At 47.0% G+C, this 133,775-nt stretch overlaps 2 protein-coding genes across 8 annotated transcripts; one reads left to right on the top strand and one right to left on the bottom strand.

Moving 5' to 3' along the window:
- The first annotated feature begins 12,115 nt into the window (after nucleotides 1–12,115).
- Nucleotides 12,116–44,390, top strand: MX1 (MX dynamin like GTPase 1). Of its 3 annotated transcripts, none has more exons than XM_086339572.1 (15): nucleotides 12,116–12,172; nucleotides 14,813–14,889; nucleotides 15,559–15,655; nucleotides 20,800–20,992; nucleotides 21,507–21,644; nucleotides 24,859–25,013; nucleotides 25,618–25,756; nucleotides 28,721–28,919; nucleotides 31,321–31,399; nucleotides 31,713–31,835; nucleotides 32,227–32,368; nucleotides 35,739–35,897; nucleotides 38,863–38,939; nucleotides 40,271–40,510; nucleotides 43,780–44,390. In XM_086339572.1, exons 3-15 carry the CDS (start codon nucleotides 15,566–15,568, stop codon nucleotides 44,008–44,010), a joined length of 1,965 nt encoding a protein of 654 aa, XP_086195698.1. In that variant the 5' UTR covers nucleotides 12,116–12,172; nucleotides 14,813–14,889; nucleotides 15,559–15,565; the 3' UTR covers nucleotides 44,011–44,390. The 3 variants fall into 3 exon arrangements, with proteins under 3 accessions (XP_086195698.1, XP_086195850.1, XP_086195774.1); XM_086339724.1 differs by having other exon boundaries at nucleotides 14,813–14,893; XM_086339648.1 differs by lacking the exons at nucleotides 12,116–12,172; nucleotides 14,813–14,889 and adding an exon at nucleotides 16,662–16,847.
- A 6,051-nt stretch (nucleotides 44,391–50,441) lies between these two features.
- TMPRSS2 (transmembrane serine protease 2) lies at nucleotides 50,442–95,990 on the bottom strand. Of its 5 annotated transcripts, none has more exons than XM_086340043.1 (14): nucleotides 95,889–95,990; nucleotides 85,706–85,776; nucleotides 81,366–81,588; nucleotides 74,876–74,962; nucleotides 74,078–74,191; nucleotides 71,446–71,572; nucleotides 70,231–70,341; nucleotides 62,025–62,068; nucleotides 60,534–60,705; nucleotides 58,799–58,974; nucleotides 58,009–58,104; nucleotides 54,032–54,174; nucleotides 53,686–53,838; nucleotides 50,442–51,926 (listed from the first exon to the last, which is right to left on the bottom strand). In XM_086340043.1, exons 2-14 carry the CDS (start codon nucleotides 85,718–85,720, stop codon nucleotides 51,915–51,917), a joined length of 1,473 nt encoding a protein of 490 aa, XP_086196169.1. In that variant the 5' UTR covers nucleotides 85,721–85,776; nucleotides 95,889–95,990; the 3' UTR covers nucleotides 50,442–51,914. The 5 variants fall into 5 exon arrangements, with proteins under 5 accessions (XP_086196169.1, XP_086196252.1, XP_086196347.1 ...); XM_086340126.1 differs by lacking the exon at nucleotides 95,889–95,990 and adding an exon at nucleotides 95,706–95,843; XM_086340221.1 differs by lacking the exon at nucleotides 81,366–81,588.
- Between the last annotated feature and the right edge of the window lie 37,785 nt (nucleotides 95,991–133,775).

The following is a 133,775-nucleotide window of genomic DNA, read 5'->3' as shown; positions in this document are numbered from 1 at the left end:
GAATTAATTTTTGGAGACAGATTTAGATGAAGTAGAAAAGAATAGCTTTATTGATGTGCCAGGCAAAGGGGGCCACAATAAGCTAATGCCTTCAAAACTGTGTGTCCCAACTTGGAGAGGGTAGTGAGAAGTTTTAGGGTAATGGTTCAAAGAGGACATGGTCAGCTTGTGGACATTCTTCTCATTGGTTGGTGATGAATCAACCTCTGAGGTCTATGCACTTATGGGCAACATACCGCTAATTTCTCCCACCTGGCAAGAGTTTCAGTATCTGCAGAACAGCTCAAAGATATTGTTTTATACGTCCCTTGATGGGGAACCAGGACCCTGGTCCAAGGCTGTACTATTGCCTCTCAACTGTTTCTCCCTTGTCTCAGCATCACCTCCCTTCCCTAATCGGCAACTGCTGGAACTCAGGAAGGGAGGCTGAATGAAGCCTAAATGGGGGACACAGAAAGGCTTTTGTGCTCAGCAACCCCACAAGATCCTGCTCAGTATCACTCTCTCCCCTCCCTTCCCTTGAGATTCCATATTGGGGGGGAGGTGGGGTGGGGAAGGAATATTCTCCCCAATCAATGGTGCAGTGATAATATAACAGACAAAATCTGACTCCATGTTGGATCTGTTTCTTTTACTTTGACCTCTGCTTTTCATTACTTTTGTTCTGTCTATAGCTATGTTGTCATTGTTTAGTCTCTAAGTTGTGTCCAACTCTTTGTGACCTCATGGACTGTATCCCACCAGGCTCCTCTGTTCATGGCACTTTCCAGGCAAGAATTCTGGGGTGGGTTGCCATTTCTTTCTCCAGGGGATCTTGCCGACCCAGGGACTGAACCCGAGTCTTCTGCATTGCACGCAGGTTCTTTATTGCAGAGCCACCTGGCAAGTCTGTAACGGCCTGCCTTGGGGACCGTGCCCCTCTACCTTAATGTTAAACCAAACTGCTCACAAGGAGACACCCTGACCTGCCCACCTCTGAATGGCTGCAGCAAAGAAGAAATTAACACAACTGCTCCCCAAGACTGTGAAACCAGGAGATGTTTTGCAAGACTTGTGGCCTTTTTATTTCACTTCCTCACCTCCTCCCCCTCTCTGTTCTATAAAAGAAATTAGCATCCAGACCCCCGAAAGATGGTCCTCTAGAACTCTACTTCACCGTCTTCCTGGAAGGCTAACTCTTTGATAAAGTCACTATTCTTTGTGATAGCTTACAGCGAATGGTGCCCAGCTCGTGGTATCTAAAGGAGAAAATTTCTCTCCGGGACCAAAGACACAGTCTCAGTCACTCAGAGCTTCGTGCAGCATATATTTTATTAAAGTGAAAGGATAGAGAAAGCTTTTGACATAGACATCAGAAAGAGGTAGAAAGAGTACCCCTTTTTTTGAGGTTAAACGGAGCTTTATACATTTTTCAGTTGGCTACTAAGAATAGGTAAAAGAATACTTCAAGGTTGCAAAACTTTTGCCAGACCTCTTTCTCACAACATATATCTTAGATACTATCACCATAAGATTAGCCAAGGAGAATAGGCTCCGGGCACTGTGTCTTCAAGCGAGAAAGCAGTGATATGGGAAAACAGACTCCAAGGCAAGATTTGTTAAAATTATAATCATTAACGTGGAGCCTAAGAAAAGCATTTTCCACCAGTAAGATATATTGTGATATATCATTAACTCTGGCCTTAAAACCAATTTTCAGACAAGATATATTGCTGCAATACAGAGCTTTAAGAAAAGTATGTCCTTGAGCAAGATGTATTGTTGCTTAAAGGGCCCATGTGACTAAGGCAAAACAATGTGAAAAAAAAAAAGAATGTTTGCCTCCTCCTCCTTAAGGGGCCTTGGACTCTCTTATCAACCTGCCTAACTGTGAACTTCCTGATGTTCAAGCTGGTTTTAGAAAAGGCAGAGGAACCAGAGATCAAATTGCCAACATCCGCTGGATCATGGAAAAAGTAAGAGAGTTCCAGAAAAACATCTATTTCTGCTTTATTGACTATGCCAAAGCCTTTGACTGTGTGCATCACAAGAAACTGTGGAAAATTCTGAAAGAGATGGGAATACCAGACCACCTGACCTGCCTCTTGAGAAATCTGTATGCAGGTCAGGAAGCAACAGTTAGAACTGGACATGGAACAACAGATTGGTTCCAAATCGGGGAAAGAGTACGTCAAGGCTGTATATTGTCACCCTGCTTATTTAACTTCTATGCAGAGTACATCATGAGAAATTGAGAAATGCTCAACTGGAAGAAACATAAGCTGGAATAAAGATTGCCGGGAGAAATATCAATAACCTCAGATATGCAGATGACACCACCCTTATGGCAGAAAGTGAAGAGGAACTCAAAAGCCTCTTGATGAAAGTGAAAGTGGAGAGTGAAACATTGGCTTAGAGCTCAACATTCGGAAAACGAAGATCATGGCATCTGGTCCCATCGCTTCATGGGAAATAGATGGGGAAACAGTGGAAACAATGTCAGACTTTATTTTTCTGGGCTCCAAAATCACTGCAGATGGTGATTGCAGCCATGAAATTAAAAGACGCTTACTCCTTGGAAGGAAAGTTCTGACCAACCTAGATAGCATATTCAAAAGCAGAGACATTACTTTGGCAACAAAGGTCTGTCTAGTCAAGGCTATGATTTTTCCAGTGGTCATGTATGGATGTGAGAGTTGGACTGTGAAGAAGGCTGAGTGCCGAAGAATTGATGCTTTTGAACCATGGTGTTGGAGAAGACTCTTGAGAGTCCCTTGGACTGCAAGGAGATCCAACCAGTCCATTCTGAAGGAGATCAGCCCTGGGATTTCTTTGGAAGGAATGATACTAAAGCTGAAACTCCAGTACTTTGGCCACCTCATGTGAAGAGTTGACTCATTGGAAAAGACTCTGATGCTGGGAGGGATTGGGGGCAGGAGGAGAAGGGGACGACAGAGGATGAGATGGCTGGATGGCATCACTGACTTGATGGACATGAGTCTGAGTGAACTCCGGGAGTTGGTGATAGACAGGGAGGCCTGGCATGCTGTGATTCATGGGGTCGCAAAGGGTTGGACACGACTGAGCGACTGAACTGAACTGAACTGAAGCTTTAACTCTCTCACTTGCCTCAACACCTCGTCTCCCAAATTATTGGTCTGCTGTGTAGTGAGCACAGCAAGCTTGGACTTAGTAGCTATAAGACAAAGGACTATCCATAAGAGGGTATCTACAGGTAGGATAAACAAACTTGGATTGTCCATCTTGTTTCTTCTCCTTGAGGTCCTAAAATGCCCCCTTTGTCATGCATCGGTTCAGTTCAGTTCAGTCACTCAGTCACTCAGTCGTGTCCGACTCTTTGAGACCCCATGAATTGCAGCACGCCAGGCCTCCCTGTCCATCACCAACTCCTGGAGTTCACTCAGACTCACGTCCATCGAGTCAGTGATGCCATCCAGCCATCTCATCTTCTGTCGTCCCCTTCTCCTCCTGCCCCCAATCCCTCCCAGCATCAGAGTCTTTTCCAATGAGTCAACTCTTCGTATGAGGTGGCCAAAGTACTGGAGTTTCAGCTTTAGTATCATTCCTTCCAAAGAAATCCCAGGGCTGGTCTCCTTCAGAATAGACTGGTTGCATCTCCTTGTAGTCCAAGGGACTCTCAAGAGTCTTCTCCAACACCACAGTTCAAAAGCATCAATTATTGGGTGCTCAGCTTTCTTCACAGTCCAACTCTCACATCCATACATGACCACAGGAAAAACCATAGCCTTGACTGGATGGACCTTTGTTGGCAAAGTAATGTCTCTGCTTTTAAATATGCATAGTGACATGGTATAATGGTTATTATATTTTTACATAACAAATTACTCCAAATTTTAGCCCTGAAATTTCCTCATCATTTCTTGACTCAGGAATTCACATGAGCCTCAGACTGGTGCCTCTGGCCCAGGGTCTTTCCTGAAGTTTCAGTCCAGCCGTGGGCCAGTCAGCTGCACTTGAGGCAGGAGATAGATGGGTTCCAGGTCAGACATTTGAAGATGAAGTTCCAATACCCTGACCACTTGATGTGAAGAGCCGACTCATTGGAAAAGACCCTGATGCTAGGAAAGCTTGAAGGCAGGAGGAGAAGTGGATGATGAGGATGAGATGGTTGGATGGCATCACCAACTCAATGGACATGAGTTTGAGCAAACTCTGGAAGATGGTGAAGGACAGGGAAGCCTAGTGTGCTTCAGTCCACGGGGTCGCAAAGAGTCAGACATGACTTAGCAACTGAACAACAATAGGTTAGACATTTACAGACAGAAATAACTTCCAGATAGAAATAATAACAGGAACAAGGTAAATAGCTGGCTTTGCCTCTAGATAGACAATTAAGATTAACAGTAATGGCATTGGCAAGAGCCCTGTCCAGATAAGAGACAAAGACCACATATTTCTCATCCTCAAGGTCAAGGTGACCTTCTTGACGGCACATGCACAGGAAGGCTCCTTGGGGGGTCAAAAACGGAGGGAGTTGGCACCCTCCCTACAGGTAGTGATGTCAACCTACCTGGGGGCCTCTTAGCTGTAATCCAACTTGGCTAAGAGATGTGTGCACACATGGGAGGTTCCCGAGATATACCAAATACAGCCACAGAACCAGGTAAAGCAAGATGATTGGCCAGAGGAAACCTGGAAGAAATGCCCCATGTAAGTAATTCAAACTACCGCAAGGGCGTGACTCTGAGCCCACCCATGTGTGTCCATTCACACCTACTCTTTTTTTCTCCTAATAAACACTTTACTTGTTTTACTCTTTGTGGAAATTTATTTCTACACAGCTAGTGGGCTGGAGCCTTATCACCAGCCACTGGCCCCGGTGGCCTAATGGCTAGGATTCAGTGCTCTCACTGCCGGGGCCTGACCTCACTCTGGCTAGGGAAGCCAAGCCTGCTGCAAGCCGCTGCAGGCCAAGGCCACCCCAGATCAAGTCCGTTTCTCTGAGCTCCATTTCCCTGTTTGATTTATTTTTGCAATCTTCCAGATCGTATGTGTAGACAAATTAGCCCAACACCTGACGTGGTCACTCCACAGATGCTCCATAACCAAGAGATGGCAATTTTAACACAGAAATTCAACTTTATTCCATAAAGCATGGAACTCAGTTGCAGACAGAGGAGGAACTGAGTTGGAATTTGCAGGAAACTTGTATAAAGGACAGCCTGGATGGACCAATTTCCATTCCCCTGGGGAGAGTTCCCCGGAAGGCAGGTAACATGCACTTTTGCCTCCTCCATTGGAATATCAAACCTTCGCCAAGTGATCACGATGAATGCCAGCTGGACAGCTGGCCCTTATCCAGGACAAAATGATTTTGGAATGGCCACCAACCGTCCCCAGCGACTCCACATTGGGCCACATGAGAGCTTCTCCAGTAGGTCAACAGTAAAGAATCTGTCTGCAACACAGGAGATCTGACAGGAGATGCGAATTTGATCCCTGGGAGTTCCATTTCTGGGTCAGGAAGATCTCCTGGAGGAAGAAATGACAACCCTCTCCAGTATTTTTCCTGGGAAATCCCTTGGACAAAAATGTCTGGTGGGTTACAGTCCCCGCGGTTGTAGAGTCCAACTGGGCGACTAACACCACCACCAAGCCTCGTCCCAGGGCCACCAACTCAGCTTCACCAGTGACAGACCCTGCGTTTCTAGTAAGCTCCAGGGTGAAGCCGATACTGCCGGCCGGGAGACCTTCCTTTGAGAAGCACGGATATATGTCACCCGCACAGAAGAGAAAACGCGGCAGTGACACCAGACTCAGTCTTCAGCAGGGACTGACAGGGCCCTGACCAGCATCAGAGAGGGGAACATGACCCTGGTGGGTCGGTTCCCAGGCCCCCCGGAGCCCCGCGCAACCCTGCGCTCCGGAAGAACTGCGTCCGGGCTGGATGCAAGGTCCTAGCAGCAGCGCGGCCACAACGCGCAGCGCACGAGACAGCCAGGCTGCGAAATCATCCGGCGGGGCGGGGTGCGGACCCCTAACTCCACCCCCTCCACCTCCCGCGAGTCCTTCTGTCTCCTGAGGCTCCGCCCCCCACCCCGCGCACCGCCCCCTCCTCTCCGGGTCCCTGGACTCCAGGGGGGCGCCAGTAGGACTTTTCTTTTTTCTGAAGAAACCGAAACCCAACTTGAATAGACTGGGAAACCGGAGATCAGAAACTGAGAGGCCTGGGGAAACTCTCCGGAAGTCATGTAACCTCCGGAGTGGTCATGCAGGCCATTCTGCAGGAACAGAGCCAGTCCCCCGACTCTTCACTCACTCATTCATTCTAGAACATTTATTGAAATGCTATGTGTCAGGAACTGTGCTGGATCACAAGGATAGCAACAAACACCACCGACTTGTCCGCCCTGTTGATGGCCTGGTAGCAGACAGGGCGTTCAAGAAAAGACCAAGACGGTGTGATGAAGCCATGGTCCCGGGAAGCCGGAAGCTGGGGCGGGGAGCTCCCAGAAAGCAAGTCCATTAGGCCTGGAGAAGGACGGAGACTGGCTGACTTCTGGGGAGAAGCCCAGATGGAAGATGAAAGCCCTGAACTGGAAGTTCTTGTGCAGTGAGGAGGCATTACATTCAGGCAATGGAGGTGGAGCAAGGTGAGGCTGGGCATGCCAAGCTGAGCAGGTTGGAATGCCTCTACCCTCTCCCAACCCTGCAGTGGGGCACGGGGGTCCGTTCGCTTCCCACAGGTATCTGAGGAAATGCACCAGTTACAAGTAGGGAGTGATGCATAGAAGACTGCTCAGCCCGGCTTCCCATTAACACCAGTGCACCTCTCCTCTGCAGATCCAGGCCAGCAGGTGATGAGAGGGCTGGACAAGGGCCAGAGAGACCTACAGAGCCCTGAGCACCCAGGACAGCACAGGCAGAAGGGGTTCTGGAGTCAGCGTGATTTTTTTTGCCTCTGATATGCTTTCCTGGAAAAGACCCTGATGTTAGGAAAGATTGAGGGCAGGAGGAGAAGGGGGAGGCAGAGGATGAGATGATTGGATGGCATCATCGACTCAATGGACATGAGTTTGAGCAAACTCTGGAAGATGGTGAAGGAGAGGGAAGCCTGGCATGCTGCAGTCCATGGGTTGCAAAGAGTAGGGCACGACTGAGCAACTGAACAGCAACAAATGCTTTCCTGTGGATGCTGTGTTTTCGCCAGACACTTTAATGAAGTTAGGAAACAGTAAGAAGAGGGTAGGGGGCTTCCCAGGTGGCGCTAGTGGTAAAGAACCTGCTTGCCAATGCAGGAAACATAAAAGACATGGGTTCAATCCCTGGGTGGGGAAGAGCCCCTGGAGGAGGACATGGCAACCCACTCTAGTATTCTGGCCTGAAAAACCCCCATAGACAGAGGACCCTGGCAGGCTACAGTCCATGAGGTCGCAATGAGTGGGACCCGACTGAGTGACTAAGCACACACATGATTACTAAGCAATCACTGTTGGTAAGTAGTTAGGCACTGGAGCATCCAAGCTTGATAGGCTTTTATCAAGATGACAGCCTCATCAAGGAGGTGGCCGTATCCACACTATTCAGAACATCCATCTGAAATGCAAAGCATCTTTGCCTGAGCTAATTAGGCCCACAGAAGGGAAGAGGTGGAAGAGGTGCGACCCAAGCTGGAAGAGGTGTGACCCAGGCTTAGAAGGAGCTGTCCAGGGTAGCTGCAGAGACAGGAAACACACAGCTGGGGCTTGACCAGAAAGGAGCATGTCTCTGGGAGCCCAGGATGACAGTTAGGTCAGCAGAAGTGGGATCAGGGGTGGTGGGTGGTGAGTGGGGTGCTGAGCCTGGAGGGCAACTCTCAAGGGCTAAGAGTTTGACACTTACCTGGTAGACTAGAGTGTCTCTCTAGTGGGGAAGAGTAGTCCACAAGTCAGGTAAAAGGTTGTGAACTTCCCAAGAACAAGAGCTGCATCTTGTCAGCTTTAGCATGGAGAGAAGATGCTAGGGAACCCAGGCTTAAGAATAAATGTCTTGATTACAGTCTAAGCTCCCCCACTTCCTAGTCAAGGGGCCCAAGAGTAACCTGACTTGTTGGCCTCAGTCTCCTCATATCTAACATGAGTGTGATGATCTTACTCCCCTCACAGGGTGGTTCTGAGGTGAGTTATTTTCTCAGGGTGGCACCCACATACTATGGCCTAGAGCATACAAGCTATTATTGTCTTATTATTGAATTACATTCCAAACAGAACCCTGGGCTCTTTAGGGAACTACCTTCTAAGGTGCATATAGAAGCAGCAGGTACCAAAATCCCAGACCAGGAGGCAAGAGGGGGAAGAGCGTGAAGCATCTGGGCACCAATGTTAAGGATACACTTGACCTACTGACAGGGAGTGATTCTTTCAACACTGAACTCCAGGCACCTCACTCACCTGTTTCTAGTTCTGGCCCGGGCAGTGACTTTTGCCCTGGCCAATTTTCACTTTTGCCAGTGGCTCTTCTGAGTTCATTTCTGTACAGGAATCAAGGGGAGAGCCTCCTGTGGTTTGAAGAAGTAGGATCATGCCTCAGATTTAAGTCTTCACTCTTCTTTGTGTCAGCTGAAAAAATACATGCAACCTAAAAGTTTGGAGGTATGCATTATTCAGCAGAAACTTTTAGGACTGCAAGCCCAGGAGACAGCATCTCAAGTGACCCTGGGAAAACTGCTCTGAGAACAAGGGAGCTGGGGAGAAGCCAGGTTATACAGATGTTTTGCAACAAAGGGCAGGTAGTTTGAATTCCAAAAAATTTTTTTATAAATTACAGAAAACCAGATAATTCCAAGTTAAGGAATTTAGCGGCTTTTCTTTGTATGCGCCTAGCCCAAGCTATAGTTTTTCCAGTAGTCATGTTTGGATGTGAGAGTTGGACCATAAAGAAAGCTGAGCATCAAAGAATTGATGCTTTTGAACTGTGCTGCTGGAGAAGACTCTTGAGAGTCCCTTGGACTGCAAGGAGATCCGAATAGTCCATCTTAAAGGAAATCAGTTCTGAATATTCATTGGAAGGACTGCTGCTGAAGCCGAAACTCCAATACTTTGGCCACCTGATGTGACAAACGGACTCATTGGAAAAGACCCTGATGCTGAGAAAGATTGAAGACAAGAGGAGAAGGGGATGACAGAGGATGAGATGGTCGGATGGCATCACCGACTCAATGGACATGAGTTTGAATAAGCTCTGGGAGTTGGTGATGGACAGGGAGGCCTGGTGTGCTGCAGTGCATGGGGTCACAAAGAGTCGAATATGACTGAACGACTGAACTGAACTGAACTTGAACATTCTTTGGCATTGCCTTTCTTTGGGACTGGAATGAAAACTGGCCTTTTTTAGTCCTGTGGGCACTGCTGAGTTTTCCAAATTTGCTGACATATTGAGTACAGCATTTTAACAGCATCATCTTTTAGAACTTGAAATAGCTCAACTGGAATTCCATCATCTCTACTAGCTTTGTTTGTAGTAGTGTTTCTTAAGGCCCACTTGACTTCACACTCCAAGATGTCTGGCTCTAGGTGAGTGATCACACCATAGTGGTTTTCCAGGTCATTAAGATCTTTTTTGTATAGTTCTTCTGTATATTTTTGCCACCTCTTCTTAATATCTTCTGCTTCTGTTAGGTCCATACCATTTCTGTGCTTTATTGTGCCCATCTTTGCATGAAATGTTCCTTTGGTGTCTCTAATTTTCTTGAAGAGATCTCTAGTCTTTCCCATTCTGTTGTTTTCCTTATTTCTTTGCATTGATCACTGAGGAAGGCTTTCTTATCTCTCCTTGCTATTCTTTGGAACTCTGCATTCAGATGGGTTTATTTTTCCTTTTCTCCTTTGCCTTTCACTTCTTTTCTTTTCTCAGCTATTTGTAAGGCCTCCTCAGACAACCATTTTGCCTTTTTGGATTTCTTTTTCTTGGGAATGGTTTTGATCACTGCCTCTTATACAATGGTACGAACCTCTATCCATAATTCTTCAGGCACTGTGTCTATCAGATCTAATCCTTTGAGTCTACTTATCACTTCTACTGTATAATTGTAAGGGGTTTCATGTAGGTCATACCTGAATGGCCTAGTGGTTTTCCCTACTTTCTTCAATTTAAGTCTGAATTTGGCAATAAGGAGTTCATGATCTGAGCCACAGTCAGCTCCTGGTCTTGTTTTTGTGGACTATATAGAGCTTCTCCATCTTTGGCTGCAAAGAATATAATCAATCTGATTTCAGTGTTGACCATTTGATGATGTCCATGAGTAGCATCCTCTCTTGTGTTTTTGGAAGAGAGTACCATGATGGCTGCTAGATGGCAAGTATTCTCCTTCCTGAGTTTCTTTAGGGCTCACCAGTTCACCGTAAGCTGTGGCTACAATGGCTGGTGACTGTGACATCCTTGTTTACTGATATGGCAGGAAATATTCCATTTCTCATTTGTAACTAGGAAGTAACTGAGGCCTGGATGGGTAAGCAGCCATGCAAGGGTTCCTTGAAAATTGCTGGGGAAGCCCGTGTTCTCCCATTAGACCCCAGCAGAGGGCCACATACCAGACTTCAGGCCAGGGAGCTGCTCTGTGTGGCCCCCGCCCCTTCTTTTGGGTGCCACGACATTGAAATTGGTTCCATCCAAGTTTTCCCGGTGTGGCTGAAGAATGTCACCTGCCATATCAGTAGACAAAAGATATTGCAGCCATCACGCTAGCACCCACTGCATTTTTTGACCTGTGACTGTATGTCCTTCAGGGATTCAGGATGAAGAAAAGCAGGATGCTGGCCCTAGACGGCTAAGGTGCACATCAAAGGAATAATTTCAAGGAGCCCAGACTGTTGCATCTTCCCATACATAGAATAAGTGCTGAATTCATGAACTTGAGATGTCTGGTTTTCCTTTAAGTAACAGTAATTTTGTTAATATTTTCACTACCTGGATTTTGTTGCAAAAACTCCTGTATATTCTGGCTCCTCTCTGACCTGTTTGGAGCCATCCCTAAGAGCAGTCTGAGAGGCTGTCTTCCAGGGAAAGTCCTCAGCAAGTCCACCAAGTAAAATATAATTCTCAATGTTTTTAGGTGTGCAGTTTCTTTTTTTTTTTATTTTTTAAAGTCGACATCTGACCCCAGGACTTGGAAAAGGGGCAGTTCTGGGTCTTTGTGTAGGGCGCAGGAGACGCTCTCTAACCACAGGAGTCTTTGTGGGGAGGACACTTGTCCAGGCTTCTTAGCTGAGCCAAGGAGAATGGAGGTGGGGTGCCAGCCCTTTCCAAAATGAAATTTTACTCCTCACCCCCAAAGCCCTCCGGGAGGGCTCATCTTTGGGTCTATTTGACCTTGGTCCCCCCACTTTCTACTCATTTCCATCCTGAAGAAATCAAATGAGCTAAACTTCAGGGAGGGCTTGGGACTTCCCTGGTGGTCCAGGGAACCCTTTGCTTCCAATTCAGGGGGCACAGGTTTGATCCCTGGTCAAGAAACCAAGATCCCACATGACATGCAGAGCGGTCAAGAGATTTAAAGGTGGGGAGAGGGGGCGGTGCTTGAAGAGGATAAGGAAAATTGAGAAAGGAGCCTGATGTAGGTCTGGGTGAGGAGGGGGCTAAGGGGGTAGCTCCCTAGCATGCTTGAGAATCCCTCCGGGGCTGGAATGTTCCCAATGAACCTACAGCAGGAGTTTGAGACCCAGTTATCAATGCATCTGTTCAAACAACCAAAGGTTAAGGGACCGGTTCCAAGCTACCTTGGGCTTTGGATGACTCGGGGCTGCTTGAGCAGAGGTTCTCAAACTGCCAGGAACTTCAGAAGGGCCGGATAAAGCTCGGGTAGCTGGGTCCTGCGCCCGAGTTTCTGAGGCAGCAGGTCTGGGGGCGGGCCGAGAATCTGCATTTCCCGCAAGCTCCTAGGGATGCTGTTGATGCGGGGCGCACCTAGAATGCCTTTGGGAGAATACAGTTGAGTGTGCGGGGCGCAGCGACCTCGGGAGGCGCAGGTTCGGAAGTGCGCCACCCGTTCGGTTTCGGTTTCCTTTCCGATCCAGCAGCCCTGAAAACTTTCTGAGTTTCGTTTCTCCGTTTCTCCGAGGCTGGGTAGGAGATGAGGGACGGGGAGGCGGGGCAGCGAGCTAGGGGCGGCGTTAGCGCTGAATAAAGCCGAGGAGGGTGAGCGCTGGGAGCCTGCCGGTCTCTGTGCTGGGGACGGGTAAGTGTAGCGCTCCTGGGTCTGGGCACTCTCCGCGCGTCGGGGCATTTGGGCGTTGGCTGGGAGTTGAGCGCTCTGGGGTGCCGGTATTGCGCAGACTAGGAGAAGGCGATGGCACCCCACTCCAGTACTCTTGCCTGGAAAATCCCATGGACGGAGGAGCCTGGTAGGCTGCAGTCCATGGGGTCTCGAAAAGTCAGACACCACAGAAGCGACTTAGCAGCAGCAGCAGCAGTAATAGTAAAAATGAAAATGATTAATAGTGATGGCAACCCAGTATTCTTGCCTGGAGAATGCCATGGACAGAGGGACCTGGTGGGCTGCAGTCCATGGGGTCTCAAAGAGTCGGACACGACTGAAGCGACTTAGCACGCAATAGGGATGATGACATGATGATGATGATAATGCAGTGTTGGCTGGGTTCAGAGCATACTTGATTCTGCTTTCCCACCGACACGCTGCTGAGGCTTTTGAGTTACGCGTCAAAAAACAAGCACTGGCGACTTTTCTGCCGGAAGAAATAGGAAGGTGGAGCAGAGCAGGTAAAGAGGGTCTCCGAGGGAGCTAAGGAGTGCAAGCCAAACAACTCTACGCCGGGGGCTGGGAGGTATCCTTGGAAGCGCAACGACCCAGGGGATCTTCCCCAATCTCGCTGCAAAGAGGGATGTTATAGCCGAGGGTCTCCGCGGACAGGTTTTTCCCGCGGGAGCTTCCCTGTAGAAAGCCGGGGCTCGCCGGAGATGGGGCATGCGCTGAAGTGCCCTGTGCGGAGTACAGGTCACCCAGGGGATGGAGAGCTGCTTCCAGCAGCTGTGCAGCGGGATGCGATGGTGTGCGGCCGGCTCAGTTAGTTTTCCGGGTGGAGCGAGGTAGGACCGTACTGGGGGCTGGCCGAAAGCCCAGGCATTGCTGAGACCTGCAACACGCGGAGCAGCCGGGGGTGGCATTCGCGGAATCAATAAGTCAAATTTTAAATCAAGTTTTTGTTGGACTTGGGAAGTAAGAGGAGATGTGTTGATTTCTTCTTTATTGTAGTCATTCACAGGCGGCTGGGTCAGGATGCTTCCTGTGAGCTGAAAAAGTGTTTTAGTTTTACATCCTGCCTTGGGGGTCATTGTGTTTAAGCTGTAGGGAACACCCCTTTAATGATTAACTTGTGGCAAAAGCAATAGTGTTGCAGGAAGCGGGACCCCTTCCAGGGCCGGAAACTGAGCCCTTATCTAACACTCGGAAATGGATTGTCCAAGGAGACACACACATGTGCTGACAAAGCAAGAGATTTTATTGGGAAAGGGCACCCGGGTGGAGAGCCGGATGGTAAGGGAGCCCAGGAGAACAGCTCCGCCAAGTGGCTCGCAGTCTTGGATTTTATGGTGATGGGGTTAGTTTCCAGGTTGTCTTTAGCCAATCATTCTGACTCAGGGTCCTCCCTGATGGTGCACACCTTATTCAGCCAAGATGGATGCCAGCAAGAAGGATTCTGGGAGGTGACTGGACGTGTGGTGTCTCCTTCTGACTTTTCCCAAACTCTTTCTGTTGGTGGTGACTTATTAGTTCCCTTTTCTTACCAAGACCTCCTGTCATAAAACAACTGATGCAGATGGTTACTGTGGTGCCTGGCCAGCATGGGCAGTTTCAGTCAGTGTGCTTCCCCTAACAATAGAATATAAAGGGAAAAGTTAAAGAAACAGATCTAATACAGTGTCAGATTTGTTATTCCCTATTACAATCATAAACAATTTAAATGTCAGTGAGTTTTTGGAAGGCGAAACACTTCCATGAGAAAAAGCAAATAGAAGTTCTTAAAGGATTACCTGGACTGAATTATTTGGGCTGTTCAGTTCGACAAGTGCAGCCAGGTGCTGAACGTGACGAGTAAGTAAAACACTGATTTTTATTAGGAGATGGCCTTGCCCCAGAGATCCAAATTGATTTTCAAAGACTATCTGAGATAGGTACAGATGTTTAAGATGTACAGACAAAACTCACAAGACTTGGTTTTCAAGGGAATGTCACTTTATGAAACAAAGATAGAGACTTTTTTGTTCTCAAAGCACCCATGGTCATTGAATGCTAGCCCTGGGGATCAATGATGCCACATGACTGGGCACAGTAAGGTCAGCTGAGGTTGTGGTCTTTAACCCGGGGCCCCAGCTCCAGCCTAGGAGCCCCTGGGCACACGAAATCATGGGGATGGGTGGTGGTTAAGAAATAAATTGCCAGATTCCATAAGTATTCTTTAAAGTTGATCTCTTTCAAAATCACCTTTCACTATAGAGTGAACAGAATCCATCCCTCCCCCGCGCTTTTTTATTTTAAGCAAGCTTGCCCTTTCAACTTGTCCTTTCAAAATCCGAATAGGCCTTGGGGGAGGGTCCCTAGAGAATATACAAAAAGAGCATCAGGAAAAAAAAGTGTTGATTCAGTACACGGACAGCAAGTCTCTCTGCTTTATCCTTCAACCTTAGAATTTAAATATTTAAGGTTTACAAAAGGACTCAGGGAACTGTGAACTTCCTTCAAAGCACATCCCCTCTGCATCTTCACCATTCTCAGCAATGGGATGTATGGCGATGAGCACTGACATGTATTGTGTTCATCGGGTTTTGGTCTAATTTGTATGTTTTGCCTGATTCCAAGGCGGTGTTGGAGCAGAGCTCTGCATTTCTGCCAACTAGTCAGCACTACATTGTCAAGTAAAAGGAAGGTATATTGAGGTAAGTGTTTTATACTTTTTATAACATTTATTTCAAGTCCTAGGAGAAATATATTTTCATTTACTTTTATCCAAGATTATTACATAAGTCTTAATATTTAGAAGCTTATGGTCCCAGAAAAAAAATTACAATTTTTTAACATATAGTCCAGTGGTTAGGACTCAGCACTTTCATTGCTGGGACCTGAGTTCAAGCCCTGGTCAGGGAACTAAGATCATGCAAGCTATGCTATATATATATATATATATATATATATATATAATGTTTGGGTATTATCAAATATTTAGAATCCCTCATCTACATTGGAAAGAGTCTTACAGTAATTTTATTTTTAAACGTAAATTTTAAAATGCATTAGAAATTTCATTCTTTGTTGCTATTTAAATTTATGGTGAAAAAAATTTTTGATGTTCACCTATAAACATGATTGGAAATACAGAGTTTTAAAAAAGCTTTTGACATCCAGAAACATGTCTTTGAAGACCACTGAGCTGGGATGGAGCGTGTCTTCATCTGACATTTGGTTCCTTGGAGTTCTCCTGTCATTTCTTTCTGATCTCCCACTCTGTCCCAGTGTGTCTTATGGTGGGTTTGGTTCCATGATTGAATGTACCCAGCTCCTGAATTGTGTTAATCCTGATGTTCTTGATTTATGCTGAACTGATAAAGGAAGAAGATGGTTCATTCTGACTTGGGTATCAAAGAACTTGATTCACCTGAATCCAGTCTAAATGGAAGTGAAGATATGGTGAGGGAACATGAAACTGTAAGTTGATGCCTGAAAACCACTGTCCATGTGGACATGAACTGTGTTCACTTGAGGGCTGCCCATTGATAACTGCGATGCCATTGGTGCCCAGGGATGCTCGCTTCCTCATCTCTCCAGGGGCTATATGTGGATGCAAAGATGTGTGTGATTCATTCTGCTTGGGCCCTTCTTGCAGCCAAAGGACTTCCCTGGTGGCTCAGACGGTAAAGCGTCTGTCTACAATGTGGGAGACCCGGGTTCGAGCTCTGGGTCGGAAAGATCCCCTGGAGAAGGAAATGGCAATCCACTCTAGTACTGTTGCCTAGAAAATCCCATGGACAGAGGAGCCTCTGGTAAGCTACAGTCTATGGGGTCGCAAAGAGTCGGACACGACTGAGCGACTTCACTTTTCTTACAGCCAAACGCCATTAGTGTTTTGTCTTAGCTGATCCTGAAAGTGAAAGTGTTAGTCACTCAGTCATGTCTGTCTGTGACCCCACGGACTGTAACCTGCCAGGCTCCTCTGTCCATGGGATTCTCCAGGCAAGAATACTGGAGTGGGTAGCCATTCCTTTCTCTAGGGGATCTTCCCAACCAAGGCGTCAAACCAGGGTCTCCTGTATTGCAGGAGGATTCTTTACCATCTCAGCCCCCTGGTTGGGGTGCAATTTTGGTCTGGAAAATCCAGGCAAGAGGCCAATGGGCTGGTGTAAGAATTGGGCCCAGACACTGGGCCCAAGGAGCCCTGTGAGATCACGTGCCCACATTATAGTTTGGTCTCGAGCTCAAACCTCCTAAGTGTCATTGTGATATCTCCAACAGTGAAGCCATGTGGTGTCTTTTCTCCCAGGAATGAGACATATTTTTGGTGGGAAGCAAACTTGGCTTCTCGAATCAGTTCAACCTGAATTTGATTCCACTGCTGACACGTGCAGCTGTAAGATCTTGGGTGGTTACTCCTCCCTTTAGAAGCTTGGTTTTCCATTTCTAAAATGAAAATAATAAGAGTATTTACTTTGTGCAGCTGTTGAGAGGAGGAGTATTTACTTTGTGCAGCTGTTGCTGAAGCTGAAACTCCAGTACTTGTGGCCACCTCATGTGAAGAGTTGACTCACTGGAAAAGACTCTGATGCTGGGAGTGATGGGGGGCAGGAGGAGAAGGGGACGACGGAGGATGAGATGTCTGGATGGCATCACTGACTCGATGGACGTGAGTCTGAGTGAATTCCGGGAGTTGGTGATGGACAGGGAAGCCTGGCATGCTGCGAATCATGGAGTCGCAAAGAGTTGGACAGGACTGAGCGACTGAACTGAACTGAACTGAGAGGAGGTAGAGTTTGGGCACTTAGAAAGAGCTCTGTTTATTGCTGTCATATGTTTTAAAGCAATGGATCTTCAGCCTCTTTCCAATTGCCTCCATTTTAATCATCAGTGGTTAACAATATTTTAAACAATATTATAAACTACACCAAAGGACACAGAAAAATAAGAAATTCACCCATCTTTCCAGCACCATAATATAACTGTTGTCTCTTGCCTGGCTGTAACTGGCAAGGAATAGGGCAGTAGGAACTCATAATGCTCACACCCACATGTTTGAATGTTGTTGTTGTTGTTATTCAGTTGCTAAGTTGTGTCCTACTCTTTGAAACTCCATGGACTGTAGCATGCCAGGCTCCTCTGTCTTCCATCTCCCAGAGTTAAATTCATGTGCATTGAGTCGGTGCATGCTATCTAACCATCTCATCCTCTGCCAAGCTCTTCTCCTTTAGCCTTCAGTCTTTCCCAGCATCAGAATCTTTTACAGTGGGTTGACTCTTCGTATCAGGTGAGTGTAGCTTGGCCTTTCTGGCCAGGTTGAACAAGGTGTATCTTATGACCCAGAAATTCCACTTCTAGATATTGACCTTGGTTCTCAGAGTATGATCCCCAGAGAAGCAACATTAATACCTCTGGGGAAGTTTGAAATGCAAACTATCACCCTCACACACCCTTCCCCAGACCTAGTGAACTAGAAATTTCAGGGGTGGGACCTACCATCTGTGTTTCTACAAGACTTCTAGGTGATTTTTCTTTGTGCTGAGGTTTGAGATGCATTTTGCCATGTTTGTACAGCATTTTTTTATAAGCAAAACCAGAAATAACACAAGTGTCCATGAGTAGTGGAATGCATACATAGATTGTGGTATGCAGTAGAATTCCACACAGCAGTGAAAAGTAATGAGCTAGACTTCCAGGGATCATGATGGCTGGGTCTAAAAAACAATGGTGTAGCTGGTGGCTCTATGGTTCGGGCTCAACACTTTAACTGCCATAGGTTGGATTCAATCTGTGGTTGGGGAACTAAGATCCCCTGGAAGCCACATGGCATGGCCCTCCCCCAAAATAAATAAATTACAATAAATAGACTGTGGTGAATCCCCTAGAATCAGGTCACAGAAGAAATATACTGTATCATTCCATTTATATAAAGATCCAGGCCGCCATAAGCCATGTATTTTTTAGGGAAAGATGGGTGGGGGGTAAAATGAATGAAAAGCAAGGACATTGTTTTCATAAACCTGGAAATAGAGGGACCCTCTAGAGGTAAAGGGGTTTTAGGAGGAAGTTGCCTGGGGAAGGGTGGACAAAGTGTCTCAAGTACAGGGGATATGTGTTTTCTTAACCCAGGTGGTTGGCACATGCATTTTGGCTAATTACCGTTCATGTTTTATAAACTCTTGGGAATGGGTGATATAAAGAAATGAAAACAAAAAGAATCATAGTGAAAGAAAGTGAAGTCGCTCAGTCATGTACGACTCTTTGCGACCCCATGGGCTATAGCCTACCAGGTTCCTCTGTCCATGGGATTTTCCAGGCAATAGTCCTGGAGTGCATTGCCATTTCCTTCTCCAGGGGATCTTCCCAACCCAGGGATCAAACCCGGGTCTCCCGCATTGTAAACAGACGCTTTACCGTCTGAGCCCCCAGGGAAGTCAATAACCCATAAAGAGGGCTAAAATAAACCACTGATGAGTAGGAAGGTACAGCCAGGTATGTGCATAGCCCCCACAAGGTTTTCCCTGGGGATTCAAGCTCCAAACCTTTCTTAAGTGAGAAAATTCACACAGGACACTTGTTTAAAAATAGTGGGGAAGATTTTATTCAAGACTATTGCAATAGAGGAGAGAGCTTGAACTTAGTGTGGCTACAAGGACAAGAGGACAGGATAGAGGAGAGGAGAAGGAATTGCCAAGAGTAATTTGGGAAGGGTAAAGGGAGGTGAAGAATTGATGTTTTTGAAGTGTGTTGCTGGAGAAGACTCTTGAGAGTCCCTTGGACTGCAAGGAGATCAAACCAATCAACCCTAAAGAAAATTGGTTACCACAGCTTTAATAATAATTATGGAAATCAGGTCATGTTAACCCTCCAACTCTTTTGTTTTTCAAAGTCATTTGACTATTCTAGGAGTATTTAGACTCTTTAGATTTACTGTGATTGTTAATATAATTGGACTTGGAAAGATCATTTTGCTATTTGTTTTCCATTTGCCCTATTCTTCATTTCCTCTTTTTCTGCTTTCCTTTGAATTAACTAAGTTTTTTATGATTTCATTTTATTTCCTTTGTTGGTTTATTGAGTACAACTGTTTTAGGGAGTATATCATGTCTTTAATTTATCAAGTTTACCTTCAAGTACTAATATATTATTTCATATATAATATAAGAACCTTATGATAATATGTGTCCATTTGTCTCCTCCCAGCCTGCATGCCATTTTTGTCATGAGTTTTTATTTTATCAATATTTTAAGCCCCCACATTATACTGTTATCCTTTTGGAAATGGCCAATGTCTTTTAAAGATATCTGTGGCAACAAAGTGGATATTAAGGACAGAAAGGTTAAGGCAAAGTCAGTTGTCTTCCACCGAAAGAAGAATCTTCAGTCCTGTGACATTTCTGCCAAAAGTAACTACAGCTTTGAAAAGCCCTTCCTCTGGCTTGCTAGAAAACTGATTGGAGACCCTAACTTGGATTTGTTGCCATGCCTGCTCTTGCCCTGCCAGAGGTGGTCATGGACCCAGCCTTGGCAGCATGGTATGAGCACGATTTAGAGGTTGCTCAGACAACTGCTCTCCCGGATGAAGATGATGACCTGTGAGAAAGCGAAGCTGGGGCCCAGCGTCGGAAGGCTAGTTTTATAGGCAACTGTCCTGTGACGTCAGCGGTGCAGCGTGTTTGCCACTTTATTATATAGCTAAGCAGAACATGTGCTTAATCTTTGGATGCTGAAGGAGATGGATGGGCTTTGGAGTGAATGTGGCAGTTTAAAAAAAAATACCTTCATTTTTTGGACCCGCATATTTAGGTGTTTTGGATCACAGTTGTTTCCTCCTTGAGTTTCAAATACAAGACTGCTATAGTCACATGACAATATTGAGAGGTGGAATCTTGTTTGTTACTGTCATTCCCATCCCTTTTCGTTTAGAATCAGAATAAAGTTGTATTTCAAATATCTAAAATAAATAAATAAAGAGATTTAAGTAATAAAAAAGTATAGTAGTCACCATTTCTGGTGTAAATTCCTTGGTGTAGATTAAAATGTCCATTCAATATCATTTTCCTTTGGCTTGAAGGGCATCCTAAACATTTCCTGTAATGCAGGTCTGCTAGTGATGAATTCATTCATTTTTGTACATCCAGAAAAGTCCTTACTCACTTTCTTATTTTAAAAGATTTTTTTTTTCCGAGTAGAAAATTTTAGGTTGATGATTTTTCTCAGTACTTTAACAAAGTTGCTACACTGTCTTCTCATTTGCATAGTTTCTCCTGAGAAATAGGCTATAAATCTCATGTTTATTCTTCTGTACATAACATGTCATTTTCTGGCTGGCATTCTGTCATTATCACTGATTTTGACCAATTTGACTATAGTGTGCCTTGATATAGTTACTTTATGTTTCCTTTGCTCTGGGCTCATTGAGCTTTGGGGATCTTTGGGTTAATAGTTTTCACCAAGTTTGAGGACATTTATTTCTTCAAATATTTATTTCTGTTTTACCCTCATTCTCTTGATTGGGGAGCTTTAATCACCTGTATACATTAGGATGATTGAAGTTGTCCATCTTTGATGGAACGTGACCTGCAGGTTATGATAGAGATCTCCCATTCTGCCTCTTCCAGGAGTCCAAGAGCAACCTGTACAGCCAATATGAAGAGAAGGTGCGGCCCTGCATTGACCTCATCGACTCCCTGCGGTCCCTGGGCGTGGAGCAGGACCTGGCCCTGCCCGCCATCGCTGTTATCGGGGACCAGAGCTCGGGCAAGAGCTCTGTGCTGGAGGCCCTGTCTGGGGTCGCCCTCCCCAGGGGCAGTGGTAAGCACTTGGCTTCTGTGTTGGTTAGCTCAGGCTGCAGAAACAGAGGACCTCAGACTTGGGCTTAAACAATAGAAGTTTACTTCTCAAAATTTGGGAGGCTAGAAGGCCAAGATCAAGGTATTACCAGTGTTGGTATCTCCTGAGGCCTGTGTCCTCCGCTCACAGATGACTGTCTTCTCCTGTGTCTTCTGGGGGATGGTGGAGGATGTTTGCAGAAGTCTGGGGTTTCCCAATGCAGTGTACCACCTGGGCTGATGGAAAACACCGGGGTGAAGCAAAAGATCTAAAGTAGGGGATTTCAAGTCAAACTCCATCTGAAATGTACATTCTAGATGCACATTCGTGAGTCACCCCAGATAGCATGCCTCAGAGAGTCAAAGGGTGAGAACAGGGAGTTTGCAGTTTTAGGAGCCTCCCGGATGATTATACAAATTTAAGAACCACTGGTCTAAGACCACCATATAGGACTGTTAGCAGCAGAGTATAGACCTGATGAGTAGTGGTTTCCTAGGTATTGTTACAAGATGTCCTCTTGTGCTGAGGCTGAAAAAACTTGGGAATGAAGACGAGTGGAAAGGCAAAGTCAGCTTCCTGGACAAAGAGATTGAGATTCCAGATGCTTCACAGGTGGAAAAGGAAATCAGTGAAGGTAAGTGTCCCATGTTTGTTCTTCATGCCTATTTGGATATCTGGTCAACGAGGTGAAATAGATGGGGTCTGCCTGTCACTGTTCCCACTCTCCCCTTTCTAGGCCTGTTCTGGTCTCTCAGGAACCTTCCCTTCCCTCCATCAGGCCCCCAGCTCTCTTGTATTTTCTCTTTTTTTTACTCTCATTAAGACCAGTGCTTTGGACAGAATCTGACCTCAGTAATTTATTACTTAGTATGTAAGTATGTATCTGAGCATAATGTGAATTTTGAAGCTTGTCTTCAAATATGGAGTATTTGTCCTTTATTCAAAGGCCTCCCCACTCCACAGATCTGATGTCAGGGTGTGGGGCCAAGGAACACCTTCACCTGTTAACCAGCTTTCCAAAATGCTGACTGGACCATCACTGAATCCTGTTCAGAACTGGAAGTCTTTTTCTTCCAAGAGTGGGATGCATGTGCTTGAATAATCCCAGTTTAGAATAATATATGGCAGGTCTCAGTAAATGCACACCACAGAGATTACTGTATCAATTTGAAACATCTGAAAAGAGAAAATTAACGCTTAATGTCGGAGAAGGCAATGGCACCCCACTACTCCAGTACTCTTGCCTGGAAAATCCCATGGACAGAGGAGCCTGGTAGGCTGCAGTCCATGGGGTCGCTAAGAGTCAGGCAGGACTGAGCGGCTTCACTTTCACTTCTCACTTTCATGCATTGGAGAAGGAAATGGCAACCCACTCCGGTGTTCTTGCCTGGAGAATCCCAGGGATGGGGGAGTCTGGTGGGCTGCCGTCTCTGGGGTCACACGGAGTTGGACACAACTGAAGCGACTTAGCAGCAGCAGCAACGCTTAACGTCAGAGATCAGATCAGTCACTCAGTCGTGTCCGACTCTTTGTGACCCCAAGAATCGCAGCACACCAGGCCTCCCTGTCCATCACCAACTCCCAGAGTTCACTCAGACTCATGTCCATCGAGTCAGTGATGCCATCCAGCCATCTCATCCTCTGTCGTCCCCTTCTCCTCTTGCCCCCAGTCCCTCCCAGCATCAGAGTCTTTTTGAATGAGTCAACTCTTCGAATGACGTGGCCAAAGTACTGGAGTCTCAGCTGTAGCATCATTCCTTCCAAAGAAATTCCAGGGCTGATCTTCAGAATGGACTGGTTGGATCTCCTTGCAGTCCAAGGGACTCTCAAGAGTCTTCTCCAACACCACAGTTCAAAAGCATCAATTCTTTGGCGCTCAGCCTTCTTCACAGTCCAACTCTCACATCCATACATGACCACAGGAAAAACCATAGCCTTGACTAGACGAACCTTTGTTGGCAAAGTAATGTCTCTGCTTTTGAATATGTTGTCTAGTTTGGTCATAACTTTCCTTCCAAGGAGTAAGGGTCTTTTAATTTCATGGCTGCAGTCACCATCTGCAGTGATTTTGGAGCCCAGAAAAATAAAGTCTGACACTGTTTCCACTGTTTCCCCATCTATTTCCCATGTAGATAGGGACAAAGTAGTGATATACTTAGTTGCTGCTAAGTGTGAGTGAGATGAGTAAGCAATTTTCCCTTATTGACTTTAATTTCTTCCTAGTATGTCACATAATTAAGTTCTAGTAATTTGGGGAAGATACAAAAATGGTATGAACTGATATCCAGCAGTAGGAAAGAATGGATTTGACTCTATAAAAGTGGAAGCACTAACTACCATTTATTGGCTGTTGTGTAAAAATTAAATAATGTTATCATGAAAATGTTATTGTGTGTTTGTTGGGATTAGGTTGCCTGCAGAAAATGCAAAATTAGTGTGTATCAGTTAGTCCTTGGTGTGTAACAAAACAATCTCAAAACCTAATGGCTTGGAACAGTTTATTTCCTGTGATTCAAAGGATCAGCTGGGCAATTCTTTTCCTCTAGGATGATTTGGCTGGGGCCAACAGTCTAGGATGACCTCGGGTACCCACCCAATCCTCGACTGGAATGACCAGACCTTCCCATGGTCTGACAGTGGCCTGTCCCCCCCAGGTGACTGGGTTGGGTTCTTTAACATGTTGGTAGAAGGGTTCCAAGTACCAAGAGACCTGAGTTTGAAGCTCTGATGTGTAAGCACCTTTCAGTGTCTACTGGAATACATTTTGTGACAACCTGTTACCCAAAGAAATGAATGTACTCAGGCCCACTTTCAAGAAGCAAACTCTCTTGATGGGAGAAGTGGCATTCTTTCTATAAAGCAGCGTTCATATGGAGATGGGAAGGAGTATAGAAGCCATTTGTGCAAGCAAGTTACTAACACAGTGGTTTAAACAATGTCAGTTTTATGTCTCTCAGAGCTGATGTAAGGGTTCCAAGGTTATGAACCCAGACTCCTGTCTCATTCCTACACTCTGTGTGGCCTCTGCTCCCAAGGCCCCCTTATCATTTAGTCAAGTGCCCATTCTTGCCAGCTAGTTGTTGGCAAAGGACCTATCCCTGTCTTAAGCATATTTCTGGAAGTTACACATAGCATCTTCACATCTATCCCATGGGCCAGACAATTTTATATGACCACATCTCTGGGAAATGGATTTGGTGGGGTGGGGGGCAGAATTAGCAGATTGTGCTACATATAACATTGTTACTATTATTTCCTTCTACATTCTTGACCAATATAAAGCATACCAAAAAGACATTCCGGATGTATAAAATAGTCAACTGGTATTAGCTAAAAGTTTGATGAAATAAACTCTTATCTTGAAATTTTTATTATTATGGAGGAAGGGACAGAATTAAATCTCTTAATGGAATATCAACAGCTAATGCTCAGCTTACCTGAAACAAGCATGTACCACCACCCATAACTTTCCAGGTCATGTTTTAGGAGTCACCATTTATTTGTATTTGTTTTCATTTTACCTCTTTGTTAAGTTCCTAGTGGATCAATGGGAGGAATTTAGGTGTGGCACCAGGAAGAACTTACCTGCTCTGCCAGGTTAAGACTGGTTCAGATGGGTGTCACCTACAGAGGTGTTCTCACTAGTTCTCTCTGCAGACTATTCTGGCCACTGGCAATGCAAATATGGGATTATCCTTTGATGTCCCTTTTTGTTTTGGAGAAATGAATCTGCTCCAAATATGCCTTACTGTTGAATCACAGCAGGTGGGCGTTGCCTTCAGAAGATTCACTGTAATGAGATATTCCATCCCAAGCTCTATTCCGTTTTTCTTTCTCCTCTTCTCTAGCCCAGATTGCCATCGCTGGGGAAGGCACGGGGATCAGTCATGAGCTGATTAGTCTGGAGGTCAGCTCCCCTCACGTCCCAGATCTGACCCTGATAGACCTTCCTGGCATCACCAGGGTTGCTGTGGGCAACCAGCCACCCGACATTGAATATCAGGTGAAACTTCAGGCTCCATCCTGGCCCAGGTCTTGTGCGGGGAGGGGCTGCATTAGAGCATCAGTGAGTCCAAGACCAAGCTTGAGGAGTGGGTATGGGGAGGTGGGGAATTTGGAGCATGCATTGGTCAAAATTACTCCACCAAGTTGGATGGAAGCTTCTATGGGAAGAGGCAAAGTTGGGAAAGCATTTTATTTGTGTTTTATGCAGTGGCTCATTTTTGGTTATAGTTATACTCTATGCCATATCTAAATTGCATGCATTAGGAAGGGGTTTTATGTGGGAAGAAGGAGCATTAGGAGCAAATATAATGATATTCCTGTATCAGTGAATCTCACCCTGTGGATTAAAGATTTAGGGAATATCAAGCAATTCTTTTGGCATCTTATTTTTCATTGTGACCTTCAGATTTGAGGTCTTGGCAGATGACTCATGAGTTAAAACCTCATAGTGTTCCCTCAGAAAATGTAGTTTTCCTGACTTGTGTTGTCAGCTCATTTCTGTGTTTGCTTCTTGGAAGAAATACCTCTGGGACTTGGAAGGCCAGAAGCAAGTACAAGGTCAGGACCTGTCTCAACTCTCAGACCCTCTAATTTTCTTACAGATCAAGTCTCTCATCAGGAAGTATATCCTTAGGCAGGAGACCATCAACTTGGTGGTGGTCCCTGCTAACGTGGACATCGCTACCACAGAGGCGCTGCGCATGGCTCAGGAGGTGGACCCCCAAGGAGACAGGACCATAGGTAAGAAGAATGAAATTGTCAGTCACTCGGTCATGTCTGACTCTTTGTGGCCCCATGGACTGTAGCTCTCCTAGCTTCGATGTCCTTGGGATTTCTGAGGCAAGAATAGTGGAGTGGATTGCCATTCCCTTCTCCAGAGGATCTTCCTGACCCAGGGATTGAACCCGTGTGTCCCCCATCTCCTGCATTGCAGGCAGATTCTTTACCAGCTGAGCTACCAAGGAAGCCCACAGTGGAATAGTTCAGTTCAGTTCAGTCGCTCAATCGTGTTTGACTCTTTGCGACCCCATGAACCGCAGGACGCCAGGCCTCTCTGTCCATCACCAACTCCTGGAGTTCACTCAAACTCATGTCCATTGAGTCAGTGATGCCATCCAGCCATCTCATCCTCTGTCTTCCCCTTTTCCTCCTGCCCCCAATCCCTCCCAGCATCAGAGTCTTTTTGAATGAGTCAACTCTTTGCATGAGATGGCCAAAGTACTGGAGTTTCAGCTTTAGCATCATTCCTTCCAAAGAACACCCAGGGCTGATTTCCTTTAGAGTGGACTGGTTGGATCTCCTTGCAGTCCAAGGGACTCTCAAGAGTCTTTTCCAACACCATAGTTCAAAAGCATCAATTCTTCGGCGCTCAGCTTTCTTCACAATCCAACTCTCGCATCCATACATGACCACTGGAAAAACCATAGCCTTGACTAGACGGATCTTTGTTGGCAAAGTAATGTCTCTGCTTTTGAATATGTTATCTAGGTTGGTCATAACTTTCCTTCCAAGGAGTAAGCGTCTTTTAATTTTGTGGCTGCAGTCACCATCTGCAGTGAGCCCAAAAAAATAAAGTCTGACACTGTTTCCCCATCTATTTCCCATGAAGTTCGTTTTCTGAATGTTGAGCTTTAAGCCAACTTTTTCACTCTCCACTTTCACTTTCATCAAAAGGCTTTTGAGTTCCTCTTCACTTTCTGCCATAAGGGTGGTGTCATCTGCATATCTGAGGTTATTGATATTTCTCCCGGCAATCTTGATTCCAGCTTGTGCTTCTGCCAGCCCAGCATTTCTCATGATGTACTCTGCATAGAAGTTAAATAAGCAGGGTGACAATATACAGCCTTGACATACTCCTTTTCCTATTTAGAACCAGTCTGTTGTTCCATGTCCAGTTCTAACTGTTGCTTCCTGACCTGCATATAGGTTTCTCAAGCGGCAGGTCAGGTGGTCTGGTATTCCCATCTCTTTCAGAATTTTCCACAGTTTATTGTGATCCATACAGTCAAAGGCTTTGGCATAGTCAATAAAGCAGAAATAGATGCTTTTCTGGAACTCTCTTGCTTTTTCGATGATCCAGCAGATGTTGGCAATTTGATCTCTGGTTCCTCTGCCTTTTCTAAAACCAGCTTGAACATCTGGAAGTTCACAGTTCACATATTGCTGAAGCCTGGCTTGGAGAATTTTGAGCATTACTTTACTAGTGCGTGAGATGAGTGCAACTGTGAGGTAGTTTGAGCATTCTTTGGCATTGCCTTTCTTTGGGATTGGAATGAAAATTGACCTTTTCCAGTCCTGTGGCCACTGCTGAGTTTTTCATATTTGCTGGCATATTGAGTGCAGCACTTTCACAGCATCATCTTTCAGGATTTGAAATAGCTCCACTGGAATTCCATCACCTCCACTAGCTTTGTTTGTAGTGATGCTTTCTAAGCCCCACTTGACTTCACATTCCAGGATGTCTGGCTCTAGGTGAGTGATCATACAATCGTGATTATCTTGGGATAGTGGGATAGTATCCAACCTTAAAAAGGAGGGACATTCTGACACCTGCTACAATGAGGATGAACCTTGAAGACACTGGGCTCAGTGACATAAGCCAGTGCCAAAGGACAAATACTGCATGACCTCATTCATATGAGGGACCTAGTGTGGTCAGGTTCATAGACAGGAAGTCAAGTGGGGGAAGGGAGAAATAGGAGTTAGTGTTTGGCGGTTACAGAGTCTCAGCTGGGGAAGAGGAAAAGGTTTTGAAGATGAATAGTGGTCAAGGTTGCCCAACAACGTGAAAGTGTTTCATGCACCTTAAATGCGCATGTAAAAATGGTTAAAATGTTATGTTTGAAAAAATGCATTTGGCTGTAAAGAGCAGAGAGCCTGAGGAGAGTGGCTGAAACAAACAGCAATTTATTTTCACACCTAACAAGAAGTCTGGGCAGAGGCTACTCACCTGCATACCAGTGATGCCGTCAGTCCCTTCCACATTCTGCTCCACCATCCTTAGCTGCAGGTTCTCATTCTTTGCTTGTCCTGCTGCCCATCCTGCCTGGGATGAGAATCTCTCAGCCAGGGCTGCGGCTACAAGTGGGCACAGTAAACCTCAGAGTTAATCCTGGGCTGGACAACCGCACGGGGCCTCACATACAGATGGGTCCGTGCTCGGGGCAGTGTTCTGATGCTGCCATCTTGCAATACTTGTTTAAACAGGCATTCTGCATTTTCATTTTGCACTGGGTCCTGCAAATGACCTAGCTGATCCTGGTCAGACCCTTATTTTCCCAAGTGTGAGCCAGGCCCCACCTGCACCAATATTAACTGAAGAATTTTTAGAAATGCAAGTCCCTTGATCCTACCAAATCTGCTGAATCAAAATCTCTGGAGCGGGGCCTTAAGATGGCTCTGATGCACAGGGAAGTTTGAGACCCACTGCATGAGAGTGAACTCCTTTGCTGAACAGGAGGAACGTAACGGGCCATTACACGCTGCTGTCTCTCTGGCATGAGAGCCAAGGTCTTGGTGAAGTGAACTTAAGGAGCACAGAGGGGCTGAGCCTCGCACCTTCACTAGGCAAGCTGCATTGTCTGCCCCAAGCAGCGTGGGAGCAAGCCCAGGGCTAGGGGACCTCGCTCCCCAGGAGGGGAGCTGACCTTACTCCTCACCCTGCGAAGATGTGAACATTCTGTAACCAGAGTCTCTGGATTGCAGGGATCTTGACAAAGCCCGATCTGGTAGACAAAGGCACGGAAGACAAGGTCGTGGACGTGGTGAGAAACCTGGTTTTCCACCTGAAGAAGGGCTACATGATCGTCAAGTGCCGTGGCCAGCAGGACATCAAGCATCGGATGAGCCTGGACAAGGCTCTGCAGAGAGAGCGGATATTCTTCGAGGATCACGCACATTTCAGGTATGTGCATGCAGCTTTCCCAGGGAGAACTGAAATTAAGGACCTCCTTCCTCACAGGAGAAATGCATGCTGTCCAAGGTTGGCTGTTGAGAGTATCCGTGTGTGTCTGTTCCTTTACTGTGATCATGGGGAATCTGCCTGGAAGAGTAAAGGAGGAATTCACAAAGTAGGCAAAGAATAAATCTAAAACTTCAGAAGAAAGCGGAGACTTTTTGCAATAACTTATTATAGTTCTGGAAACAGAATATAAATGTAAGTGTAACAGGATGGAAACAAAGTGGAAAACCCAGAAGTAGGCTCAAGTACATACATTTGGTCTGTGATAAACGTGGCACTTCAAATTCCTGGGCTTTTGTCAGTTTCATTATCAATCAGTGGCACTGAAATAATTATTTAATAGTTGGGAAAGATTAAATTTGTCCTTACTTAACATGGGATACCAGAATAAATATCAGTGGAAGTTTAAAATTAAGTACAAAGAAAGTACCACTTCTCATAAGAAAATATAGGCGGAGAATTAATAATCCCAGGATAAAGGCCTTTCTAACCCTGATGCCAAAAATGAAATTTTTTAAAAAAAGGATGATACTGATAAATTGGTTATTTTGAAATAATGAGAAGGTGTAGAGTTGGTGGGAAAGGAGGGGTGTGGGCTTGCATCTCCGCTGCCAATGGCGTGTGCTGAGATCACACAGGTGTCCCTAAGGCTGAGTTCCATTTCTAGGAATTCCACACAGGCAAGCAATCAGAGATGTGTTCAGTAATGTCCCCTAAAGCATGTTCAGCACAGATTTGTTTTTAATTGTGAAGACTGTGGAATGTACATGTTGAAAATCATGGGATTTGTGTGGACAAACTAGAGTAAGAGATCACAGTGCTAGCAACCATTATAGTGCTGTGCCAAGGAGATGCCAATAAAAAGATTCTTATAGGACGTTGAGGAAAAAATGACACATTCACTGAGATCCCTTGTGTGTGCACATGTGTATGTGGGAGGAGACGCATGTCCTTTGTAAACATTATCATATTTGATGTTCCCAGAAGCCTGCAGAGACACATAATTCAGAAGAGATCCTTGCAGTCCTGTGTTCATAGGAGCATTATTCACAATAGCTAAAAAAAAACATGGAAGCAAGCTGAGTGACCACTGATAGATAAACACAATGTTTATCCAAAATGGATTAAAAAAATTCTATCCACACAGTGGAATAGAATTTGGCCTTAGAAAGGAAGAAAATTCTAGCACCTGCTATAACACGGCTGTACCTTGAGGGCAATACGCTCAGTGAAATAAGCCAGTCATGAAAAGACAAGCACTGTATAATTCCTCTAATACAAGGTCCCTAAAGGGGTAAATTCATAGAGACAGGACCTGGGGGAGGGGGTGGAGAGATGTTTAATGGGGACAGAGTTTCAGGTGGGGAAGATGAGCTGTTTCTGGAGGTAGATGGTGGTGATGGTCACACATCAATGTAATTGTACTTAATACCACTGAATGTGTGCCTACAGGCTTCGCAAGTGGCACTCCCCACTTGTGAGTAAAGAACTCACTTGCCAATGCAGGAGATGCAGGTTTGATCCCTGGGTCAGGAAGATCCCCTGGAGGAGGGCATGGCAACCCACTCTAGTATTCCTGCCTGGAGAATCCCACGGACAGAGGAGCCTGGTTGGGCTACCTTCCATGGGGTCACAAAGAGTCAGATATAACTGAAGTGATTTAGCTCACACATGTGCACTTACAAATTATTAAAGTGGTGAATTTTATGTATATTTTCCCACAATTAAAAAATTAGACAGGTACAGAAGCTGAAACTTAGGTATGAGTGTACTCTTGCAAAGATGTGTGTGAACTCATGTTTCCTGGCTGCCCTTCATCCTAAAAAGTCCTTTAACATGTGGAAAACTGTGTAGTAGCTCACTCTACAAACACATATTTGGAAAGAGTGAGAGGAGGGCTTGATCTCCTTCCCCAAGCAGCTCATGGTTTAAGTTGTCATTTTGGAGAAGGGTGGGTCCCCCAGTTCAGGCTTCATCCATGCACCTGTGTAAATATCTGTCAATATATTTTCATGAAGCCCAATACCAATGCACTGTGTATACAGAAGGGTATGTGCATGTTATGGAAACATATCTGTAGGTGATATGTGAATTTTTATAAAGACCATTTGTAGTCAGGTGTCATAAGACACATTTAATGTATCAGCTGGAAGGGATCATTCTATACCATTTTCGAAATATGCAACATTACAAAAATTCAGTCATGATTCTGTGTGATCCAGTTGCAGGACATGCCATCCAGTGGGAAGTAACTGCACTTACTTTGGCTTTCCCCAGCGACAGAGAGCCAACCTGCGTTTTCTGGCTAGACCCAGGTGGACATGAATGTTGTCTTCTCTTGCAGGGACCTTCTGGAGGAAGGGAAGGCCACTATCCCCTGCCTGGCAGAAAGACTGACCAGTGAACTCATCATGCACATTTGTGTAAGTGCACGCAGAGCTGAACAGAGTCTTGCAAGTGCAGAGCTAAACCATGTTGACACACATGGACCGCCTGGACATCTTGTTAAGATGTGGGCTCAGATTCAGGGGCTGTGGATGTGGCCTGGGATGCTCCCAGGGGGTGTGGCTATTGCCTGTCAGAGGATCACATGTTGGGTGGGATGCTGATAAACCACCCACCCGGCCTAATTAAAAATGAGCTTCTTGCAAGCACTGGCCTAACCCTAGCCCTTCCCCATCGCCAACCACAGCTCATTCCCTCTTCATATTTATGTCTTTCTGTTGTTTTTCTCAGAAAACTCTGCCCCTGTTGGAAAATCAAATAAAGGAGACTCACCAGAGAATAACAGAGGAGTTACAGAAGTATGGCAAGGACATCCCAGAAGAAGAAAGTGAGAAAATGTTCTGTCTGATAGAGGTGAGGACTGCCAGTGGTGCCGAGCCGGGGAGTCGTACATCATTGTCCACAGGGATTGTGGGCGTCACGCTCATCTGTCTTCACTTCCCTAAAGCTGATCCAAACGCATTCTGCCCACTTAGCACCAAAACGGGCCCGGAGTTAGAAGGCGGGCAGGGAGTGGTGGACCACCCCATGCGTGCTATTGGCTCTTCCTCAAGTGCGTTCCCTCACTGGGGACCCCCCAGGCTGTGAGGGGAGTTTGGGGTTGTCTGCTGCCCAAGCTTCTTCTCTCCTGTCCTCCCATCTGGCCTGAGAGACAGCAAAGAGGGACTCACCCATGCACACGACTGCCAAACTCCCTTGCTCTGTTTGGAATATCTCTGCTGATTCTTTTTTTTCTTCTTGGCAGAAAATTGATACATTTAATAAAGAGATCATCTCAACAATAGAAGGCGAGGAATTCGTGGAGCAGTATGACTCCCGACTGTTTACCAAAGTACGAGCCGAGTTCTCCAAATGGAGTGCTGTGGTTGAGAAAAATTTCGAAAAAGGTGAGTCTGAGGCACCACGGTAAACATGTCAAGTTGAGCTGAGTCCAAGGCTGGGGGAGGTGCGTGATGACGGTGGCCAAAGACGGTCAGAGTAAGGACTCGGCAGCGTGAAAGCCACATGTGCTGTTTCAAGTCCCTGAACTCAGGCCAGCAAGCATCAGGTTCAGACTTCAGAGGACACCTGGAGAGAAGATGCAGGTTCAATGGCCCATGCCAGTCATGACTCTTAGAAGACTCAGTTTTCCCTCAACAGGGAGCAGGTGAGCCTGCCATGTATGTCATGCCCTTTGTGTTCCCAGTGGTGCTGCCCCTGAAATAATTCAGTGGGTAATCCACTGAGGCCTTGAAACCTGACGTGTCCTGTAATGGATCTTATAGTCACTGTTTAGTTGCTCAGTCATCCGACGCTTTGCAACCCCACAGACTATAGCCTGCCATGCTCTTCTGTCCGTGGGATTTCCCAGGCAAGATTAATGGAATGGGTTGCCATTTCCTCCTCCAGGGCAACTTCCCAACCCAGGGATCAAACCCATGTCTCCAGGTTGGCAGGTGGATTCTTTACCACTGTGCTACCTGGGAAGCCCTTATAGTTGCAGTGGCGAAAAGAAAATACAGCAGCATCTTGGGTACCACCTTGCATCATCAAATCCTCAAGAGTCTAAGAAAAGTAGAAAATGTGATTTGAAATTTTTTTTACTATTTTAAGAAGCCTAAAGGACTGCAGTACACCAGGCTCCTCTGTCCTTCACGATCTCCCAGAGTTTGCGCAAACTCATGTCCATTGAGTCTGTGATGCCACCCAGCCACCTCATCCTCTGTCATCCCCTTGTGCTGCTTACAGAAGCCAAGTCCGTGAGCGGAGAGTTGTACACCTGCTGTGCAGCGTGTTCTTATGTCGGGGAGGGGGAGCACCATGCTAACCCCTTTCAAAGAAAACAACAATCTTTGGCTTCCAGAAGCTCCCTCGTGGCATTGCCTGGCCAGGTTTTTATGGCAAAAGTGCTTATGGCAGACAGCCTGTGAGAAAAATGGCTCATTTTTTAAAACGATAAATTCCTCCCAACAAATGATCAGTTCCATATCACTGGGTGTCCAAATGTAAGAATTGATTTGGACCCCTACTGCACCTCCTATCCAAAAATAAACTCAAAATGGATCAAAAACCAAAGTGTGCAAGCCAAACCTGTAAAACTCTTAGAAGAAAGCATAGATTTAAAACTTTGTGACCTTGGGATTAGGTAGTGGTCTCTTCAGCTAGGACACCTGAAGCAGAAGCAATACAAGGGAAAAAATGATATATTGGATTTCATCAAAATTTAAAAGTTGTGTGCATATCAAAGAACACTATCCAGGAACACGATCAAGAAAATGGAAAGACATTCCACAGAACTGGAGAAAGTATTTAAAAAGCATGTATATGATAAGGGTCTAGTCTTTATAGGACTTCACTTCCTAGGTGGTGCTAGTGGTAAAAAACCTGCCTGGCAATGCAAGAGACCTAGAGTTGTGAGTTTGATCCCTGGTTCTGGAAGATCCCCCGGAGAAGGAAATGGCAACCCACTTCAGTATTTTTGCCTGGAAAATCCCCTGGACAGAGGAGCCTGGTGGGCTACAGTCCATAGAGTCACAAAGAGCTGGACACAACTAAAGTGACTTAGTACTCACTCACTTGTATTTATAATATGTGAAGCACTCTTACAGCTCAACAACAAAAAGAGAAATAATTCAATTTAAAGATGGACAAAGGATTGGAATAGACATTCCTCAAAAAAAAGAAAAAATATACAGGTATGGCTAATAAGATTGTCTTCCCAGTGGTCAGTGGTAAAGAATATGCCTGCCAATGCAGGAGACATGAGTTTCCTCCCTGGGTTGGGAAGATCCCGTAGAGGAGGAAATGGCAACCCACTCCAGGATTCTTGCCTGGGAAATCCCACGGACAGAGGAGCCTCAGGGGCTACAGTCCATGATAGGTGGCAAAGAGTCAGACACAACTGAGCACCCGCACACACATGGCTAATAAGCACGTGACAAGATGCACAATATTGTTAGCCATCAGAAATGCAAGTTAAATCCCATCTCACACGTACTAGAGTGGCCCTTATGCTAAGTGGAAGAAGTGAGACACAAAAGGCCACAGGATATACAGTTCCATTTACATGAAATGTTCAAGACAGGCAAGTCCATAGAAATAGAAAGTGGATTAGTGGTTTCAGGGGCTGGATAGAGGGAATGGGGAATGAGTGCTGATGGAAACAGGGTTCCCTGGGGTGGTGGAAATGCTTGAGAATTAGATAGTGGTGATGTTTGCACCACTTTGTGAATATAATAAATATATACTTTAATAATGGTGAATTTATGGTATGCCAATTAAATCTTAATTTTTTTAAATGCCTTTCAGAAAGTATCTCCTAACCAAAAGAGGGTAACCAGGCTACCATCCCTGGTTAGTTCTTCAAAAAGAAGGAACCTTAGTCCTTCTGAATCATCCTCCCCCCACCCCATGAAGGAGGTTCTTCACACCCTAGTTTGTTTAGAGTAAAAAGAATTCCAAGAATATAGAGAAAAAATTAAGTGCTTTATGTGGTAAACAGTGATAACATATCACATTAATAATCCAACTGTATTATCCCTCTGGTTTATAAATACATTTTACTCCTACTGCAACCTGGGAATATATGCTGAGTCACTGACTCCAGCTGGCCTTACGGTCATTTCTTTATTTTTTTTTAAGTGGGTCCACCTCGAGGGGCATGTGGGATGCTAGCTCCCCGACCAGGGATCAAACCCTCGCCCCCTGCACTATGCCCACAGAGTCCTAACCACTGGGCCACCAGGAAAGTCTCCATTTCTGTTTTTTAAAGTGTCTGCAGGTCATAGTATTCTATGACACAGTTTTCTTTACAAAATCAAATTTGACTTACCAAATTTCCTACTCAAGTTACCTTTTCCAGAATATGTCTTGGGACTTCCCCAGTGGTCCAGTGGTTAAGACTCCACCTTCCAATGCTGAAGGTGGAGTCCAGCTGAACCAGGGGGCCCTGGTTCAGTTCCTGGTCAAGGAACTAAGATCCCACATGCTGTGGTGTGCAGCCAAAATTTTTTTAAACTGTCTTAGTAAGTTTCTGCATTTGCTATTTTTCAGTGTCCTTCCCTGGCTTTACACATGCCATCTTGAGATGACTAAGGACAGTTATCTCAAAATCTGTTTCTTTATTGCAATCCTTGAATCTTTTTCAATTTGAAAATCAGATTTGATTTTTTTTCTTGCTCCTCTGTATTTTCAGGAAGGTCAGAATGCTACTGTGTTCAGCCAAACCAGCAAGGTTATTTCTGCAAAATAATTCAGAGCTATCCTTTCCTTCTGTAGGTTATGAAGCCATACGTAAAGAAATCAAGCAATTTGAAAATCGGTATCGTGGCAGAGAGTTGCCAGGGTTTGTGAATTACAAGACGTTTGAGACCATCATAAAAAAGCAGGTCAGAGTTCTGGAAGAGCCTGCTGTGGACATGCTGCACACGGTGACAGGTGGGTTCTTGGTTTTACTTTAGGCATTTTATCAATTTTTCTAGGAGAAGGTCAAAGCCAGTACCTCCTGCTGGGGTGTTTTCCAACACAAGCAACCCAACCAGTCTTCTCCAGACTGTAACTGGGTGTCCAACAATTCATTCCCCTTCTGACACTAACTGCCTAGAGTTCACATAGACCCATAGTTCAGCTCACAAGACCCGCCTCTGTGGATGGCAGCTCCGTGTCTGAGACTCCTGTACTGCTGAGTGACCAGCTATAAGTCACAGTTCCCACCACCCACTCCTGGGATTCCATACTCAGCTGAAACAGCTCACAGAACTCAGGAGCATACTCTACTTTACTGGTTTGCTATAAAGGATTTGCTTACCTTTACCAGTTTATTACTGGGGCTTCCCAGGTGGCTCAGTGGTAAGGAATCTGCCTGCCAATGCAGGAGCCGCAAAAGACATGGGGCTTCCATCCCAGGGTCGGGAAGTTCACCTGGAGAAGGGAATGGCAACCCACTCCAGTATTCTTGCCTGGAGAATCCCATGGGCAGAGGAGCCTGGCAGAGATTAGTCCTGGGGTCACAAAGAATGGGACAAGATTGAGTGAGCACACACACACACACCAGTTTACTGGTGTTGGATATGAAAGATTGCAAGTTTGCAACGAAAGTTTGCAGTGAAAGGTTGCAGATGAACGATATGCATAGTGTGTGATGTGGGCGGGTCACAAGTGCGTCTGTTGGAGGAGTGGAGACGGCGGGACCACCCTTTCGGCATGTGGTCATGTTCACCAGCCTGGCTATCTTTGAGCCTGGTCATTAAGGGTTTTTATGAAGGTATAATCAATTATACAGCTTCCCTGGTGGCTCGGATGGTAGAGTCTGCTTGCAATGAGGGAGACCTGGGTTCGATCCCAGCATCAGGAAGATCCCCTTGAGAAGGGAATGGCAACCCATTTCAGTATTCCTGCCTGAAGAATTCCATGTACAGAGGAGCCCCGAGGGCTACAGTCCGTGGGGTCACAAAGAGTCGGACATAACTAAGCTATTAACACACACACACACACACACACACACACAATCAATTATCCCATGGGAGCATAATCAATTTTTAATTCAATCTCCAGCCCTTCCCCTAGCCCCCAGAAGTTGGGGAGAAGGGGGAAGCTGGGTTGGAAGTTCCAGGCTTCTAATCAAAGGCTTGGTCTTTCTGGTGACCAGCCCCATCCTGAAGCTGTCTAGGGCCACCTTGTTAGAACAAGCGATGCGCCCGTCACCCAGGATATTCTAAGGGGTTTAAGAGCTCTGTGTTAGGAACCAGGGACAAGAACCAGATGTATGTTTCTTATCATACCTCACCTCCCTCTACTCCACCACTTTGCATACTTTACAATCTCAAAACACTATTGTTTATTCGAAATCTCTGAGAAGTAAGGTTGACTAAACAGCTGCACATGATGGGAGTGGGCTGTGCCTCTAAAGTGCGGCATGAGCCTGAGACGGTGTCACTGTGGTCACGTGCCGACCGCAAGCCAAGTGGGCACTGTGGAGGAGACGCACAGTCCCCCGCAGTACTCAGCACCCCCTTCACCTCGAGAATCTTCGCTCCCTGGTTTCCTGTTTACTGCTCTGAGCTTACTGAATCTCTTTTCTGTCATCTCCTTGGCTGACACCCTCCTCACTCAGGCTTCAACTGTCTCATTTTAGCATCGAGTCGCAATCTTGAGGATCCGTGAACTCGTAGGGGTGAAGGGAGGACAGCCTTTTCACAGTTGATAAGACACGTATTTCTTTTTTGTTTACTTTGCCCTTTTATTTACTTTTGGCCGCACAGGGTCTTCCCTTCTGTGCACAGTCTTTCTCAGTAGCCGCGAGCGGGGGCTACTCTCCAGTTGCCGTGAGCGGGCTTCTCATTTGGGTGGCTTCTCTTGTTGAGGAGCGCGGGCTCTAGGGCCTGTGGGCTTCAGTAGGTGCAGCACGTGGGCTCAGTAGGTGAGGCTCATGGGCCCAGTGGTTGTGGTATACAGGTTTAATTTCTCCTCGGCTTGTGGGATCTTCCTGGACCAGGGATTGAACTTGCGTCCCCTGCGTTGGCAGGTGGACTCTTATCCATTGAGCCACCAAGGAAGTCCAGGTGGCTTCCCTGGTATTTCTAACTAAATTTTACCTTCAGGCTTAATAACTACAAACCAGAATCTGTAATTGTGTCTTGATGATCAATTGTGCATTCTTCAGTCAGTCCTAAAGAAAATTCTTGTGTAATGCTTCAAGGCTTTCTGAAAATTCTTCAGAAAACATTAAAAAGTCTATATATACCTATTTCTGTTTAGAAAAATGTGATATGTAGCCAAAAGATTTCCAAGCATAGCAGCCAGTGGTTAGCACTGGTCCAGTGGTTAGGACTCTGCACTTCCATCACAGGGGCGAGGATTCACTCCCTGGTCAGTGAACTAAGATCCCACATGCCTCACAGTGTAGCCAAAAAAAATTTCCAAGCATAAAGATACTGTACATCACACTAAGATAACATTCTGTGAGGAAGTCAAGTGGAGACATCAGTTTCAAAAATGAAATAATGTAAGTTTTCTGATTGAAATGAGAGTTTGTTCACCTATTTGTTTCAAATGGATAACAGAGCTATTTTGATTCCATTGATGTATTTTAAAAAGTGATGTGTTTTACTATAAATATTAATGTATTTATAATAACAGAAATTGCATTCTTTGCAACTATTTATACTTGGGAAGAAAATGTAAACATCAGATAAATATTTCAGTGGACATATAGATTTTTAAAATTCCTCCAGGATGTTTTTGAGTAAGAAAGCACACCTTCTTCCTTCAGAAAGAAAGAGAAGATTGGGGGTGGGGAAGAGGGAGGCAGGGAACTGTTTCTGTTGTTTTACCCTCTTATTTTTTGCAATTTATGAAGTCATGGGTCCTTCCAGCAAGACTTGACTTTTCTTTCTTTCACCAGATATAATCCGGAATACCTTCACAGATGTTTCAGGAAAACACTTTAATGAATTTTTCAACCTCCACCGAACTGCCAAGGTAAAACTGACCATTAAGTTACTTAAAAAAAAAAAATGTAGGCCTGACATTAGAAAACAGATTTCTTAGATTAAGACTGTTCAACCTTTATTGTGTATTTGGAGAAGCAAATAGTCAAGATCAATAGTGAATTTAAGATATGAGCAATGATGTCTCGTTAAAGGCAGTAAGAGGGAGAGAAAGAAAGAAACAATTCAGAAGGAAAATATTTAGTCACAGGAACAGAGGAGAACCACAGTAAGTGTGGAACCCTGTTACAGCTGAAGAGACTGGTCCTGAACCTGGAAACTCATCAAGGAAACCAAATAGGAACGACTCGTCCGATCTAGGAACAGGGGCTCCCCCTTGTCCTGGCTTGGGCTGCATAGCTAATACCACTGCAGACACTTAATATTTCTCATAGTCCAAGAGACTGGAATCCCAGATGGAGGTGCTGGTGGCCTCATTGGCGTCTTCACAAAACAGGAGGCTGGGGGCAGAGGTAGAGAGAGAGGTCCCTGGGATCTCTTCTCAGAGGGTCACTAACCCATTTGTGGGGGCCCCACCCTCATGACCTAATTACCTCCCAAAGGCCCCCCACCTCCAAATTCCATCCTGTTGAGGATTAGGCTTTCAATGCATGAATCTGGTGGGGACACGAACCTTAGACCCAGCACCCAGCAGAGATGGGAAGACTGGCTCTGCCTTTTGCAAGCCAGAGGTCTTGGGGCTTCTTAACCTGCCTGGGCCTCTGATTCCTCATCTACAGACTAGGACTAAGAGTGCCCTCTTAGTCAGAAGGAACATAGAGAAGAAGATTTAGGACCACACTTGGCATCACACTCTTGCATTCAGTGAAGCCAGGGGGTCCAGGTAACTTTCTGTGTGAAGGGTCCCCTCTTTGACTTTCTGGCAGCCAGTTCCTCTAAACCCCAGGAACATGGAATATGTGCAATTTGACTGATGGAATCTGGCTCCCATCTTATCCCTGTGAGCTCTCTGGTAGAAAAATATTTCTCCTCCTCAGATGGAAAAGTCTGTAAAAGGGAAAAGGAAAAAAGCTGGAAATCAGGCCTGAGAACAGAGCCCATGCAGGTTCCCAGGCCCTGGGGATGCACGGTCTGGTCATCTGTGTGGCTCAGGCTTCCTGGGAAACTCTGACCCTCAGCCAGAATAGGAAGTCCCACTCCCTACCCAGATAAGCTGTTGTGGGGACAGAAGGCTGCTCCAAAGCCACCAGCTCTTTTCTAGATGGCACCTGCTAGGGGTGGCCTTTGCAGTGGAGCTATTGTCCTCTGACCCAATGCTTTGTTTCTAGATGGAAATTCTGTTGTGTTTCTCCTTTGCTATAGTCCAAAATTGAAGACATTCGATTAGAACAAGAAAATGAAGCTGAGAAGTCCATCCGACTACATTTCCAAATGGAGCAGTTGGTCTACTGCCAGGACCAGGTGTACCGGCGTGCATTGCAACAGGTCAGAGAGAAGGAGGCAGAAGAAGAAAAGAACAAAAAATCAAACCATTACTTCCAATCCCAGGTCTCAGAGCCCTCCACAGATGAGATCTTTCAACACCTGACCGCGTACCAGCAGGTGAGTCTGCTAGTCTCAGGACAGTGCTTCTCATCCATTCTCTGTCTCTGAGAATGAAGAGCCTGTCTCTTCAGTCTTATCCCTGTAAGGGGACCACCAGCCCCATCTTTCAGCCCTTGGTAAGCCTCTGTAGGAGCAATTCAATCAGACATGGAAAGAGTTGTTACTTAGAGCCATCTGCATCTGGTTTGGGCTGGCTGTGTGGCCCCAGTCAAGTTATTTAACCTCTCTGAGCCTTAGCTTTCCTCTCTAAAAGGAGGTAAAGTGGTTACCTCCTCCCAGGGTTCTTGTGAATATTCAGCAGGATAAGTGTAGAAGGCAGTGACCACTGGCCCTGGAGAAGCTGCTGTTCACAGAGACTTGTACTTTGATTGCTACCCTACCTTTGGGGCTTCCCAGGTGACACTAGTGGTAAAGAACCCACCTGCCACGGCAGGAGATGTAAGAGACGTGGGTTCAACGCCTCAGTCGGGAAGATATCCTGGAGGAGGGTGTGGCAACCTATTCTAGAATTCTTTCCTGGAGAATCCCACGGACAGGGCAGCCTGGCAGGCTGTAGTTCATAGGGTTTCACAAGAGTTGGACATGACTGAGCAATGTAGCACATGCACTTTATGTTTCAAATAACTTGAGGGTCCATCTAATTCATCTGGGGAAGGATGCATAACTCAGAGCCCGGAGGGATGTGAAAGTCTGGACAAGAAGACAAATGGCAACCTCCTGGTTTACCAGATGTCTCCATCACTTCAGGCAGAGCATCTCACACCAACCATGCTCACATGTTTCCAGGATCTTCCAGAGATGCAGATGTAGCAGTAGCGGGGCAGGTCTGAGATGGGGCACAATTCTGCATTACTGACGGGCTCCCGGAGGATGCCATGCTGCTGGATGGGGATACACTCTGAGCAACAAAGCTCAAACGGTCAGACTCTGCAGACCTTGGGATGTGCACGGGTGTGTGTGAAGCCAGTAAAGGGCAAGGCGAGGGCAGCCCTGTGCCCCCTTGGTTTCTCCTGCAGCCAAGCTCACCCCCCAGTGCTGCCTGGCAGAACCTTTGAGAGTGAGTAATACACACACACTCATACACACATATTAAAGCCTTCACCTGATTGGGTGAGGCCCACCCACATTCTTGAGGATGATCTTTTTTTTTTTCTCTCTCTCTCTTGTATTCTTTGAGTCTTGCTTTCTGTCCTGGTCATCTGATAGTACATCTTATATTTCGTAATAGACTACAGAATACTTGAAGAGTACAATTTAAAGAAACAGAATCATAGAATATAGAAATTTTGACAATTTTCTGCACTATGCTATTGTCAAAAGCAGGAAAGAATGCCAACTAGCAAGGCTTAGGACAGTCTAACAAGAACCATAATGAAGACAAAGAAATTGTGTTAGGAATGAGGCTACAAGTCCATAGTAGCTTTACTTACTTAAAATTGACTGATTGGAGCTATTAACCACATCTACAAAATATCTCCACAGAGATACCTACATGAGAGTTTCATTGAATAAGTGGGTCTACAACCCAGTCAAGCTGACACATGAAACTGACCATTATATCTAGGGAAAGGCTAGGGCTTGTTTTATATCTATAAATATAAACAAAGGAACTGGCTTATACAATTATGGAGGCTGGCTCATCAAGTCCAAGGTAGGTAGGACAAGCCATGCAGAAAGCCAGGCAGGTGCCGAATCTGCAGACCACAGGCCAAAGTCCTTCTTCCTCAGAAGAATTTCTACCTGCAGTGGAGGAGTTGACACCTTTGTGCCTTTAAATTTCCTACCCAAGAACATCAGGAGACCCCTGATGTTCCTTCTTAAATATCCTTTTGGGGAGTCTCAAAAGTGTTTAAACTTCTCTTTGTGTAGGTGGTACACACGTCTGGAGTTTATTCCTACTTCTTATCTCATCTTTGTACCTCCTATCAATGAGATTCTTCTTCCATGACATCTCATTTGTAGATTTCTGTATGTTGTCTTACATTTGTCAACTGTGCTGATTCCTTTAACTGTCTGTGGTGGTTTTACATCTGTTTCTCCGAGTTTTCCCAACAAACATTCATCCCTCTGCAGACAGTGGTGGTTTTACACTTTCCCTGATCTTTCCAGTTTTTATATCTCAAACTTTTCTTGCCCCTTTAGTGCGACTTGAAACCACTGTAGACCAGCAGACAGCCTTGCCCTGTCCTGACTTTAATGAGAACGCCCTACTTTTCCTATCAAGTATGATCCTCACTGGATAAAGTCAAGATGTTAGCAGGGCTGGGTGCCTTCTTGAGGGTCTAGAGGGAGAATCTCTTTCTTTGCCTAGTCCAGCAGAAACAAAGGAAAATAGTCAAGTAAAGCAAATTAATATCGGGTTGGCCGAAAAGTTCATTTGGGTGTCTGCCTTTTTTCATTTTTCTGATTAAATTTATTCTTTGGATAATTTTTTTAGTAGACCAAAAGGAAGCAGAGGACGTGGGTGAGGTGGGAAGCAGGTATTGTCTCAGGAAGGACTCCCTCAGGAAGAGGGAGAAAGGAAAGTTGAAAGTGACTTCCAGCGTGCTTAGAACTCAGAGGGCTCCCTTCTGTGGCTTTTGATAGCCCACCTCCTTTTATGCTAAATAATTTCAGCCTTGATTTAAAACAAAAAAAAAGAGGTTATAGAATCTTTTAGGGAGAGTTGTAAATGATTTTAAAATGCAGGTTTGTTTAAATTTATTTTTAATTGGAGGATAATTGCTTACAATGTCGTGTTGATTTCTGCCATACAACAAGAAGAATCATCTGTAAATACACATATGTCCCCTCCATCTTGAACCTCCTTCCCATTCCCTCACCCCCATCCTACCCTCTAGGTCATCACAGAGTATGGAGTTGAGCTCCATGTGTTACATAGCAACTTTCCATTAGCTAGGTATTTTACACATGGTAATGCATATGTTTAAATGCTACTCTCAATTCCTCCCACCCACAGACTGTCCACAAGCCTGTCCGCTGTACTTTCTGTACTCCGTGCATTTACCTTCCTAGGGCACGTTTTGCCCTCTTGCATCAGAAGTAACCATTTAGTGGTCTGGAGAGGCTGGCGGGAGCCCAGAGTGGGGGTTGGTCCCTAGCCTGGTGCTGCCCAGACCACAGAGGATGCGGGTGGGTTTGAAACCCAAGCGGGGACTGTGCACCCACGGGGTCTGGGTCCCTGCCGGGGTGCCGTGCTGAAGTTAGGGTGTCCTGGCTGCCGCGGCCCCTCACCCTTGTGTGAACTGCGCCTTCCTTCCTCGCAGGAGGTCAGCACCCGCATCTCCGGCCACATCCCCTTGATCATCCAGTTCTTCGTGCTCCGGACGTATGGCGAGCAGCTCAAGAAGAGCATGCTGCAGCTGCTCCAGGACAAGGACCAGTACGACTGGCTGCTGAAGGAGCGCACCGACACCAGAGACAAGAGGAAGTTCCTGAAGGAGCGGCTGGAGCGGCTGACCCGCGCTCGGCAGCGGCTGGCCAAGTTCCCGGGCTGAACCCGCCCTCCGTGTAGCCCCGGGTCTCCAGGGAGCGGACAGCCGACAGCTCCCCTGACGGCCGCACGCCCTCAACTGCCCGTTTCACAGATGCGTCAGTGGTCAGCCTGCGGCCGTAGTCTCTGCTGTCTCTTAGTGGATAAGCACACTGGCTTCAAGCATCAGGTGATTTCCTTCGATGCTTCATGCCCACCCTGCCCCATCCCTGAACTCTCTCCACCCCTCTGTCAGTTAATGATCCCCACACAGCACTGTAGAAGGGTCATTCCAATTGCTGTAATAGCCTTTCACACCCCATGTTTTAGGAACATGAGTGCCATACTTGTGAATGCATACAGAAGCCTATGTCTTCAATTTGTAATACACTTCTTTCTACCAGACATTTCTCTGACACTTTCTTTTCTAATGTTTATTTATTTTATTGTTATTTTGCTCACACTGGGTCTTCATTGCTGCACTCGGGCTTTCTCTGATTGTGGCGAGTGAGGGCTACTCCGCAGTCATGCTATGCGGGCTTCTTACAGCTGTGGCTTCTCATTGTGGTGGCCTGTCTTGTGGTGCACGGGCTCTAAGGCACGTGGGCTTCAGTACTTGCAACACGTGGGCTCAGTAGTGGCGGTGCATGGGCTTCATTGCTCCTAGGCATACGGGATCTTCCCAGATCAGGGATCAAACCTGTGTCTCCTGCCTTGGCAGGTGGATTCTTACCCACTGTGCCATCAGGAAACCCTCTCTGACACCTTCTTTATTTGGGAGACGTTTGAAAATGACAGCAGGTGGGAATCTGTGGGGCAATCAGTGGACACTAAGGCTGCCCTCTGTACTGGGTCAGGTCAGAAGGAATGGTTGAGCAAAAGAACGTGGTGGGTTATTTCTAAGAGGCTAGAAGGGAAATGGGGAATAAAGTTAAAGAAATGGGACAGAAGGTGAAGCAGTCAGCATTTGTGGTTTATAATGTATGCTGATCAAGCATCCAGTCTGCTTAATTGCTGGCCACCTAGTGTGGAGCTGAAAGGTGAAAGTCTAAGTCGAGAGAGGTCACTGCCCACCTAGGAGGATTTTACAGCAGATGCTGTTCTGGTCTGGGAGGTGAGAAGGCAGAATATTAACCACGTGTTGTCCAGAAGGAGCAGAGCAGGGTCCCGACTGGCCTCCTTGGACTAGGCAGCCATGGGGACATGCAGACACCCAGCCAGAAGGGGAGTGGCTGCCTCATGAGCTGTCCATTCACTCCCAGGCCAAGCTGGACAACAGCTTGTTGGAAGAGGTGGACTAGCTGCACTGTCCCCTCCCATCTAGCCCCTGCCTCACCCCCACCCCTAGCCCCTTCTGACACTCAGGATTCCACAATCCTCAAAGCTTGGGACAATGCAAGAATTTCTGTACAAGATTATTTATGTATTATTTTCTTGGGCTCCAAAATCACTGCAGATGGTGACTGCAGTCATGAAATTAAAGGACGCTTGCTCCTTGGAGGAAAAGCTATGACCAACCTAGACAGCATTTTAAAAAGCAGAGACATTACTTTGCTGACAAAGGTCCGTATAGTCAAAGCTATGGTTTTTCCAGTAGTCACGTATCGATGTGAGAGCTGGACCATAGAGAAGGCAGAGAGTCGAAGAACTGATGCTTTTGAGTTGTGGTGTTGGGGAAGACTCTTGAAGAGTCCCTTGGACAGCAAGGAGATCGAACCAGTCAATCCTAAAGGATATCAGTCCTGAATATTCATTGGAAGGGCTGATGCTGAAGCTAAAGCTCCAATACTTTGGCCACCTGATTCGAAGAGCTAACTTATTAGAAAAGACCCTGATGCTGGTAAAGATTGAAGGCATAAGGAGAAGGGGACGACAGAGGATGAGATGGTTGGATGGCATCACTGACTCAATGAACATGAGTTTGAGCAGGCTCCAAGAGACGGTGGGGGCCAGGGAGGTCTGGCGTGCTGCAGTCCATGGGGTCACAAAGAAATGGACTGAGCGACTGAACAACCAATGTACGAGAAGGGATGCTCTGAGACTTGGGGCTGCTGCCCCCTCGTGGCTGGCTGAGTAACTGCTCCAGTATCAGGCGTCCCATAGAATCTACCTCGACCAGAAAGAGGTGTCACTGTTGCCAAGGATTCTTCTTTGCTGTTGTTATAGTTTTCCTAGAGATTCCTAGATAGATGGGGGAAGAAAGCTGATAATATTTCAGAGAACAGGAATTAACTTGGGGGACAAGCCCACTGGGGACTCACAAGGAGCTCACAAGGTGCTGGGGACTCACAAGGTACTCACTTTCATCAGAAAGAGCAGGTGTCCAGGAATCCCTCAGATCTGTCCTGACTGGCCATCGACAGGGCAGAAGAACACTGGCTCCCCTCCTATCTGTTGAGGAGTCAAGCAGAGGCTGGCCTGGAGTCTGCTCTGTGTGAGTCCATCACTCAGAGGGCAGTGGGGCTCAGGCAAGCGGCTGAACTGCCCCCCATCCTCCAACCCCCACCGCCCCACCCCAGTCCCCCATCTCCTCTGTGAAGGGCAACACCAGGAGCAGAGCCTGCCTCTCGAGATTCTGCTGCCGGCTCCACAGCGCCGGCTTCAAGGTCCATGAACCTGGGCAGACTAAACTAGAGGAGCAATCATGCGTACTCAGGGACCCTCTCTCCAGGCAAGTCTGGGGCTCGGTTGACCCCAGAGTGTGGGGTTGAGTTTGGAGCAGAGCTAGGAGAGGAACTAGATAACATTGAAGTGACAGAACTAGGAAGCCTCGGTTTTCCAGAATACAGGGTCTGCTGGTGCTTAGTAAACGCTGTGGGAGGGAGTGGGCGTAGGAGATGCCAGGCACATGTCCAAGTGACTTGCTGCTTGCTTGACTATCTTCTAAGGTGCTACGGAGCAGCTACCTTTATTAGTTTCCTTCTTAGAGCAAAGACAAAAGCAGCCAGCCAGGAAAGTCCCCACCGTCAGTTACTGTGTGGGAGGAAAGGAATCCAATCCAACTGGTAAACCAGGAAGCCCTAAAAGCAGCTAATGAGGCACTGACGTTGGCTTTCCAAGTGATTAGTGGATTTTCAGGGGATTATGAGTTCAGGTTCTTTAATCAAAGCAAAACGATGGCTCAAACACCAATATTTATGGGGTTAATTCGTTTAAAATGAAATAGCTGGTATATTATGGGCTTTCGCAGGTGGCCTAGTGGTAAAGAATCTGCCTGCAATGGAGTAGATGTGGGTTTGATATCTGGGCGGGGAAGATCCCCCAGAGAAGGAAATGACAGCCCACTCCAGTATTCTTGCCTGGAGAATCCCATGGACAGAGGAGCCTGGTGGGTTGCAGTCCATGGGGTTGCAGAGTCAGAGAAAGCAGGCACAGCTGGTACATTAGTGACTTTTTAAAACAAAGAACTGATGCTTTTGAACTGCGGTATTGGAGAAGATTCTTCAAAGTCCTGTGGAAAGCAAGGAGATCAAACCAGTCAATCCTAAAGGAAATCAGTCCTGAATATTCATTGGAAGGACTGATGCTGAAGCTGAAGCTCCAATACTCTGGCCATCTGATGTGAAGAACTGACTCATTGAAAAAGACCCTGATGCTGGGAAAGATTGAAGGCAGGAGAAGGGGACGACAGAGGATGAGATGGTTGGATGGCATCACAGACTCAATGGACATGGGTTTGAACAAGCTCCGGGAGTTGGTGATGGACAGGGAAGCCTGGTGTGCTGCAGTCCACGGGGTTGCAAAGAGTCGGACATGACTGAGTGACCAAACTGAACTACTTTGGAAGTAGCATAAATTGCACATTTTTCTTAAAACACTGGGCACACTGGGAGAAGAGCTCTGGCCTGTACCATATCATACATCACCCTCTCTACATCCAGAGCAGAAAAGGACTGCGGCTGGGGGATAGGACTCCAACCGGGAGTATATGTGTGTGTGTGTGGCTCTTCACAAACTCGGGTCCAGGGTGAAGCCTTGGTCAAAAGAATAAAGTCTCTGAATTTCGAGCCAAATCAGGGCAACCCCAAGAGAACCAGGGAGGTGCTGAGAACAGACCAGGTGCCTGAGTTTAAGGCAGGACTGTGCCCTCCCCCATAACAGCTCAGTGAGAATCGAATCAAAGTTAATTCATTCTCTACCCTGGAAACTCACCTACTTCCCCAGCTGCAAGAAGCCACAAAGTGATCAACACAGATTCCACACCTTTAATACTCATGTGTCCACTTTAGTATTTTGGGTTAATTTATATTAAGCAAATTAATGTTTGTCTCTTGTAAAGGTTTAAATACAGAAATATCTATTTCCCTAGTTTCAGCATTCAGGCTGGATCTTTGTTGTTTATATTTATTCATTTGGCTACGCTAGGTTTTAGTTGCCGCACGCAGGATCTTCGATCTTCTTTGTGGCACGTGGGATCTATTCCACCCTGGGATTAAACCCAGTCCTCCCGCATTGGGAATGTAGAGTCTCAGCTACTGGACCACCAGGAAAGTCCCCTCCCTGGCTGGATCTTTTAAGTGAAATCAGCTTCATTCAAAATTAAAGCCACTCATGGGAGGAGGACTGCAAAATGAGAAATACAACTGAAAAAGAAGTCAGCTGCCCTGCCACGTGGACACTTTTAGGACACAGTCCATCTTCATTATTCACAGATTCCGTACCAGTAGATCCACCTACTCATTAAAGTTGATCTGTTACCCCAAATGAACACTAGCAGCGCTTTCGTGGACACCGGCAGAGGAGCAAAAACACTGAACAGCTGATTGAGTGTGAAAGTGGCTACCCTGCCTTCCTGCTTCGGCTCAGACTGTAAATAAGTATCCTTTTCAGTTTATTTAGCACCTGTTCTTTAGCATTTTTGTATTTTCAGATGGTGATGTCAATGTTGAAATGGCCCCAAGCAGAATGGGAAGTGCTGTCTAATCTAAGTGCAGGAAGGCTGGCTGTGCCCTCCAGACAAAACATGTGTGCTAGGGAAGCGTCCTTCAGGAGTGACTTATGGGGTTGCTGGCCATGAGTTCAGTGTTAATGAATTGACAGTATCTACCAGTAAGGTGTCTTTAAGCAAACATACAGAAAACAAAATTCTATGGCGATCAGGTGACAAAGACTGGTGGCTGGCAGGCACCTGCCCCAACTTGTCCCCTTTCGTTCTTTTGTTGTTCAGTCGCTAAGTCATGTCCGACTCTTTGCGACCCCATGGACTGCAGCACGCCAGGCTTCCCTGTCCTTCACCATCTCCCGGAGTGATCTGACTCACGTCCATGGAGTTGGTGATGCCATCCAACCATCTCATCTCGTGTCATCCCCTTCTCCTCCTGCCCTCCCCTTCTCCTCCCACCTCCAATCTTTCCCAGCATCAGGGTCTTTCCCAATGAGTCAGCTCTTAGCATCAGGTAGTGAAAGTATTGGAGCCATAGCATAAAAGATTCTAAAGATGGCCCACATCAAAAAAAAAAAAACTTAAAAAAAATATTATCTAACAAAACACATGTTTTCTTTACTTTTTTATTACAACTTTTACCATAATTTTAACACAAACTGACACAACGCAGACAATTCTCTCCAATCACCTGTTACACATTGGGACCTGCCAGATTTGGGCTATTTGAAGAGCATGAGTGGATATCTCTTCCAGGGAGGAAAACATTTACCCTCTCTCTCTCTCTTACCTGTAGTCACAACTCCAGGGGCTGAGACACATGTTAAGGAAGCAGCTCTGCTGCCATGAGCTCACAGGAATTTTAGGGGAGGAGATGCTATACAAGTTTGAGAAGGCAGAATCTGAGGACTCTGGGGTCACTGGGCAGAGAGTTCTAGAAGGGAATTGGGTCTCAGGGTCCATATCTGGGAGAAATGGGAGGTACAGGTGATGCTCCTTAAGGAGCTTGGTTACCTCCTATAGCAGGGGTCCCCAGCCCCTAGGATCAGTACTGGTCCAGGCTGCACAGCAGGAGGTGAGTGGCGATGGGAAACTTCATCGGCCGCTTCCCATCGCTCCACCTGAACCATCCCAGTTCATGAGAAAATTGTCTTCTATGAAACTGGTCCTCGGTGCCAAAAAGTTGGGGACTGATGCCTTCCCTGGTGGCTCAGACAGTAAAGAATCTGCCAGGAATGCAGGAGACCTGGATTCAATCCCTGGATCGGGAAGATCCCCTGGAGAAGAGAATGGCTACCCACCCCAATATTCTTCCCTGGAGAATCCCATGGACAGAGGAGCTTGGCAGGCTACAGTCCATGGGGTCACAAAGAGTTGGACATGACTGAGCAATTAACACTTTCACACTTTCACTTTGCTATCCTACAGGACAAGCTGTGGGGGCCAGCAGGGCAGCCAGGAGACCACATCTGCCCCACCCCACCTGACCTCACCCCCTGCCAACCCACCATTCAGGGGCTGCCCTGACATCAAGGCCCAATGCGGAAATGCAGACTGGTTCTGCTTGCCACATGTTTGGAAAAAAAATGCATAATTTATTTGTTCAGTTTTTCACAATTGAATTTTACAGTTTAAAAAAGATACAAAACAGAGAACAAACAGTGGTCACATAAATTAAAAGAAGCACTAAAGAAGGAATGCTTGCTCACCATGACGACGCTTTTTAAAATCTGACTCGGGAGCAGGCAGGTCAGGATGGCCCCTGGGATGCTGCCGCCCGAGCATCCTGCTAGCGCATCGTCCTGACTTCCACTCCAAGGTCAAGTCCTTGTGCAGAATCACTCAAGTCGTTCTGCGAAACCAGCGTGTCGGAGAGGAGGCAGGACCTCACAGCACCCGTGTTTACGCTTCACACTTGGTCACTGAAGCCTGACTCTCCCCTGCAGGGGAGCTTGAGGAGTGGTTGGAAGGGGCCAGGGGAGGCCCATGCACACCCCTCTCTCCTTTCTCACAAGCCCAGATGCTGTGCTTCAGGACAACATTTACAGAACATTAAATTGGGAGCAGTCACTTTGTGAAAGTAGCTCAAGTCGGCTACTGCTCACACAAGCAAAGGCAGCAGTAATTTCAAAAAGTAAGAGTAGGACTACGGCCCGGTTTCATGGGCACTGAGGTAGTAACAGGTAGACGCTTTACAGGAAACAGTGTTTCTTTAATTAGTATCCCTGATTTCCCTGGGTGAGCTCGATTTCCAGGTGAATGATTAGCAGGCGTTAAGAGGGTCAGCAGGCACCCTACTCGGGGTGAAGACCTCAGTGGGGGCCCGGGGCATTGCACCATCTTCAAGGGAGGCCAGAGAGAGACTGGAGAATAAGGCGGGTCTCCCTGGGTGGGGGCCCCCAGCAATGCTGGGGGTGATCACATATGTTCCCAGGGCCCTGTCTACACACCCCCCGAAAGAAAAAGGTTTGGGTCCCCTTTCAAGTGTCTATCAAGTCATCACCCATGAAGAGCTGGCCCCTTTATTTCCAGCCAGCACTCTGGGCTGCTAAGAAGGCACTCAAGAATGTTCATCAAATTCCCTCGTGGAGAGACAGGCCCTGGGGCTACCCTAAGTGGTCTCACCAGCAGTGGCCCCAGAGGCTGGCCCCTGCAGGTTCTGCCAGGCTTTTCGCCTTCCTTTCTCAAGCCGTCCAGCAGCTGAGAAGTCGCCAGCCCCCTGTGAATCCAAGAGGAGTCCCTGCAGTGGGACTCAGAGGGGAGGTCCCCGCGGGGCAGACCCCGTCCCCTTGCTCTGCGCTGGCTCTGCTGTCCATGGCCAGCCAGCCTCCCCGGTCAGATGAGGGGTCTGGAAGGGTGGGCCCGGGGGGGTAGGGGAGCCACGGGGTCTGCACAGAACTGTGGAAAGGGCCCAAGACATACAGGATCATGATCGCATGAAAACAAAAGGACCTGGAATCACTTCAAAAAATACATAATGCGTGGGGATTAACAATCAGCCCCTTCTTTTTCTTGTGCAATGTTGTCAAGGACCCAGGCTGTACAGATTAGCTGTTTGCCTGTTCAAAAAGGAAAAAGAAACGATATTATTTTCTTAAGACAAACAAAGGCAGAAAATTATTTTTCCCCTACATTGACAGGGAGGGCTTCCCTGGTGGCTCAGTGGTAAAGAGTCCACCTGCTAACACAGGAGACATGGGTTCTATCCCTGATCCAGGAAGATACCACATGCTTCGGAGCAATTAAGCCCATGTACCACAACCACTGAGCCTGGGATCTAGAGCCTGTGCTCCACAGCAAGAGTGCATGCTACATTGCTTCAGTCATGCCAGATTCTTTGTGACCTCATGGACTGAAGTCCGTCAGGCTCCTCTATCTATGGGATTCTCTAGGCAAGAATACTGGAGTGGGTTGCTGTGCCCTCCTCCAGGGGATCTTCCCAACCCAGGGATCGAACTCAAGTCTCTTACATCTCCCTGCACTGGCAGGCAGGTTCGTTACCACTAGCGTCACCTGGGAAACCCCCCATAAGAGAAGCCACTGCAATGAGAAGCCTGCTCACACCATGAGAGAGTAAACCCCGCTCACCACAATGAGAGAACGTCTGTGCAGCAATAAAGACCCAGCATAGCCAAGAATTAAATAAATAAATTATTTAAAAAATAAGACAAAGGGATATTTTTTTCTACAGCATGAAGGTTGGGTTAGACTGACAATGGAGGAGAACAGTATGTGCAAAGGCCCAGGGACAGGAGGGGCCGGGATGTTGGGAGGGGGGGGTCCTATCACTCAGCACCGCTGGGACACAGGCATCTCTGGGCCAACCAAGCATGACCTTAGCCACTGAAAGTCATCCATGGTCTACGTAGTCCTGCTTTCTACTCCACCTCCTCTGTTGTCATCCAGCCGACCACCCCCCACCCCCGCCACCACTTCCTGCTGATGAGCCACCAGCATTGCCTAGACACACGGTGCCTGTTCGCTGTCTCATCCTGGAGGGACAGTTACCCCATGGCCTGCCTCACCTCCCCGGCCAGTCTCCCCAGGACCCCCTCCCAGCTTGCCTGCATCATGCAGGTCCTCAGTGGGACAGTGGGGGTCATGAATTTCCAGAACTCGGCCCTTTGTGGGGCGGGGACTGGCTGGGCCCCGAGTCACTTGAAGGTGTTAGGTCTTAGGTTTGGGCTCAGGAGAGACACAGGCCATGCCTCACCAGGCACTGCCCTCGGCTTCTGCCCCATCTCCTGGCACCTGGGCACCTTTGGAGACTTGAGGGAGACAGGACTTTCACCTGGAACCTGGCCCTGGAAGGAGCCAAAATCTGTGAGCACTGCCCAGTCCCAAGACCCCTGCGATGGACAGACATCCAGTCCTCACCCAGGATCCAGACAGGACCCAAGACTGGGCCCCTCTGAGTATCATGCACCAGGCCAGAAGCCAGAGGCAGCAGGGGCACCAGGAACCCCTGGGATCTTTCCCTTCTCATGCCCTCTCCTTGTACCAGAGACCCCAGCTGCTCCCCTGGGTGCCTGTGACAGCCCAGAGAAGGATAGGCCTGAATCATGCCTGGCAGCCTGGCTCTGCTTTCTGCCCATCCCCAGAAGTTTGATGCAATGACATCTGAGTAGGTGAATGGAGCTATTAGAGCCAGAAGCAAGCCCATCACAGGTAACCCTGGACCCTGCAAAGCTGGGACCCAGAAGTTTTCATCCAAACGCGTATGGGGAGGGGTGCGACCTGTCACAGGACCACACCTCCTAGACCCCCAGGCTCTGACACAGTGAAGTGGGGAGCCGATCAGGAGGATGGAAAGGTTACCCTCATTTGTTGATAGATCCAGTCTGTGAACACTGTCACGTTCCCGTACACTCCCGGTCGGTACGCCTTGGCACAGCCTGACCCCCAGCTCGTGTCTCCAATCAGCCACCAGACACTGCTCTTCAGTGTGACCAGAGGACCTCCACTGTCACCCTGGGGGACACAGCAGGTTACAGAACAGAAGTCAATCCACAAGCCACACAGGCCAGAGGGCAAGAAGGTGGGATGAGGGCTCAGCGGGGTGATGGGAGAGTCTCCAGGTCTTCTCCAACCCCGGGTCCCAGGTAGGGGAGGGACACACTTCATGGGCCCAGTGGGAGCCGGGCAAAGCCCAGCTGGTCATCACCTGGCAGGAGTCGACAGTGCCCCGCAGGTAGCCTGCACAGATCATGGCGGGCGTGATGAGGTTGTCGTACATGTACTTGCTGTTGCACTTCCGGGGCTCAATGAGGTGCACCTTGGCCGCGTTCAGGTCATCTGAGGTCTTCCCTGCAACAAAAGACAGCATAGCTTTCACAGGAAGCCTGGTCTCCCTCCTGGACACGTGGACATACGGCCATGCCACTCCTACCAAGCCGGCTCCTGGGGAACCCAGGTACCTTTCAACTGCTGGGGCGTGCATTTAAAGTGGCTCTGGATTGTGTTTGGAGAGGACTACCTGCCTCTGGGCTGAGGACCAAGCTCCAACTGTGTCCTAGAGTCACCCGCTCATGGCCCAGCCACGTGGTTCCCTGGGATCACTTCTCCTCCTCCATCGCTCTCTCCCCTCTGGACAGTTCCCAGGCTGACACCAGAAGCTCCTGGGTTTCCACCTCAAGCACCCTAAGCTTTCTCAAGCCCACGCGCTGCTCCACTCCTGACTGCCTGCCCTCGCTCCCTGCACGTGGGAGCGACCAATCACTTGCAGGTCTGTGCTGTCTCCATCACCCACCTGCTACACAGAGGTTTTCTAGGCTCTGTGGCCTTGGGGGCTGAAGCAGAGCCTCTCCTGGAGTGCTTATCCGCCCTAAGCCATGCCACTTGAGCCTCCTCAACTCGGGAAGTGGCCCCATGCCCCACCATGGGGCTCAGATCACGAGCACGAATCAGGCCCCCCAAGACTGCTCACTTTCCCGTGACACTCCATCGATCAACGGATTTGGTGGCTCTGCCCCTACCCCTACACCCACCTCCCTGGTCTGGCCACCTTCTTGTCTCGCAGGATGTGGCAGTGGTCTCCTCTCCATGCTGTCACCTTTTCTGTGAGTCCCTACTTAGCCGTCCAACCATGTCACTCCCTAGCAGCTCCATAGCCCACTTGGATTAGAAGCCAGCGCTATCATCATAGCCTACAATACCCTATGCAACCTGACTCCAGACTGCCCCCTCGCTCCTGGTTCATCATGCCCTGGCCACACTGGCCCTTCTGTTCCTAAGACATTCTTGTCATGATGATTTCAGCTCAAATGTCCCCTCTTCCGGGAAGCCCTCCCTGACCACCTCTCACCGTGACAAGCCTCCACTGTTTGAAAGCACCTAGTTTCTCATTTCCTATCTGAGCACAATCTGCCCCCAGCGCCCACAGGAGAATGCGAAGCTCCTGCAGGCAGAGGTTTTGTTTTAGTTTGCTCACTGTTACTCTCCCAGCCCTTGGAAGGTGCCCGACAGATCATGGCTGACTTTTCCTCTGGTCTTGGCTGCTGAGGAAACTTGCTCACAACTGGAAGGATCAACCCAGGAGCTTCTCTCGTCCAGATGCCAAGATACTCAGCCCAGTTGCCAGCTCTCCCTTCTTTCTCTAAGTCGCTCCTCCCATGTACTATTCACCTCGCTTTAAACCAGTGGTCCCCAACCTTCCTGGCGCTGGGGGCCAGTTTCGTAGAAGGTAGTTTTTCCATGGACCAGGGAGGTGGGGGGATGGTTTCAGGATGATTCAAGTGCATTACATTTATTGTGCCCTTTGTTTCTATTATTAGAACATTGTGATAATGTGGTAATGAAAGCAATGGGGAGCAGCTATAAATACGATGAAGCTTTGCTTGCTCACCCGCTGCTTGCCTCCTCCTCTGTGGCCTGGTTCTTAACAGATCACTGACTAGCACCAATCCATGGCCTGGGGTTTGAGACCCCTGCTTTAAAGAATTCCTTGTAGGTGTGCCCTAAATACTTCTGGAAGGATGTAAACAATATATTAATATAAACGTACCACTAAGCACATCCACATACTCAGCAGTGGCCACAGGACTGGAAAAGGTCAGTTTTCATTCCAATTCCAAAGAAAGGCAATGCCAAAGAATGTTCAAACTATCACACAATTGCACTCATTGCACACACTGGCAAAGTAATGCTCAAAATTCTCCAAGCCAAGCTTAAACAGTGCATGAACCATGAACTTGCAGATGTTCAAGTTGGATTTAGAAAAGGCAAAGGAACCTGAGATCAAATTGCCAACCTTCTTTGGATCACTGAAAAAGCAACAGAGTTCCAGAAAAACATCTAATTCTGCTTTATTGACTACTCCAAAGACTTTGACTGTGTGGATCACAATAAACTGTGGAAAATTCTTAAAGAGATGGGAATACCAAACCACCTTATCTGCCTCCTGAGAAATCTGTATGCAAGTCAAGAAGAAACAGTTAGAACTGGACATGGAACAACAGACTCGTTCCAAATAGGAAAAGGAGTACGTCAAGGCTGTATACTGTCACCCTGCTAATTTAAGTTATATGCAGAGTACATCATGAGAAATGCTGGGCTGGAAGAAGCACAAGCTGGAATCAAGATTGCTGGGAGAAATATCAAAAACCTTAGATATGCAGATAACACCACCCTTATGGCAGAAAGTGAAGAAGAACTAAAGAGCCTCTTGATGAAAGTGAAAAAGGAGAGTGAAAAGGTTGGCTTAAAACTCAACATTCAGAAAACTAAGATCATGGCATCCAGTCCCATCACTTCAAGGCAAATAGATGGACAAACAATGGAAACAGTGAGAGACTATTTTGGGGGGCTCCAAAATCACTGCAGATGGTGAATGCAGCCATGAAATTAAAAGACGCTTGCTCTTTGGGAGAAATGCTATGACCACCCTAGATAGCATATTAAAAAGCAGAGACATTATTTTGCCAACAAAGGTACATCTAGTTAAAGATATGGTTTTTCCAGTAGTTATGTATGGATGTGATAATTGGACTATAAAGAAAGCTGAGCATGGAAGAACTGATGCTTTTAAACAGTGGTATTGGAGAAGACTCTTGAGTGTCAATCAAACCAGTCCATCCTAAAGGAAATCAGTCCTGAATATTCATTGGAAGGACTGATGCTGAAGCTGAAGCTCCAATACTTTGGCCACCTGATGTGAAGAACTGACTCCTTAGAAAAGACCCTGATGCTGGGAAAGATTGAGGGCAGGAGGAGAAGGGGACGACAGAGGATGAGATGTTGGATGACATCACCAACTCAAGGGACGTGAGTTTGAGCAAGCCCTGGCAATTGGTGATGGACAGGGAAGCCTGGTGTGCTGCAGTCCATGGGGTTGCAAAGAGTCAGACAGGACTGAGTGACTGAACTGAACTGAAGCACATCCAATGCTCCATATAAAGGAAACAGCCTGGATCTCTTCATTTGAAAAAGGTTATCAGACATGAAACCAAATTATAACTGAAGGCAGCAGGGCCAGCCTGCATCAGGAGAGTCTAGAGCCTCTTCCCCTCTGTGTGGTCAGGGCAGGAGGACTAGGCTTTGATGACTTGCAGCCAGTTGCTGCCAGTCACACAGGCCCATCCTCACTGAGACCATTATCCTCGCATCAAAGGCCAGCAGACTTCCAGGCAGCCCGTTAATGACTCTGTGACTTGAACATGGTGGGCCATGTGCCTCTCAAGTTTAGGTGCCCTCTACACTCCAAAACGCAGTTTCCACTCACTGTTCCACTTGATTTGTTTTTTTAATTAATTTTTTGATGTGGACCAGTTTTTAAAAAGCCTTTATTGAATTTGTTACAGTATTGTTTCTGCTTATATTTGGTTTTTTGACCACGAGGCATGTGGGATCTTAGCTACCTGATGAGGGATTGAACCCACACCCCTTGCACTGGAAAAAGAAGTTTTAACCGTTGGACCACTAGGGAAGTCTTTGCATTTGACCTTAATCAGGGCACTGTGGTAGGTAGGGCAGGTAAGATTTTCCCATCTAACATGTAGAGAACCTGAGGCAAACAGCCTGGGTGAATCACCCAAAAATCATCCAATCATTCAGTGGTAGAACCAAGATCAAAACCTAGATCTCCCACTTCTGAACCCATGCTCTGATTCATGGGACCTGCAGACCCTGGGCGGGGAGACTCACCTTTCTCGTAGGTGGCCCCCCACCCGGAAATCCAGCAGGACTGAGTTGGCTCCAGCATCATGCCTGGATTGGGTAGACACACTGGCTTCACTTTGTCTGTTTCATGAAAAGAAAACACCATGAGCGGCTCTGGTCTAACTGAAGGCCTCGGGTGATGGTCTCCACCTGGACCTTTCCGTGTGCATGCACTGGGCCTGGGACCACCACCCTATGGCCCAGGGAGCCTTCTAGATTCCAATGTGTCCTAGCATCCTCTTCCTCTCCCTGCCACGACCCTTTTTCTAAGAGACAAGAAGTTCACCTCTGGAAGTTAGGGTTTGGGAAAACTGAAGGTCAACAGTTAACAGCTGAAAGTCAACAGTCAACAGTCCTGTGATGCAAATAGTTGACACTGGGCACGGCAGGGCTGTATCAACTACAGACTAAACTGATCACGATGAAGGTAACTGATCAGTGTATTATAATTAAAGGCACAGTGTCAACTGTCACTGATCAGACCCTGATTATGAAATGACTTTTGTAGATGTGCATGTGTGCTAAGTTGTCACCGTGTGGTGGAGGAAAAACATGGTGGTGACCACATCGCTCAGTGGCCACAAGCACATTTTGGGGTGGCTCAGTCTCTGGAAACCCTCTTCTAGCAGTCATCCCCTCCCCCAGCCCTGCACACTGTAGCTCAATGCACATTTCCTCCATCCAGTCTTCACAGCACATTTTATTTCCAGTCAGCCTCTTAAGATTTGGTCAAAACTGTTCACACACCCTGGGCTGCTGGAACACAGGTACACACCGTTGAAAGTCAGAGGCGTCTGCAGCTTCATTAGCGCGATGTCATTGTTCTTGGTCTTGGAATCATAATTTGGGTGGGAAATCACTTTTGCTACTCGGTATCCACTTCCATAGAACATGTAAGATTGTTTCAAGATTCCTGCAAAGGCCACCCAGATCTTGGGATTGTTAAGAGGTCTGGAAGACAGAGAGGAACACCGCTCAGCATGTAAGAATGGCAAATACAAAACATGCATTCCACAGTTCTCAAAAGTCATCAGCCCCAGAGGCGACATGACTTGTCAGAAGCCACACCAGAATGGCCAGGTGGTCTCAGGCTCTTCTCTCTCCCCATCTTACACAGCCTCACCCTCCTACACCCCTCTCCTTTACTTCATCAGTGAATCATTTTCCTCCTGTATTTCTGCACCAGCCTGCAAACACTTGCAATTCCAAGAACACTTATGCATGTGTGCTAAGTCGCTTCAGTCATGTCTGACTCTTTGTGACCCTATAGACTATAGCCTGCAATGCTCTTCTGTCCATGGAATTGTCCAGGCAAGCATACTGGAGTGGGTTGCCCTGCCCTCCTCCAGGGGATCTTCCTGACCCAGGGATCAAACCCATGTCTCTTAAGTTTCCTGCATTAGCAGGCAGGTTCTTTACCACTAGCGCCACCTGGGAAGCCCAACTTATTCTTGAATCTACACATCTCCCTGAGGTTTGAAACCTTATTTCCAGCATGACTGGGTCTTACTTATCTTTATATACTAGAACATCTCCTGGCACACAGTAGGTGCTTAATAAATGTGTACCAGGGAGTAGACTCTGAGTCTAATAACCACCCAGGCACTACCTTCTTTTGGGTGCTTCCCTTCTAAGAAAACCCCAAGTCTTAGAGCCCATGGAATCTGGTGGATGGAAGGAAGGGACACTCCTGAGTTATACACACTCCTTCCTTCAACCTTCGCAACAACCCTCAAAACAGCACACCTGACTTACAGGTGCAGACACTACTGTCAGACACCTGGGGTGAACTGTGTGAGGCTAATCAGCCAGGGAACAGCCAAGTTAGGCCCAGCCTCACTCTAAACATGACAAACAGCTCCCATGAGTGAGGGTTTTTCAAAATATCCATGTGACCAAAAAAAATTCCTTGTTTAAGAAAAAAGAAGGAAGAACAGTATCGTCTACAAAAGCTAACGCTATAAATGATGGCCACCCTCACCCCTCCCCACCCATCTGTATGGGCAACTCTGGGGCCCAGGCTGCTTAATGGATCACAGAGAACCTTCTGGCAGGACAGCCTGACGTTTGAGTGTCCCCAAGTTTCTCTGAGTGTCTCTCTGGGGACGAGCATCCAGGGAGCCCAAACTTGTCGAGAGGGCAGCGGCCTCAGGAAGGATAGGACCGAGCTGAGAAGACTGTGGACTGGAATTCGTTCTGATCATAGCATCACCCCAGCCTTACACTGCATCCCTATGCTGACTCAAAGCGATGGACACACGCTATGGGATGTATTGGCCACAGTTTCATGTGCTTCATAAGTCATCTGACCCTCCCTGTGACGCCAGCGAGGCGCCCTTAGAAGCCCCAGTTGTCCCCAAGGAAACCGGAGCCTGCAGCAGTCAAGGACTTTGCTCAAGGCCTCTGGCAAAGCCTCCTCAGAACCCCAGGCTCCGCCCCCTACTCCTCTGGTTCCGCCCCTTTCCTCAGGCCACGCCCCCTTCCTCAGGCCCCACCTCCTCGAGACTTACTCCTCTACGCAGTGCGCGGCTGTCACGATCCACTCCGGGGTGATGATGGAGCCCCCACAGACGTGGATGCCCTGCACGTGCAGGCTAACCTGCCAGGGCCATTCGCCCGAGTAAGCATTCGATCCCCCCACAATCCGGCTCTGGCGGCTCGTCTTCACGGAGACCCCGCATTCTGAGAGAGACAAGCACAGTGCAGCCGGCGAATGAGCAAAGCAGGGCCGCCCCCACCCAATCCCACTACGCCCTTTGCCACCCTCCATCCCGCTTCTCCCGGACACCTGCCATACTGTGTTCCCATCCCAAGGTTCCGGCCTGGCTGCAGGGTGACCGTGATCTCCTCTTGTTCCTGTTTCTTTGGGCTCTGACTTTGGAAAACGCCGCCTGGTCTCTTTAGGCTGGGGTGGGGGGCCAGAGGACACTCCTCCAGCAACCACCCCACCCCCGCAGCCACCCCCGGGAAGCACCGCTTCTGATAGCCTGGATGCCACCAGTTGCTTGGCACTTGTGTGATTCCATCAGCATCTCCCAAATACCCATGTAGCAGGGCAGATAACAAAGGCCCTGGAACCCCCTTGAATGCTCAGAGACCCTAAGATTCCTGAACAAAGCTAAGGAGGGCTTTTCTCCTATGCACTGCTCTCAAACCATCACAAGGTGGACAGCGTGGGCAGGAGGGCAGGGCAGGCACCACGCTCTCCTGGTATCTCCTGGTATCTTGAACCAACATGTGTGGGAAGTTACTGCCAGGACCACTGGGGAATGGTGTTCACCCCGGAGCGACTGCTAGCTTCACCTGTTCAAACTGGGAATCCAAGCTTCAGGGCCGAGACCCATACGGGAAGAGGATGGGGCCATACCAGAGAAGGGAGCTCAGGGACAGTATCCTCCATACCCATAAAACGTTTGGAAAATGTGAAAGTGTTAGTTGCTCAGTCATGTCTAACTCTTTGCGACTCCATGGATTGTAGCCCATCAGGTTCCTCTGTCCATGGAATTTTCCAGGCAAGAATACTGGAGTGGGTTGCCATTTCCTTCCCCAAGGGATCTTCCTGACAGAGGGATTGAACTCAGGTCTTCTGCAGTGCAGGCAGATTCTTTACTGTCTGAGCCACCAGGGAAGCCCAAAAGGTTGGAAACTACAAGTAGTCCAAACGCTGGAATGGGGACACCCATGGGTCTCCAGCCCCACAATGTGGACACCACAGAGAGGGCCACATTGTCTGTCTCTGCAGTTTGTCTGTCCTTGGGACAGCTGTTTCTTGGACCAAAGCAATAGGTATCTAAAGTGTATCCAGATTCAAGAACGGGAACCCTTGGGCAGGGTGCTGGGTGTGTCCTGACGCGTCACTCCACCTTCTATCTCCAAGTTCCCCAAAGACACACTGGGATACATTTCAATAAGGTATCAAATTTGATACCATTTGATTTTGGTATCAAATGGGATACCAAAATGCATCCCATTTTAGAAACAGAAAACCAAGAATCACTTACCTATACAGCGTAAAGAAACCACTGTTTTTGAAGAACAAACATCGCTGCAAAAGAAGAGGGGAAAATTCTGCTCACTATAACAATAAAGACACTTGATTCTCAAAATAATTAGAAATAAATATTTTCTTCCAGTGTTCTCACTCCCTGCCTCTTTAGATATAGAAGAGTTTGCAATTGAAGACATGAATAGAGAAAGTAAACCTACATACATAGGGGACAGTAGTAAAGAGTGGACACCAAGTCAAACTGGAGGGTTAAAATCCAAGCTGTGTGACCTTGGGCAAGGCACTTAACCTCTCTGTGCCTTGATTTCCCCATCAACAGAATGGGCTAATGATAGTACCAAAGGTGGTTGTGAAGATAATCACACATTGTATGTATGTGTGTGTATGTGTGTGTATGTTAGTCATTCAATAGTGTCAAGTCAAAGCACTTATCATATCAGCTGTTATTTTTTTTCTTGTAGTTTAAAATCATCCTTTAATTTTGTAAGGAAGACTTTTGTAAACTTCCAGCTTCTTGTAACTGCTTTATATGAACTGCACAGAAAACTATACAACCATTTGCCTGGGAACAGAAGAAGAGTTACTCCTTGGGAGGCAAACATTCCAGGTTACAGATGAAAAAGAACTAACCAATGCATTCCATTGTACACTGAATTTTCTCCAACATGTTGAAAAGAGAAGCAGCATTGATGCCCAGGTATTTGAAGCTGGCAGTGTTCCTTTTTTTTTTTCTTTCTTTTTTTATTTTTTTTAAATTTTATTTTATTTTTAAACTTTACAATATTGTATTGGTTTTGCCAAATATTGAAATGAATCCACCACAGGTATACATGTGTTCCCCATCCTGGACCCTCCTCCCTCCTCCCTCCCCATACCATCCCTCTGGGTCGTCCCAGTGCACCAGCCCCAAGCATCCAGTATCGTGCATCGAACCTGGACTGGTGACTCATTTCATACATGATATTATACATGTTTCAATGTCATTCTCCCAAATCTTCCCACCCTCTCCCTCTCCCACAGAGTCCATAAGACTGTTCTATACATCAGTGTCTCTTTTGCTGTCTCGTATACAGGGTTATTGTTACCATCTTTCTAAATTCCATATATATGCGTTAGTATACTGTATTGGTATTTTTCTTTCTGGCTTACTTCACTCTGTATAATAGGCTGCAGTCACCATCCATAGTGATTTTGGAGCCTAAGAAAATAAAATCTATCATTGTTTCTAGTTTTTCCCCATCTATTTGCCATAAAGTGATGGGACCAGATGCCATGATCTTCGTTTTTTAAATGTTGACTTTTAAGCCAGCTTTTTCACTCTCCTCTTTCACCCTCATCAAGAGGCCCTTTAGTTCCTCTTCATTTTCTGCCATTAGAGTCATATCACCTGCATATCTGAGGTTGTTGATATTTCTCCCTGCATTCTTGATTCCAGCTTGTAATTCATCCCGTGAACCTGGTCCAAACCTCACAGTGACCAACAGCCCCCTCTGCTGGCTGGCACAAGTGACTGCACTTCTTTGCCAATCCCAGCAGTAGCCTGGCTTCATGCTAGCCCACCTTCTGACAAAAAAGCATTGAGGTACCAACTATAGAATCACCCTCATTTCTGGACAGCATCCAGTCCATGGCCAAGCCTAGCTTTCTGGAACCTTCCCCAAATGACTCAATACAAGCCCACATCCCATTATAAGTCCCTTCTAACACCCTCCCACTGAGACACCCATGGTTCCAAGACAAGGTGTGCCCTGGTGGTCTCTGGCTGGGTGGCACTAGATGCCAAGAGAAGACATGCTCCCATTAAGAGCGGATGTTTTCTAAAGATCATCAGGTCATTCCCCCATTCTGATGGCACACTGAGCAGCCATCAGACCCTGATGCTGGGAAGGATTGAAGGCAGGAGGACAAGGGGGCAACAGAGAAGGAGATGGTTGGATGGCATCACCATCTCAGTGGACATGAGTTTGAGCAAACTCTGAGAGATGGTGAAAGACAGGGAAGCCTGGCGTGCTGCAGTCCATGGGGTCACAAAGAGTCAGACACGACCAAGTGACTGAAGAACAACACAGCATCAGGGCACAAAGCAGTCACTCAGACGAGCCCTACCAGGAGCCCGAGGTTCAAGTATCAAAGTGCTACATCTGAAAGCAAACAGGAAAGAAGTCCTCCCACCCCCTGATGAGCATAGGGGATACCATGTGCCAAGCAATGGCCTCTTTTTTCCTCCAAAGTCTGAAGCCATCTTACGAGTTACCACAAGGTGGCAGCCTTCCCTCCCTTGCTCAGTCCTGGTTCCAAGTAACCAGCAAGACAAAGAGACAGTATTTACAAAGAGCCCAGGCAGCTGTGTTTAGCTTCTCAGGGGGACAAACCACGGCCCGCTGTTTTGATGGCCACACCTGGCTATGGGCACCCTTCCTCCTAGGCTCAGCCTGGCATAGGCTCAGGTGCCCCGGGCAGAAGTCAGCCCCCCAGGCCACCAGGAACACAAACCTGCTTCAGTCTCCCACTCACAGAAAAGGAGGGGGAAGCTTGACTTGTCCTTCTTTCCCTAAACACAGCACCTGGCACCTGGCCAGCAGGGAGGGGACGGCATGGTTTGGATGAGTGATGGGGAACTGGGAGCTGAGGAAGCTGTATGTTGTGTGTCTTTTACATGAAAGAACATTCCATTTGGATAACAGTATTCTATACTCCCTGGTGGCTCAGTGGTAAAGAATCTGCCTGCAATGCAGGAGACCCCGGTTTGGTCCTTGGGCGGAGAAGACCCCCCTGGCGGAGGGCATGGCAACCCTCTCCAGTATTCTTGCCTGGAAAAATCCCATGGACAGAGGAGGCTGGAGGGCTACAGTCCATGTGGTCGCCAAAGAGTCAGACACGACTTAGTGACTAAATAACACCAGCGTGAATGATTCTAGGAAGACTGCAAACATTTTAAACATACGCAACACAGACTGAGTAGCCTAAGCCTAGCCCTCTCCCCGACCTCCTAACTAGTCAAACCATCAACCGTGGGACCAACTCAGGTTCACGTCCACCCACTGGACACACTGCGACCTTCCCAGCACTGCAAGTTGGCCTCCAGGTATAGGAAACACTGGAGTACTGGAATAGCCGCTAGCTCCCAGGCCCACCCCTCACACAGCATCCTCTGACTCTACGGCTGGGGCTGGGGGACCAACCTTCCCCACTGCCTGGGCTGAGAGGACCTCTGGGAAGCAGAGTTTCCAGTGTGAAACCATCAGGGTCCTGTGAAAACCAGGATGAGTTGGTCACCCCAGTGGGGACCACGAGACATTCTTCTGGACCCCTAGACACACACCCTGACACACGCCAAGATGCATCTCTAGTGTCTGCAGAGAGAAGAAAATCGGGAAAGAGGAATCTTCATTTTGTGATGTTACCCAATACCCCGGAGGGCAGAGGGCACACACGGGTGGCCAGCAGACCACAGCTGCTTCCCAAGGTGGCGCTGATGGTAAAGAACCTACCAGCAATGCAGGAGATGTGGGTTTGATCCCTGGGTCTAGAAGATTCCATTGGGGAGGAAACGGCAACCCACTCCAGTATTCTTGCCTAGAGAATCCCATAGACAGAGGAGCCTTGTGGGCTCCAAAGAATCAAACATGACTGAAGTGACCTAGCACAAACGCCTCCCTAGAATGAACCCAGAGCTGCTCAGAGAGACGGGTCCTACTTAGAGTCCAATCTCCTCCCTGTGAGGAACTCAGACAAATTCTCACCAGCAAGAGAGAAATCAGACTCTAACGGTGATTCTCCCAGACATCCCCTACTCATTTGCAGTTTTTGAAAGGAAAAAAGAAACAACCATGCCCAACACACCCGTGAAAAGATGCTCAACATCACTAATTATTAGAGAAATGCAAATTAAAACAACAATGAGGTATCCCCTCACACTGGTCAGAAGGGCCATCATTAAAAAGCCTCCAAATAACAAATGCTGGACGGGTTGTGGAGAAAAGAGAACCTTCCTACACTGTGAGGGGGAATGTAAGTTGGTGCAGCCACTATGGAGAAGAGTGAGGAGATTCCTCAGTTCAATTTAGTTCAGTCACTTAGTCGTGTTTGACTCTTTGTGACTCCATGGCCTGCAGCATGCCAGGCTTCCCTGTCTATCACCAACTCCTGGAGCTAGGTCAAATTAATGTCCATCGAGTCAGTGATGCCATCCAATCATTTCATCCTCTGTTGTCCCCTTCTCCTCCTGCCCTCAATCTTTCCCAGCATCAGGGTCTCTTCCAGTGAGTCAGTTCTTCCCATCAGGTGGCCAAAGTATTGGAGTTTCAGCTTCAGCATCAGTCCTTCCAATGAATATTCAGAACTGATTTCTTTTAGAATGGACTGGTTGGATCTCCTTGCAGTCCAAGGGACTCTCAAGAGTCTTCTCCAATACCACAGTTCAAAAGCATCAATTCTTCAGTTCTCAGCTTTCTTTGTAATCCAACTCACACGTTCATACGTGACTACTGGAAAAACCATAGCTTTTACTAGACGGACCTTTGTTGGCAAAGTAATGTCTCTGCTTTTTAATATGCTATCTAGGTTGGTCATAGATTTTCTTCCAAGGAGCAAGCATCTTTTAATTTCATGGCTGCATTCACCATCTGCAGTGATTTTGGAGCCCAAAGAAATAAAGCCTCTCACTGTTTCCCCATCTATTTGCCATGAAATTATAAGAACAGATGCCATGATCTTAGTTTTCTGAATATTGAGTTTTAATCCAAATTTTCACTCTCCTCTTTCACTTTCATCATGAGGCTGTGATGTTTTCTTCACTTTCTGCCATTAGGGTGGTGTCATCTGCATATCTGAGGTTATTGATATTTCTCCCAGCAATCCTGATTCCAGCTTGTGTTTCATCCAGCCTGACATTTTGCATGATGGAGTCTGCATATAAGTTAAATAAGCAGAGTGACAATATACAGCCTTGACGCACTCCTTTCCCTATTTGGAACTAGTCTATTGTTCCATGTCCAGTTCTAACTGTTGCTTCTTGACCTGCATACAGATTTCTCAGGAGGCAGGTAAAGTGGTCTGGTATTCCCATCTCTTTAAGAATCTTCCACAGTTTGCTGTGATCCACACAGTCAAAGGTTTTGGCGTAGTCAATAAAGCAGAAGTAGATGGTTTTCTGGAACCTCTCTTGCTTTTTTAATGATCCAACAGATGTTGGCAATTTGATTTCTGGTTCCTCTGCCTTTTCAACTTGAACATCATGTTCATGTATTGTTAAAGCCTGGCTTGGAGAATTTTGAGCATTACTCCAGGGATGGGGGAGCCTGGTGGGCTGCCGTCTACGAGGTCACACAGAGTTGGACACGACTGAAGTGACTTAGCAGCAGCAGCAGTTGCTAGCCTGTGAGATGAGTGTAATTGTGTGATAGTTTGAACATTCTTTGGCATTGCCTTTCCTTGGGATTGGAATGAAAACTGACCTTTTCCAGTCCTGTGGCCACTGCTGAGTTTTCCAAACTTGCTGGCATACTGAGTGCAGCACTTTCACAGCATCATCTTTCAGGATTTGAAATAGATCACCTGGAATTCCATCACCTCCACTAGCTTTGTTTGTAGTGATGCTTCCTTCCTAAGGCCCACTTGACTTCACATTCCAGGATATCTGCCTGGGTGATCACACCATTGTGGTCATCTGGGTCATGAAGATCTTTTCTGTATAGTTTTTCTGTGTACTCTTGCCATCTCTTCTTAATATCCTCTGCTTCTGTTGAAGTGAAATGAAATGAAGTCACTCAGTCATGTCTGACTCTTTGCGACCCTATGGACACCAGGCTCCTCCGTCCATGGGATTTTCTAGGCAAGAGTACTGGAGTGGGTTGCCATTTCCTTCTCCAGGGAATCTTCCCGACCCAGGGATCGAACCCAGGTCTACCGCATTGTAGACAGACGCTTTACCAACTGAGCCACTGGGGAAGTCCACTGCTTCTGTTAGGTCCATACCATTTCTGTCCTTTATTGTGCCCATCTTCGTATGAAATGTTGTTCCCTTGGTATCTCTAATTTCTTAACGAGATCTCTAGTCTTTCCCATTCTATTGTTTTCCTTTATTTCTTTTCATTGATCACTGAGGAAGGCTTTCTTATCTCTCCTTGCTATTCTTTGGGACTCTGCATTCAAATGGGTATATCTTTCCTTTTCTCCTTTGCCTTTAGCTTCTCTTCTTTTTTGAGCTATTTGTGAGGCCTCTCCAGACAACCATTTTTCCTTTTTGCTTTTCTTTTTCTTTGGGATGGTCTTGATCCCTGTCTCCTGTACAGTGTCACGAACCTCTGTCCATAGTTCTTCAGGCAGTCTGTCTTTCAAGTCTAACCCCTTGAATCTGTTTGTCACTTCCACTTTATAATCATAAAGGATTTGATTTAGGTCCTAACTGAATGGTCTAGTGGTTTTCCCTACTTTCTTCAATCTAAGTCTGAATTTGGCAATAAGGAGTTCATGATCTGACCTACAGTCAGCTCCCAGTCTTGTTTTTGCTGACTGTGTAGAGTTTCTCCATCTTTGACTGCAAAGAATATGATCAATCTGATTTTGGTATCGACATTTGGTGATGTCCATGTGTAGAGTCTTCTCTTGTTTTGTTGGAAGAGGGTGTTTGCTATGGCCAGTGTGTTCTCTTGGCAAAACTCTGTTAGCCTTTGTACTCCAAGGCCAAATGTGCCAGTTACTCCAGGTATCTCTTGACTTCCTACTTTTGCATTCCAGTCCCCTATAATGAAACGGACATCTCTTTTGGGTGTTAGTTCTAGAAGGACTTGTAGGTCTTCATAAAACCATTCAACTTCAGTTTTACTGTTGAGGCATAGACTTGGATTACTATGATATTGAATGGTTTGCCTTGGAAATGAACAGAAACCATTCTGTCCTTTTTGAGATTGCATCCAGGTACTGCATTTTGGACTCTTTTGTTGACTATGAGGGCTATTCCATTTCTTCTAAGGGATTCTTGCCCACAGTAGTGGTCATCTGAGTTAAATTGGCCCATTCCAGTCCATTCTAGTTCACTGATTCCTAAAATGTCGATGTTCACTCTTGCCATCTCCTGTTTGACCACTTCCAATTTACCGTGATTCATGTACCTTACATTCCAGGTTCCTATGCAATAGTGTTCTTCACAGCATCAGACTTTACTGCCATCACCAGTCACATCCTCAACTGGGTATTGTTTTTGCTTTGACTCTGTCTCTTCATTCTTTCTGGAGTTATTTCTCCACTCTCCTCCAGTAGCATACTGGGCACCTACTGACCTGGGGAGTTCATCTTTCAATGTCCTATCTTTTTGCCTTTTCATACTGTTCATGGGGTTCTCAAGGCAAGAATACTGAAGTGGTTTGCCATTCCCTTCTCCAGTGGACCACATTTTGTCAGAACTCTCCACCATGACCCATGCATCTTGGGTTGCCCTACATGGCATGCCTCATAGTTTTGTTGAGTTAGACAAGGCTGTGGTCCATGTGATTAGTTTGATTAATTTTGAGATTTCTCAAAAGACTAAAAATAAAAGTGTCATGTTATCCTGCAATCCCACTCCTGGGCATATACCCAGACAAAACTATAATTCAAAAAGATACAGGCCCCCCAGTGTTCACTGCAGCACTATTTACAGTGTCAAGACATGAAAGCAGCCTAAATACCCACTGATCGACGAGTGTATAAAGAAGATGAGGTACATACATACAATGGAATACTACTCAACCGCAAGAAAAAATGAAATAATTCCTTTTGCAGGAGCATGGATGGACCTAGAAATGATCATCCTAGGGGAAGTAAGCCAGACAGAGAAAGACAAATATCACATGATATCACTTATATGTGGAATCTAAAATAAGAAACAAATGAATTTACTTATGGAACAGACAGACTCACAGACGTAGAAACAGACTTGTGGTTGCCCAAGGGGAGGGAAAAGCAGATAGACTGGAATTTTAGGATTAGCAGATGCAACCTTTATATATAGGATGGTTATAAACAACAAAGTCCTACTGCACACCACGGGGAACTATGTTCAGTATCTTATGATAAACCACATGGAAAAGAATGTGGAAAAGAATGCATGTATTTGTATAACTGAATCACTTTGCTGTTTGGTGGAAATGAACACAACATTGGAAATCACCCATACTTCAATAAAACAAATTTTTAAGAAAAGAAATCAACAAATTAAATACCTGTGGTAGAGTTTTTTATAGAGATCGATATCATTGGCACTTATGTTCAGCTTCATAAAGCTTGTGGCTCCGCTGTCATCTGCTATTCCTTGGCTAGAATAAAAACTGTTCCTAAAAAAAAGACAGAAAGTCTTACTTAAAATAATAGTTTTTCTGCAAGCATTTGCACATCCTATGCTATAGCTATATCATAGTACTTATCTTATACTACATGCAGGTTAAGAGCATTTTGGAAAACAAAAACACAACTTCTAATTAAGTGACACCCCATTATAACCATCCAATAACCCTGAAGTGTCAAGGGAAAGTCCTCCATCAGTCGTGTTTCGAATCTAATCTGGATCAGGATAAAAAAGCAGTAAGAATATAGATGTGTGAGGACGTATAATGTAACCAAACATATAACGTAACCACACGTCCAAATGCTCCCAGTGATAAAATGTAGCCCCTGAACCGTGATGAGACATCCCTACATCATTCATAGTGACACACACTGCAACTAGGGCAGAGTGGCATTTGGAAGTAGTTCCCTAGCTGAGATGGCAACTTTTTTATCAAGTGATAATTCATTTTGAAAACTGGCATAGGGTCAACAGGCTGGAATTGCAGAGAAGTCACATGGGGACACGCCCGAGGAAGAGACGGTGGCAGTAAAATGGCCCAGCCTCTCCCTGGAAGGCCGGGCTGGCAGGCGCGCTCCAATGAGCCCCTGGCTGGAACCTTCTCTGATGGCTACATGAGGGATGTATTCTCTTACCGATAAATCCAGTGATCAGCACTCTGTGTTCAAAAGCCCCCAGTGCCTCCTGCACTCCTGAAGTGAAGCTCTCACATGTCTGTTCCCTCCGACCTCCCCCGCAGTCCTCCCCACTGGCCCCCCACCCAGGAGGCGAGCTGAGTCAAGGCTTCCACCTTGCACTGGAGTCTCCTCTGGAAACCAGTCTCTTAAGGCCCTCAGCCAGCACCCGGGACCCTGGTGACTTTGGTGCTGGACAGCCCAGAGGAACCAGGAGCAGATGGGGGCCCAGGAGGAAGTGGGGCTGGGGGTGTGGGGCACACACTTCCCTGCTGGTTCCCTGGGGCAGCTTTGGGAAGAAGACAGAGGTGTGTGGTGTCCGTGGGCTGGCACTTCCGGGGAGGGGCAGAGAGAAGCACTGATTCTATGCTTCTGTGCCTGTCACCATCACAAGGGAGGATGAGGGGCTCGGAACTCACCGGTAGCCCATGTCCTGGCAGGCCGCCCTCCCGTAGCTCTCACTCCAGTCGTCCTGGCACACGGGGTGCCAGGACTTCCTCTGTGCTGAGTACACCTGAAGGATGAAGTTTGGTCCATAGAGGCGAACTGTGGGAAGGGAGGCTCCGGTGAGTCCCAGACCGTGACCTTCATCCTGTCCTCACGCGGGCCCCACCCTCCCCGGACACAGAGGCTCCAGAGGGCTTGGCTCCCTCCCCCCAGCTACACAAAGGAGATGCCCGGAATCTTGCCTTTCCTCCCAAAATGTGCCCTTCACCCTACAGAGCTGAAAACAGGTATTCAGACAAAAATGAACATTGTGCACACATGTTCGTGAGAGCATTATTCACAGGAGCTGGAAGGGGGTAACATCCAAACATTCATCGATGGAGGAGCACACAGAAGGCAGCCCTTGCGCACAATGGAACGCTATTCGTCCATGAAAGGGGATGAAACACTGACTCGACTCAACAGGCGTGAACGTTCACACGTGATTGATATGCTCCTGACTGAAAGAGGCCAGGCAACCGTCCACACACTGTAGGACCCCATTTCTATGAGACATCTGGAGGAAGAAATCTACGGAGAAGGAAAGCAGGTTAGTTGTTGCTTAGGGCCTGACACTCAGGCTCAGGCCGCCGTGGAGCGACCAGCTGGTTTCCTGATGCTTCCGTGGTGAGCAGTTCCATCCACCATGTGAGTGGACAAACCAACTGTAAGCGCATCCAGACAGTGGAATATGATTCAGCCCTAAAGAGACATGAGCCACCAGGCTGTGGACAGACATGGAGGAAGCTTAAGTGCACGTCAGTCAGTGATGAAAGAAGCCAGTCTGAAAAGGCTGCATACATCCTGTAGGATTCCAACTCACGACACTTGGGAAAAGGCAAAACCATGGAGACAGTAAAAGGATCAGTGGTTTTCTGACGAGAAAGTGGTTTCAAGACAGGGGGTGAGGGGCTGACAGGTCCAAGCTTCTACCCGTGGCTCAGTCTTTGTGGTGACCAGAGCCCCCAGGAGCCATTCAGGAGCCACCCAGAATCGCCTCATAGAACAAAAGACCCTTCTATCACCCAGGAAATGACAAGGGCCTTAGGAGCTCGGTGTCAGGAGCTGGGGTCAAGGACCAGATATCAGAACAAAAGATGCACCAGGTGGTCTCACCACTTGAAATTCACCATGGTCTCAGGAGCCCTGTGCTGGGAACTGGGGTCAGAGACCAGCACCTGTCCTCTATCTAATCTCACAGTGTATGAGTGTATGTATTAGTATCTGTGAGCATGAGACTGTGTGTGAGTGCATCACGTGAGAGTGTAAGTGAAGTGGTAGGTGAGATTTTTCACTGCCTACCCTTAGCTACTTCCTGAATTTTGATCTATTTGAAGACATTAACTCTTAACAGTATTTAAGTAAATACAACTTCAACATTAAGAAGAGAAAGTCTCTCCAGGCAACATCATGAGTTGGTCTTGCTAGAGTTATTGACACGTGAGTGGACACAGGTATTAAAACATCAAACACCATTCCATCCGAAAGAGTAACCACGTCTGCTCAACCTGAGAAACTCTCAACTTTACTTAAGAAAATGGTGACAAATATACTATCACCCATAATGGCAAAGCACTATGTGGACACTTTGCAGAGTGAGTGAGTCTGCCAAGTGCAAATCCTCTCCTGTAAGCGAGAACTCCAGGAACTCCCAGTGCAGGGGAATCCACAGGCAGGACAGCAGTGTCTCACACAGGTGCCCTGACCTGGACTTGGAGTATAAAAGAGAACCATCTCCCCAGGACGGCCACAGAAGGATGGACAGCTCTGGGGTGGAGCACAGCCTCTGTCTGCATCACTTGCACTCAAAGTTAACAGCTCCCAGAGCATGCAGCAGGCTTCAGGCTTTGGGTAGGGCCTTCAGCAGATATCAGCACAACCTTCATCCTCAGGCATCATTTCCCTGCTGTACCTACTTTGTGTTCAGTTGCTCAGTCATGTCTGACTCTGTGCAACCCCATGGACTATAATCCACTAGGCTCCTCTGTCCATGGGATTCTCCAGGCAACAATACTGGAGCGGGTTGCCTTTCCCTTCTCCAGGGGATCTTCCCGAACCACGGACCGAACGCATGCCTCTTGCATCTCCTGCACTGGGAGGTGAATTCCTTACCACTAGCACCACCTGGAAAGCCGACAGCTACTGAAAAATTCATTGAAAATAAAAGCAGCAGCAGTGTCCACCCTGTGACACGGACACAGGCCACCCGAAAGGCAGCTTGCTTAGAAAACAGAGCCCACTCCCAACTTGATATTTTAAACAGTTTGCTGTTTTAGTCATGTCCCGTGGCAGCTGGGGCATGAATGTGGTCTGGCCCTAGGCTGTGGTCTCCCATTCCCTGGCTGTGTGACTCCCGGTGGGAGCTCGCCCCCTCTGAGCCTGTCTCCTCACCTGAAAACTGGGCTTGCATGCAAGGTTCAGCCTCCAGCAATGGAGTCGGTGATGGAGTGATTGACGTGCGCGATACAAGCCTGGCACCGTGTGCCTGCCTTGCTGTGGCCTCTGTGGGGGCCACCCAGTGCCCAAGCCAAATGGCCCCCTCTCACAAGCAGCCCTGCCACTTACCGCAGCGGTTCTCGTCCTCGCCACTGGGGCAGTGCAGGATGCCATCGCACCAGAGAGAGGGGCTAACACAGGTCCCGGAGGAGCCGCACTCCATCCCTGAACACTCGTCCTCCACTTTCAGGGAAACAGAGGGAGACGCTCATCAGGCTGAGAAACCAAGGACACCCTCAGCCCTCGGGACAAGAGACAGCAAGCTGTCCCCCTCTATTTTAAAAGGAGGAGATGGGTACTTGCCAACAGCATATGTCAAAGGAAGCAGGGCTGGCCAGAGCAATGGTGAATCCCCCAGGTTTATTACTTCCGGTCAGAGGCGGGTCCCTAACCTGGGACGTCAGCAGTTCCCCACACCCCCGCCACACAGGTGAGTCCTGTGACCCATGATCCCCGCCCCAGGCTGGTGGAGGAGGCCTGGCTGTGGGTACAGGAGTCCCCGGGGAGGGAAGGCCTCCAGCCACCACCATGTACACTGAAATGCAGGAGACAGGTGTGCCCCCTAGGTGCGGGTGCTCACAAGTGCCAGGCCCCACTCAGGGTCCTAAAGCACAGGGTGAACTCAACGTGCTTCTCCCGCATGTGTCAATACCACGCAAAGGACATGGGATCTTGACAACCCACAGATGAGGAGGAAGTATGCCAACAAGACTGGCAGCTTCCAAGAAAGGTTATTCAAGCATCTAGTAGTCAAACAGGAGGAAAGAGATGGGAAACTTCATGAGGGGCTGGGGGTGGGCCCCCGGTCCAGGCACCAGGGCTGCTGAAGGGCCAGCACAATGCAACTCAGCTCTGGCCAGCACTTACTGTACTTCCAGAGGAGGACGGCGGCAAGGATTGCTCCTGCCAGCAGGACCACCAGGGTGAAGGTGATGCACAGGGCTTTCTTAGTCTCTGCAGGAAAGGAAGTGAGTACACAACTTAGTCACCTGGTTTCTTAGACTCTCAAATTTCATGCACTACTTTTATGGTATATCTTATCAAGGAAGAATAATTTTGTATACACTTAAATGGGGCTTCCCTGATAGCTCAGTTGGTAAAGAATCCGCCTGCAATCCAGGAGAGACCGGTTTGATTCCTGGGTCGGGAAGAAGACCCTGGAGAAGGGATAGGCTACCCCCTCCAGTATTCTTGGGTTTCCCTCGTGGCTCAGCTGGTAAAGAATCTGCCTGCAATGCGGGAGACCTGGGTTTGATCCCTGGGATGGGAAGATCCCCTGGAGAAGGGAAAGGCTACCCACTGCAGTATTCTGGCATAAAGAATTCCATGGACTGTATAGCCCATGGGGTTGCAAAGAATCGGACACGACTGAGAGCCTTTCACTTACTTATACACTTAAATATTATTCAGCCATAAAAGGAATGAAATTGGGCCAGCTGTAGTGAGGCAGATGAACCTAGAGCCTATCATACAGAGTGTGAAGTAAGTCAGAAAGAGGAAAACAAATATCATATTTTAAAACATATATATGTAATCTAGAAAAATGGTGCTGATGAAACTATCTGCAAGGCAGGAATAGAGATGCAGACATAGAGAACAGACCTGCGGACACAGTGGGGGAAGGGAGGGTGGGACGAACAGAGAGCGCAGCGTGGACATACACGCACCAGCATGAGTGAGACAGCTGGTGGGGAGCTGCTGCCGAGCACAGGGAGCTCAGCTCGGTGCCCTGCGATGACCTAGAGGGGTGGGATGGGGGGCTCGGTGAGAGGGAGGGCCACGAGGGAGGGGCCATATGTCTACTTGTGGCTGATTCTCATTGTCGTACAGCGGAAACTAACACAACATTGTAAAGCAATTATATTTCCATTTTTTAAAAGTGACTTTTCTCTTTAGGAACATATCCTGTGAGGCCTTATTTCTTCCACAGAGTTGAACTAAAGTTAACTTTTTGGAGAACCAAAGCAGGCAGCCGGGATATAAAGCAAACATACATTGAAGTTAAGCTCTTAAAAAAGTAAGATAGTCTTTTGGTCTTAAGATAGTCCAAAAAATGATGAATGTAAAAAGTTGGTTGAATAAAGGAAATATTCCTTGCTCCAGTAATTACAAGCATAAGCAAAATAATAATAACACTCCCCAAACTGTCATCTCCAGGGACGTCCCTGGCTGTCCAATGGTTAAGACTCCAAGCTTCCAATGCAGGGGGTCCAGGTTTGACCCCTGGTTGGGGAGCTAAGGTTCTGCAAGCCACAAAGCACAGCCATTCTCTCATCTCCGTGTCAGTGGTACTTGAAGCAGAGAGAAAAAAGCCTCTTCCTCAAGGCAGTTTAGGGAATGGATGGGCCAGAGTCACACTGACTCACTGACTCACAGTCACTGGCCTCATGTGGCTATTTTCACTTTAATTAATTCTCATGTTGCTGCTGCTGCTGCTAAGTCGCTTCAGTTGTGTCTGACTCTGTGCGACGCCATAGACGGCAGCCCACCAGGCTTCCCTGACCCTTTAAATAATATTAAATCATTCTGTAAATTCAACTGCTCGATAGTCCCACATGGCCAGTGGCTGCTGCGAGTGGCTGCTGCGCTGGACAGTGAAAAGGAAGGATGATCTATCACTGTGGGAGTATCTACAGCACTAGGGTCGCCCCTCAGGTCTGAGGATAGGAGCTCTGAGCTCACATTTCAGCTAAGAAGACAAGCTGTAGGACAAGGTCACCAGTGTTCTCTGCTGCTGCTGCTGCTGCTAAGTCACTTCAGTCGTGTCCGACTCTGTGCGACCCCATAGACTACAGCCCACCAGGCTCCCCCGTCCCTGGGATTCTCCAGGCAAGAACACTGGAGTGGGTTGCCATTTCCGTCTCCAATGCATGAAAGTGAAAAGTGAAAGTGAAGTCGCTCAGTCGTGTCCGACTCTTAGCGACCCCATGGACTGTAGCCCACCAGCCTCCTCCATCCATGGGAGTTTCCAGGCAAGAGTACTGGAGTGGGGTGCCATTTTGAAACAAACTGACACGCGGCTGTTGGTCAGAGCATAAGCCACAAGTCGTGCCGAGCTTCAGAGTAAGATGTCCACCACCGCCAGCCCCAGCAGTTCCTGTTCAGAGAGCACCCCAAGCAGGTGCTTCCCTCGGGAGATGGGCGGACAGGCAGAGGAGAGGAGAGCCAGGGCGAAGGCTCTTATACATCCTACTACTCCTTAGCTCCTACAGGAGGACACTGGGCGGCAGAGGTGGAGCTCATGGGGAGGCCCTGCACCCCACCTGTGCCCATTTTTCCTTCCAGAAGTCCACCAGACCAAGAAGTCCAGTTTCTGGAGTCAACTGAACCACTGGATCTGGGCATGAACCCTCACCCCTCATTTTGTTACCACATTCTGTAAATTCCACAGTTTATGCTCAAACTGGCTTAGGAATCACCTGGCGAGCCTGTCACCCAGAGATTCTGACTCAGCTAGGGGAGAGGAGGTGAGTCTCAGACCTACAGGCTCCTAGGTGAGGTCACCTGCTGGTCTGAAGAGTGCCATGTGACACCAGCCATGTGTTATCAAGGCTTGGTTCATGGTGAATGCTTCTGGCAGCAGGCAAGGTGGGGTCGCCAAGGAGGCTCAGGGGAAATTCCAAATGGTCAATTTGATCCATCAGTAAAGGGTGATTTCTTCCTTTGGGTGACTTCCCTGTGTGTCATAGAATCCAAGATAATATACCATGCCTGGTGAGTAGAAGGATGTTAAACCAGGTGTCCTGAACCTTTCGTTGGGAGGGTGTCCTGAACTAGGCATCCTGAACCTCTCCTGGACAGGGTGGCAACCCGCCCGGCTTTTGCTAGGGGGCCCCAGATCTCACTGCTGCTGGACAACTATTTCAGGATCAGTGTCTTGTCCATCAGGCTGGACTGGGTGCTGGTTTGCAATTGTACCTCTTTGGGTGTAGGTACAACTGACTAATCATTTGCTGTTGTTATTGTTGTTCAGTCCCTAAGTCATGTCCGATTCTTTGCAATTCCATGGACTGCAGCATGCCAGCTTTCTCAGTCCCTCACTATCTTCTGGAGTTTGCTCAGACTCATGTTCATTGAGTTGGTGATGCTATCTAACCATCTCATCCTCTGCCACCCTCTTCTCCCGCCTTCAATCTTTCCCAGCATCAGGGGCTTTTCCAATGAGTCAGCACTTTGCATCAGGTGGCCAAAGTATGGGAGCTTCAGCTTCAGCATCAGTCCTCCCAGTGAATATTCAGGGTTGAATTCCTTTCGGATTGACTGGTTTGATCTCCTTGCAGTACAAGGGACTCTCAAGAGTCTTCTCCGCCACAATTTGAAAGAATCAATTCTTTGGGGCTCAGCCTTCTTTATGGCCCAGCTCTCATATCTGTACATAAGTACTGGAAAAACCATGTGTGTGTGTTAGTTGCTCAGCTGTATCCAGCTCTTTGTGACCCCATGGACTGTAACCCTCCAGGCTCCACTGTCCAGGGGATTCTCCAGGCAAGAGTACTGGAGTGGGTTGCCATTTCCTTCTCCAAGGGATCTTCCCAATCCAGAGATTGAACCTGGGTCTCCCACATTACAGGCAGATTTTTTAGCATCTGAGCCATCAGGGAAGCTTCTGACAGTTTGGACCTCTGTCAGCAAAGTGATGTCTCTGCTTTTTAATACACTGTCTAGGCTTGTCAGAGCTTTCCTTCCAAGGAGCAAGCATCTTCTAATTCATGGCTGCAGTCACCATCCAAGGTGATTTTGGAACACAAGAAAATAAAATCTTGTCACTCCTTCCACTTTTTTCCCCTTTTATCCACCATGAAGTAATGGGACCAGATGCCATGTCTTAGTTTTTTTAATGTTGAGCTTCAAGCCGGCTTTTTCACTCTCCTCTTACCTTCATTGTTATTAATTGTTGATGTAGCCCTTCTGTGACCAGTGTCAACTATTTGCCTCACAAGATTGTTGACCTTCAAGCCTCCAAAACCCAAATGCTAACACATGTATTAAGGTTCAATGTGAAAGATCTGGAGAGCCAGGAAGATAAAACAAACAGAGCCAGGAAGATAAAAAGTCCCTTGTACTCTCAGTGAGGATCTCTTGACTTTGTGCTTTTTAAGTCACTTGCAAAATACTGTCAGGCTCTGACAGGCTATGTACTGCTGCATGACTCCAACTCTACACTCTAAAAGAGATAAAATTACGGAGACAAATCAGTGGTTGCCAAGAGTTAGGGAAGGATGAGCTAAGACCATGAGGGGCTAAGACCAGCGGTCCTCAGCCTGGGTGCCATGGACATCTTGGCTGGGCCATCCTCGGTGGTGGTCATTCTGTGCACTGGAGGATGTTCAGCATCATCACTGGCGCCTCCCGAGCAGATGCTGGTAGCAACCCCACCCCAGTTATAGCAGCTGAAACTGTCTCCAGACATCGCCAAGTGCCCCTGAGGGTCAAAATGACTCCGTTAGGAGCCACCGGTCTCAATCTAACAGCCACCACCAGAAAGACATCAGTGCAGAGACAAGTAATTTATTGAACCAAGATGAACTGATGGAGAGAAAGAGAACCACACAGGAAAGGAGTAGGAGTAATTAAGGAGAAGGGATCACAAAGGGGTAGAAAACACAGGAATGGAAGAGAGTAGCGGTGGGGAGAAGGAAGGATGGAAGAGCCATCTGTGAAGCATGAGGGAGACAAAGGAAAGGACAGGGAGAGAAATACAAGGAGGACGGCAGTTGTGAAGAGCCAGGGAGGTCTAGGGAGGTCTGCGGAGAAGGCAATGGCGCCCCACTCCAGTACTTTCGCCTAGAAAATCCCGTGGACGGAGGAGCCTGGTGGGCTGCAGTCCATGGGGTCGCTAGAGTCGGATACGACTGAGCGACTTCACTTTCACTTTTCACTTTCATGCATTGGAGAAGGAAATAGCAACCCACTCCAGTGTTCTTGCCTGGAGAATCCCAGGGACGGGGGAGCCTGGCGGGCTGCCGTCTATGGGGTCGCACAGAGTCGGACACGACTGAAGTGACTTAGCAGCAGCAGCAGCAGCAGGGAGGTCTAGGAGAGGAATCTTCAAAGGGTACAGATATTACCTGATGCCACTGTTTATGGTGTGTTGTTGGCACGTAGAAATTCACCCTGTCATAGATCTTTAACTGTGTGAGTTTTGTGTGAGGGTATGTGTATCTCACAAAATAAAATAAAAATGTTATCAATGAAAATGTTCCTTGGGCCAGCCCCTGTACTAGCTCTGTGCTCATATAAGTAACTGGCTGTACTCGTCCTGCCTAGGCAATGCTTACCACATCAACTTGCCTGTGTTACAAGTTAGGGGATGGGGCACAAAGGGAAGGCATCTGGAGGGAAAGAAGATAAAATGAAATGTAAGGAGAGCAGACGAGGACTTCCCTGGTGGTCCAGAGGTTAAGACTCCGTGCTGCCAATGCCAGGGGCACGGGTTCAATCGCTGGTCGCAGAACTAAGATCCTGCAGGCAGCATAATGGGGCCAAAATGATTAACTAATTAATTAAAAGTTTGAACTACTAAAAAAGAAAGCAGACAAATGAGAGGACTTGAAAGACATGGAGTTAAGGTGGTGGGCAGAAGACACACCACCTGCGGTCCCTCATCCTCTCCATGACCTGCTCAGGTCTGCCTACAAGACCCTTCAAGCCATGAGAAAATGTTGCAGATGCTTCTGGGTGACAACCCCACCAGCCACTTTCTTCACTGAATACACAATACTCATCCAGCACCTTGACCGTGACTTGTAGCATCCAGGAAATGGGTATGTAGAGAAAGGTTGTTTCTTCCTGTACCGGGGGCTTGCCATCTACTCAAGATGATACAGCGGTAAACCATGCAGACAAGAAGCAGTTCAGAGAGGCTGGGCTGGCAAGACCACCCTGGGTGGTACAGGCCAAGCTGGTACACGTTAGTGGGAGATGAAGGTCTTAGCAGCTGTGTATGTGTGCTGTGTGCTCAGTCATGTTCGACTCTTTGTGACCCCATGGGCTGTAGCCCGCCAGGCTCCTCTGTCCACAGGATTCTCCAGGCAGGAATACCGGAGTGGGTAGCCATTTCCTCCACCAGGGGATCTTCCCGACCCAGGGATCGAATTCACCACTCTGCCATATCCTGCACTGGCAGGCAGATTCTTTAACACTAGCGCCACCTAGCTAACAGGCTAGCAAAGGCCTCCAGGAGGTGAGAACCAGGGTCCACGACTTTGACCCAGAGATGGAGAAGGGAGAGGCATGCGCACCAGCCCTGCAGACAGAGGAGAGCCGGCACCGAGCTGGTGGGGGCAGAGGGCACCCTGGAGAAGGCAGACCCCAAACTCGGCTCCATTAGAGAAAATACAAGCAAAAAGGGCCCTACTTGAGGTGCACGCTGTCCTGGATGGAGGTTTGGGCTGCCTGTAGATGACAGGTGTCGAGGCGTGCGTCTGAACCCTTGGGGTGTACTGGGGCACCACGGGCGGGTAGTACTGAGCGGGGTACACCTCGAAAGCAGGGGGAGCCGTGGGCAGCTGCTGAGGGTACAAGCTTTCCGGCTGGTATCCATGGTTCTCATAGTAAGGCCCGACACCTGGTGATGATCCCTAAACGATTAAAAAGAAGATGAATGATACAAAGCTGTAATTATTCCAAAGCTTAAATGAACATTCCATGCTGCTGCTGCTGCTAAGTCGCTTCAGTCGTGTCCGACTCTGTGCCACCCCATAGACGGCAGCCCGACAGGTTCCCCCGTCCCTGGGATTCTCCAGGCAAGAATACTGGAGTCGGTTGCCATTTCCTTCCCCAATGCATGAAAGTGAAGAGTGAAAGTGAAGTCACTCAGTCGTGTCCAACTCGGCACTCAGTCAATTCATGGGTTCAGCACTGCAGATTCCTACGTGAAAGTGAAACTCCTAGTGACTCAGTCATGTCTGACTCTTCGAAACCCCATGGACTGTAGCCCATGGATTGATATTCATGGAGTTTTCCAGGTAAGAATACTGGAGTGGGTAGCCAATCCCTTCTCCAGGGGATCTTCCTGACCCAGGGATTGAATCAGAGTCTCCCGCTTTGCAGGCAGATTCTTTACCAAAGATACCAGGGCATCTTGAATCATGTCAAACCCTCACCTAGAATGAAAACTCACCAGGATGTCCAATTAATTGGCAATAGCGTTTGGTTTTGTTTGTTTGCTATTCATATTTTGAAATAAAGGAAAAATAAATGGCTGACATTGAGATTGCATAACAAACTAAAGAAAAAACATGTGTAGAAGTCTGGGAATGAGCCGGTATCCCGGTCCCGAGGCTGGGGTACCAAGTTATGAACTAGCAATACCAATGAATTACAATGAGAATAATAAAAGCTAACATTAGAAAACTTACCAACTTGGGTATCTGTATTCAAGCCTCCTTAAAGCCTGACCATAACCTCCTAAGACAGAGAAGGCAATGGCAACCCACTCCAGTGTTCTTGCCTGGAGAATCCCAGGGATGGGGGAGCCTGGTGGGCTGCCATCTATGGGGTTGCACAGAGTCGGACACGACTGAAGTGACTTAGCAGCAGCAGCAGCAACCTCCTAAGACGGTACAGGTGTGATGGGTATACTCAGACAGGAACGTGAGTGACAGAGGTTACGAAATCTATCTGAAGGACTTACAGCTGGAGGCAGCTAGCAGCTCTGCTGCCCCAGGCATCTTTCCATGGCAAGAGTGTCTGTGTGGACAGCACCTGGACTCTGGCAGCTCCACCTCTGAGTGGTATTTCTGGGGTGCAGTGTACACACTCACACAGACATAGAAGGGATGCCCAGTCTCTGCATCGCACTCTCAGCTCCATCCTTTGGCTGGTTCCTATCCGACTTTCTTTTTAAAACTATTCTCTTTGTACCTAGCGTTGTTTTCTTATCTACTTGCTTAAAATTAAAGTTTTTGATAACAAACAGGAACATTTTTTCATGAAATGGTAACGATCTGGGGGGAAGGTGTATCTGCTATGCCATAAGTTCTTTCCAAGATTTCAGCAATGCTGAGGTTGGCAACATTGATAAAGGTCCAGGGTCTTCCAGTGTTTACAATCACAGAGTTATGATTATAAAAAAAAATAATATTTTCTTTAACAAGAAGTATTGGTTTATGCTTTTTGCCAAAGTATCCGTTGGAACATTGTGTGTGTGCTAAGCTGCATCAGTCGTGTCCAACTCTGTGTGACTGTACCCTATCCTCTGTCCATGGGATTCTCCAGGCAAGAATGCTGGAGTGGGTTTGTGTGCCCTCATCCAGGGGATCCTCCCAACCCAGGGATTGAACCTGTGGCTCCTGCATTGCAGGTGGATTCTCTACCCCTGGGCCACCAGGGAAGCCCATTGAAATCTTAGTGTTCTACCAAGTAATTTTTGTGAACACTCTATGTAGAAAGTGATAAATCTTTTCTTTAAAATGTATTTTCTAGCTTGTCATTTGCCTTTTAATTTTGGTTTTACTTGTTTTTCTTTTCTTTTTTTCACTTCTCTTCTCCCCTTATGCCTACTTAAAATCTGTCCTTTCCAAATCCTGACCCCCCAAGGCCACTGGGGACCCCAGGAGTTTGTGAACTTGCTGTGCTTCAGACCCACTCCTGCCCCCACAGACCACCCACTGGCTAGGTCACCCTGGGAGCCACACCTGCCCTCTTATCTAAGCGTTCACTTGCAACACTCCTCCCCACTCTGTAATTCCTCCCCTTGTTCCTTGTTGACTGAGAGCTCAGAGAAAACTAGTATTCTGAGCATAGGCGACTTAATGCTGAGAATTTTAAATGAGGCCTCCAGGGCAGCGTGGTTAGAAAACAGTGAGCCAATCTTGAGTTTAATAACTCACCAGCGTGCCCCTTCCAGAGTCCGAAGATTGCACCCAAGACCAGAGCAGTAACAGAAAGGGAGAACAGAAGGTAATCTCTTATCTAAATGAGGAAGCCAGAGGCCAAAAAGCAGAACAGGCATCTGGTCTCCATCTGAAGCATCTGAGAACATGGTGACCTTCCCAGGAAAGGTGGCAGTGGGCACGGCGGTCTAACCCTGTGAGTTCCTGTAACATGGGTTTGGAATTTTAAAAGGATCCAATGGAAACTATCAAATACAGGAACGGGGCAAGTGAAGGTCTGCTTTCCAAACAGAGAGATCTCTGTTGTCAACCACAACTTTTAGTAATCTAAATGTAAGATGATAAGTGAGATGCGATGGGGAAGGAACAGCCAGTCAGTCAGTTCAGTCTCAGTCATGTCCAGCTCTTTGTGACCCCATGGACTACAGCATACCAGGCTTCCCTGTTCATCACTAACTCCTGGAGCTTGCTCAAACTCATGTCAGGGATTGAGTCAGGGATGCCATCCAACCATCTCACCCTCTGCTGTGAGAAGGGTTGTCCCCTTCTCCTCCCGCCTTCAATCTTTCCCAGCATCAGGGTCTCTTCCAATGATTCAGTTTTTTGCATCAGGTGGCCAAAGTATTAGAGTCTCAGCTTCAGCAACAGTCCTTCCAATGAACATTCAGAACTGATTTCCTTTAGGATTGCATGGTTGGATCTCCTTGCAGTCCAAGGGACTCTCAAGAGTCTTCTCCAACACCACAGTCCAAAAACATCAATTCTTCAGTGTTCAGCTTTCTTTATAGTCCAAGTCTCACATCTATACATGAGAAGGCAAAGTAATGTCTCTGCTTTTTAATATGCTGTCTCTGTGTTCTTGCCTGGAGAATCCCAGGGATGGGGGAGCCTGGTGGGCTGCCGTCTATGGGGTTGCACAGAGTCGGACAGGACTGAAGCAACTTAGCAGCAGCAGCAGCAGGTTGGTCATAACTTTTCTTGCAAGGAGCAAGCATCTTTTAATTTCATGGCTGCATTCACCATCTGCAGTGATTTTGGAGCCCAAGAAAACAAAGTCTGTCATTATTTCCATTGTTTCCCCATCTATTTGCCATGAAGTGATGGGACCGGATGCCATGATCTTTGTTTTTCGAATGTTGAGTTTTAAGCCAGCTTTTTCACTCTCTTCTTTCACTTTCATTAAGAGGCTCAAATGTAAGGTACATTTGTATCCAAAGTGTGGGGAGGGGGCGGGGGGTATTTCAGGAAGGGGTGGCCAGCCCTTTGCTTCAGCCACGGCCTCTCCCAGGCTACCAGTAAGCGAGGCTACACTGTGCTCTGCTGGCCACTGGTGTCACAGGCACTCTCTTTTAACTGGGAAAGAATCCTCCTGCAATGTGGGAGACCCGTGTTCAATCCCTGGGTGAGAAAGATCCCCTAGAAAAGGAAATGGCAACCCACTCCAGTATTCTTGCCTGGAGAAACCAATGGACAGAGGAACCTGGTGGGCCACATACAGTCCATGGGGTCACAAAGAATCAGACATGCTTGGGCGACTAACACATACACACACACACACACACTCCCTCTCACCACCATCCTGCCTCTGTCCCCACATCTCACCCCTGCCCCCTGCTTCATCCTGATCAAAGCAGGAAGAACCTCATCCCCACACACCCCCAGCAACTGCACAACTGCCACGCGGCTCCCTGCACCCCACTCCTGCTCACCCTTGAACCCTGGAATGCCTTCACAGCATCCCAGGGGGCTCAGGCATCCAGCAAGCAGCTCTGACAGTGCTGACCAGCACACACTGCCGCTGGAAAGAGCAGAAGGAACCCAGGACAGGGCAAGGCCAGGGAGGTAATGATTAACCACTTACTGAGTTTAAAGCCATCCTGATGTTATCAGCAGCATCGGGTAAAGGGAGGTATTTGGAACGTTCGAGTTGACCTAGAGGAAAGAACAACAGGACTGTTTTGCTTCTGTGCCGGTGAGTTTACGGGAGATGAGACGGGAAAGAACCAGAAGAGGTCCTGGGTGACAGTCAGCTCTCACCACAACCACGGTGGTTCTACCTGCTCACCTTCACCTTCACCTCATCACCTGCACCCACAGCTGCCCATCCTGAAGGAGCTGGGGACCTGCTCGCTTGTAACTTACATTCAGGGCCTGCCTCACTCACCCTGCTCCCACTGAGAGGCCCAGTCTTCCCCAACATTGCCTCCACCAAAATAAGAATCCATTGAAAATGACACAGGCATGGGGAATTTTCTGCCATCAGGTTCGGCGGAAGTGATGCAGGGCAAAGCCCTGGGTCACCTCCTGACAGTGCCATGTCTCGTGGTGCCCTTGGGCGAGTGACCTCTCTGGATGTCGGGCAGAAGCGAATGCAGCCACCACACTGGCTTGTGTGCATAAGGATTTAACTTGAGAGTGCAGGCAGATACCTCACATGCCCCAGCAGTGGCAGATGTGATGAGATATTGTGGCTCTTCCCTACAGAGCATCCTCGGGGAGAAGGGAGCAGCAGTCCACTCCCCCCTCCCCGAAGTGGTCTAGAGCTTAGACCCAGATGGAGGCCACACCTGACTTTTCAAATAAGCCATCAGGGGCTTTCCTGGTGGTGCAGTGGCTAAGACTCTGCACTCCCAATGCAGGAGGCCCAGGTTGGATCCCTGGTAGGGGTACTAGATCCCACATTCCGCAACTAAAGATCCTGTGTGCTGCAAGCAAGACTCAGTGCAGCCAAATAAATAAATAAAGTAGTTTTTTTAAAAAAAAAAAACAAGCCATATGAAGTGAGAGGGAAGTTCAAGAGGGAGGAGACATATGTATACATATGGCTGATTCATGTTGATGCTTGGCAGAAACCAACACAATATTGTAAAGCAATTATCCTTCAATTAAAAATAAATAAATTTTAAAAAGCAGAAAACACACACACACATACAAATAAGCCACAAGGAGTCACTGCAACCTTAACCAACACAAATGTGTAATAATTCTATAAAACACATTTAAACTCACTTGATACTCCACTTACTATTCCCAAACCCAGAAAAGAAGGAAATTCAGGACTAATCATTTGAGTGGTTTCTAAGGATATCAGTCCAAGAGAATTTTTCAAGCAAGAATACTGGAGTAGGTTGCCATTTCCTCTTCCAGGGGGTCTTCCCTGCCCAGAGATTGAACCCAGCGTCTTCTGTGTCTCCTACGTTGGCAGGCGGATTCTTTAGCACTGAGCCACCTGGGAAGTCCTATACAATATACTTATCAATATATAAGGAAACTGGTCACAAAATATAAAGCCCTTGGTCACTTTGTTTGCACACGTTTCTAAACAGTGGTGTCTAGGAAGACCATCAACATAAAAAGCTTTATAGTAAAGGCCCATCTGATGTCACTCTTCCCATCATAAGCAAATAATGGCTTTTGTCCACCACTCCTGGAAGCCTTGAATTGATCAAACAGTAACTCCAAGAAACAGCCTTCACAACCACCCATCCACAGGACCTGTCCCGGGTGAGAAAGCTCTGGGCTTCAAAGCTGGCAGATCTGGTCAGAGCATCTTTCATCCATAAAGTGCCTGGTGCGCAGCCGATGAGGGCAGCACGGCAGGGTGGTTGAGCCCATGACTCCTGGGACCAGACTCTGGATCCAAACCAAACTCACTCACACTAGCCAGGACCTGGGGGCAAGTCTAATAATGCTTCCGGGCCTCAGTTTCCTTGTCTGTAAAAAGGGAAATGGTTTAAGGAATCATTAGGGTTGGTTTGCCTAAATCACTGCTTTTTAAAAGTGGTTTCACTGTACATAATACAGAAGTTATCTAAGACATACTAGAAGCATCTTTCAGAAGAATGTAGTTTGGTATTTATTTAGTATAAGAGGTTTTTTCGCAATGTAACATAGTGTTTACAAACCTGATTTTAAAAAAAAGGAAGGGGAGGGGATAACAGTGGCACCCAATACAGGGTTGAAAAAGAAATAAAAGGAATCCAAATGGGCAAAGAAGAAGTCAAACTGTCACTGTTTGCAAATGGCATGATTCTTACTATACATAGAAAACCCTAAAGATGCCACCAGAAAACTACTAGAACTACTCAATGAATTCAGCAAAGTCACAGGATACAAAATTAATACACAGAAATCTCTTGCAGTCCGACACACTAACAATGAAAGATCAGAAAGAGAAATTAAGGAAACAATCCCATTTACCATTGCAACAAAAAGAATAAAATACCTAAGGAATAAACCTACTTAAGGAGGCAAATTGTGGAAAATTCTTAAACAGATGGGGATACCAGACCACTCTACCTGCCTCCTGTGAAACCTGTATACAGGTCAAAAAGCAACAGTTAGAACCAGATACGGAACAACAAACTGGTTCAAAATTGGGAAAGGAGTACATCAAGGCTGTACATACAGAGCTGACTCTGTAGCCCACCAGGGTCCCCTGTCCATGAAATTTTCCATGCAAGACTACTGGAGAGGGTTGCCATTTCTACTCCAGGGAATCTTCCTGACCCAGGGGTCGGACCTATATTTCTTGAGTCTCCTGCATTGACAGGAGGATTCTTTACCACTAGCACCACATGGGAAGCTCTTAAAATTGATCATAAAGCTGATAAATGTTGAACAGCCCATAGAGGCAGGATGGGCCTGATTGGCAGTATTTATAGATTCGCAGATCTGCATCTGGAAAGAATGCCCAAGATACCAACAAGAAATCCACCAGCTCTGAAAAATGTACTGGAGCTCCTGCTGGAACTGCCTCTCTGAGTCCCAAGCAAAATTATTATTTGACTCATTACACATTAAAAAAACCTCAAACATTAACTTGGATAAATAAAAATATAAGTAAGGGTGTTTAATCTCAGGAAAACTTGTTGAACAAGTCACAAGAAAGATGTACCAGATCATTCATTTACTTTTCATGTAAAGATAAAATAAAAGAACCAGTTCATGCTGACAGCTTTGAGATTTTTTTTTAAGATTAAAAAAAAAAAAGAGTCAACATGGTTCCAGGTATGAGGGAAAAAACCTGACCCATACCCAGGAGGAAGAGATCAGCATGTAGAATATACATGATGTTTACATCTTTACGTGGGTGTGATGATCACATATTAATAACCTTTCCCACTTCTGCTCTGTAACGAGAGACGTTCCTGAGACTTGAGAGCAGCACAGAATCCTCTCGTCTAAGCAGTAAAAGCTGGCACCTTCCTTGGATTAGTTTCAGGTGAGTCCTGCCCCGGCCAAGGTTCTCGCCGCTGGTTTCTCTGCCCTCAGTGGTAGGCACTCCCCGGGCCTCTGAGCTATCTCACCAGTTATAGGTTTGGTTGGAGTTTCAGGAAATGAAAATCTGATCTCACTGGCGGCTCTCCCAGTTTAAGAGCCCTCTGAAAGGAGTGATGAATCAGTGCCCAAAATCCACGCTCCCTAGTCATTCAAGATCCCAAACAGTGAGACCAGGAAGCCAGGAGCTCAGGGGCACCAGGCAGCCGTGAGTTGTCCCCTAAAAGCCCAGCACCCAGAAATAACTGCAGCACAATCCTCTCTCACCCAGAGATCCCACAGCCGGCAGATCCTGAGGACCCAGGACACCAAATGTGCCCAGATGGGCTGCCACGGACTCTGGAAGGGAAGACGAGTCGGAGTGCTCCTAACTGTCAGTGTGTGTGTGTGTTAGTAACTCAGTCATGTCCAACTCTTCGAAACCGCATAGACTGTAGCCTTCCAGGCTCCTCTTCTATGGAATTCTGCAGGGGGGATACTGGAGTAGGTTGCCATTTCCTCCTCCAGGGGATCTTCCTGACCCAGGGATTGAACCCAAATCTCCTGCACTGCAGGCAGATTCTTTACCATCTGAACTACCAGGGAAGCCTAACTCTCGGTGGCCAGAGACAAAGGAAGGAAGAAAGGTCTCCCCTGGGACCTGGATCTGATGGAGACGCACTGCTGTCCAAAAAGACCAGGGGATCACGTTCTGTGTGATTAATTTCCCAAACAGGCAATTCCACTCCCATACGAGGTAGCAACTCTCTTTAGCTGGTTTCTGAAAGGAACAAGACAATCCAGATGGCAGAGACAATACCGCCTCTCGAATGTTCTCTCCGGTCATCAGAGGACACCCATGAGTGCTCTTGATTCCGGAAAGCCAGCCTCAGGGAAATGCTTTTCCCCAAAGTGACCAAGACTCACGTGAGGCGAAGCTCTGTCCTGCTGCTCCTGGCACGCCTCCACTTCAATGTCGCCCACTGAGTCACATAACAGAGCATGACTGTCCTGGGCCACCCTGGGCTCTCCTTTCAGGGGACTGACTCAACCCTCGAGTCACCTGCCCGGCCACCACTCATCAGGACAGTTTTGTGCAATACCACCAGTCTCCCATGACGTGATGAAGCTATTTCTAGACAAGGAGGGTCCCTCCTTACAGTATCTTTACTCTGGACCTCAGAACACATTTGCTGGAGATTTATTTTGAAAACTACCAAACCAATGGAAATGAGGTCAGAGAGGTAGATACTGATGCCCAAGCAGGAGTCAGGGGTTTTCCCTATTATGAAGGCTCCACTGACTTTCCCTCACACATCATTCATGTATGGCGCCTGCACTGGGCCCCTTCTAATGCCTTCCAGACACCAGTTGTATGATGAGGCGTGACGGGTGGAAGAAACCCCACCTTCCTGACCTCAGATTCGGTGTGCCTTCTTCAAACTTCTAAGCAAACACCACCAACAGATACTCCCTATCTGAGGGTCCATGACCAGTGGAGCTCCTTATGTCTCAGCCACTGCATACAATCACCTTACATGTGGAGAGGTTCACAAAATGCACTGGGAGAGGGGAGTTAACAGAGACAGTGGTGGATTGAATTAACAGTTCAATGTAAACAGATATAAGACTATCAGAGAAATGGCACACACAGTGACTGACGCAGGAATGAGAAAGACAGAGGGAGGGAGAGAGCCGCTCAGGAGAGGCACTGCCTGCATCATCCAAGTTTCTTTTTCTATGAATGCCTCATTGTCCAAACGAGATTGCAAACTTTTTAGGGCAGGAATTGAATCTGGTCCTTTTTTCTTCAGTCTAGTTTTGTACCATACACAGAAAGTGTTCCAATTTTTTTTTTTTTTTTTTGCATCCCACCAAAGGCCAAATGAGTAAGATGAAATTTAAGACAGAGAGAGCCAGAAAGCCTGCAGCTGGACAAAGCAGACGCCAAATTGAGGATGTGAGTGACCTCACAGGTCCAGGTGCACAGAACTGACCGAATGCCAGCAGGCAGGCTGGAGAGGTGGCCAGTCCCGCGATAAAGTACAAAAGCCACTGTCTAAGGTTCGAAGAACTTGCCTGAGTCGATCTGTGAAATGGGCATGCATGCAGGTTATGCGTGCTGAGTCACTTCAGTCATGTCCAACTCTTGGCAACCCCATGAACTCTAGCCCGCCAGGCTCCTCTGTCCATGGGATTTCCCAGGCAAGAATACCGGAGTGGGTTGCCATTTCCTTCTCCAGAGGATCTTCCTGACCCAAGGATAGCAGATAAATGGGGTTCTGTCCAGATTAAATGTGTTTGTGGCCTAACACCATGCCCATCACAGGATGAGCCCTCCAGAATAACATAATGACAATAGCTAAGGGACTGATGTATGGGAAAAGGACTCAATTTTTTTGTGTGAAGATCCAAAGGAAGAACTCAGGATCAAAAAGGTCAGAAATATCAGGAGGGCAGATTTAACTCAATCCAGGGAAACCAAGTTCCAACAATGAGGAAATTTCAGTATCCACTGGGTTCCCTTGTGAGAAACAGTTCCTCAAACCAAAAAAAAAAAAAAGTCTGATCCAACGCTGGAAGGCTATGTCTACAGCACATTCTAGAACCAAACTGGCTGAGAGGCCAGACAGGATGATCTTTTATATTTTGTGGTCAGAAACACAAATCTATCTCTAGAAAACACAGGCTCCACATGCCTGGTGTTCAGATCGAGTCCCAGATGAGGCCAGGTGCTTGCCCTGCCAGGAGGGCCCTTCCGAAATCAGGGAGCTTAAAGCGATGCTGATGTGAGGTGACATCCAAACAAGCCATCATAAAAGCCTAGGCTTCATCTCATCTTCCAGATCAGAGCTCCCTAGAAAATATTTCTCTAATGGACATCCACTAGAAGGCCAACGGAACTCCCAATGATTCTGTCCACTCTGCCTTTGCAGTAGCATCCAAACTTAAGCTTTTGTTGCTATTTACATGCAGCTAGCTGCAAGAATTAATGTGAATTTCAGGGCTTCCATTGTGGCTTAGATGGTAAAAAATCCGACTGCAGTGTGGGAGACCTGGGTTTAATCCCTGGGTTGGGAAGATCCCCTGGAGGAGTGCATGGCAACCCACTCCAGTATTCTTGCCTGGAGAATCCCCATGGATAGAGAGAGAAGCCTGGCAGGCTGCAGTCCACGGGGTTGCACAGAGTCAGACACAACTGAACGACTAAGCACAGCACTTGCTAAGTCATCTCCAACTCCTTGCAACCCCATGAACTGTAGCCCACCAGGCTCCTCTGCCATTTCCTTCTCCATGCCTTTCAAACATTTCCTGCTTCCTTATAACATTTCTGCACCCTCGTCCCTCCTGCACCCCACCCCTACACACAACATAAATGCCTGGAGTTTCCACTCATGGCAAGTCCTTCCCTCCTTCTCCTTGACTGACCTCTAACAAGCATAAAGCTCTGCTTTGAGTCACCTGCCCTCTTCAAGATTCACACTGTTCACAGTTCAAGGAGCTGCCCACATGTCCACCAGAAAATCAGGGTCTGCCATTCTTCCTGGATGTCTCTAAGACTGCCCATGACATTTTTCATGCCCCTGGTTCCTCTTCTCTGGACCTCTGTCCAGTGGCTGGGGCAGACCAAGTCAGAGGTCACTTCCCCTTCCTCCTGATCTCGAGTTCTGCCTCTGGGTTGTTCCTCAGACCTGTCTGTGTGATCAGCTGAGCCCTCTGCTACTGCATTTGGGACCAGGCTGGCCATCGGCACGGTGGGGGCAGGGGCACTGGGAGTTCCCTCCCCCACATCCAGGCCCACAGTCCTGAGCGGCTTTCAAGCCAGATCCCCCAAAATGGCCTATACATAGGGATCCCCAACCTCAAGCTAGGAAGGGACTCACCAAGCCTGGCCCAATTCACATCTCAGCACCCAGGTGTGTGACACCTCTTCCCTCCCCAGAAGCCCCTTAGCTCATCTTGGGGGTGCCAGGAAGGGTAGCAAAGACTGAGCAATTGTGGGAAGCAAGACCACCCAGCAGACCCAGAGCTGAGAGAGCAGCAGAAGGTGGACGAGCCCTGAGTGCCCCCACCCCAACACCAACAGAGCCGGCTTCCCCTCCGTAATTAAGCAAAGCTGACCAGACACTACTTTGACCCAGTCGCCTTTCTTTTTTCTACTTCCATGCCTAAGGACTGCATAATTCTGGACGGCTTCGAAAAATAGATTTCCTATTCCATCAGAATCTGATGCAGCAACTGAAACCAGGGCAATGATCCCCAGTGGTCACAGAGGCCCCCAGGACTCCTGCCACAGGCCTAGGTGGAAAAGAGTGAGAGGCACCAGCCTGGAGCCCTGGTTTACACATCCTGGTAGACCCCGTGTCCCAGGCTGGGTCGAGTCTCCGCAACAACCATTATAGTGTCCTTCGCGTGTCTAGGCTTCACCGCCTACAAGACGTTTGTACCCTCAGCCACATCACCAGAGACGGTCAACCCTATGCACTGCCCCATAAAGGGGCAAGCTGTCCTGCCCAGGTCACCCTGGAAGTGGGCAGCTCGGAGCCAGCGGGGCAGGTGTTGGCGGGGAGGGGGAAGGGAAGAGGCTCTGCTCTTGGATGTTGAGGAAGTCAGCCTGGCCCTAGAGCCACCCCCTTTCCCACGAGGATTCCAGGCCTCACAAAGCTTCCCTGGAGCCATCTGGCCTGCCTGCATCCCCTGATCTCCCTACAGGTCATGGGATCACCTGGGGCAAGTTATTTCCCGACTGCCTTAGTTGCTCTCAACTGAGTTACATGCATCATAAAGAGCCTGGAAGGATGCCCAGTTGGAAGTAAAGGCCACATCCACATGGGCTGTTCCTATGATAACAGGGGTGCAACCCAATGTTCTCCTACAATTAACGCAGGAGTCCAGGGTGGAGCAACCCAGGGTGAGCAGAAGCCAATCAGCAAGCAATCCTGAGCCCTGTAGGCTCCAGGCAACTACACAACCTTGTAGGAAAAAGACTGACCTTGGAGGTGTCAATAAGAAAGGCATTGCTGGGGATCAAACAAACAAACCTCCCAGTCAAGAACAAAGGACTCCTGCTGCTAGCCAGCTCACGGTTTTAAAAGCGGAGAGGGAGGTGTCCGTAGTCAATCTCCAGGAGGAGCCCGCCCCGTAGCTCCCTGACTCCTGTGGTGTGGGCTTGCTGGTGCTGCCCTGGCCTCTCACATTGACCTCAAGGGTCCAGTAAGGTTGGCCGTGGTGGGGGATGCAGGCAGGCCCACCTCTGGAAAAGCTGTGGAAGGGGGGAGCAAACCTCCACCGCCTCCCTGGGTTCCCCAACCCCTGCACCTCACTCAGCAGCAGCAGCGCCTGCGCCCCCAGGAAGCTGTCATGCAAGCCCGGCTCCCACTCCCAGCCCCCACCGTCCTCCAGGGGAGATTGGCTCAGTCCCCACTTCCTGGAGAACCTTCCGAGACCTCCCAGGCTAAGTCAACAACCCTCCCCTCACTTCAGGTTTTCTAAACACCTTGAAGTTCTCCTTAGCAGCCTTTGTAATTTTCCATCACTTGGTTGGCTCTCTACAGCCCGGAGCCCAGGACGCCTGCTGTGTGCCCGGTACTACCACGCGGGTCTGAATCCGGCGGGAATCGGGCGGGATTCGCAGGCTAGAGGCGAGCCCCGGGTGACCCCTGCCCGACAGGCAGGTCTCCAGTCACTCTCTTTTCCCTCCCAAACGATCCACTGGGATTCCACCTGATCGGCCTGCAGCCACCTCAGCGTCCGAAACTGAACTCCGGATTTGGGATCACCGGCGGGGTGGGCCCTTCCCAAAAGCCGGGGAGCACGCCAGGGCAGGCAGCCGCCCGCAACCCGTGCTTCCCCTCTGGGGCCTGGAAGTGCGGAATTTGGGGCCATAAGGCAATTCTTATCGGTGCCCACTGCCAAGCTGGTGCGTTCAGCCGCGGTGCCATGGCCCGGGGTCCTGCCAGATGGCATGCAGTGGGCCGAAGTGCCCAGGTGTCCGGCCTTGTCCCTGGCATGGAGTGTGAGCCGAGAGACCAGGACCGCTCCTTCCCTCACTGGAAGCGCAGGAGACCGGAGCAGGGGCGGGGGGCGTTGCCGGCTGTCCAGGCGGCCCAGCCCTGATCGTGGCCTCCGGGTCGCCGCACTGGGGCCCGTGTTGTGGGAATTGCCTTCCTGGGGCCACCGAGCGGTTCGCACCTCGCCCGGAGGCCCTCCAGGCCCGCCCCCGCCGCGCCGGCGTTATCGCTCCCTGCATCTCCGAGAGTTTCCAGTTTCTCCCCACTTTGGGAGGGAACCAAGAAGCAGTTCAGGTAACACTACGAGGCTGCAGAGATTTTCCCGAAACAAAGAAGCGGATGGACAACCCTCCCTCCGTCCTCGTCCTCGAAGGGAAAAGGCGCACCCCTTGTTCCCAACTCGGAGCTAAAGCGGCCAGGGGAGCATGAGCCGATTTCAGCCAAGGGGACCCACTCCGAGGCACCTTTCCGGCTACCAATTGGCTAAGGACCGGCAGAGTAGCCTGCACCAACCCAGTGATGCCAAAAGAGCAGCCTGGGGGGCTCTGACTCCCATGCCAAGGCGTCCCAGGCGCTCGGAACACTCCTGACCTCACGCAGGTCGCTTTGCTCGGCTCAGCCCAGTGCGTCCAGACGGCGGGAGGACGGAACTACCGGGCCGGAGCTGCTCACACCTGGCTTCACCTCCCGCTACTCTCACCCAGCCCGGGCGCCCAGGTCCTCCCTTGCTCCCGGGATCTCCAGCACAGAGAACCCGTCGCGCGAGCCACTTACCTGCTGCCCTCCGGGGCAGCTCCCCTCCCCTCGCCCCTTCTTCCTCCTCCTTCTCCTCCGCCTCCTCTGGAGTTCGCTGCTTCCTCGGCCCGGCTCGGAGTCCTCGATTCTCCCCGGCTCTCGCTTTAATCTTGGGAGGCGGTGTCCGAGCGCCCAGGGCAACACCCCCAAGCGCCGGTCCCGGGTCACCTCGGACAGAGGGAGGGGACGGACCGGAACGGCTGTCCCGGGCGGGGCTGGTCGGGGTGAAGGCGGCGAGAGGAGGAGTTTCCTCCAGGGAAAGCCCGGCACGCGCTCCCGGAGGGACCCTGAGGGAGCTCGGGGGACGCTTCCATCCTCGGCGGGCAGTCTAGGGCTGGGGAGGAGTGCGTCTGCCTCCCGCATTCCCCGGGACCGAGCCGGTCGCCGGCGCCTTGTGCCCGAACGCTCAAGTTTGCATTCGGCAAGGGGATTCTGGGGAGCGCTGACCGAGTCTCCTGTGAACCGGCCGAGCCCTGGCTCAGGGGATCCACCTGATCTCTGTGTCCTAGGCGAGGACCCAGGAATCTGGTTCCAGAGGCCGCTGGCCTGGGCGCTAGAGTCCAAGGACCCCAGTCCTACTGGGGGGCCTTTTTCTGCTCTCAGGTCCCAGGTCCCTCCCCTTCCCTCAGAACGTCCCCAGGAGTGGCTTGAGGTCTTCCTGCCCCCAACTAAGGCAGAGGGTGAGGGTAAAGGGTGAAATAAAGCTTAGCTTTCTGCCTCCTTTTAAGAGGCTCTTCCCAATGTCGTTTGCAATACAAATGAATCTGGATTGCTTTAGAATCAGGTAGAGGCAGAAGAAAGCCCGATTCATTCCAAGTCATGTGCTGCCTTGGCACAGCATTCCTTCCTGGGCAGGTGTCCTGGGACTGGACTTGCCTAGAAGTTCTTCCCAGCCTCTCCTGTGGCTCCCATCCTTTGGCCCATCCCATCTCTCATCCTTCACCGTGTGCAGGTCGTCCAAGTAGAAGACCCTTGAGGACTGCTTCAAGGTGAGTGTCAGGTCACTGCCAGGTTAGGTGGTGACTCATCTATTGCTGTTTTGAACAGTGCATCTGGAGTCTGCTGGGAACGGCACCGTTGTTCACCAGACCTCAGTGTCCACCGCACACCAGGCACTCTGTGCGTCCACCTGCATCCCTTTAGTGCTTATTTTCTCACTATCCATTTCCCCCTCTTTTGTCAACTTTCTGGAACGTTTGTTCCCAGGAGCAAAGGACGAGCTTGGGGAACCACCTCAGTTTTGGAGGTGAGCACATGGCCAGTGTCTGGCTTAGCAGCTAAATCCCATCCTTGCCTGAATTTGTGCTTCAGGGGCCTTCAGAGACCCTCTCCCTTGTGCTTGGAGGAAGAAGCAAGTAGTCACAGGAATTGTTGATACCTATCTTTCCATCACCAGGGAGCTAGTACCACAACAAAGATAGCTTCTCCACCAAAAACCATAGCATACACCTCACACCAGCCAGAATGGCCATCATTACAAAGTACAAGTAATAAATGGTGGAGAGGGTGTGGAGAAAAAGGAACGCTCCTACACCACTAGTGGGAATGTACATTAGTGCAGCCACTGTGGAGAACAGTATGGAGGTTCCTTAAAAAGCTAAAGATAGAGCTACTATGTGATCCAGAATTCCCACTCTTGGGCATTTGGTGGAGAAAACTCTAACCTGAAAATAAATGTGCATCCAATGTTCACTCCAGCTCTACTTAAAATGGCCAAGATATGGAATCAGCCTAAATGTCCATCAACATAGAAATAAAGAAGATGTGGTACACATATATAATGGAATATTCAGTTCAGTTCAGTCGCTCAGTCGTGTCCAACTCTTTGCGACCCCATGAATCACAGCACACCAGGCCTCCCTGTCCATCACCAACTCCTGGAGTTTACTCAAATGCATGTCCATCGAGTCGGTGATGCCATCCAGCCATCTCATCCTCTGTTGTCCCCTTCCTGCCCCCAATCCCTCCCAGCATCAGAGTCTTTTCCAATGAGTCAACTCTTCGCATGAGGTGGCCAAAGTATTGGAGTTTCAGCTTTAGCACCAGTCCTTCCAAAGAACACTCAAGACTGATCTCCTTTAGAATGGACTGGTTGGATCTCCTTGCAGTCCAAGGGACTCTCAAGAGTCTTCTCCAACACCACAGTTCAAAACCATCAATTCTTTGGCACTCAGCTTTCTTCATAGTCCAACTCTCACATACATACATGACCACTGGAAAAACCATAGCCTTGACTAGACGGACATTTGTTGGCAAAGTAATGTCTCTGCTTTTTAATATGCTATCTAGGTTGGTCATAACTTTCCTTCCAAGGAGTAAGCATCTTTTAATTTAATGACTACAGTCACCATCTGCAGTGATTTTGGAGCCCAAAAAAATAGTCTGACACTGTTTCCACTGTTTCTCCATCCATTTCCCATGAAGTGATAGGACCAGATGCCATGATCTTCATTTTCTGAATGTTGAGCTTTAAGCCAACTTTTTCACTCTCCTCTTTCACTTTCATCAAGAGGCTTTTGAGTTCCTCTTCACTTTCTGCCATAAGGGTGGTGTCATCTGCATATCTGAGGTTATTGATATTTCTCCCGGCAATCTTGATTCCAGCTTGTGCTTCTTCCAGCCCAGTGTTTCTCATGATGTACTCTGCATAGAAGTTAAATAAGCAGGGTGACAATATACAGCCTTGACGCACTCCTTTTCCTATTTGGAACCAGTCTGTCGTTCCATGTCCTGTTCTAACTGTTGCTTCCTGACCTGCATATACGTTTCTTAAGAGGCAGGTCAGGTGGTCTGATATTCCCATCACTTTCAGAATTTTCCAGTTTATTGTGATCCACACAGTCAAAGGCTTTGGCATAGTCAATAAAGCAGAAATCGATGTTTTTTTGGAACTCTCTTGCTTTTTCGATGATCCAGCAGATGTTGGCAATTTGATCTCTGGTTCCTCTGCCTTTTCTAAAACCAGCTTGAACATCTGGAAGTTCAGGGTTCACGTATTGCTGAAGCCTGGCTTGGAGAATTTTGAGCATTACTTTACTAGCGTGTGAGATGAGTGCAATTTTGTGGTATTACTCAGGCATAAAAATGAATTATATAATGTCATTTGCAGCAATATAGATGGACCTAGGGATTACCATATCAGGTGAAATAAGTCAGAGAGAGGAAGAAAAATATCATATGATACCACTTATATGTGGAATCTAAAAAAAAAAAAATACAAATGAACTTATTTACAAAACAGAAATAGATTCACAGACCAAGAAAAGAAACTTATGGTTACTAAAAGGGGATAGAGGAGGGGAGATAAATTAAGAGTCTGGGATTAACATATACAGACTATTACATAAAATAGATAAACAACAAGGACCTGCTATGTATATAGTACAGAGAACTATACTCAGTATCTTGTGATAACTTATAATGGAAAAGAGTCTGAAAAAGAATATGTATATAACTGAGTCACTTTGCTGTACACTTGAAACTAACAGAACACTGTAAATTAATATCAGTTCAGTTCAGTCACTCAGTCATGTCCAACTTTGTGACCCCATGGACTGCAGCACACCAGGCTTCCCTGTCCATCACCAACACCCAGAGCTTGCGAAAACTCATGTCTATCGAGTTGGTGATGCCATCCAGCCGTCTCATCCACTGACATCCCCCTTCCTCCTCCTGCTTTCAATCTTTCCCAGCATCAGGGTCTTTAACTATACTTCAGTTTAAAAACAAAAACAAAAACACAGTATAGAGATGACAGGAAACCCTAATTCTTAATGATATCATTGAACCACTGCATCCAACCACTGAAGTTAAGCCTCCTTTACCACATCTTCCATGAGTACTAATAGAAATCAGAATTATCAACCAAGGGGAGTAGCCATATACAATAAAACAAAACAATATTGTTCTATGATAAAAATGTGCTATGCTTAGTCCCTAGGTCGTGTCTGACTCTTTGCAACCCCATGGACTGCAGCACACAAGGCTTCCTGTCCTTCATTATCTCCTGGAGTTTGCTCAAATTCATGTCCATTGAGTCGGTGATGCCATCCAATCATCTCATCCTCTGCCATCCCCTTCTCCTCTTGCTCTCAGTCTTTCCCAGCATCAGAGTCTTTTCCAATGAGTTGGCTCTTCGCATCACATGGCCAAAGTATTGGAACTTGAGCTTCAGCATCAGTCCTTCCAATGAATATTCAGGGTTGCTTAATGGAGGGGGACTAATGCTATACTGAGAATTTACAAGTACCAGCAAGCCCTCTTACAAGAATTCAAGTTTTGAAGCCTAACTCCCACCAAGTTTGCAGTCAGAGAAACATCAAGTCAAGAATTTAATCAAAAGTGGTCCCAGATAGGTAATGCCCCAGGCAAACGGCAGAAGCAAGCCTCTCTAGTGGAATGTCACTTGTAATGAATAATTTTATGTGTCAACTTGACTAGACTTAAAGGATACCCAGGTAGCTGATAAAATACTATTGCTTGGGGCAATAACACCTTGGTGAAGGTGTTTTTGGAAAAGATTAGCATTTACGTTGTAGATTAAGTAAAGATCTGTCCTCACCAGTGCTGGTGAGCATCATCCAATTCTTTGAGGGCTTAAAATAAAAAAGACAGAGGAAGGGCCAGTTTGCTCTCTCTGCCCAACCTGAGGCATCCATCTTCTGCCTACCAGCATCAATGTTCCTGATTCTTAGACCTTTGGGCACAGACTAAACTATGCCACTGGTTTTCCAGGTTGCAAACAGCGTGTCCCAAGACTTGTCCTCCATAATCTGGTGAGCTAATTCCTATAATAATAAACTCACATATGCATACAAATACACACATAACATATATCTTTTACTGGTTCTGGAGAGTTAATATTTTCTAATGACTGATAAATTCTCCAACCCAGGAAAAATTCCCAGTCAATTAAAATGAGCTTAATTTAATTAAAAATAATTCAAATAAGACAGCGTGCAAAAAATCAACAAGCATAACAATAGCAGAATAAGACCATAGATACTGGCATTATTAGACACAAATGACAAAATAAGTATATCTGCTATATGAAAAAGTAAAGCAGAGACTCTAAAAATGAATAAGAAGCAAGGATTGTTTAAAATTAAGAGAATTGGGGGTAAAATACTAAGTTCAGTTCAGTTCAGTTCAGTCGCTCAGTCGTGTCTGACTCTTTGCGACCCCATGAATCGCAGCAAGCCAGGCCTCCCTGTCCATCACCAACTCCCGGAGTTCACTCAAACTCACGTCCATTGAGTCGATGATGCCATCCAGCCATCTCATCCTCTGTTGTCCCCTTTTCCTCCTGCCCCCAATCCCTCCCAGCATCAGGGTCTTTTCCAATGAGTTAACTCTTCGCATGAGGTGGCCAAAGTATTGGAGTTTCAGCTTTAGCATCAGTCCTTCCAAAGAACACCCAGGGCTGATCTCCTTTAGAATGGACTGGTTGGATCTCCTTGCAGTCCAAGGGACTCTCAAGAGTCTTCTCCAACACCACAGTTCAAAAGCATCAATTCTTCGGCACTCAGCTTTCTTCATAGTCCAATTCTCACATACATACATGACCACTGGAAAAACCATAGCCTCGACTAGATGGACATTTGTTGGCAAAGTAATGTCTCTGCTTTTCAATATGCTATCTAGGTTGGTCATAACTTTCCATGCAAGGAGTAAGTGTCTTAATTTCATGGCTGCAATCACCATCTGCAGTGATTTTGGAGCCCAAAAAAATAAAGTCTGACACTGTTTCCACTGTTTCTCCATCTATTTGCCCTGAAGTGATGGGACTGGATGCCATGATCTTCATTTTCTGAATGTTGAGCTTTAAGCCAGCTTTTTCACTCTCTTCTTTCACTTTCATCAAGAGGCTTTTTAGTTCCTCTTCACTTTCTGCCATAAGGGTGGTGTCATCTGCATATCTGAGGTTATTGATATTTCTCCCGGCAATCTTGATTCCAGCTTGTGCTTCTTCCAGCCCAGTGTTTCTCATGATGTACTCTGCATAGAAGTTAAATAAGCAGGATGACAATATACAGCCTTGACGCACTCCTTTTCCTATTTGGAACCAGTCTGTCGTTCTATGTCCAGTTCTAACTGTTGCTTCCTGACCTGGATATAGGTTTCTCAAGAGGCAGGTCAGGGTAGTCTGATATTCCCATCTCTTTCAGAATTTTCCACAATTTATTGTGATCTACACAGTCAAAGGCTTTGGCATAGTCAATAAAGCAGAAATCTATATTTTTTTGGAACTCTCTTGCTTCTTTGATGATCCAGCAGATGTCGGCAATTTGATCTCTGGTTCCTCTGCCTTTTCTAATACCAGCTTGAACATCTGGAAGTTCAGGGTTCACGTATTGCTGAAGCCTGGCTTGGAGAATTTTGAGCATTACTTTACTAGCATGTGAGATGAGTGCAATTATGTGGTATTCAGTTCAGTCCAGTCACTCAGTCGTATCTGACTCTTTGTGACCCCATGAATCGCAGCATGCCAGGCCTCCCTGTCCATCACCAACTCCCAGAGTTCACTCAGACTCACATCCATTGGGTCAGTGATGCCATCCAACCATCTCATCCTCTGTCGTCCCCTTCTCCTCCTGCCCCCAATCCCTCCCAGCATCAGAGTCTTTTCCAATGAGTCAACTCTTCGCATGAGGTGGCCAAAGTACTGGAGTTTCAGCTTTAGCATCATTCCTTCCAAAGAAATCCCAGAAATCCCCTATCTCCTTTAGAATGGACTGCTTGGATCTCCTTGCAATCCAAGGGACTCTCAAGAGTCTTCTCCAACACCACAGTTCAAAAGCATCAATTCTTTGGTGCTCAGCTTTCTTCACAGTCCAATTCTCACATACATACATGACCACTGGAAAAACCATAGCCTTGACTAGACAGACCTTTGTTGGCAAAGTAATGTCTCTGCTTTTGAATATGCTATCTAGGTTGGTGGTAACTTTCCTTCCAAGGAGTAAGCGTATTTAATTTCATGGCTGCAGTCACCATCTGCAGTGATTTTGGAGCCCAAAAAATAAAGTCTGACACTGTTTCCACTGTTTCCCCATCTATTTCCCATGAAGTGATGGGACTGGATGCCATGATCTTCATTTTCTGAATGTTGAGCTTTAAGCCAACTTTTTCACTCTCTACTTTCGCTTTCATCAAGAGGCTTTTGAGTTCCTCTTCACTTTCTGCCATAAGGGTGGTGTCATCTGCATATCTGAGGTTACTGATATTTCTCCCGGCAATCTTGATTCCAGCTTGTGCTTCACTTCTAGAAACAAACCACAATATAAATTTTCAATAGCTGAAGAGGGAATTAGTGACTTGGAATATATTCCTGAAGAAATTATCCAAAATTCACATAGAAGGATAAAATTATTTTAAAAAATTTAAAATTATAAGAAGCTAAGTGGTATGGAGGGTCAGAAGATCTAATGTACATCTGATTAGACCTCCAAAATGCGATAATGGAGAAAAAATGTTAAAAGCAATAATGATTAATTTTTTCCCCAAAATTGTCCAAAAAAATTCCCCCCCAAAAAGTCATGAATCCTGAGATTACTGAAGCACAACAAATTCTGAGCAGAAAAAAAATGAGGAATCCAGAGTTAAATTGTAATATAGTGAAACTTCAGAACTCTTAAAAGAAAGAAAAGATCTAAAAAACATCCTGAAGCAATAGACCTAGCCCCCAAATGGAAGGCAGAATATGGTGGAATAAAATATTCAAAGTATTTGGACAGAAAAAATGACTGTTAACCTAAAATTTTATATCCTGTAAAATATCCTTCAAGAAAGAGGGAAATGACATTTATAGACAAATTAAGACAGTGTTGATCACAAAAAGAGATTGAAAGTTATGCAATCCAGGAAGAAGAAAAATAATCCCAGAAGGAAAGTCTGACATGCAAAAGGAAATGGTGAAGCAATAAAATGGTAAAAATGCAAATAAATCTCAACAAATATTGACAGCATAAAAAAGGCACCACTGATAATGGTGAATATATGAAGGCAAAGTGATAACAACAAAAAGTAGAACAAAGATATTGGAAAGTGCTTTAATTCTGTTGCTCTAGGTAGGAGAAACAGAATCACAGCATTATAATCATTGCAGTCTTCTGGAGGAGCATAAAGACATGGATTAACATGAGACTTCACTGAGTTAAAAGGAAAATTGGAAAAGAATAAAAATAGAGTGTATGTTAACCTAGTCCAAACCTAACAAAGAAACAATGAGTTAAGGAGGAAAAACACTCAGTGAAATTTAACAAAATAAAGGAAAAAAAGATAAGGAAGGAAGAGAAGCAAAACCAGACCCAGAAAGAAGACAAATAGAAGCACAAAATATAACCTAAAAATATGTACAGATGCATCTGTAATCATAGTACATATAAATACTCCTATCTGTCCTGATAATATGAATAGATTTTTGAAAGATATAAATTATCAGATAGTCTAATTTTTAAAGATAGAAACATGTAATTTGTGAGAACTATGTAGAATGGACATATGAAAAAGAAAGCTGGCTTGGCTAAATTAATAGTGGGTAAAATAGACTTTTGAAGAAAAGGCTTTATTGACTTTGTCATGGTAAAAGAAACAAGTTACCTGAGAAATGTAACAGTTGTGAACTCACTGCTGCTGCTGCTGCTGCTAAGTCGCTCACTCGTGTCCGACTCTGTGTGACCCCATAGATGGCAGCCCACCAGGCTCCCCCATCCCTGGAATTCTCCAGGCAAGAACACTGGAGTGGGTTGCCATTTCCTTGTACCTAAAAACACAGTCCCCCAAAAATGTACAAAGAAAACTTTATAGAAGAGGGAAAAGATCTTTTCAAATCCACCATCATCTCTCTCAGTAATGACAGGTCAGCCAAATGACAAAAATTTAGTAAAAATATAGATTTGAAGAATAAAGATTTGAGCAAGCTTTATTAACGGACATATATAGATCCATGGACACGGGAGCCTGGTGGGCTACTATTCATGGCATTGCAAAGAGCTGGGCACAACTGAGTGACTAACACTCACTTGTAGATGCCTACACCAGATAAATGGCCAGAGGCTTTTCCAGGCTAATTCTTTGAAACAGTTAAGAAACACAATATTCCAGTCTTTCAAATGCTTTTTTCCAAGGAATAGGGATATAGAAAATAGTCTCCAACTCATTAGTGCCTAAACCAGCAAAGACAGTTCAAGAAAAGTTATAAACCAATCTAATTCATGAATATAAATGTGAAAATCCTTTTTAAAAATTAAGAAACAGAATCCAACAGTGTATAAAAAAGACTATGACTAAATTGGGTTTATCCTAGAAATGTAATACTGATTTAACATTAGAAAAACTGTTCATATAATTAGCACAATAACACATTAGATAGAAAAATTGTCTAAAGTGTTAAATGATAAAAAAAATTGTATCCAGTAAACTAAAATGCATTCATAATAAGAGTCCTCTGAAAAGATGAAATAAAAGGAAGCTTTCTTACCTGATAAAGTATATCTGTGTGTGTGTGTGTCTGTGTGTCTGTGTTGGTCACTCACTCATGTCCAACTCTTTGCGACCTCATGGACTGGGGCCTGCCAGGCTCCTCTGTCCATGGGATTCTCCAGGCAAGAATATTGGAGTAGGTTGCCATTCCCTTCTCCAGGGGATCTTCCTAACTCAGGGATCGAACCTGGGTCTCCTGCATTACAGACAGAATCCGAGTCCCCTGGTGGCTCAGATTTTTAAAAAAAGGATATTTATAAGTGTCAAAAAATATCCTCAATGGTAAAAGAATTATGATTAGCACCATTTCTGCTCAACATCATACTGAATGCTTTAGCCAGGGTAGTAGATATATGTAAACATATATCCCCTCCCTGTTGGACCTCCCCACGCCCCCATTCCACCCCTGTAGGTCACCACAGAGCGCTGAGCTGAGCTCTCTGTGCTACACAGCAGCTCCCACTGGTTATTTTCACGTGTAGCGTTTATATGTCAGCCGTAATCTCTCAATTCATCCACCTTCTCCTTCCCCCACATGTCTGTTCTCTACATCTGGTTATCTTACACGTGTAGCCTATATATGTCAGCTGTAACCTCTCAATTCATCCACCTTCTCCTTCCCCCACGTGTCTGTCCTCTACATCTGGATCTGTTTCTGCCCTGCTAATAGTTTCATCTGTACAATTTTTCTAGATTCCACATATACGTGTTAGTATACAATAATTGTTTTTTCTCTTTCTGATTTACTTTACTCTGTATGACAGACTAGGTCCATCCACATCTCTATAAATGACCCAATTTCATTCCGTTTTATGGCTGAATAATGGAGAACAATATGGCAGTTCCTTAACTAAACATAGGACTACTATATGACTGAGCAATTCCGCTACTGGGCATATACCCTGAGAAAACCGTAGTGCAAAAAGACACACGAACCCATGTTCGTTGTAGCACTATTTACAATAGCCAGGACACGGAAGCAAACTAAATGTCTATTGACAGATGACTGGATAAAGAAGATGTGGTACATACATAGAATGGAAATGTAATTTTTAAATGTATCTTTTATTGACACTGGTAGTGTGAATTTTTAGGAGCATACCATTTTTTCAAGTGCTTAGTGACTCTTCAAGCACTCTTTCAAGTGCTCTGACTCTTTGTGACCCCATGAACTGTAGCCCACCAGGCTCCTCTGTCCATGGGGATTCTCCAGGCAAGAATACTGGAGTGGGATCCCCATGCCTTCCTCCAGGGGATCTTCCCAACACAGGGATTGAACCCAGGTCTCCTGCATTGCAGGTGGATTCTTAACTGTCTGAGCCACCAGGAAAACCCATTTTTTTCAAGAGGCATGGGAAAATATTTAGAAGTGAAGTGTCATGATGCCTACAACTTAATTTCAAACAGTGTATCAAGAGAAAAAAAAAAGCCACATACAGGAAATTTTAAAAAATCAATGGATCTAGGAGGAGGGTGTACCTCTATTTATTCTACTAACCTTCCCTATTTTCTGCCTCTTTGAAATGTGTCATCATAAAAAATTGAGGAAAAAAATCACAAGGATAAACCACTTAAGTGTCAACACAAATTAGTTACCTTGATATAAATATACTAAAATATGTGAACATTCTTATGGAGAAAATTATAAACCCCTATTGGAAGGTATGTCAAGGCTATGGTTTTTCCAGTGGTCATGTATGGATGTGAGAGTTGGACTGTGAAGAAAGCTGAGTGCCGAAGAATTGATGCTTTTGAACTGTGGTGCTGGAGAAGACTCTTGAGAGTCCCTTGGACTGCAAGGAGATCCAACCAGTCCATTCTGAAGGAGATCAGTCCTGGGTGTTCATTGGAAGGACTGATGCTGAAGCTGAAACTCCAATACGTTGGCCACTTCATGTGAAGATCTGACTCATTGGAAAAGACCCTGATGCTGGGAGAGCTTGGCAGGCAGGAGGAGAAGGGAATGACAGAGCATAAGATGGCTGGATGGCATCACCGACTTGATGCACAAGAGTTTGGGTGAACTCCGGGAATTGGTGATGGACAGGGAGGCCTGGCGTGCTGTGATTCATGGGGTCACAAAGAGTCAGACATGACTAAGTGACCCAACTGAACTGAACTGATTGGAAGGTATTAAAGAGTAAATAGATGGAGACACAAATTATTTGTATATGGAAGATACAGCATTCAAGGATACTAATTATCTCCTCAAGTTGACATAATAGACTGAATACAATTGCAACCAAAATTCTAACATATCTGTTGGAGTTCACTGATGAACTCGGTCTACTATATACTTGCGAGAGCATGAAAGAACAAAAGACCAAAAAGAGTTAAGACACCCATAGAAAAGCAAAGACATGACAAGCTTATTCCCAAACCAATTGTCCCATTCAGAAGGCTAATGTAGGAGATCAAGACTCCTAATTTCATTCTAGAAAGCTGTGTAAGGAGAGGTGTAAGGAGAGGAGGAAACCATGAATGGAAAAGAACAAGGAGCAAGACACAGAACCATATCTACCTGGAGAAACGAAAAGTTACAGGGATACAGGCCATGGGAGACATCTCATGGGATAATCCATTAGCCACATGGGAAAAGATGGAGTAAGAATCTTACATCCCATCATATATGTAAATCAATTCTGATGATTTAAAGACCATATGAGAACCTGAGGATGAAGGGCTTGCGTATGGCTAGAATTTCCTTTCCTATGTGGCTCTCGTTACACTGGGCCATGAGATCTCGGGAGATCTGGGTAGCAGAGGTGAAGCAGGAATTTAAGGTTTTGCTCCCACATTCATTGCTGGCCAGCAGGCCCACTTCGTCGCACAGGGCAATGTCCAGGCCCTTTCCCCTGACCCTCTCCCTTCTGAGACTCCAGGCCGTGAGTGCTTACCTCTGGATGATGAGCCCCACCCCAGCTTCTGCAGGACACTCCCATCAAGGTCAGGGCCAACAATCCGACCGACCGTGTGGGCTCCAGCTTGTTCTTGTGCTCCCCATTTCACACCTGTTGTGGACTGAATTATGAACCCCAAATGCAGATGCTGAAGCCCCATCCCAACATGACTGGATTTGGAGATAAAACTTTCAGGTAATCAAGGTTTAGTGAGGTCATGGGTAGACTGGTGACTGGTAAGATTGATCCTCCTTGTGGAAAGATGTCTCTCACTTTGTACACACGTTGAGGAAAGGCCATGTGAAGACACAGTGAGAAGGCAGCTGTCTCCGAGCCAGGAGGAGGGTCCTCACTGGGAACCAAACAGGCTAGCACCCTGATTTGGACTTCCAGCCTCCAGAACCGCAAGGAGTAAATGTCTGTGATGTTTTGTTATGGCAACCTGAGCAGACTGATATGACGGCACTCACTGCCCCATGAAATGCAAGGTGTGGCACCAAATGAGAACACAAGGGCCACGCAGAAACTGCTTAGACAGCTTCCTCAAGTGCAAGGTCAAATCCGCTCACCAACCCCTTTAAAAACACAAAGACACATCATTGTAGAACGTGGAACACAAATTAAAACGGAGTGAGGGTCCAATGTGGGGGAAGCTTGAGGACATTATTGCGGAATGAAACAACCAGACACAAAAACACAAATGCTGTGGGCCTCTGCTTCTATGAGGTCCCCAGAGGAGTCAGATTCCTAGACAGAGAGTAGATGGCGGCTCACAGGGGCTGGGAACAGGGTGAGTTTTCAGGGGGACTGAGTTTCAGTTGGGGAGATGGAACATTCTGGAAAGTCAGTGGCATTCTGGAGAATGGGGCTGGGATGGGGAACACCCCTTCTCTGGAGCCCACCAGGGGAGGGCCCAAGGATGACCGCTTGTGGCGGGAAGGAAGAAAGGACTCACATTTTCATTCTGGCAGCGACCGCCGTCCAGGGCAGTTCCTGCCATGTTGTAGCACCTATAATAACAGGTAATATTAGTGAGTGCCTAATTTTTTTATAAGGCATTTTTATAAGCTGGTTGCACCACACTGTGAATGCCCTTAAAGCCATTGAACTGCACACCTAAAAATGGTTAAAATGTGAATATTTATGTAATGTATGCTGCTGCTGCTGCTAAGTCGCTTCAGTTGTGTCTGACTCTGTGCGACCCCACAGACGGCAGCCCACCAGGCTCCCCCATCCCTGGTATTCTCCAGGCAAGAACACTGGAGTGGGTTGCCATTTCCTTCTCCAATCCATGAAAGTGAAAAGTGAAAGTGAAGTCGCTCAGTCGTGTCCCGTTTCCGACTCTTCGAGACCCCATGGACTTCAGCCTACCAGGCTCCTCTGTCCATGGGAGTTTCCAGGCAAGAGTACTGGAGTGGGGTGCCATTGCCTTCTCCGATGTAATGTATATTTCACCACAAAAACAAAGATACCAGATCAACAAAAATTAAAGTTACTCAATATCACGTGTGGCCCAAACTGAGTCAGCTGGAGGGGAGGGGAGGGTAAAGGGAGAGGGTGTAACTGGAAACCTTTTCAGAATTCTACAGTAACACTGAAGTTGTTGAAAACCCTTCACCCAGCAATCTCACTCCCAAGTATGTGGCCTGAAGTATTCCTGTGAAGTTTCTACAGAAATGTTTACAGAGGCGCAATTGCTATTGCAAAAACCTGGAAACAACCTAAATATTGACAGGAGTGTCCTGTCAGTTCTTCTCATGGGAAAAGAAATAAGTTTGTGTTGGTCTAATTCACATGATGCAATGAAACTGGGCAAATGATAAGGGTGTGCTTTACTACAAATGAATCTCACAACATGTGAAGCAAAAAAGTGAGCTGCAGGAGAACAACATACAAAGGACTCCCTTTATGTAAAGTTCTAAACATTCAATGTTAAACAATGTTTTTAGAGGTATTTACATATATGGTGAACTGTGTAAAAGAGAAAGAAGAGAAAGAAGTGTAAAAGAGAAAGAAGGAAAAACTCTGTACTGGTGTTTTTCCCCAGTGGGAATGAATGAGGTTCAATAAGGAGGAGAGATGCAAGCTAGGGAAACTGGACATAACGCATAATGTATTGATGACAATATGTTTCTAAGCCTGGTTGGTGACGACATAGGTATTCCCTTTATATGTTCTTTACAGCATTCTGTATTATATATATATTTTAAAAAAGGCTAAGTGCTAAAGAATGGATGCCTTCGATCTACGGTGCTGGAGAAGACTCTTTAGAATCTTTTGGACAGCAAGGAGATCAAACCAGTCCATCCTAAAGGAAATCAACACTGAATATTTATTGGAAGGACTGATGCTGAAGTTGAAGCTCCAATACTTTGGCCACCTGATGCAAAGAGCTGACTCACTGGAAAAGACCTTTATGCTGGGGAAGATTGCAGGCAGGAGAAGGGGACAACAGAGGACAAGATGGTTGAATAGCATCACCGACTCAAAGGATGTGATTTTAAGCTAACTCTGGGAGACAGTGAAGGACAGAGAAGCCTGGCATGCTGCAGTCTAGGGGTCTCAAAGAGTCTGACACGATTGAGCTACTGAACAGCAGTATGCTATTGTTGGGACTTCCCAGGTGGCTCAGTGGTAAAGAACCTGCCTGCCAATGCAGGAGACATAAGAGATGTGGGTTCAATCCCTGGGTGGGGAAGATCCCCTGGAGGAGGGCAAGGCACCCCACTTCAGTATTCTTGCCTGGAAAATCCCATGGACAGAGGAGCCTGGTTGGCTAGTCCATAAAATGGCAAAGAGTCAGATATGACTGAATCGACTTAGCGTGCAGGCACACATATGTTATTGTACGTATGGAGTGTTTCATAATTTTACAAATGATGTATGTGTCATTAAACTGTTTTGTTTTTAGAATGTGTATAGCTGAACATGAATGCCTTTTTAAAATATTTATTTCTATTTATTAAGCTGTGCTGGATCTTAGTTGTGACATGCTGGTTCTTTAGTTGCAGCATGTGGGATCTAGTTCCGTGACGAGGGGTCAAACCCAAGCCCCCTGCATTGGGAGCACAGAGGCTTAACTGCTGTACCATTGGGAAGTACCTGAACATGAATGCCTTGATGAGAATGATGGAGCTGCTCACCATCCGGCGCTAACAAGACCATCTTGGCCCCATGGTGCTTCAGATGGAGAGGATAATTCTGTGTTGTGGTTTTGATGCTCACCAGAGTCCCATGGGTGCCCAGAGTCAGAAGGAGTAAGAAAGAATCAAGTCCCTTGAAAAACAACGATGCAGGACACACAGGATTTATTCCGAACCAAAATGAGGAGGAGGACTGTGCAGAAGCCGATGCCATGCCCGGTGAGCTCAGGACTTCCGGCCCGTCCTTCCAGAGTTAATGAGGCCCCTCATCAGACCCCACTGCTGAGCAAACAGCATCTCTAGCGGCTGCTTGGCGCGGTCTCCATGCTTTCACCAAGTTCTTTGGGTGAGCCCAGATCCCACTTGTTCACACAAGGACAAAGTTTTCAGTAGTTTCTCGTGACTGAAGCCAGTAGTAAGGCTTTGCGCCAAGGCTCAGCAAGTCCTGAGTCTCTGGCCCTGTAAAAACAACTACCTTTCATTAAACATTTTCTGCACCAGTCATCACGCTGGGGTTTACACTACCTCATTGTGAGAGTGGGGCATTGATTTCCCCATTTTTTACAACTGAGGGTCCTGAGGCTCTGAGGGGGTGCACCAGACCTTGCTTCAGCACATAGGTGAGGCTAAGATCAGAACTGGGTTTCTGGCCTCCGCCGTCTCTTGGGCAGTGGCATCAGATAAGGGTAAGGCGCTCCTGGTACCCGGATGTGGGAGGGTCCTGTGTTCCCATCTGTTCCGGGTCTCTGGGCTCCCTTTCCCCCAGAACCTAGAGGGAGGCAATTAATTGCAGGGGCAAAGGGTGTGTGGGGCAGGGGGAGGGGTCGGGAAGAGGGGAACGCCCACAGCAGCTGCAGTGAAGGAGGAGCAGCCCTCCGTCAGCCTCCTCCTGGGCCCTGGTCCTCCGGCCTCCATGAGGAATCACCCTCTCCAGGGACCTAAGCCGGGGCACTGGAGGATGTGCATTCACTCAGGGCAGCAAGCCTCCTTGGCTCTGGGGGCTAAGTTCCCACTCTGTCCCCAAAGGCACCAGATTCATAACAATGGAGCAAAAACAGGACAGTGGCGGGGTGGGGGGGGGGGGGCGGGGAAGCCACTCGGAAAGGGGAGGAGAAGCAGCAGCATTTTATTTGGCGCCCACCCGGCTGTCCCTTACTGCCGTCCCTGCCCTGCTGTCCTGGGAGGTGCTGGTGGTCCCAATTCTGCCCTGGACCCACTTCCTTTTGCCGGTGCAGGTGGGGGCTTCACGGTTTTTCCACGCTGGATGGGGCATCACTGGAGGTGCAGACTCCAGGTCTATGGCCAGCTTGCTGGGCTTCAATTTCCATCAGTCAGTTCTGGTCAGACAGGCTAGACTCAGGCCTGGTCCTTGGCTCTGACTGGCCACTGTCCTGGCGCACAGAGGGAAGAGTGCTGGGGAGGGGTCCCACCACCTCCCGGGGCCTCCCCTGAGCCGACCAGACCCGGTGCCTGAGCCAGTCTGGCTCTTTCCACGATTCTGTGACTTTCTCTCACTTGATGCTCTTTCTCCTCTGGAGAAGATGAACTCCCGAGCTGAGAGGTTTATTCACCACTGACTGTCTCCTCTCACAGCCATGAAGAGACAGCCCTGTAACCCTCTAACTGCAGTGCCTCAGAACACACCGGCTCTTCCATGGGGTCCTAGGTGGCTCTTGACCAAATGCCCATCTCCAGCCTGGGGTGCCAGATCGCCTCCCAGGACCCTCCTCTCCCAGGACAGCGTCTGCACCAGTGACCAGTGGGCAGTAGCCCCCACTCCCTGGGGGGTGGCCCAGGCCTCTGGGGGGATGGCATCACAGCTCAGCCCTTCCCTCCATCCAAAGCTGCTTCCTTCACCCCCAAAATGTTTAACACTTCTGAAGAAACTTCCTGTCTCCAGGGAAGCTGACACAGGACAGAAGTCAGCTAATCTCTTAGGGCCGCAGTGGAAAAGCCATAGAGAGAAAGTTGGGTTTCAATGAGAAATGGCATGTAAAAGGTTTAGAAAAAGCATCATTATTACGCAGTTACTACTACTGGTGCTAACTGGCTTTGCGTGTGATGCTCGTGGTAAAGAGTCTCCTGCCAGAAGACACAGACAGAAGACACAAGAGACGCAGGTTCCATCTCTAGGTCAGGAAGATCCCAAGGAGGAGGAAATGGCAACCCACTCCAGCATTCTTACCTGGAGAATCTCATGGACAGAGGAGCCTGGCGGGTTACAGAGTCAGACACAACTGAGCAACTAAGCATTCACGTACTCCTGGTAGTCCTGCTCGTAATACTCAGGACACACCACTGCCTCCTAGCGCATGCCCTGCTGTGGCTCCAGCAAAACCCCCACCCTGACTCAAACCCACATGCTCACGGCGATGTGTTCCAGATGCTCAAGATGTGCCCATGCATCTAAGGACCATAGATTAAGGATATTCACATAGGTAACTATGTGAACTCATCCATTTCTCATTAATCGACTGTGGAATTAACCCCCTGATGGAGGAACCAGCAACCCCAGTCTGGAGAGTTTCAAACTCTGTCTCTCATCAAACCACATTTCCAACTTGGAGCACCAAAAATCCTGTTATCATCAGAGCCCCCCTCTATGGACCGTCTGTCAGGAGCCCAGTGGACTGTGTTCACACTGCCTTAGGGACTAGAAGATTTTTTTCATCAGGTCAAGACTAATATTTCCATCACATTGTTGAATGCCAACACTTTCAGACAAGAAACCGGAGCAGAAGCGCAGGTGAAATACAAATGCCCGCGCATAGGTTAAAGCGTTTTAGTAGATGATCCCCTGCTCTCAGAATAACAGTTTATTGTTAAACAAACTTCCCTAAAGCTTAGCCATCAGAGTTAGTTTCAAGCCCACATCTTGGATTTTCTGAAAACCTCAGCGCTGAATAAATGCAAGGTGCTGAGGCATTAAAGGGCGGGACCTTTTTCGGGGAGGTCATGGTCACAGATGCTTTCCTTTCAAGCTGCATGCTTTCAGAAAAGTGAGCCCAGCACCCCTGCTGGCCAGCTTATCCCTTGGAGGCTGACAGCCAACTGGGAGTTCCCAACCAGGACCAGGACAAAAGCTGACAGCCTCGGCAAGGTGGGGGAGGTGGGGACAGTGAGTGGCTCCAGTGGGCGACAGAGACTGCATCCCCAGGCAGGGAGGCCGGGGACCACTGCATTAGGGGAGGACCAGGTCCCATGGGGTGTGGAGCCCATGGTGGGGCCATCCGGCTGATCTGAACTCTCCTTTTCATCCACTAGGTCTGCTGGGTCCATCTTGCAGCATGTGCAAAATTTCACTAGAAACGTGCTGCTGCTTGAGAAACCTTTAAAGGTGGGCTGGGTAAGACTTCCCTGGTGGTACAGTGGATAAGAATCCGCCTGTGCCAACACAGGAGACAGGAGTTCGATCCCTGGTCCAGGAAGATCCCACATGCCCCAGAACAGCTAAAGCCCATGTGCTGCCAACTACTGAAGCCCTTGAGCCTAGAGCCTGTGCTTGGCAACAAGAGAAGACTCCGCAATGAGAAGCCTGCACATCGCAACCAGAGAAACCATGTGCAGCCACAAAGACCCAGCACAGCCAAAAATAAACAAATAAATAGTATAATTTTTTAAAAGTGGGCTGGATCAAACCTCAGAGACCTCATAGACCTGTTCAAAGAACTTAGTTGGACCTCAATGCAGGGGCATCCTTGAATAGTTTAAGATGGGAGATGAGATGGATTTGCACCCCTGGTTTCTGCCCCTACTCCCATCCCTGCCCGACCAGGTAAGTGGCAGGAAGGGGAAGATGCTTGTGGGGGAGGGGTGCTCAGTGAGATCAAACACCCCTGGAGACTCCTGATAAGTTTCATTTGCTTAACAAATAATATTCCATCCCTCTTACTTTTAGCATTGTATTAAAATTTGTTTCTAAATGAGCAATACAGTTTTTATTATCTTTGCAGGACGCAGCTTAGGTCAAGGGAAATCAAAATGTTTTCATTACCAAATGCAACGTATTTGCAGGAAGATTTTCTGATGAAACCAGCCCCACTGAAACTTAATGTGAGCACTGGGTCTTCACCCTGCTGACACCCCCACACTACAAAGAGGGATATCACTGATCTGGGTAGTTTTCTTCTTTGAAAAAGAGAAAAATTAGAAATGTTATTCCATTCGTAGTAAGTTCTTAAAGATCTAAAAATCAGAGGTTTCGTTTTTCACAAATATTCCTCATTCTAAAACATGCTTGATGTGACTTCCCTGGCGGTCCAGTGGTTAGGACTTGGCCTTTCAATGCAGGGGAGTCTGGGTTTGATCCCTGACTGGGGAGCGGAGATCCCACATATCTCAAGGCCAAAAACCAAAACACAAAACAGAAGCTATGTTGTAACAAATCCAATTAAGACTTTAAAAATGGTCCACATCAGAAAAATAAAAACATGTGGATTAAAAAGCTTGATTTTTTTCATGTTACACCTGATTTCTCTCTTCTGGCTCAAATCCAGGCAAGTAACTTTTTGGGAAAAGATTAAGCCTGGCCAATGATGTTACAAGTGCTCTTTTTGGTACTCACGCTTAAATGCCCTTTCAGACTTTGAGGAGACACTGGGGATCCCCAAGCTTCCATGCTCACACCTTGGCACTGGCTGAATTTACCTCCCCCAGTTCCCTCCCTCTACCAAGAGCCCCTGATGCCCTCAGTCAGGAAGGCAGCTTAGCAACCTGCATCTATTTTTTTTTTTTTTCTTCTGGTAATGGCTGGTTCAAAGGTTCATAAAACCCTTCAATCTCTTTCTCCCCAGAGAAACACAATGTCCAGTCATGAGTCTATGCAGAATGTGAGAGAGACAGCTGCTCTCTTGGGTTGGGGGCCACAGGCTACAAAGCAGAACAAGAGCAACCTGGGGGTGGCCAGCAGCTTCAAGACTGCCTGGTCCTTCTCCCACTTCTTCAGGCTCAGGGATGCTCCAGGTGTGGCTACCTCTGCTCAAGAAATGAACTGTAACCGATCAATATGCCACATGATTCATCTGGACTCAAATGCCTCTAGTTCAGTTCAGTTGAGATGTGTGACCCTGCTGAACACAAGTTCAATATCTATGCATGTGTGTGTACTCACGGGGCTGCCCTAGGTGGCTCAGTGGTAAAGAACCCGACTGTCAATGCAGAAGATGTAAGAGACATGCGTTGGATCCCTGGATGGGGAACAGCCCCTGGAGGAACGAACCCACTCCAGTATTCTTGCCTGGAGAATCCTGTGGACAGAGAAGCCTGGCAGGCCACAGTCCATGGGGTCGCAATGAGTTGGACGTGACTGAGCACACACGGAGAAGGCAATGGCACCCCACTCCAGTACTCTTGCCTGGAAAATCCCATGGGCGGAGGAGCCTGGTGCACTGCAGTCCATGGGGTCTCTAGGAGTTGGACTTGACTGAGTGACTTCACTTTCACTTTTCACTTTCATGCATTGGAGAAGGAAATGGCAACCCACTCCAGTGTTCTTGCCTGGAGAATCCCAGGGACGGGGGAGCCTGGTGGGCTGCCGTCTATGGTGTCGCACAGAGTCGGACATGACTGAGGCGACTTAGCAGCAGCAGAGCACACACAAAGCCCTGCCGTTGTGTACACACATAGCCTTGTCATGTGTACACATATGTATGTGTGCATGAACCCATACATGTGCAAACACATCTATACAGTATATGCAATGTGTGTGTATATATATGTAAAGATGAAAATACAAAGATATGCTTTTTTCTCACCAATTTTTAGAAACTGTAGCTGCTTCAGTGACTTTGTCCTTTAAAATATGAACACTGAAACCCCCCATGCCCCATGCCCATGCCTGTCTACATTAACAAGATTTTATCCAACACCTTCATTAGCATGGCTGCTATTCCAGGAAGCTCAGGCAAATTACTTGGTCATTCAATCCAGAAACCTCCCAAAAGGCCTGCTTTCAGTGGGACGCGTCAACAGACAGTTCATGCCCTGAGGTTCTACGAACCCCTGCCTTAAACTCCCTGCCTGGCTCTTCCCACCAACGTGGCTCTGGTAGCATGATCTACATCTAACCTAATCATACCTGTGCCCCCCGGCCCCCCACCTCCTAAGAGCCCCCAATTTCCATTCCAGGGCAAATCTCACCTGCCTCCCTCTGCCACAGAGGTGAGCTCTGCCTTATTACCAGGACTAGCGAGCTGGTTAGTGAGAGGTGTTGAGGAGCCTGAACCTGAAATGGACCAATTTTCTGTAGTTGGACAGAGATAAATTATTCAATAGAGCTAATAAAGAAAATTAAACGGCAATCATGTTCCTGGTTGCAAAGATCTTTCAGTCCTGGGTACAAATCGTCTGCTGTAAAACAGTAAGTTACTGTGCATTAAAGATGAAAGAGGGGACCTCCCTGCTGGTCCAGAAGCTAAGACTCCATGCTCCCAATGTAGGGGGCCTGGGTTTGATCCCTGGTCAGGAAACTAGATCCCACATGCTGAAACAAAGACCCAGGGCAGCCAAATCAATAAATATAAACATTTTTTTAAAAGATGGAAGAAGACGCAATCTCTTTTCTCCTTTACCAACTATGACCTTCAAGAAGGAATGGCTCCCAGCTCCCCTAGTCATCCCCAGGCAGTGCCCTGGGAGGGACTGGAGATGGCTCCCAGTGCATTCTGGGTGCCAGAACGGGACTGAGAGAACCAACTGCCGAAGAGATGCAAGAGAAGGCCCAGAGACACCAGAGTGGACCCTCCCAGGCCTCCAGGGATCCCTGTGGTCAGAGCACTGAAGTCTGCACTCCCTCTGCTTCTAACTCCTTCTGTAATCTCAAAGGCAAATTGCTTACCTAGTTCCTTTATTCACAAAATAGGCATAACAACATATTTCTGTGTCATGGAACATTAAATTAACCAATGAATGAGGAGAGACTTTGCAAACTGTGAAGAGCTAGGCAAATCCAAGGGTTCATCTTTTCCAAACTGGTGTGCCTCTGGGATGGGCCTCCACACCTAGGGTGTCGTGTGTGGCTGTGTAGGTTGTGGACTGCACAACTCCAGGGGTGCCTTTCACATCTGTAGTCATGTGAGATGCATACCTTTAACATGACAGCATCCAGCAGATGGCAGAAAGGATGATTTACTCTAATTCATGTGAGAGTGCTGAGCAAGCTTGGGTTGAGGTTGCCTGTCCAGCAGCATCTGGCAAGATGGGAGGAACGAACCCTAATGGCAATATTCTCCTCTACCAGGTTCACAAAGTTAAATCACTGTTTTAGTGTCCTAACTGTTCTCTGACTTAACTATATGGCTAGAGGCCAGAAGGAAAACCATCAGTCACTTTAAAACTGTGTCAAGTCACTTTAGACTGATCTGCTGCTGCTGCTAAGTTGCTTCAATCATGTCTGACTCTGTGCGACCCCATAGACGGCAGCCCACCAGGCCCCGCCGTCCCTGGAATTCTCCAGGCAAGAACACTGGAGTGGGTTGCCATTTTCTTCTCCAATGCATGAAAGTGAAAAGAGAAAGTGAAGTCGCTCAGTCGTGTCCGACTCTAGTAGTGGTCAATCCAGGCATGACTCATCCTTCCAGAAACACAGAATTCTAAAACCATTTTGAAACAACATTTTAAAATAGGGAGACTTCACAGAAATCCAGCTCTCTATCTTTTTTTGAGAGATCTGGCTGCTTGGGCCCTATACCTTTTAGATGGAGCAGGGGTGGCCCCAGCTGCCCTGAACCTGTCAACTTAAAGAAAAAAATGCAAGGCTCCCCAGGTGGTCTAGTAGTTAAAAATCTGCCTGCCAATGCAGGGGACACAGGTTTGACTTCTGTTCCAGGAAGATGCCACATGCCACCGAGCAAGAAAGCCCTAGAGTGCTACATCTACTGAGCTTGTGCTTTAGAGCCCGGGAGCCGCAGCTACTGAAGCCCTCATGCCTAGAGGCTGTGCCCCTCGACAAGAGAAGCCACTGCAGTGAGAACCTGCACCCCAAAACAAGAGAAAACAAGAGCAGCCCCCACGGGCTGAAACAAGAGAAAAGCCTGTTGTGCAGCAACAAAGACCTGGCACAGCTAAAAATCAACAAATACATCTTTTTTAAAAAGAAAGGAAAAAAAAATGCAACACAGCAGAGCTGAGTTTAAATTTTATCCAGGGACTTCCTGAGTCCAGGATACAGCCTATAGCAGCTCTGAGCGAACTGCCCCCAAGAGGTTGGGGAGAAGCTGGTTTATACATTATTTTTCAGCTGGAAAATACCTGCAGTCAATCATACATTTTGATAAAAGGTTATCCACTGCTGGTCACAAAGAACAGATATTTAGAGTAAGTGATGTTAGTACTTTTCTATATATGGGAAGATGCAGGAAACTGGGGTCATTGACATTCTTCCTGAGACACGCATGGAGCTATATAGGGGCAGCTTGTCCACAGTACAGGGCATCTTCTCCCATGGGTACCTTCCTTCCTCTCAGTGCCCAGTCAGTGGACACTGCCATAGGTTGCAACTCCACCCTTGTAGAACTGAGTGCTGAGCAGTCTTTGCTGTCCTCTATGTGGGCATCTGTGTGGCTGCTCCTGGCATGGAGGACCCTTGGGACCACTGGACAACCTGTTCCAGAAGCTCTGGGGTCCGGTCAGTGCTGAACGTACAGCACTGAGCTTCGGATACCTGTCTCCCTGGAGCTGAGACCAGAAGCTGCTGCCAATGCCCCCACCTTCTTCTGTGTGGCCTCCCTACTCCTCATGTCCCTACTTAGTGGGACGAGGAAAACAGAGGAGGGCCCCCACCCCCTCGCCTGCTTCTGCTCTTGGACGCCCCCGCAATTACTGAACATCTGCCGCGCGCCAGACCTGTGCTGGGGGCTCAGGGAGGACTTGTCCTTGTGCAACTGTTTTTCCACCAGAAAAGGCCGAAATTCACAAGCAATAAACACATAGTGTGGAGTGGGACTAAAAGCAAAAAAGAAAAATTAAACCAGGGCAAGGGGGCAGAGAGAGGCTCCTTCTCACATGGGAGTCAGGGAGGTCCTGACAAGAGGCTGGAGAGAAATGGGTGCCCCTGTGTAGGGCAATAGCTTTCCAGGTAGAGGCTCAGAGAGCAGCCCTAGGGGCCGCATGGGAGAACAAGCAGGAACCATGAAAGATGAGATAAGAGATGGGAGATGGAGGCAGGTTGTGGGAGGTCTTGGGGCCTTGGGAAGAATGCGGGTTACATTCTGAGTTGGATGGAAGCTGAGACATCACAGGGCTTGGTTTACACTTGGAAGGAGCACTCTACTCTCTGCCATGTTCAGAATAAATTACGGGTGAGCCACGTGGATGAGGGAGGTCCGCGTTTGGTGGGGCCAAGAATCCTGGAGGCTGTGACAGTGACAGACTGATGGGATCGGCCTTAGTGAGTGGATGAGAGGCAAGTGGGGAGTCAGAGAGGACCCTGAAAATAACCCCTGGAAGGGAAGGGCCACTTACCAAGACAAGGAAGCAAATTTGGGGATGGCTAAGAATGTGGTCTTGGGAAGATTGAGTTTCAGGTGCTTTTATGGGCTGAAATGTGTCCATTCGCAGTTCACATGGTGAAGCCCTAACCCCCAGGACTTTGTCCTGCATATGGAGGTTGGGCCTTTAAAGAGTTGATTCAGTGAAGATGACACTAATCCCATCTGATTGGACTCCTCATGAGGAGAATCTGGACACAGAACAGGGATGTGATAGAAGACCACTGAGGACACAGTGAGAAGACAGCCAGCCACCCATAAGCCAAGGAGAGAGGCTCAAGAGAAACCAGACCTGCCGACACCTTGAGCTTGGGTTTCCGGCCTCCAGGTTGTAAGCAGCTGTGTTGTTCAATTCCTCAAAGCACATGGTATTTAGTGACGGGTCCCAGGAAATTGACACGGCTGCCAACTGAGTCTCTTAAGTGGAGATGGTTACTCTGTGTCAGAGCCGAGGGAAAGGACACTCAAGGCTGGAGTCACCAGCAGAGGATGATACTGAGACCCCAGGTCTCTACGGGTCCCCGGGTAGGGAGTGTCCCCCACGAATGGAGCTGGTGTGGGGCAGGGGGTACTCAGGGGAAGGAGGATAAGAGGGAAGAGCCTGAGATGGGAGCAGGAGGGACCAAGCGGGGAGAAGTCCTGGGAGGCAGAACGAAGAAGGGGTTCCAGGCAGAAGGAGCAGCTGGCCTGTGATGTGAGGGTGGACCAGTTGGATCCCAGCCTGATCCAGGGACCACAGTGAGGGTGATTCCAGTGACGACACAGATCTGGTTGCTGGGGAGTTGACAGAGTGAGTGGAAAGGATGAGGCGACACCTCAAGTTCTTTAGAGGCACAATCTTAAGGCCCATCCAATATTGGAGGGTTTTCTTCTATCTTATTTACAGAAGGAAAACCCAGCCTAGGAATGGGCACTGCTGTGGGCTCTTCCTGCGGGAGTGGACCCCTCATCACACACAGTCCTGTCTGTGTCTGGTGGAAAGATGTATCTAATCTGGTTCTTCTGGGAAGGACCCTCAGCTCCCAAGAATTGCTGGGCTGCCCCAATCATCCTTGGTTTCCAGGAAGCTCAGAAACAAGCTTGCTGTGCTCACCTCTACAGCCGGCGTGCTCTGCTTCCTCTTTATCCTTCTAGTTTGCTTGTTAACTCTAACTTCCTTATTGCTCAGGTCTTTTTATTCTCTTTTGCAACCTTGCATCAGACTTTTGTGACAGGTGGCATATAAACCGATCCCAGCAAATGGAACACCTGTCCAGTCTGCCCAGGTCTCCTTGGAGGGACTCTGAATCCTGAGTTTTCTTTTCAGGATATGTTTCATTATCATGATGACTACATTAAATTCTCAAATGTTCAAACCAAATGAATCTACTTATTTCAATATAAAACTTTAAAGATAGGTTCCAGGTCCCTCCTGCCCCCAACCACAGGCTCTGCCGTCTTATGCTGCCCCCCTGGCTTCCCCCCGACACACCAGCGCCATCCGTGATGGCCATTTCCTTCCTGGGGACCTGTCTAGACCCTAGTTCTCAGTAGCATCCTCTACCCTGGGGATCCGTTGGTTAAGACTTTGTCTTCCTGTGCAGGGGGAGCAGGGGGAGCAGGTTAGATCCTTGGTTGGGCAGCTAAGATCCCACATGCCTTGTGGCCAAAAATGAAACAACCTGTAAAACAGAAGCAATATTGTAACGAATTTAATAAGGACTTAAAATGACAATAATATTTTTTAAATAAATAAAAATAGATACCGTGCAATCCCATAGAAAGAAAGGTACAAAGGTAAAGAACAGTTGGAGATAAGGAATCACTGCTGGTAGCTGCCTCCGTGGGCCCCATGGTACTGGGAGACGCCCCATCTGGGGAAAAGGCAAAACCAACAGAACCACAGCACTTACTACTCAGGATGCCTGACTGTGTAACCGTCTCAAACAGAAACCCAGATCCCCGTGGAGAAGGCGACCAGAGGTCTATAAAGAGGAAGCTGAAACGCTCCTCTCTACTTAGAAAAGGGCAGAGTATAGACACAAAGCACTGCACCCCGGTCCTCTCTTCTTCTCAGCAAATTCTCTCCTCCTTTCAGTTTACAGCCTTTTAAAAGAATGCTCCATAAATAGTTCTCCTAGGGATTTAGACTTTGGGACTAAAAAAAACCGGAAAGAACCACTTCTGGTCACTTCTCTCCATCTGCCACCTCCTTTTCCAGGAAATAAAAGTCCACAGCCCGCTCTAGCCAGGATGAGGCAGGAAAGGGGAGGTGTAAGAAAATATGATTAATATCTCAACATATGTAACCTGGAAAAGCTACTGAAACCTCTAAGCCTCAGTTATCTCACCCACGATGTGGGATGAGCAGCTTCTGCCGCCATGGGGTTTTTGCAAAGACTGCAGGACACAAGCTGTGTAGCAGCCATGGCGCTGTGCTTGCTAGGCTCTGCACAGGCAGCCTGTTATTACTACACGTGGACAGCATCTGACGATTCTTTCACCCTGTTCTCAGGTTCCAGTTCACCTATGAGGATGGAGCCACAAGGAAAGGGTCTTACTACCTTGAGGAAATAGCAGTGATGATGGTTTGAAGCAGAATGAAAGGATAGGAGCATGTGGGGCACCAGCCTGAGAAATCGAAACGCCAAAGGCCAGGTCTCAGGAAAGAAGCCTGTGGTCCAATTCTCAAGACCTGAGCATTTTTGTCTGGTTGCTCATCAACATCAAACTCGTCGTCTCACCCACAGCTTTGGTGATGTGAACATAGAGCAGAGCTCCTACCTGATGATCGTCTGACTTCCGTGTATTAAGTATCTCCCCTCACCCTGAAATTTAACCAAGAGAACTGAGAGGAGGACCACATGTGTTATGGTTTCTGGCAAAGCCTGCGCTAATGTAATTTCCTGTAAGAAGGCATTTACTAAGCATCATTTTATCGGGCAGGATTTTGGGAGAATAAATGAATTCCCATGTTGGTTCTTATTCGATGATAGCAAACAAAGGACACCCAAAGCAATGGGAAAAGTATTATAGAAAGGAGTGTTTTTAAAATATTGAAAAATAATTTATTTTACTTAAAAAATATTTATTTATGTATTTTTGTGGTTCACTGGGTCTTCATTGTGGTACATGGGGTTCTCTCTAGTTACCCCATGGCGTGTGTAATCTTAGTGCCCTGACCGGAGATCAAACCAGCGTTCCCTGAATTGCAAGGTGAATTTTTAACCACTGGACCACCAGGGAAGGCCCCATGGTCAATATTTTTGGAAAATACAATCTTTTGTACCAATGGTACTAAGTAACAACAATAAATATTCAAATCTCTATTTCAGATTAAAAATTCTCATTATGTATAATGGAATTGTAATCACATAGGTGCTATAGATTTGTTTGAAAGTGTTAGTCACTCAGTCGAATCCAACTCTTTGCAAGCCCATGGACTTTGTAGCCCACCAGGCTCCTCTGTCCGTGGAATTCTCCAGGCAAGAATACTGAACTGGGTAGCCATTCCCTTCCCCATGGAATCTTCCCGACCTAGGGATTGAACCCAGTCTGCTGCATTGCAGGTAGATTCTTTACCATCTGTTCCACCAGGGAAGTCCATAGATTTGTTTGTGTTCCCCCAAAATTCATGTGTTGAATTGTCAACCAAAAAAAATATATATATACAAAAACCTAGAGATTGTCATGAGTCCTACAGAGAAAGACAAATATCATGTGATACCACTTATATATGAAATCTTAAAAAGTGATACAAATGAACTTATTTACAACACAGATCCACAGACATAGAAAACAAACTTATGGTTACTGAAGAGGAAGTGGGGAGGGATAAATTTGGAGTTTGGAATTAACAGATACACACCTGTATATACAAAATAGATAAACAGCAAGGGCCTACAGTATAGCTCAGGGAACTACATTTAATATCTTGTAATAACCTGTAGCAGAAAAGAATCTGAAAAAGAATGTATCTATATCTATGTACTGGAATCTCTTTACCACAAAAAGCAAGTAGCTGGAACACCAAAAGATTACTGTTAATTTAGTGCTTTTCTTTATATGGGAAGATGCAAGAGTCTAGGCTCATTGAAATCATTCTCTTGATAAGCACCTTAATTATCTAGGGCCAGGGTACATGGAAGTGGGGGACAGGCTGCTGCACTGGCTGATGACTTGATGCCAATAATATCTTTTATTTCACTACCCAACTTCGATACTATAAAGCTATAGTGAAAGAAGGCTGAGCACCGAAAAATTTATGCTTTTAAACTGTGGTGCTGGAGAAGACTCTGGAGAGTCCCTTGGCCTACAAGGAGATCAAACCAGTCAATTCTAAAGAAAATCAACACTGAATATTCATTGGAAGGGCTGTTGCTGAAGCTGAAGCTCTAGTACTTTGGTCACGTGAAGTGAAGAGCCGACTCATTGGAAAAGACCTTGATGCTGGGAAATATTGAAGGCAGGAGAAGGGGATGACAGAAGATGAGATGGTTGGATGGCATCATCGACTCAATGAACATGAGTTCGAGCAAACTGCGGGAGACAGTGAAGAACAGGGAAGCCTGGTGTGCTGCAGTCCCTGGGGTCCCAAAGAGTTGGGTACAACTTAGTGACTGAACAAAAACCATTGGCAGGTTGCCTTCTTCATACACAAATCCTGACTCCCAGTGTGATGGTATTAGGAGTAGGGACTCTGGGTGATGAGGTCATGAGGATGAAGTCTTCACGAATGTGGTCAGTGTCTTTATGGAAGAGATCCGGGGGAGCTGAGGACCCAGTGAGAAGTCAGGCATCCACGGACCAAGGAGGCCCTCCTGACCACACACTGAACATGCTGGCAAGCTGATCCTGGTTTCCCTGGCCCCAGCAGGCAGAATTGTGAGAGATGCTTGCTGTGTGAGCCACCCAGTCGTCGGTATTTATGTTATAGCAGCCTAAAGGGACTAAGACAATAGGCTTAATTTTCTTAAGTTTGAAGGACCACCATGTGCTCTGTATGTCTGTGGTGCCTCCTGACTGTTCAGTCCTTGCAAATGTCCCCTAGAAAGGCAAGCCACAGGCAGGGGGATGTGCTAGTTTTACTTCCTTACTGTCCTTCACAGGTGGGCGGCTCCGGTTAGCTCCCTCAGGCAGGCGATTATGTATGCTTACAAAAGTAGCAAGATGTGGATTAAAGTCACAGCAGATCCAGTGTACATTCAAAATTAACCCTTCCCAGTTAAAATTCCCCCCTCTCAACGTGCATCCCAAATCTTGTGGGAGATGGGGGGGACCATTTTGCTTGTCAGATGGATCTTCCTGGGAGTGCCTGCCATTGGTGCTGGAGTTTTAAATGTTGAGACTTGTCTTCTTTTGTTCCTCTTGGAAAAATGCACACTTTACACCTGTAGACTTAGAAATAATGAACTTCAAACATAAGAGGCAGCATCTCAAGTTAAGAAACTTACCTCTTGTCTATGCACGGGGAAGAAAAGACCCTGGAAAAGACCCTGATGCTGGGAAAGATTGAAGGCAGGAGGAGAAGGGGATGACAGAGGATGAGATGGTTGGATGGCATCACTGACTCAGTGGACATGAGTTTTAGCAAGCTCTGGGAGATGGTGAAGGACAGGGAAGCCTGGTGTGTTGCAGTCCAGGGGGTCACAAGGAGTCAGACATGATTGAGTGACTGAACAACAACAACAATGTATGGGAAGATGCAAGAGTCAGGGCTCATTAAGTCACATTTTATATATCTTAGCTACCTGGGGCCTGTGGTCCTGCATTCTCAGTTCTTCTCAGGACTCACCATAGGGAGTGGCTGCAATCTGATGACTGCCAGGTGGCAGGGATTCCCCTTCCTCAGGGATCACTAGCTCACATTGCTAGGGCTGCAATTGCTGATCCATTTCTCAGGTCTTCCCCTCTTGGGAGACATTTTATGATCAACTTTTGTTCCAAGGCACTGGGAGGCTCATCCCAGTTCAGGCAAAATTCTTGATATGCCACTCCAGGGGTTAAGTTTTAGACCAAGCCCCACCGGTAATTAAAATTCTCTGGATTCTGTTAATATTACCCCAGAAACACTAGCCTTTGTTGTTTCTTCCCATACCTAGAATCACACTGCTACAATCGTTTCCTCAAAAATGTTTAGTCATCGACGTTATGACGGAGGCCTGATTTACAGATTGTTTACTGTAAGAGACAACAATCTTACAAATTAAACAGGATATAAGTAATGTAGACTATGACATAGTGTAGCACAGAGACACAGAGCATGTTCTGAAAACAAATCTATAATGATTATTATAACTGGCTGTAATCCAGTTACAATGATCAAGTGACACCAGGAACCATAACTGATTTAATGAGCTATCTGCAGTTTCGTTGTACTGGCCATGCACACTTATGCATGGCTTAATCTTTGAGACAAGCATATATATACTGGCAGGATCAACCAGGTACAGAGAAAAAGAAAGATGTTCCAATTGGCATAATCTACCAAACCATTGCAAGTCATAATTAGTTGAAGAAGTATTTTTCTTACATCTGAAAAACACAGATTTAAACTGGTAGTCCTTTGAGATAGAAACCATAAAAATTGCAACCATATTTACCAGTTTATTCAGCTCTCTGTAACCAATCCTTTTTGTTTTGCTTTATGAAGTCATCAGGTTTCTCATTAGAATTCAATTTTTTTTAATTCAGTTCAGTATTATGTTCTGAAAGTTAGAAACTTGTTTTTATCTGAAAGTCCTTTCCATAAATCTTAAAGAAGACGCATTTTTACAAAGGCCTCAGAGTGAAACCATAACTGTTTATATTAACAAAAACTTAAAGAAGGAAAGTTTAAATTTGATTAAAATGCAATTGACAAAGCAACCTGATTACTGTTATGACATATAACACCTTCAGATAACTAAAAATATGACTAATAACATTCTACCAGGACATATCAGATTCTTAGGTTCTAGAATATCTGTACCATCTACCACAAAATTTGGAGTTTATTATTCATTTGACAACACTTCCCTTGTAGTTTAACATACCAGAAGAACCTGATTTAATATCTCCCTTTGGGGTCCCTCAGAGGCCCTCTGAAGCACCCCAGAGTTAGCTGGAGGTGAAAGGAACTTTATTATAATTTGATTGGGAAGTCTTGTCAAAGGAGTACCAAGTAACATTTTAAAATACAACCAGACCATGGGTCACCATGAAACTTAGCTAAAGCAATAATAGAAGATTTCAAAGGCAAATACAGATTATTTAAAAGGTAACTAGAACTCTGTTATCAAAAGGCAGTTTAACATCTTCAGAAAATTTGTCCATTTTAAGAGAAGGAAAAGTGAAATTTATTTTTCACATTAGCTTAAAGTCTCATTTACTCAGTTAAACTTGTCTAAACCTTAGTCAAACTGACTGATCATGTGCAAGACCATTGTATCATTATCTTAGCACAATTTTAACTTTTAAGTTGTAGAATATCCAAAGAGGTTCTAAAACATTATTTCTAGAAGTTCCTTTACATTTAATGGGGCCTCCACCCACTTAGGTGTATCACTTAGCTTGCTGATGTGTTATAAAGAGTGTGTGTTGAGGCTTAAGGTCCACTGGAAATTGACTAGTCCACCATCCTAGACCTATTTGCTTATATTCAGCCTGTGTGGCAGAAAGTGAAGAGGAACTCAAAAGCCTCTTGATGAAAGTGAAAGAGGAGAGTGAAAAGTTTGGCTTAAAGCTCAACATTCAGAAAACGAAGATCATGGCATCTGGTCCCATCACTTCATAGGAAATAGATGGGGAAACAGTGGAAACAGTGTCAGACTTTATTTTTGGGGCTCCAAAATCACTGCAGATTGTGACTGTAGCCATGAAATGAAAAGACACTTACTCCTCGGAAGGAAAGTTATGACCAAGCTAGGTAGCATATTGACAAGCAGAGATATTACTTTGCTAACAAAGGTCTGTCTAGTCAAGGCTATGGTTTTTCCAGTGGTCATGTATGGATGTGAGAGTTGGACTGTGAAAAAAGCTGAGCGTCAAAGTATTGATGCTTTTGAACTGTGGTGTTGGAGAAGACTTTTGAGAGTCCCTTGGACTGCAAGGAGACCCAACCAGTCCATTCTAAAGGAGATCAGTCCTGGGTGTTCTTTGGAAGGACTGATGCTGAAGCTGAAACTCCAATACTTTGGCCACCTCATGTGAAGAGTTGACTCATTGGAAAAGACTCTGATGCTGGGAGGGATTGGGGGCAAGAGGAAAAGGGGACGACAGCGGATGAGATGGCTGGATGGCATCATCGACTCGATGGATGTGAGTTTGAGTGAGCTCCAGGAGTTGGTGATGGATAGGGAGGCCTGGCGTGCTGTGATTCATGGGGTCGCAAAGAGTCGGACATGACTGAGTGACTAAACTGAACTGAACGGGACTGAATGTCCTTGGATTATGTCATTCTTTCAGATTGTGTCCTGCCCCCTTTTCTTCTGTTTCATTTCCGCCCCCCTCAGAGATTTTATTCCCATATTCTTATGAGAAGTAAAGGGGTACCTACCTTCTGTAGTTGCAGTAAGGCTTAGTGAAGCTTCGACTTGGCCTGTCAGGGAGCAAAACTCCCAGAAGACCTGGTCCAGGGACCCAGGGGCAGGGCAGCCTTGCTTTCATCTGTGTGGGCCGGAGTCCTCACACAGTCGTCATTTTCATGTGGAACTGCTGCAGCTGCTTCCGTGAGCTTTCTGTGAATCTCCTGGATAATGAAGCCCTTACTGTAGAGCATCAGAGTACAAAAGTATCTATAAATGACAAAAGACGTCATAGTCACGGTTAAGCATCTGATCAACTGACAAAGGCATTTGAATAAAACTTAATTCTTAACCAAAGTAACCAGAGATCTCAAAAGCGAATACACATCACTTAACCAGGCAGGAACATATTTTCTTGGGCTTTCCTGGTGGCTCAGATGGTAAGGAATCTGCCTGCAATGCAGGAGACTTGGGTTCGATCCCTGGGTCAGGAAGATCCTCTGGAGAAGAGAATGACAACCCACTCCAGTATTCTTCCCTGGGAAATCCATAGGACAGAAGAGCCTGGCAGGCTATAGTTTATGGGGTCACAAAAAGCTGGACACGACTGAGGAACTAACTCATACCAAGGCAAAAATCTCACATAATCCATCATCGAAATGACACTCCAGCAAAGCTTTCCTCTGAACAGAAAGAAAAATCAAATCCACATCCTAGCTTACTCCCAAAAAAGACTCATTTACCCAACCAAACTCAACCCAGTCTTAAGAGGTCCTGATCATACATAACTATTCAGCATTTTTTTTATTTCTCACACCTTCTACTGAAAGAACATATCTTAGTATTCTTAAATTTTTTTCCACATTGAGGTACATTTTGGCTCACAAATTTGTAATAGATATAATGCCTCATTTATGCTAAACCTAGGCACAATGAAAGTATTATACTTAATATTAAATTTAATGTGTTGATGACTCAAGACATGTCTATATCATTATTATCAGATCAACAAACTTAAACATTAATACCATGTACTAATTTAATATCAAATATTTCCCAGTTCACAGGAACCTGAAACTCAAATTAACCGTGGCAATGAGATAAAGAAAAAAAAAAAGACACATACAGACACACAGTGAGACCTCAGTTCTTATTTTGGTTTCGATCCTGAGTCAGGTACAGTACTATAAAACCCATTAGTTTGCAAAAAGGTTGGATTGATATTGGGTTATCAGCAGGTTTTTATTTTTCCCGTTCTAAAATTGCATTCCAAAGGACAGCAGAGAGGAGACCAGATAGGACATCTGCATCTCAAAGACACACAGAAATGTACATTTCCATCTAGGGGTTCTCCGTTTTCCTTTAAGGAATCCCCACCACTGTTTATTTAGATTGTTTTTCCCTCTTCCCTCTGGTGCAGCCGCAGATGGAGTCGTGGTGCCCCATGGGTTGCTGCTGGGGCATGCCAACCTGGGGCGCGACCGTGAACGTGACTCAGGCCTCACGCAAGCCTCTGGCCCCAACAAAGTGAAGCGAGGGGGTCAGAGTGGGCGCAGACCCGGATACCTGGTGGGGAGGGAGCCTCAGAGGGGGCTAGCCAGGCACTGGGACACTGGTGAAGACAGAGCATCAAAAGAGGACCAGACTTGGCCCCACCATCATCGGTTCCCCATCATGTGCATGGGACCGGCCCTGCCCCGGACACCATGGGGTGCAGCCAACAGACCACTTGTGGTGCCGGGAAGCTCTCAAGTGGGAAGGAGGGGAGCTGACCACAGAGGCCACGGCTCTATTTTGCCCATTTATCTAACACACGCCCAAGAATGCTTTCCTTTGGGACGGACAGAGTATTCTCCACTTCTATAAGCTTCATAATACCAAAATGCTAAAGACGTACACACATTTCAACAAAAATGGCACAAATTTCAATATCAATGCACCGATGAACCAGCGTTCAGAATAGGTGAGTAGACTTCACCCTATAGAACAAATGAACCAATTTTGGCTAGATAGCTTACCCCACAAGAATTAGCTCCCCAAATGAACAGATTCTGGTTCCCACTCAGGTAAATAGGCTTTACCCTAGAGAACAGAGGGCTTTGCTAAATGGCTCAGATGGTGAAGCGTCTACCTGCAACGCAGGAAACCCGGGTTCGATTCCTGGGTCAGGAAGATCCCCTGGAGAAGGAAATGGCAATCCACTCCAGCATTCTTGCCTGAGAAATTCCATGGACAGATGAGCCTGGCAGGGGTTGCGTGGTGTCCATGGGGTTGCAAAGAGTCGGACACAACTGAGCAACTAACTCATTCCAAATATGCTACAGAACAGATAATCCAATTCCAACTAGGCATCCTTCAGTTCAGTTCAGTCACTCAGTCATGTCCTACTCTTTGTGACCCCATGAATCGCAGCATGCCAGGCCTCTGTGTCCATCACCAACTCCCAGAGTTCACTCAGACTCATGTCCATCGAGTCCGTGATGCCATCCAGCCATCTCATCCTCTGTCGTGCCCTTCTTCTCCTGCCCCCAATCCCTCCCAGCATTAGAGTCCTTTCCAATGAGTCAACTCTTCGCATGAGGTGGCCAAAGTATTGGAGTTTCAGCTTTAGCATCATTCCTTCCAAAGAACACCCAGGGCTGATCTCCTTCAGAATGGACTGGTTGGATCTCCTTGCAGTCCAAGGGACTCTCAAGAGTCTTCTCCAACACCACAGTTCAAAAGCATCAATTCTTCAGCGCTCAGCTTTTTTCACAGTCCAACTCTCACGTCTATACATGACCACTGGAAAAACCATAGCCTTGACTAGATGGACCTTTGTTGGCAAAGTTATGTCTCTGCTTGTCAATATGCTATCTAGGTTGGTCATAACTTCTTCCAAGGAGAAATTAAAAGTAAGTCTTCTAATTTCATGGCTGCAATCACCATCTGCAGTGATTTTGGAGCCCTAAAAAATAAAGTCTGACACTGTTTCCACTGTTTCCCCATCTATTTCCCATGAAGTGATGGGATTGGATGCCATGATCTTTGTTTTCTGAATGTTGAGCTCTAAGCCAACTTTTTCACTCTCCACTTTCACTTTCTGCCATAAGGGTGGTGTCATCTGCATATCTGAGGTTATTGATATTTGTCCTGGCAATCTTGATTCCAGCTTGTGCTTCTTCCAGCCCAGCGTTTCTCATGATGTACTCTGCATAAAAGTTAAATAAGCAGGTAACAATATACAGCCCTGACGTACTCATTTTCTTATTTGGAACCAGTCTGTTGTTCCATGTCCAGTTCTAACTGTTGTTTCCTGACCTGCATATAGGTTTCTCAAGAGGCAGGTCAGGTGGTCTGATATTCCCATCTCTTTCAGAATTTTCCACAGTTTATTGTGATCCACACAGTCAAAGGCTTTGGCATAGTCAATAAAGCAGAAATAGATGTTTTTCTGGAACTCTCTTGCTTTTTTGATGATCCAGCGGATGTTGGCAATTTGATCTCTGGTTCCTCTACCTTTTCTAAAACCAGCTTGAACATCAGGAAGTTCATGGTTCACGTTTTGCTGAAGCCTGGCTTGGAGAATTTTGAGCATTACTTTACTAGCGTGTGCGGAGAAGGCAATGGCACCCCACTCCAGTACTCTTGCCTGGAAAATCCCATGGATGGAGGAGCCTGGTAGGCTGCAATCCATGGGGTCGATGAAAGTCAGATACGACTGAGCGACTTCACTTTCACTTTTCACTTTCCTGCATTGGAGAAGGAAATGGCAACCCACTCCAGTGTTCTTGCCTGGAGAATCCCAGGGATGGGGGAGCCTGGTGGGCTGCCATATCTGGGGTCGCACAGAGTCAGACACGACTGAAGTGACTTAGCTTAGCTTAGCTTACTAGCGTGTGAGATGAGTGCAATTGTGCGGTAGTTTGAGCATTCTTTGGTATTGCCTTTCTTTGGGATTGGAATGAAAACTGACCTTTTCCAGTCCTGTGGCCACTGCTGAGTTTTCCAAATTTGCTGGCATATTGAGGGCAGCAGCTTCACAGCATCACCTTTCAGGATTTGAAATAGCTCAACTGGAATTCCATCACCTCCACTAGCTTTGTTCATAGTGATGCTTTCTAAGGCCCACTTGACTTCACATTCCAGGATGTCTGGCTCTAGGTGAGTGATCACACCATTGTGATTATCTTGGTCCTGAAGATCTTTTTTGTACAGTTCTTCTGTGTATTCTTACCACCTCTTCTTAATATTTTCTGCTTCTGTTAGGTCCATACCATTTCTGTCCTTTATCGAGCCCATCTTTCCATGAAATGTTCCCTTGGTATCTCTAATTTTCTTGAAGAGATCTCTGGTCTTTCCCATTCTGTTCTTTTCCTCTATTTCTCTGCAC

Source organism: Bos grunniens, chromosome 1, assembly GCF_055505025.1.
Source record: "Bos grunniens cultivar Pamir isolate PY7600 chromosome 1, Bosgru_T2T1.0, whole genome shotgun sequence".
Classification (NCBI taxonomy): Eukaryota; Metazoa; Chordata; class Mammalia; order Artiodactyla; family Bovidae; genus Bos; species Bos grunniens.
Note: the sequence above shows the minus strand (reverse complement) of the source record. Positions and strands in the feature narration are given on the sequence as shown.

What these genes read in the sequence shown, in the direction of transcription:
- TMPRSS2 (XM_086339862.1), bottom strand. An exon ending in GGGGGCCACCTACGAGAAAG is followed by an intron (nt 54,175 to 58,008) that starts GTGAGTCTCCCC and finishes CTTTTGTTGCAG; the next exon opens with GGAAGACCTCAGATGACCTG. An exon ending in GCACTGTCGACTCCTGCCAG is followed by an intron (nt 53,839 to 54,031) that starts GTGATGACCAGC and finishes TGTGTCCCCCAG; the next exon opens with GGTGACAGTGGAGGTCCTCT.
- MX1 (XM_086339572.1), top strand. Translation starts at nt 15,566, where the DNA reads ATGGTTCATTCTGACTTGGGTATCAAAGAACTTGATTCACCTGAATCC. An exon ending in CCAAGGAGACAGGACCATAG is followed by an intron (nt 25,757 to 28,720) that starts GTAAGAAGAATG and finishes TCTGGATTGCAG; the next exon opens with GGATCTTGACAAAGCCCGAT. An exon ending in ACCTGACCGCGTACCAGCAG is followed by an intron (nt 40,511 to 43,779) that starts GTGAGTCTGCTA and finishes CCTTCCTCGCAG; the next exon opens with GAGGTCAGCACCCGCATCTC.